At 45.0% G+C, this 144,179-nt stretch overlaps 3 protein-coding genes across 5 annotated transcripts in view; 2 read left to right on the forward strand and 1 right to left on the reverse strand.

Annotated features, from left to right (window-relative positions):
• The first annotated feature begins 1,688 nt into the window (after window positions 1-1,688).
• Window positions 1,689-58,226, forward strand: FLT3 (fms related receptor tyrosine kinase 3). 3 transcript variants are annotated; one of them, XM_081197903.1, is made up of 24 exons: window positions 1,689-1,758; window positions 20,802-20,923; window positions 22,536-22,732; window positions 23,715-23,830; window positions 25,683-25,803; window positions 26,353-26,507; window positions 28,491-28,627; window positions 29,112-29,265; window positions 31,402-31,567; window positions 36,304-36,410; window positions 37,359-37,467; window positions 37,865-38,037; window positions 39,033-39,136; window positions 39,227-39,359; window positions 39,450-39,554; window positions 43,807-43,917; window positions 44,918-45,071; window positions 47,603-47,724; window positions 47,873-47,997; window positions 51,120-51,242; window positions 52,802-52,913; window positions 54,795-54,894; window positions 55,977-56,086; window positions 58,043-58,226. In XM_081197903.1, the coding sequence occupies exons 1-24, from the start codon at window positions 1,704-1,706 to the stop codon at window positions 58,072-58,074; spliced, it is 2,943 nt and encodes a 980-aa protein (XP_081054029.1). In that variant the 5' UTR covers window positions 1,689-1,703; the 3' UTR covers window positions 58,075-58,226. The 3 variants fall into 3 exon arrangements, with proteins under 3 accessions (XP_081054029.1, XP_081054028.1, XP_081054030.1); XM_081197902.1 differs by having other exon boundaries at window positions 55,977-56,082; XM_081197904.1 differs by lacking the exon at window positions 1,689-1,758 and adding an exon at window positions 6,688-6,845 and having other exon boundaries at window positions 55,977-56,082.
• Window positions 58,227-95,701: 37,475 nt separating this feature from the next.
• CDX2 (caudal type homeobox 2) lies at window positions 95,702-119,781 on the forward strand (the record flags this gene model as incomplete). Its single annotated transcript, XM_081198019.1, has 3 exons — window positions 95,702-96,447; window positions 110,349-110,494; window positions 119,581-119,781. Exons 1-3 carry the CDS (start codon window positions 95,943-95,945, stop codon window positions 119,779-119,781), a joined length of 852 nt encoding a protein of 283 aa, XP_081054145.1. The 5' UTR covers window positions 95,702-95,942.
• A 20,347-nt stretch (window positions 119,782-140,128) lies between these two features.
• The window catches only part of PDX1 (pancreatic and duodenal homeobox 1), a 17,426-nt gene continuing 13,375 nt past the window's right edge, over window positions 140,129-144,179 (reverse strand). Inside the window, exon 2 of the mRNA XM_081198022.1 lies at window positions 140,129-140,702. Coding sequence (XP_081054148.1) covers window positions 140,305-140,702 — 398 coding nt within the window. The 3' untranslated portion in view covers window positions 140,129-140,304. The remainder of the gene's footprint in view (window positions 140,703-144,179) is intronic.

Here is a 144,179-nt window from a genome sequence, read left to right on the forward strand (position 1 = left end):
TGACCTGGAATGCTGTGTGACTCTGGGGACGGAGGACAAATCAGGTGGGTGGGCGAATGGTATGGAGTATCCCTAGAGGAAGACATGACTGACTGACTGAACAGCAAATAGGAGCACTCCACGCCTCAACATGTTGTTGTAGGACATGCTCGTTTACTTTGTAAAAGCCATTCAGAGAATTGCTTACAATGTGGCAAATTACTTTGCCTAATTTGGCCTTCAATTCCTAGCAAGGAGAAATTCTGTCAAAAGAGAAGTTCATGTGCTAGACGGGCTACAAATTTTCGCAGCAAAAATATTTCTGCAAACCAAAACCTATCCACGCATACCACAGAGTGGCGTGCTACTTCCACTCAAGCATCATGTTCAGTGGAAATATGGTTCGCGTCAAAAAGAAGAAGATGAGAAACCTACTTTGGTTTGATGTTAAATGCCTTTCCCTATCGACTTCTGCTCAGCAGATAAGCGCAGTCAAAGGTTGTGGTCCTCAAACTATTTCCCCTCCAGAATAGGGCTGTAGAAATTAATGACATCTCAAGTGGATTCACACTTTCATTTCCCTTATCAGAATACTTTGTGAGTTATCCACAATAACTCATACAACCACAAGTGTCAATGAGCAATTTCTGGAAGCATACGTAGATATACCACATCAATGAGAAGCAGCTGTAAGCAACCCTTTTATATATGTGTGTGTGTGTCTGTCTGTAGTGTGTTCCTGTGTTAACAGATCTGTGGTATGGAGATAGCAAAACTGCTGATTTGGGGTGTGTAAAATAAATCCATCCTAAGCACTTGACGACTGACACCTTACGGGAAGAAGGACCTGTTACTCTCTATATGTTGTGGTTAAATTTATTACTTGCGCTTCACCAGCAGGTACTAAGGAGGGTTACAACAATTTAAAATTCAAAGCAGTTAAAACTGATTGCTATAACAGGTATATGGTGGACCCCGAAAAAACATGTCTCAGGAATCAAAGTCCAAGGTAAAGAGGTGTGTCTTCTGCATTTCCTGGCAGCTGTATAGTGAAGAAGCCAAATGCATCAACTTAGGTGCTGTTACAGAGAATGCCCTCTCCAGGCCCATGATTCCTCAAACTTCTGAGGAAGGTGGAACTACCAAGAGGGCCCCCTCTTTCGTTGGACGCCATCAGCTTCAGCCAACATGGTGAATAGTCAGATAATGTTTTAGTCCAGCAATTTGTGGAAGTTCTCCACTCGTCTCTTACAGCCTTGTCCAGCATCCAATTAAACTAGGATATCTGGATTTAAATGTGCTTGGTCAATGAGAGAAAGTTAGTTTCAGTTCAAGGGTCCTGATTTAAATGGGGTTTTGGACTTGAGCCCAAATTTATCTGCGGACAGAATCCTTCAGTACATGGTGATGATTACAAACGCTGATGTTGCCATGAGCTATCTAAAGCCTCACTTTTATTAAAAGTTTGCCTCATTCTGATAATTCAGTGACGTGTGAATATAAAAGCTCTGCTTAGATACCTGACAATTATGGGAGTATCATACCTATCATATTTAGTTATTATAATAGCTATGAGGAGGCCTCTTCAGGGTTCTTCCTGGAAAAAAAAAGAAGCTATTTCAGGTTCATGCTTCCCCACCCCCGCCGCTTTTTTTGAAGAAGTGGTTTACGCTACACAGGCTGCAGTTTCAGACCCTGAGCTCTAACAGAAGCACACCACAGCTATGAGCATGCATCAGGCAGGCACCTGGGCCAGCAGAAGCCAACTTCAGCTGCTTGGTAAGCATAACCACTGACTTCAGTGGAACCAGGATGAATGCTCTGGCCTCCTGTTTGCTTTGGATTCTAGCTGAAATCATGCCATTTTCTCCTTTCTTCTTCTCATCCAGATGTTCCCTCTCTCTTTTCCCACCTGTTGCATTCATTCCTTCCCTCTCTGAACTCTTCTTTCCCCCATTCCCTCTTTTTCTACTTCCTTTCCCTCCTGTCTCCTTGTCCTCCTCACCTTTCCTCTTTCCCTTCCATTCTCCTTGCTGCCCCTATACCTTTCTCTTCTCTCAGTTTTCCCTAACTAGAGAGAAAGGTTTTGCCAACATAATGGATGCTTAAAAGCTACTGATTGCTTATGAAAGAGGTAATGCAATGACTTCCACTAGAAAAACTTCTCTTGGCACAGTTGCAGTGGAAACTGTCAAAAGGCAATGGGACCAATGTTTTCGTAAGGAAAAATGGAAGTGGTGATTCATTATTAGCAGTGGTTAACTTGGGACTTTCAAATTTCAGCAGCAATGCCGAAATCCAGCGCTTCTTCTAGTCCATTCTGAGTACTTGTTGTGGTGCCCTCTGCAGCACTCAGTGCAGGCAAGCTGGTCATACACCTCTGCTCTCAGATTAGATTTGGGCTGCGTTGTCAAGTGATGCAAACAGTGCATGTTCATGAAGCTGCAAGCCTTAGATCAAGGATGAGGGAACTATGGCCCTCCCGATGTTGTTGGACTCCAGCTTCCATCAACCCTAGCCAGCATGACCAATAATTGTGGAGGATGGGCGTTGTAGTCCATCAACATCAAGAGGGACACAGGTTCCCAAACCAAGCCTTGGAGCATTATCAAAACATGATTTTTCAGTCTACGGCAGTGCTTCCCAAACTGTGGTCCCTCAGCTTCATTCAGGTGGTCCATGGCATGTCCACATTAAATATTCATAGTGATTCTCAAATGTATTTTTTACTCCTTTATTTCTTTTATTGACTTTAATTGTATTACAATTTGAATTCATTGGAAGTGGGAGGTAATCAGACTTCTTACGGCATGGAGTTCCACATGCAATCTGCCACCATAAAGGTCAGATCCACACCATACATTTAAAACACATGACTTACCCCAAAGGAGAAGGGGCGCAGGTGGCGCTGTGGTCTAAACCACTGAGCCTAGGGCTTGCCGATCAGAAGGTCAGCGGTTCGAATCCCCGAGACGGGGTGAACTCCCATTGTTCAGTCCCTGCTCCTGCCCACCTAGCAGTTCAAAAGCACGTCAAAGTGCAAGTAGATAAATAGGTACCGCTCCAGCGGGAAGGTAAATGGCGTTTCTGTGTACACCAGAAGCGGCTTAGTCATGCTGGCCACATGACCCAGAAGCTGTCTGTGGACAAACGCCGGCTCCCTCGGCCTATAGAGTGAGATGAGCGCTGCAACTGCAGAGTCATCCGCAACTGGACCTAACGGTCAGGTGTACCTTTACTTTTACCCTTTACCCCAAAGAAACCTAAGAACTATAGTTTGTTAAGGGTGCCGGGAATTGTGAGGGGTAAACTACAATTTCCATGATTCCTTGAAGGGGCAGGAAATGTGTTTTAAATGTGTGGTGTGTACACAGTTGTTGAAGGATGATGTAAGACTTAATGTGTATTGCTATTAACCTTATTACTGTTTGGGGAAAAACTCGTGTGAAATTCCAGTGGACTCCAGTGGAACTCTAGTGCAGAGTTAAAATATCACATGTCTTTTGTTACAAGGGAGAAAGCAGTCAATCTCCGGTCTCCTAGTTTAGCCATCCCATTCTCTCCAACATTTCTCCAATGCACTTGCCTGCAGGGCTGACACATATATGATTTCTTACGGGCTTAGCAGCTGGAACATCTGCTGTTATGCTCTTATCTTCTGATTTACCATAGCCTGTCTTAGGACTGGGCTTGGGACTCTCAGTTTGCTTGGTTCATTCATGACAGGACATTTGCACAAGGTCCCATATGCTGAACTCTGGTAAAAGTGTTGAGGTTTGATTGATGCTTCCTTGCACAATGCAGCCCAAAGTATTTTTACTGAGAAAGTTTCATGGAGTACAGTGTACAATATTCCTATCCATGTATGCTTGGAACTGTGGTCGACATCTCTTTTGCACGTAGTACAAACCAAAATCTCATCCAAACTTAAGAACCCAACAAAATTAGTGCAGCTAGAACATAATTTCACTGAGGTCTTTGCTCCTCTTATTGTATGTTCTAAATCAAAATTCAACACAGATCTGTGTATACTTCCCTGGAAGTAAATCTCATAGAATACAATGGTGCTTCCTTCCCATTAAATGTGCATATCGCTGCAGCCTTAACCTTCAGGAGAAAATACACAAAGTGCTTTCCAGAGAGTTTGCTATCAGTTCAAATCTCCCTAACGCTCTCCAAGATCAAACTACTTTTGCAAGTTTAAAGCAGACATTGGTTGTGCATGGTGCTGCTGGCTGGCTGGCCTCGCATGATAATATCAGGAAAGCCTGTCAACTCCCTGGAGCAGTTTTGCACTAACATTCCCCTTTTTAAAAATTAAGAAGAGATAAATGAATGGATAGGGGCAGAAACACTCTTGTGTTGTTTTTAGAGGGGCAGTCTTCAACTCACTTTTACTCAGACTATACCCATTGGAATTAATGGACCTAGCTTAGTCATGTTCATTAGTTTTGATGGCTTTACTTTGAGTAAAATGAGTAGACAATCACCCATGATATCTATAAAAATAGGGCTGGATGGGGGACCTGTGACCCTACAGATACTGTGGGACTTCAACTTCCACCAACCCTAACCCTTGACCATCGTGGCTGGGGACTGATGGGACTTGGAGTCCAACAATATCTGGAGGACCACCGGCTCTCCATCACTCTCTTAAAAGGCAGACCACCTGCCTGATGTGCAACTGAGCCAGCAATCAATTTCCTGGCATGTACTTGGTTCATGTGCAAAGTTTGGGGTGATCTTGCAAGCTGAGCTCTGAGCTCTCTTTATGCAATGCAGAACTTCAGTCTTCCTCTGGTAGGCTGCTCTCTCTATGCCTGGAGCAACGGCCCCTTCATTTTTCCTCAATGCAGTTTCTCTCCTCTCTTTGGGTCTTTGTTTCCAAATTCGCAGAGAAAGAGCTCATTGCTATGTTCTGCACATAGCCTATGGCACCTCCTTCATTTGTCTGCTTTGCTAGAAAGTTGCCATCCACCAACTGGAGCCAGGTGCCAAACAGTGACTCAGGTGGGTGGACATAAGCTAAGAATTAAGGAATAGGGTGCTTCTGAGCAAATGCTCAGACCATTTATTATCAGTATGCACAAAAGCCCTTTCACACATAAATCAACATCTGCCTTCCCCAGCCCCCAAACCACTTTTATTTGATAAAGCAAATTCTGTACACACTGTACATTTAAAGCACATGGCTTCTCTCCCCCTTGCAAAATTCTGGGAACTGTAGCTTACCCAGCACCCTTAACCAACCATGGTTCCCAGGAGTCTTTAAAGGATGTCGTGTGGTTTGACTGTATGGTGTGTATGCCGCCTTAATTTGGGGAAGGGGAAACTTTTTGGTCATTGCAATTGTTACAGTGCCCGAATTATAAACATTTGCCGATTTCCTGCAAATCACTCATTATCTCGCTTCTGCGCACCCTTGCTGTACATCATCTAGCACACTGGTGCTACTGAAATATAGGTGCTCAAGAGTAACAAAACAGGCCCAGCAGCTGTTCGGCTTACCAATCTTAAGAGTCTTCATAAAAAAGTATCACCTTCTTGGCATGTTGTCAGAGTTGCAGGTTTCAAAGCCAGACAGCAATAAAACCAAGCAGGTTTTGCAGTTATTGCGGTATAATGAGCTGTTGTCTTGTGTGCACATGTGCTCTAAGCATCAAATGCAAACGTTGGTTACTACCGTGTTGTACTCTCACATGTACATGGGTGTGTGAGTGGGTGTGCTGTGAATGTGGATGCATACTCACTTGGCCAACACAGTGAGATCTTTCCCTAACTGGTGGCAACATTCAGTGTGATGGACAGGGAAAATGGGAGCCGCCCATGTAGGTCAACAAGACAAGATTCATTTAAGATATAACTTGTTATTGTCACTGAAATGTCTGAGACTGAGTTGATAATTATTTTTCCTTTTAACTCAACATCTGGCTTCATGAATTTGCCTGTCCCATTCAGCAGAATGATTGCACTCTCAAAAGCATACCTGAGCATGTTTAGGCATTGAAGAGCTGCCAACTGTGCTAAATTAGAAAACATCCAGAGGCAGAGACAAGTTGGATCCTGACTATTAACACCACCAACACACACACTTTTGCAAAACAAACAACATGGTTCTATGAAGATAATTCCCACTGAGATTAACCTGGTACAGTACAGAGATAATTCCTTGATACAGTACGGGGATTTCCGTTCCCAGTGCGATATAACATGGATCCGTTGATAAATGCACACCCACCATGTTGTATGGTATTTATATTAAGGATGTAGGTCTTGTGTAATTCTAAAAGGGTAGTAGTATACCGTATTTTTTGCTCTATAATATGCACCAGACCACAAGACGCACCTAGTTTTTGGAGGAGGAAAACAAGAAAAAAAATATTCTGAATCTCAGAAGCCAGAACAGCAAGAGGGATCGCTACGCAGTGAAAGCAGCAATCCCTCTTGCTGTTCTGGCTTCTGGGATAGCTGCACAGCCTGCATTCGCTCCATAAGACGCACACACATTTCCCCTTACTTTTTAGGGGGGGGAAAGTGAGTCTTATAGAGCAAAAAATACGGTATGTTGTGTAGGTATATTGCAATAATGGAACGTTTGATGTAATATCCGTAATACAGTGGTACCTCTGGTTGCGAACGGGATCCGTTCCGGAGCACCGTTCGCAACATGAGCAGAACACAACCCGTGTCTGCGCGTCAGTGCATGCATGGGTCGCGATTTGCCGCTTCTGCGCATGCACGTGATGTCATTTTGAGCATCTGCGCATGCGCGAGCAGTGAAACCCGGAAGTAACCCTTTCCGGTACTTCCGGGTTGCTGCGGGACGCAACCTGAAAACGCTCAATCTGAAGCAAACGCTACACGAGGTATGACTGTATATCTCTTTAAAAGATAGGATTAGCATGTCTGTCTCTACTGGGTGTTATTATAAGTAGTTTAATATAAAGGTGGCAATGTTGTTGGAAGGAAAGCAAAGTAGCCTTGTTTAGGGTGATAGGTCTTTTGGAGCTGTAATGGATGGAATGTATTTTGAGTGTTAAATTTCTTTTTAAACCGTTGCTACTCAAATACTTGACTAGGTTAGGAATTTCATGGTCAATATTTAGAAACTGGTTATGACTATAACACATCTTTTTTATTCTATTATTTGTTCATTCATTCAATTTATACACCGCCCTATACCTGGAGGTTTCAGGGCGGTTCACAAACAAGACCACAATGTATAAAATCAAACCAAAACCAATAACCCAATAACCCCACCCCAAAAAAGAACCACATTCTAAAAGGGTGTTGGATGTTAATAAGATCAACCAAAGGCCTGGTTAAAAAGGAACGTTTCTGCCTGGCGCCTAAAGCTGTATAATGAAGGTGCCAGGCGAACTTCCATGGGGAGAGCATTCCACAGACAGGGAGCCACTGCAGAGAAGGCCCGTTCTCATGTTGCCACTCTCTGGACCTCTCAAGGAGGTGGCACATGAAGGAGGGCCTCGGAAGATGATCTCAGGGTCTGGGTAGGTTCATATGGGAAGAGGCGGTCCTTGAGGTATTGTGGTCCTGAGCCATTTAAGGCTTTATAGGTCAAAACCAGCACTTTGAATTGGGCCTGGAAACTAATTGGTAGCCAGTGCAGTTGGACCAGGATCGCTGTAATATGCTCAAACCGCCTTGCTCCGGTGAGCAACCTGGCTGCTGAATTCTGCACTATTCATTTATTTACAATATTTATTTACAACAGAGCAGCATAGAGTCAACAAATGAAGTGGGTCCTACAAACCAAGACTATATTTGCAGTATTAGCAAATGCTTTTTTTAAAAAAATATTAAATACATGCATAACTCCTGTTACACATGAGCAAAGCTTCTTTGGCGCTGTAAGAAGAGTGTGCTGGATCAGGCCCATCTACTCCAGCATCCTATTTTCACAGTGGCCAACCAGTTGCCTTGGGAAGCCTGAAAGCAGGAGCTGCTTGTGGTCCCCAGCTATTGGCATTTAGTCAGAAGAATACTGCCTCCAGCACTGGAGTAGAATATACCCATCGTAGCTAACAGCCTTTGCAGAAGAAAGGGGCAGATCCACTGATTTCGCAGTGTTGTGCATGCAGCCTGATGTGGAACCTTGTGCACACAGAAAATAACGTGTCTCAGCAGAGATGGTGAGGATGGACCCATGACTCTGCCTCTGAGTGCCCAAGCAATAATTAATTACTTCCTCATATGTGAATACCCACTTTTTATCTTTGTGATCTTTGGCCTGTCATTTCTGCACCTGGAGATGCTTATATATAGCAAGCAGTCTGTGGCGCATGTGCATCTCTGGAGAGGGTACAACCACAGGGAATCCCCATGCTGCACAAAATTATGATAGTGAATGTATAAATATTCATTTGTTCAAGCCAAGATTCCCAGCGTGTTTTGAATTTGAATTGCCCTTCAGCAGGAAGGTTTTAAGAAACAGATGCATAAAATTACAAGTGTGCTTCCATGGGCAAGACTGCCAATCAGCTGGTCCGTGCAGTGGTGACGTCAAGCCCCACTGAGCTCCTCTTAAGGCAGGGTTCAAAACCAACATTTTTTATTTGACAGTTCAGGCTAGGCTGCAAAGGAAAAAATACTCATCTGGCGGCATGGTGGTGTCAGGTGATGTAGCTGGCCACGCTCACTTGTCTAAGTGGTCCATGGGGGAGCTCACTCTGGGATACAGCCCTCCTCATCAGTTGCAAATGGCTTTTGCAAAGTTGGGAGCCGGAGGTTGTGGTAGGTCTCTACTCTCCTAATGCCCCACCCACCCTTCTGTTCTGTGAGAATGCTGTCAGAAAGTTGGGAGGTGGCGGTGGCTCATTGCTCTTATTTAGCCTTCACTCCCATACTAAAGCTTCAACCTGAATCCCATTTGCATGGAAGTAAGCCTTGCCGAATTCATTCTGATTTGGTTAGCATTGCACTGCAAGGAGACTTGCCAGTTGAAAACTGTGTTGTTTTTCAAAAGTCGGTACTGGAGATTAAAAATTAATATGCAAAAGTTTAAAAGGCGCAAGGAGATAGGATAATAATATATTAAGGATGGAATAACAAATAAAGTGAATAGTGCAGCAATAACAAAAATAATAGCAGATAAAGAAGATTGCACATGGGTGGGGGAGGGAGGTGAAGGGATTAATTGAAATTGTTAAAGATTGGGATAGGATTTAAGAGATTTATATTTTCATAAAAATTCTATAAAGAAAGCAGAAAGCAGCAAGAAATATCAAGTAAAGGTATCGGAGAGGAGATCAGTGTAAATGAAAACATGAGACTTATGGTTTTGTTTCATATGATTTTATTTTGGAGTTGTCTGTTTATTTCGGAGTTGTTTGTTGTAAAGAATGTATATTATGTGAATAAAATAATAAAGGATTTGGAAAAAAAGAAAAGAAAAAAGAAAACTGTGTTGTTTTTCAAAAGCTGCAATCCAGTTTATGGAGGCGTAAACTCTGTTGAAGGGACATGGGTGGCGCTGTGGGTAAAACCTCAGCGCCTAGGACTTGCCGATTGCATGGTCGGCGGTTCGAATCCCCGCGGCGGGGTGCGCTCCCGTCGTTCGGTCCCAGCGCCTGCCAACCTAGCAGTTTGAAAGCGCCTCCGGGTGCAAGTAGATAAATAGGGACCGCTTACCAGCGGGAAGGTAAACGGCGTTCCGTGTGCTGCGCTGGCTCGCCAGATGCAGCTTTGTCACACTGGCCACGTGACCTGGAAGTGTCTGCGAACAGCGCTGGCTCCCGGCCTATAGAGTGAGTTGAGCGCACAACCCTGGAGTCTGGCAAGACTGGCCCGAATGGGCAGGGGTACCTTTACCTTTACCTTTACCTTTAAACTCTGTTGAATTCAATAGGATTTACTTCCAAGTATACATGATTAGGATTACACTGTAAGACAGAACGTTGGAAGATATGGACTCCTCGTCCAACAATCAGGTGCTTCTGTCCCATCCCATTCTTACGTTGTCATCTTGAATGTTCTAGCTTGACGTATGGGAAGGACAAGTCAGTCGTAGGTCAGAAATGATTCTTTCCTTTCAAAGGGGAAGTCCGTAGGTGACTAAAATGACACAAACAGTATCATTTCTTCAGTTGTTGTTGGAACCTTATTAGAGTTGCATTTTCATTTCTCCATTGTGTGTGTGTCCTGCCGCCGCCTACACACTTTCCTGGCTGGTAGTGTATTGTAGGCTATGGCACAACATCATTGGCTAGGATAGTGACCTAATATCCTTGAAGCACTGTGCAGGGGTACCAAGACACCATTGCTTATACCCATGTTGGTTAATATTTCAATATTTTATGGGACAAACAATTCCTTTTCCACTTTAGTGCAGTGGTGGGGAACCTTCAGCCTGTGGGCCTATTTAGGTCCATCAGATCTCCCTCTTTGACCCATGAGGCCACTTCAGCCAAGCCACGTCAACCTGCCATCCACCTGATGTCATATAGGATGGCAAATGTAGGGCAGGTAATGTGCCGAAAGAGGGTTTGCAAACACTGTGTATCATCTCATTGTTGGTACTCACAATCTGCCTGGGGAAATGGATTACCTGACACCATTTTGATATCAGGTGATTGACAGATGAGCAGCTCTGCGCACCTGCCAAGCTTGGCCCATGGGGGTGGGAGAGATTAGGATCCAGCCTGCTACCTGGATTCAGTTTCCCATTCCTGCTTTAGTGCATCTGCACTTACTGAGATTAAGTATTTTACTGGTGAAATTGTTGTTGGCATTTGGTTAGCAGGACCAAAGTGACCTCCCCAGGGTGCAAGCCTAGGCACTTCTAGACAAACCTGCTACTATATCATAAGGCACTTGTAATGTGCCCCCATCTCTGGGGAGAATTGATCAATAGATAGAGAAGGACACCCTCTTCAAACAATAAAGGCAGGAGGTGTAGTTCCATTCTGTAGAGGCAGCTTCTAGGGCTGTGCATCAGATTTGGCAAGAGCCCGAGCTGCATTGGGCTGATTTGGGGGGATCTAAGGCTTTACCTCAAACCTAGACAGCATCCTAAAAAGCAGAGACATCGCCTTGCCGACAAAGGTCTGTATAGTTAAAGCTATGGTTTTCCCAGTAGTGATGTATGGAAGTGAGAGCTGGACCATAAAGAAGGCTGATCGCCGAAGAATTGATGCTTTTGAATTATGGTGCTGGAGGAGACTCTTGAGAGTCCCATGGACTGCGAGAAGATCAAACGCATCCATTCTTAAGGAAATCAGCCCTGAGTGTTCACTGGAAGGACAGATCATGAAGCTGAGGCTCCAATACTCTGGCCACCTCATGAGAAGAGAAGACTCCCTAGAAAAGACCCTGATGTTGGGAAAGATAGAGGGCACAAGGAGAAGGGGACAACAGAGGATGAGATGGTTTGACAGTGTTCTCGAAGCTACCAGCATGAGTTTGACCAAACTGTGGGAGGCAGTAGAAGACAGGAGTGCCTGGCGTTCTCTGGTCCATGGGGTCACGAAGAGTCGGACACGATTAAACGACTAAACAACAACAACAAAGGCTTTACCTAAGATGGGTGGAGTAAGGCCATGGGTAAGGCCATCCGGAGCTATCTGGAGTTGTTGATGGGGTGGGGTGGAGGGCTTGGACAGGAAAGAGAGGCAGGCATCAGTCAGTATGGGTGGGAGCCATACAGCCCTAGTTGATTCTTTCTTCTGGTGATGTATTGGAGAAGTGGTGACTAAGCCAGGGATGCTTGTTGGTGACTAAGACCAAATCATATGCCTTATAACGTAGAGGATATTAATTTAAAATTAGATCTTATACTTAACAATCAACATTTGCAAAGATTTCAGAATTAAAATCTGACCTTTTTATTAAACACACACACACATAGTTGAACATTTTCAGATTTTGCTTTACTTCAATTTAATTTTGCAGGCTACTTTAAGAAAAACTACACCAAATATCCTATCCTCTTTTAAATGTGTGGGAGGGGAGGGTGTTATTGGTTTTGTTTTTCTCTTGTTTTTTATTATGTATTTTATGCTTTTATCTTGCATTTTTATGCTATGAGATCTACAGATGAAAGGCAGTATACAAATTTAATAAAAAGTAATAATAATTGTTAGTGTTTATTTTTATAAGTCTTGTTAAGGCATTTGAAAAAATAGGATAGAAATACTTCAAAAATGTAACTATGGCATTTTTGCTGAAGTGAAGCAGACCCAGCTGGCAATATGAAGTATACAACCCAGAGCTTCTTGAAAGACAAGAGATGGAATATAAATAAAATAAATGTGTCGATCTACCAGATTTAATGCTGTTATCTCTTCTCTTACACACAGATGAGGTGTCTATATCCAGCAGTGCTTGTAACTGGAATGCTAAGAATAAAATTATAGGGGAAGAATATAAATTAGAAGTATTGTGACAAGGAAATCTAAAATTTGAGCAGGTTATTGAGAATTATTTCAGTTAGTATATTTCAGTTAGCACCCCTGTATTAAATACCAGTCTATATTGAAAATACAGTGGTGCCCCGCAAGACGAACGCCTCGCAAGACGGAAAACCCGCTAGACGAAAGGGTTTTCCGTTTTGGAGGCGCTTCGCAAAACGAATTTCCCTATGGGCTTGCTTCGCAAGACGAAAGCCCATAGGGAAATCTCTGGGACAGCGGGGAAGCGCAGCGCATTTAGAAGCGCTCGGGGAAAGCAGCGCACTTCGCTGCTTTCCCCGGAGTGCTTTTAAATGCGGGCGGCTGGGAGGGAATCCCTTGGCCCCCCGCGGGACTTCCCGAAGCTCTTTTTAAGTCCGGCGGGGGGCCAAGGGATTCCTTCCCAGCCGCCCGCTTTTAAAAGCACTCTGGGCAAAGCAGCGCACTTCGCTGCTTTGCCCAGAGTGCTTTTAAATGCGGGCGGCTGGGAGGGAATCCCTTGGCCCCCCGCGGGACTTCCCGAAGCTCTTTTTAAGTCCGGCGGGGGGCCAAGGGATTCCTTCCCAGCCGCCCGCTTTTAAAAGCACTCTGGGCAAAGCAGCGCACTTCGCTGCTTTGCCCAGAGTGCTTTTAAATGCGGGCGGCTGGGAGGGAATCCCTTGGCCCCCCGCGGGACTTCCCGAAGCTCTTTTTAAGTCCGGCGGGGGGCCAAGGGATTCCTTCCCAGCCGCCCGCTTTTAAAAGCACTCTGGGCAAAGCAGCGCACTTCGCTGCTTTGCCCAGAGTGCTTTTAAATGCGGGCGGCTGGGAGGGAATCCCTTGGCCCCCCGCGGGACTTCCCGAAGCTCTTTTTAAGTCCGGCGGGGGGCCAAGGGATTCCTTCCCAGCCGCCCGCTTTTAAAAGCACTCTGGGCAAAGCAGTGCACTTCGCTGCTTTGCCCAGAGTGCTTTTAAATGCGGGCGGCTGGGAGGGAATCCCTTGGCCCCCCGCGGGACTTCCCGAAGCACTTTTGAAGTCCGGCGGGGGTCCAAGGGATTCCCTCACCGCCGCCCGCCTTTAGAAGCGCTCGGGGGAACACCTGCCCCAGCCGCCCCACTTCGGAACGCTGTTCCGAAGTGGGGCGGGGGGGCGGGGACACCTGCCGCCGCCGCCCCACTTCGGAACAGCTTTCAGAAGTGGGGCGTGGGGGCGGGGACACCTGCCGCCGCCGCCCCACTTCGGAACAGCTTTCCGAAGTGGGGCGGGGGACGGGGACACCTGCCGCCGCCGCCCCACTTCGGAAAGCTGTTCCGAAGTGGGGCGGGGGGGCGGGGACACCTGCCGCCGCCGCCCCACTTCGGAACAGCTTTCCGAAGTGGGGCGGGGGGGTGGGGACACCTGTCCCATCCGCCCCACTTCGGAAAGCTGTTCCGAAGTGGGGCGGGGGGGGGCGGGGACACCTGCCGCCGCCGCCCCACTTCGGAAAGCTGTTCCGAAGTGGGGCGGGGGGGCGGGGACACCTGCCGCCGCCGCCCCACTTCGGAACAGCTTTCCGAAGTGGGGCGGGGGGGCGGGGACACCTGTCCCATCCGCCCCACTTCGGAAAGCTGTTCCGAAGTGGGGCGGGGGGGCGGGGACACCTTCTGAAGGCGGGCAGGGGGCGAAAGTCTTTGTCCCCCCTGCCTGCCTTCCCAGGGGCTTTTAAATCGCCCCGGACAGCGGAGAAGTCCTCCGCTGTCCGGGGCGATTTTAAAATGCCGCCCGCCAGCATTTTAAGATAGCCCCGCACAGCGGAGAAGTCCTCCGCTGTCCCAGGGTTTTTTAAAATGCTGGGGGTGGGAAGAAAAGCCCTTGTCCCCCCCCCCAGCCTTCAGAAGAGGTCCGGGGACAGACTGTCCCCGGACCTGGTCTGAAGGCGGTTTCCCTAGGAACGCATTAATTGATTTTCAATGCATTCCTATGGGAAACCGTGCATCGCAAGACGAAAAAACCGCAAGACGAAGAGACTTGCGGAACGAATTAATTTCGTCTTGCGAGGCACCACTGTAGACTGTTTTGGACCTTATCTACAAATTGCCACCTATTGTTTCTCAGAGAATTGTGCTGGTATTTGTCTTTTGTAAGCAAGCATTACGAGGTGCTCATATGCACAATGAACTGTTTTTTAAAATATATTTTAAAAAGAGGAGGGAATGGTAATTTTCTTATCTCAATCTGGAGCTTGGTGTCCAGATCGAGTCTGCAACCAGTTTTTGTTTGTGTCTTGAAAGTTCAGGGCTAGTTGACACTGTATTTCAATGCATTTTTGTAACAAACAAATGAAAGGTGCAGTACTAGTGGAAAGTTCTGCTGCACAAGTCCCATTGAAGTGAATGAATACTCAAGAGCAGTACTGTGCTCCCATTTATGTGCGTGCGAACTTCACAGTGGATTGAGCCTACGAAGCTTGCATAACGCCACTGAAGGTTAAAAATAAGAAGTCTTTATGCTGTACATGAAGTCCTTCTGGAAGCATGAGATAGCTTTTGTTGAAATTCTACCCTTTCATTAGAAAACTGGATCTGGATTCCAATGTTTCATTTGCATTTGAGGAAGTAACAGAACAGTGTAGCTGATGCCGACCTGGAGAGCTACATTAAGTTCAGCGGAGATGATCAAAGGCTTCAGACTGTCATGTCTCCAGCAAATTCCATGATGAAACCATGCAAAGCGAGTTTGATTATGGGTTGAACAGCATATTTTGCATATTTTGTGAAAGCGTCTTGATTCAAAGAGGTCAGAATTAGCATGGGGATTGCATCAGCTCGCCAGTCTGAAGCACTCCATGATTACAATGCCATGCTTGCTTAGTCTAGACTTCAGATTGAATTTAGCACATAATATATACAAAAGTATTGGGCTTGCTGTGCATAGAGGGCTTAAACTGGTTTTTCCATTTCCCATATTCATAACTCAAGCTTGCAACTTGTGCTGCTTAGATTGTGTGTTTGATTTTAAACTATTTATGTCCTGCTTCTTTTTCTGCGTTAGCATGTTACATTTGAGGTCTATTGCACCATTATTCTGTTTGTTGTGGTTATTTTAACCATCATAGTTATATCAACCACTAATATAATATAATATAATATAATATAATATAATATAATAGCATAATATACATTGATACGATATTGAAGAACAGTGTATACCAGAATATCTATCTCTCTCTCTCTCTCTCTCTCTCTCTCTCTCTCTCTCTCTCTCTCTCTCATAAATACAATCTATGAAAGGTTAAAAAAGAACAAAACAATAGATATATATTAAAATACAAATGGTTAAGAGGGCTAATACATTTAAAAGCATCCAGGTTTTTGTGTTAAATCATTGCAATTTACCACATTAGCCTCAACATTAGTTTCTCCTCAGTTTTTGGGTTGCCACTGCAAATCTCTTAACTCTGTCGGGAATTTGTCAGAATCAAACAACCAATATGTAATTTTTCCTTGAACATCACCATCAGGTACCTTACTTAACAATTTCAGAATAACCTTTGACCTAGATTTATTTATTTAGGGATTGAACACTGCTATGTTCAGCACTATTCCACATTCAGAGTAGACAGTTAAGATAAGATAGGAAATATGATTAGATCAGGAGCTATGGCCAATTGACAATCTCTCAGTCTGTTGTCGAGGCAACAATAAACACCTGTTTGCCCTTGCAAGATTCTATTCCTCAGTGTATCCTGCTGCCCATTTTGCACAGAATGCTAAGCCAAGCCATGACTAAGAATAAACGAGCAAGAATTTGGTTGCTCAGAGCAAAAGGCATGGGGGTTTCACTCGTCCCCTTGCTCCCACTTCTCTACCCATAAGTAAGCCATGATTTGGCTTAGTGTTGTGTCTGAACCCAGGCTCGTGGTTTGTCTCCCCCAAACAAATCAAAAGCAGTCAGCCAAGAGCAAACCTTGCCTACTGCTCATTGTTAGTAGTTTGGAGATCAAGTTTGGACTTAATCCTAAGGCAAACCATGACTTAGTTGCAGGTCACATGACAACAGCAAGTCCATGACCTGCAACTGGAAGAATTAAAAACTGGCATGCATCAAAGTCTTGAAACTTTGCAGCCACTTCATAACCTTAGGCAGGGCCTCCTTTTTATTAAAAAAATTATTGCCTCTGGCTGCTAGAATAACTTCATAGCAACTTTATCACTGCCTCCTTGACTCCACCCCAACATGCAATCACGGTTTGAAAGATCATTGTGTGCCGTACCAAAAATGAAAAATGCACTTGTTGCTGTATATATCTTTCTGCCAAATGAGCCCTTATTTCTGTCCAGGGCAGCACAACACCTGCAGCCTGCATACTGGAAACAAAGACTCAGTGCCGGGAATGCGGCATAGTTTCGTGCATTCGTAGATCACAGAACCAATTTTCCGGTAGCCTTTTCTGTGACATCTTTCAATACCATTGATCATTCTGTTCTTGGGTGTTAACTGACAACATGCTTTCTTAGTTTCTTGTCTTCCTTACTGTCTACTTTCTTTATCTGTCAGTGGTAATCCTTCTCCCTACGGTCCGCCACTTTCCATCTGAAGCTCCTCAAATATCTCCTCAAGTCATCTTCTCTCTATCTCATTTCTCTTAGTGCTATTATTTGTTTTGTCTGCAGTCATTTCCATACTATCCACTTGCAGCTGCACACTTCTTCTCCTGATTCGTGTTCATCTTCTCTTTTTAAAGATTTCTGCTTTTGTTTTGTTTTGTTATTTCTAACCAGATGCCTTCCAATGAACTTAAGCCAGGGTTTGGGGAACTGGTAGACCTCCAGAGGCATTGCTGAACTGCAACTCCCCTCAGTCCTGACCATTGATTGTGCTTGTGGGGGCTGCTGGGAGTTGAAGTCCAACACCTGGAGGACTACAGGTTTCCCATCCCTGCCTTATATACTGTCTTCCCAGTAGTTTTGTTTTGGGTCTAGGGATGGAAGGATCTGTCAGTTTCGGTTCTCTCCATTTCTCATTTTTTTTTCCAATTTCCAATTTGGTTCTCCACATTTCTCAGCAACTTGTGTGTACGAAAAATCCTCATGAACATTAGCACTTAGTGCGACTTTTACCTAATAAACACATTTATCTATGCGGTTTTGACTAATGTACACATTTACGTTCCTCTTTATGCATACTTTCCTCTAATATATGCATTTTTGGAAACATAGTTTGGCTGGAGAATAGCATTGCAAAATTCACGTAAGTGCAAATTTTGAAGGATTGCTGTGTTTCACTTCTCATGTCTGCAGCAAATTCCATGATGAAACCATGCAAAGCGAGTTTGATTATAGGTTGAACTGCATATTTTGCATATTTTGTGAAAGCAGCTTGATTCAAAGAGGTCAGAATTAGCATCAGCTTCGCAGTCTGAAGCATTCAGAAAGTGTAGATTGGATAAATCCAGTTTTATATGCTAACTGAATCAAATTTCTCTCCCAACCCTACTTGGGACTCCCTCTCCACCCCAAGAAAATCCTCTTTTTTTAAAAAAAAATAATAATCTAATTTTCATTCTTTTGTTTCATTTCAGTGGTGGCTTGTTATCATTTTATAGATAATTAAATCATAATTAAAAAATACAGATAGGAAAAGGAAGCTGAAGAGCTAAAACAGAGCTGTTTCTGTGTTTTCCTTCCTCTGTGTTTGTGCTGCCTCCCTCCCTCTGGATTATGTGTTCTTATTATTCCTAATCCCCAGCCGTTCTTCTTTTAATCAGTCCACTCTCTCCTACTAAGGTCCAACACTAGCTGCTTCAGCCTCACACAAATCATACACCCACACTTGCACTCCTCCAGTGTACAACTCTTCCCAGCCCTCTGGCTTTCTGCCAGCTAAAGGGGCATTTCCAAAGAGACAGAGTCTGTGCTTTGCCCAATAGCTCTGGTGCACAATGGAAATGGCGTTTGCAACACCGACCATGAGGTCAATGGGCATCATTGTGTTTTCTGGCATAATTTGCCTCAGGGTGGGTGGGCCATCGGGGGAAGTGGAGGCGACTATAAACAGCAGGCGCCTAAAAGCATGGAGAAGATGTCGGAGGCAGGCAGGGGTTGTGTGGAAAGCTGCTCCAAACAGATGCAAAGGAAGAATATCGTCATGAATAAATGAGAACAGAAGGAGCTGAGTTTCACAGCGAGGCAGAACCAAACTTTTGAGTTTCACAAAAGGGGGCGAGGATATGGGCAAGATGTGGCTGTGTGCAGAATGCATTCATTTAAAAAATGAATTTCCACCCACCACTCAGAAAGGTTGAGGGGGTCAGAGCAAAGGTACTTCCCAGCTTGAGAGTCAGGGGCTCAGCAAAGCTTGAAGGTGCCCAACTAGGAAAGCATTAATACTGTGGAAAAGGAAGGCATTGCCTCTTGAACCTCCAGCCCAGGACTACAAGCTACTGGACTTACGATAGCTTAGCATCCACTGCCTGAGGTAGACGGCTCACTCAGCCTAATGATAGGGCTGGTCCGGCAATTGAGCTGACTCTTAAAGCATTCCATTATATTAGATTACTATTTTGTTGTTGTGTTGTTGCTTTGGTTGTGGTCCTTATGCCTTGCCCAGCTATCTCAAGAAGGGCCGACAAGAATGCAGAGTATTTAAAACGGTCCAGGTTGTTTGAATGAGCTTTTATTGGGGTTGTAGTCACCTAAATCCTACTCAGAGTGACATTAATGGACCAAAATCAATGTTTTCTGTGCCAACTTTTAATCAGCTGCTGAAAACTTTTTTAAAAAAATTCTGCCAGGCCTGTGCAGACAATTAAGAGTGCATCTTCCACAGTGGTTTGTTCAGTGGCGTAGCGTGGGTTGTCAGCACCCAGGGCAAGGCAAGTAATTTGTGCCCCCTAACCCGTGGATTTGCGCCCCCTAACCATAACCCCCAGATGTTGCGCCCGGTGCAGCCGGCCCCCCCTGCACCCCCCACGCTACGCCACTGGGTTTGTTGATTCTTAAAACGGCGATGACAACAGCAAACTTGCTTTTTATTTTTATAATGCTTTTATTGTATAGTTTTTATCCTTTTAAAGTTGTAAATTGCTTTGATATGCTTTAATGGTATAGGAATATTAGTCATGTATATTAATTTCAGTCTACTCTGAGCAGGACTGAGAAGAAAAATGCTTTAGGTTCAAATAAGCACAACAACTGTAAGCCCGTTTGAGTAGGTCAAAACCAAATGCAGAGCACTTTATCTGTGGTTAGTTCCTTGTTTTTACTTCACTTTTCCATGTTCCTTATGTGTCATTTTTATCCTTTGGATTAGGATGTGGCTTTAAACCACAGGTAAGTGTAGTGCGGGTAAATAAATATACCGTACCTCAAACTGAGTACAAAGTAGTCACGACTTTATTTTCATTTTCTGGGAAACATTAACTATTTATTTATTACATCTATACCTCCTTTCAGTCTCAGGAGTTCAATGTGGTGTACATGCTCCCCCCCCCTTTAACTCAAACCAACCCTGTGAGGTAGGTTAGACAGAGAGGTAGTGACTGGCATAAGGTCACCCAATGAGTTTCATGACTGAGGGGAGGGTTGAATCCTGGTATTCCTGGTCCTCGTCCAACCAGTACACCACCTTCAAGCCGATCCTTCTCCTCCTCCTCCTCCTCCTTTATTAAATTTGTATACCACCCTTCACCCAAATATCACAGGGTGGTTCGCAACACTAATCAGGTCATATTGCATTGATCTTGTACCAGTGACTCAATGCCATTGCAGGTTACATTGGAACAGGCAGCAAACCTTTACAGAATACCGTCACTTGAATTGTTTTACGCTTTCCCCACCTTTTACTCTTTTAAGCTTTTTAAACAAGATCGTTTATGTTGATTTAAGGGTGTGTGTGTGTGTGTGATTCTCATTGTAAAATGGCAGGATATAAATGCACCTAAATTAATAGAACCGTAGAATTGCTGGAAGGGACCCCAAGGATAATCTGGTTCAACCTCCTTCAAGGCAGGAATTGCGGCTGAAGAATCCCTGGCAGATGTCCATCCAACCTCTGTTTTAAAACCTCCAGTGAAGGAGAACCCACCACCTTCCAAGGGAGTCGGTAGAATAAGGCAGCGACTGTTCCAATTCACCTTAGAAGAGGGGACAGTTTAGATACCTGGAAGATCAGGGTTCCAAATCATACTGAGAACTCGACAAGTGGAGAGGCTCCCTGTTCCAGACATTCATCAGCCCTCTAATTTATGGAGGCCAACAGGATCAGCAGAACTAATAGCTGTACCTTTGCTATTTTAAGGTTGCTTTTTCTGTTAATTTTATGCTGGATTGTGTTTATGCTTTTGGCGAATGCTTTGTGCTGGTTCTGCATTTTTTATTGATCGTATTGTACTTGTACTATTATCCTCAAGTTCCTGCTCGTAACAATGGCCTCCATTTCCCTTTTTTTACTTTCAGCTCTGATTCTTACACTGGTATCCACGGCTGTGATGGGCCTGGGTGCACCAGAGATTACATGCCTTTTAATCAAGCGAAACAATATAATGTCAGGATCATTGGAATCTTCACCTTCTCATGAGGTAAAAAGGATATGAACCTGTGTGGTCAGTGAAGACCAGCATCAATGACCTTGCTCTCCATCCCACCAACTTCAGAAGGGAGATAGATTGCAGTTTGTGGGATTCTTTCACCAGAGAGGCTCAGGTGGTACCCGCTTCACTAGTTTTTTGGTGCCAGCTGAACTTTAAATATGTTTTAAATGTATGCTGTGTTAACAACATACAAGATTATTCTAATTTAGGATTGAGGAATCTGGCCCTTCAGATTTCATTATTTTATTTCATTTAATAAAACTTCATCATGGTTTACAAAAATAAAAGAAAACTATTGTAATTACCAAAGGCACATCAAAGCAGGTATTTTAAATATTCAAAGCTACGTAAGACCAGCAGTAACCTAAAAACAGAATAAAACACATGGTAATGTCTACATATCTGGATATATGTTGCTAAATTCCCAACTCCCATCAGCCCCAGTCAACATGGCCCAATGGTCCAGGATATTGGGAGCTGCCGTCCAGCAATATCTGGAGGGCCACAGGTTCCCCATCCCAGTTTTAACTGAAAATGCCAGGACAGAACCTGCGACCTGCATGCAAAGTGTGTACTCTGTCGTTGGCTCTTACCCACTTAGGTGGGTAGCTCTTAATATCTAATGATATTAGAAAACAATGTTCACCTGTGTTTGTTCTTTACACTTAGGCAGGTGAAACTCAGGGAGGCATTCTGTGCAGGAGCTAGGAATGAAATGTCAAATCAATCAATCAATCAATCAATCAATCAGCCAGCCAGCCAGCCAGCCAGCCAGCCAGCCAGCCAGCCAAGAGATCCTTAGCATCTATGAGCCCATCAGTATCTGAAGAATCAGCTCTGTGGAATCAGCTTCTTAATGAACTTTATCTAAGGCCTAGCAATTGGCTCTTTTCCTAATGTATGTTTGTAATAGGGCTTTCCCTGAAGAGTGACTCTTCTATATTTGAAATATTATATAGTGGTACCTCGGGTTACATACACTTCAGGTTACATACACTTCAGGTTACACACTCCGCTAACCCAGAAATAGTGCTTCAGGTTAAGAATGTTGCTTCAGGATAAGAACAGAAATGGGGTTCCGGCAGTGCAGCGGCAGCAGGAGGCCCCATTAGCTAAAGTGGTGCTTCAAGTTAAGAACAATTTCAGGTTAACTACGGACCTCCGGAATGAATTAAGTACTTAACCCGAGGTACCACTGTAGTTAAATGCTTTTAAGATCAGTTTCTAGACTGCTATGTATCAGTGGCGTAGCGTGGGTTGTCAGCACCCGGGGCAAGGCAAGTAATTCGCGCCCCTCTGCCCTAGGGGCAGAGAACTGCGAGTGCGAGCGCCCCCCCCAGATGTTGCGCCCGGTGTGGCCGGCCCCCCCTGCACCCCCACGCTACGCCACTGCTATGTATACATTATGTTAAATGCTTTTAAGATCAGTTTCTAGACTGCTATGTATACATTATATACAGTGTGCGCGTGTGATGGTGTACATTGCTTCAGAAACATTTGTTTGAAAGTGGTGGATAAATCCTTAAATAAAATAAATAAAGCAGAGATCTTAAAAAAGACCAGTGTGGTAAAATATGTCTTTCCATCTCATGCAATACAGACCCAAGAAGACCACAAGTGTTCCCTGTATTATCAAAGCAGCAAGAATATCTATGAAGCAGCAACAGATTTCGAAGTTGGTGTGCTTGAAAATGTTGAAATTAAAGCAATAGTAAATATTTCAGAGAACATCACCTGTCTTTGGTTTTTTAAAGAGAACCAGACTAACTGTAATTCCTCTCTGGATTTGGAGAACAGGTAAGCAAAGAGATACATTGGGTGATGATTGTGATAGAATTTCCTATTATTTGCTCTGGTTCAGAAAAGTGCTGAGCATCTGGGGGAAGATTATACAAGCAGCTGGAGCTTTACTTGTAGTTTTTGCCTTAGCTGTTCGCACTACTGGAGAGGCAATTCGCAGTGACTTGCCTCTTCAGCAGAAGGAATAGCTGGGTCAAAAGCCACAACTACACAGAGTGCACAGTTTTCTCATATACTTATATGTCCCTACTTGACACACAAATTTAATCTTTAAACCTACCAATTAAATTCACCTCAATTAAATACAAAGAGCTAAGCTTTACTCGGGGCATACCCATTGAACTGAAGGGATGTAGCTTAGCCGCTATCAAAATTTTCAATTCTGAGTAAAATTTATTTGAATGCCACCCACTCACTTTAGATTCCACTGAAAGAGGTTCACTTATGTCATTCTGGACAGAGGTTCTTTCTTAGAAAAGGGTGGTTTAGCACTCTTCACTTATTTGCTAGAAGTCAGAAACAACAGGTGGGGTGGGCACCTGCAACCACACATTCAGAGTGAAGCTGCCACATCAGCCTGTCCAGTTTACAATATTCAGCAATAGTTACTGAATCTAGACATATGGTCTCTCTTGTGATGAGACAACTGCCATCACATATTTGAGTTCCAGGGGAATTTAAAAGGATCCCGGTGCAATAAGTACTTTGATAAACCTCCGAAGAAGCCTTAAACTGAGACCTTCTGCATGCAAAGCAGACTTTCTACCATTGAGCCATGGCCCTTTTCCAATTTGGCTAAGGCCTTTCTCCACAGAATGATTAGTATGATGGTTTAGTCTGGTCCCAACCACAGGTTTTGCTGGTTTGCCTGCTTTCTTGGTGTTGGTTTTGTTGTCAATTTGTTCTGCTTCCTTATACTTTCACATGAAGTTGGGTTTTTTTGTTGTTTTTTAATGGATGCTTTCCCCCTATTGTATAGGCATGTTGTTTCAAAGAAGTTTCCAAAAATAAGAGAAACCCAGGCTGGAAACCACACGCTGTCCATTAAAACCAAAACCGATAATTACAGGGTGACATTTACAATTCATATAAAAAGTAAGTATGACATGGAGACAAAGGAATGGCTTGATCACAACTTGATGAAGGATGATAGGGCAGGAACGGGTCCATGTATGATGTATGCCTAACTTTGAAACAGCAAAACATGTTGGATTCTTCCCCCTGCAGGGATTTTCCCACTCCTTATTTGAATATTTTCTCCTCCCTCTTTCAGTTCTGGTATTGTGTGCTATTTTTCCCACGTCACTCATTTCATTTCAAGCAAGGGTACGTCATCCCTCTCAGGAAAAAGCTCTGAGCTGCTCAGGGTCAATTACATTCTTCAATGGTGGCTGGGTTTTTATTTATTCCCCCTTAAGTATCAACCTGATGTGTCCTTGTTGTGACTCTTCTAAGCTTCCTGCTTTGAGCAGATGGGAAATTTAAGAGTATTCATCAACATTTGCTCTTCATATTTAAAAAAAAAAATGCAGGGAAGACAATTCCCTGTTTTGCTGAGGCTGGGGTTGAAGTGGGATTGAAACTAGGTGTAAGGAATAGTCAAGGCAATAAAACAACTATTTTACTATTAAAAGACACCTGAAGGTGGCCCTGTTTAGGGAAGTTTTTAATGTCTGACGCTGTATTGTTTTTGATATTTGGTTGGAAGCCGCCCAGAGTGGCTGGGGAGACCCAGTCAGATGGGCGGGGTATAAATAATAAATGATGGTTATTATTATTATTATTATTATTATTATTATTATTAATAATAATAATAATAATATTCTCTCTCTCTCTTACGTGAAATTTTTCTTCAGAATTTCCAACAGCTTTTAAAGGGAAAATGGTTCAAAAATATAGGGGACTGTGAAGCTACTACAGTCCTCTCTATAATTCCTTTTATAAAGAGATGTTTGTCTCTTTGCTGGGGAAGGGGAGTAGAAAATGCGAGAGAGGGGTCACATATACAACATGAATTTAAAACACTCTTATACCACTTTAATAGCCATGGCTTCCCCCCAAGAATTCTGGGAATGGTAGTTTGTTAAGGGTTGCTGGGAATCATAGGAGCCAACTCTTGGGGGCCATGTGTGCTTGGGAACCCACAACAATAAAATTGTGTGGGCTGGGCACCCACAAAGTCAATGAGAAAAGCCAGCAGGCGACAGCAGAACTGCCTCTGAGAGAAAAGCAGTTGAGCTCTACCTTCTGCAGCCAGCGAGTGAGGCACCCTTTTCGGTGTGGGGCTCAGATGCAGAGGCACAACCTCTCTGCCTCTGAGTCCAAGCCCCTACCTGCGGAAAAGAGTGTCTTGCTGTGGAGAGGAGGAGGAAGAGGAGGATCTGACTAGAGAGAGACAAAATAGAACCCTTTACATGAACAAAATGTCTAGCCCTTTTGTGAAAACAGCTAAATAACTTCAGCATCTCAGTATACAGCCGGTGCAGAAACATTACTCATGTGAATTTGGTTGATAGAGCTTTGTAAATATCGACGAACAATGCTCTCTCTCTCTCTCTCTCTCTCTCTCTCTCTCTCTCTCTCTCTCCCTTGTGAAATGTGTTTGTTTCTTCTGCATTTGGATGAATCTTAAGGCATCAAGACCAAATTTTCCATCACGGTTCTTGAGATCACGGTCTAAGTTTGTATATAACTAGGTGCCATTTTGAAACAAGATGGTGGGCTGAACCATTCCAAACTGCATTGATTTCAACCATTGATATAAAAACTGCACTGGGTTTTTTTGGGAGGGGGACTTCTTAGGGTTCCTGACCAACACTGAGTACAAGGCTGCTAGTGCTCTGATAAATGAACAATTGATTGATTGATTGATTGATTGTAAATAATAAAAGTAAAATACTTCCATGAATAAATAAATGATAAGGAATTCTTCCATTGTTTTCAATAGAAAGCCCAAGAAAGCCACATTTTATACTAAACAAGCAGCGAGAAGTTACTGTAAGCTGCCTATCAGAAGGATATCCTAAACCAAATTTTGAATGGTTTTCTTGCAAGACCCCTGATGAAAGGTAGGTCACCTGTTTTGCTACCAACCTGTCATGGTTTCTTTTCTTTTCCTTTCAACTCTACATTCAGAATGGACATCTTCCTACTGAGATAAGACTGCATACGCACCACAAACATGCACGACTGATAGACTGTATAAAAGGGAAAATACAGTAATCTGATTCTCCTTTTGTTCTGTAGAATTTCATGTCCAGCCACTGAAATTGCAAGCTTCTTGCCCCCTTTCCTCCCCCCCCGCAAAACCCCATTCTGAAATCAAATATGTATATGTAGTGAGAGGAACCAATGTTTTAGCAAGTGCCTCACTACTTCTAAAATGTGAGCAGCATACAGATCGAAGAAAAATTCAGAATCCTGTTTTGAACCACCCTTCTCTTAGAATCTCATTCTGCACCAAAATGCCAAAGACCTGCTCCAGATTTCGCAGGAGGCTTTTGCAGTTTAGGCCATCAGGAGCCCGTATGTGGAGTCCCCTTGAGTCATTCTTGAGTTGTAACGACAGCAGTGTTATTGGCTTTGCACACGTGGCCTTTTGTCATTCTGTTTTATAGCTGCAGAAGTTCTAAGGCTGCCCAAAGTGAAGACATGGATGGAAGACAACAGGCCCAGCTGAAATTACGAGACAACGAATTGCTCTTTCGACAACATGTGTGGTGTTGTGCAGTTAACGAGTTTGGAAAAGTCTGCTCCGAACTCTATACAATAGGTAAAGATACAAATGTATTTATGGGTTTGGACTCTTTAGCCCCTTTATTCATGCTAACAGTACCACTTCTTTAATAAGACCCAGTATGGTCTTCCATACACTTGCATAGCAGAGGGAATGTTTCATTAGACAGGTTGTGGAGGGTTTGCCATTAATATTTCCTTATGAACAGAAGGGATGGGAAACCTGCTGTTGAACTCTGACTCCCCTCAACCCCATTCAATGTGGTCAGGGATCAAGAATGGTGGGATGCTGGAGACCAGCAACATCTAGAAGGCCACAGGTTTGCCATTCCTGCTGCACAGGGTTTCTCTTTTTGCTATCTGTCAGTGGAAGAAAAATGCCTGCAGAAATATAATCAAGTACAAGTTTGGGCAGCCTAAGGATCATTGTGGTTCAACTGCGATCCTTTCTTGTTAAATCGATTCAATCTCTCACCTCCTGTAAGATCCTCAGTTCTTGGTTTTGTGAAGCATAGCCAACGCACCACCCAAAGCAGCTTTTATACTTCCATTCCAGTCCCAGATTTTGAAGGGCATAAAATGTGACGCTGCCAATTGATAGGGTGAAATTGCAGCCTTACTGGTGCAAAGCGTTGCCTGGCATTGTTTCTCTTCAATTGGGGAAGGGCAAGAATAGAAGATTCTTTGCATGGGGAAGGTCCCTGGTTCAGTCCCTGGCATCCAGTCCATATTTCTATGTGAACTGTGAAAATAATGTCATGTTTTTTGTTGAATGGTTTGTGTTTATGTTCTGTGCCAATAAAACATGTGCAAGATCTCTTTTATTTAAAGTGTTCAAGCAAAAGAATTTACAGTGGTACCTCGGGTTACAGATGCTTCAGGTTACAGACGCTTCAGGTTACAGACTCCGCTAACCCAGAAATAGTATCTCGGGTTAAGAACTTTGCTTCAGGATGAGAACAGAAATCGTGTGGCGGTGGTGCGGCAGCAGCGGGAGGCCCCATTAGCTAAAGTGGTACCTCAGGTTAAGAACAGTTTCAGGTTAAGAATGGACCTCCAGAACGAATTAAGTTCTTAACCCGAGGTACCACTGTATTTATTTAAATGTTTTGGCACACTTCTTCATGACACTATGAGTTGGAGGGGAACAATCTAAAATGGTTCCTCCTCCTCCAAGTCACTTATAGTCTAAGTATTGACACTCTAGAATTGGTTAGCTTCCTTCCTTCCTTCCTTCCTTCCTTCCTTCCTTCCTTCCTTCCTTCCTTCCTTCCTGGAATCTTATAATGTATTATTTACATTGATGACTGATTAAAAAAACAGACATCATCAACCAGCCCTCCTTACTCTCATGAAGACCTTCTTCTGCCCCTCCCTGGGGACTGCAGATTTTATTTCCATAGAATCATAGAACTGTAGAGTTGGAAGGGTCCCTGAGGGTCATGAAGTCCAACCCGCTGCCATGCTGGGCTGCAATGCCCAATGTGGGGCTCTAACCCACAACCCTGAGATTAAGAGCCTCATGCTCTACCGACTAGGCATGTACACCAGACCAAGGCAAAGCACTAGAACCTGTTCAACTTTCCACTGCCTTTATCTTCAGCAAAAGCAGCCTGAGACTTTGCCTTCAGCTTGGATCCAAGTGTGTGTGTAAGTGTGCACTTAGGATGACTTTGGGATTTGGAAACTAGTTGATGGAGGTGTGTGTCTAACACTTGCTGTGTTTAGTTCTGAGGTTGCATTTGCGTTCATTCAAAATTCTATTAGTGTTTTACTAGGGCCAGAAGGTGCGTTTTCCATTGATTTTGGCATTCTAAGCTGACTCTGTTTTAATTATCTGCTCTGTTGCTGCTTCACATTAGCATTTAATTGTTGATCATTTTATTGCATTTTGAATGATGTTAGCTACCCTAAGCACTACTTTGGTAAGTGGAAAGGGATAGTACTAGTAGTAGTAGTAACTATTATTATTATTATTTGCTGGTATTGTTATTTTATTGGTATTATTTTTATATTTCAGATCTAAGTGTACCAGGAAGCTCTATGCAGGAATTCTTTCTTAAAACAGGAGAGCTATTGCTTTTAAGATGTCGTGGTATATCTGGTGATTATAACTTTGGAATGAAGTGGTATTCTGAAAGCAAGCAATTGATTCAGGTACCAAGAGGAACCCATTTTCCTGTCAGCACTTACTGTAGCCTTATATTAAAAATACTAACTTTAAAATTCCCTGTGTATCTCTTGTACCTGTGTAGCTGTTCAGAAATCTTACTGCTTTCCAAGTGTCTCAAAGGTTCATGAGAGAGTCAGGGAGAGTCAGGGAGAGAGTCAGGGAGAGTTCCCACACTTCTAACACTTCCCAGTGCCTCTTACCAAAATACCCGCTTGCTAATGGCATTTTGAAGACTCTTGCCTAACTCTGGTTCTGAAAGAAGCCCCATATTAATGTCGTAATATATTTTTTAAAATACTGAGTTGGAGCCAGACTTTTGATTCAACTGAAAAGCTTATGAGACCTACATTAGTTGTGACTCGCTAAATTCCTATTGATTTCAGTAGTTCTGAAGCTTTGCACAGCTCCACACCACAAATGAATGTCACCATCTCTTAAATACTAACTTTTATTTTTTTAAAAAAATAGGGCATGTCACTCGAAGGAAGGAAGAATTTGAACTCCAAGAGGGTTAAGACGCAATATGCATTTGTTTTCCCAATGAAAACACAGAGTCACAGACATTTTAACTGCTCGTCCAAAGAACTTGCTGCAAATAAGAGTGCTTTGGTTACAGTTTTAGGTAAGTCGTCTGACATATAAAATGTTTGCATAGGAACATAGAAAACTGCTACCTGTTGAACTATGTCTACATCCCATTGAATTTAATGGGGCTTACTCCTGGGTGAGGTTACTGTTGCAGCCTTAGGTGGTTTATAAAATAAATGCACAGATACACACATAGCAGCTTCCACACCCTTTGTGCCTGTTTCACGTGTGCCTGTTTCACTGCATTTCCTATGATGGAATGAGAATGATGTATAGTCCAGGATATTTTGTTTTTATTTTATGTGTTAATGGCATTTATATGTCACCCAATAAGAGTGTTTTCTGGCTAGCGTGCAAATAATACAATATTAAAATTTAAAAAAAAAACTCATATAAAAATCCCAGCATTAAAAATCAGCACAAGAATTTCAGCCGCAGAGAGTTAAATAGCATCATTGAATAAATATTTGCTGGTCCAGATTGGCTGAGAATCTTTTAGTGCCTTAGCAATACTTGTCTGATTTCAAGTCCTCTAAGAAGGAACTAGTGGGACGCGGGTGGCGCTGTGGGTAAAACCACAGAGCCTAGGACTTGCCGATCGTATGGTCGGCGGTTCGAATCCCCACGGCGGGGTGAGCTCCCGTCTTTCGGTCCCAGCTCCTGCCCACCTAGCAGTTCGAAAGCACCTTTAAAGTGCAAGTAGATAAATAGGTACCGCTTTACAGCAGGAAGGTAAACGGCGTTCCATGTGCTGCGCTGGTGCAGGCTCGCCAGAGCAGCGATGTCACACTGGCCACGTGACCCGGAAGTGTCTGCGGATGGTGCCAGCTCCCGGCCTCTAGAGTGAGATGAGCGCACAACCCTAGAGTCTGTCAAGACTGGCCCATACAGGCAGGGGTACCTTTACCTTTACCTTTAAGAAGGAACTGTGTTGCTCTGACAGAGCAAGTTGCTTGGCACTGAATTAATATTCCGTTGAGGAATTAAGCACCTATCTTGTGACCTATCAAGTGTTTGTTGCTTCTCAGGGTGAAAATTATTGTGCATCAAGGCTAAGGATGCGGGGGGAGGGGCAGAATTGGATACAGTTCACATTTAAAGGTGAATCTACCCGATTCTTACTTTCTGAAACAAAATGAGAACCAAAACCCAGTCACCCTTCAAAAATCACACTTCTCCAAATCTTGCGATCCAGTTCTCTAGCCAAGTAATATGTACAAAAATGCATACACTGGGGCAAAGTGTGCCTAGAAAAGCATGTTTCTGGATGATGACCGACCAAATCTGGACAATGACGGACAAAAATGCATTAACCTGGGGGGGATATGCTTTGCAAAAATGCATGCAAATGTGCATGTTAGGAGAAATTCATTAAATAAATTACAAACTGATAAGGAAATGTGGAGAACTGAAACTGTCATGAAGGAAAATTGACAGATTCCTCCCCTCCCCTCCCTTCTCCTCTCCCCCCCCCAAAAGGTGAATTTTGACATTTAAAGCAATGTCAAGGGTCAGGCTGCATGAAGGACCATCTCTTCTTATGGGAATCTGCCCATCTGATGAGATTGCCTTTTGCTCCCCTCTTATTTGTGCCATTTCAATTTGAAGCAAGATTGGTGGCAAAACGTGAGAGGGCTTTTGCTGACCACATCCATGCCACGCACTTAACGCACATGGCTTGCCCCAAAGAACCCTGGGAAGTGTATGTTACCCCAACAGTGCTACAATTCCCAGCACCCACAACAAACTATTGTTCCCAGGGTTCTTTGGTGGTGGTAAGGTGCTTTAAATATGCTTTATGGTGTAGATGTGACTTCTCTGGTGGGAACCTGCATATGCCCCAATAATTCAGGTTATCTTCCTCTTCCTTTCTTTTCCGTTGGTAATTGAAAACCATCCTTTTAAAACAAGCTTTTGATTCTGTTCCTGCCGCATGTATTGATAAGCTACTGTCAGACTTTGGGTTTTGGCTTTTTTCTGGAGTTTTTTGCTTTGTTGATTTGTATTTTGAGGATCGGATTATTGTTGCTTTTAGCTTCCTTTTTTTATTTGTAAGCTGCTTTGAGCAACTCCTTTGCGGAAGGGAAATGCAGGGTAATAAATTATTTCCGAAAACGTTTTCATTTTAAATAAAAATATCACAACATCATTTTGATATATCTTTCAACAGATAAGGGTTTTATCAATTTCACCAACGCAAAGGAAGATTTTGAAGCTGGTGTGGCGGAAAAGTTGTGCCTTGAAGTCACACTAATAGCATATCCATCAATTAGATGTATATGGATGTCTTCCCAAATGTCATTTCCTTGTATACAGACTTACACAGATGTTTACAGGTAATTAACTTTCTTTGAATGTGCTTCTGTTGTGTGTAAAGACTTGCAGCCACTATTTTCTGCACCCTTCTGAGTCAACAGGTTTAGAATCGTTCTGTGTATTTGTTTCCCATGTTTTGTATTGCCACAATCTCTGGTTAGATAAAAAGGTGATTGAAAAAGACCCTTAATGGTTCTTGTTTTAGACAAAAATGCACTGCAATCCTCCCCATGCTCTGCTCACCATCTCATGTTGCACATTGTATTTCTTCGTTTCTTCAGAGTCAATGCAGCAGAAAACTCAGGACATATATAAACCACCATCAATGGTGTCTGCAGGAGGCCTTCAGTCTTGCAGTGATCAATTGGCCATATAAGGGATGAGAGGATCTTTTCATTATTCTAGTCTCAAGCTGTATATATCTTGCTTTAGTACCCCCATCCCACCCACCCAAGAATCAATTGACCCGTTTTGTGTACTTGCAAGAGCACACATCCATTGATTGCTACTCTGAGGCAACCATGAGGAGGCGCTATTATTATTATTATTATTATTATTATTATTATTATTATTATTATTATTATTATTATTTATACCACCCTTCTTCCAAAGATCACAGGCCAGTTCACAACATAAAAATACAAAATGAGAACACAAAATACATAATAAAACAAAAACAAATCAATACCCCCCCACAAACACATTTAAAAGAATGTTAACCAGCCGAAGGTCTCGTTATACATAAACGCTTTTGCCTGGCACCTAAAGATTTATAACAAAGGCTGTGCTTGCTCTGTGCTGGATCCAAACCTGTGACTAATGTGTGTAAATCCATGGCAGAGCATCTTCTTTGGATGCAGAAAGGTCCTGGTCCAATCTCCAGCATCTCCAGGTAGGGCTACCTGTTGAGCCCTGTCTGAAACCCTGGAGAGCTGCTGAAAGTCAGTGCAGACAGTGCTGAGCTCGGTGGACCAATGGTCTGATTCAGTATAGGGTAGCTTCCTAAATACTATTCAAAGAACAATACAGATATTCACTGTGATGGTTGCTCTGTCTCCCATCTTCAACCATAAATCCATAGGCACAGCACAGACCACCTGAGTGAAGCTCACAAACTACTGCTGGTTCACGGACCACAGTTTGAGAGCCCATGGTCTACAATGACTGGCCAAATCCCTATGGGGTTTCAGGAAGGGGGGCTTCTCCTAGCCCTCCCTGGAGATGCCAAGGATTGAATCTATGCAAAGCAAATTTCCTGAGCCCTCCGAGCACAGATCTTCTGGGATGGGGGAGAAAAGCCATTTCCCTACTCAGTTGCCCACTGCGGTTCTTCCCAATGGCTAAAAGAGGACCTATATCTTTTCCCTCCTAGGGAGAAAAGTGGCTAGGAAGGGAGGGGAGATGCCAAGCAGATCAATAGTTGCTCTCCCTCTCCAGTTCTCTGCTCTGCCTGAAGCCAAATGGAAAGTAAATTTCCACACAGCACTCTCTTTTTGGGCTTTTGATTTCAAGCCACACCACAATGACTCCCATCCACCTACAACTTCCTCTAAGCTTTTCCAGAAAATGTTCTTAGTGCCCTTTGGTTTTTCTGTTCCCTCTTTGTAAAATAGAAGGTATCTCTCCGCTCATTTTCACTTCCCCAGAATTAAACCAAAAACGTATCAATGACTATTGCAAGCCTTCCTTTATTTTCAAGCAGGCTGGCTGAAACTCCTGCACTGAATCGGTCTCATGAAACTGAAATTCACGTATAAATGCTACTTGATTCCCTACATTTTATTACCCTTTTATGTATACAGTGGTACCTCAGGTTAAGTACGTAATTCGTTCCGGAGGACCGTTCTTAACCTGAAACTGTTCTTAACCTGAAGCACCACTTTAGCTAATGGGGCCTCCTGCTGCCGCCACATTGCTGGAGCCCAATTTCTGTTCTTATCCTGAAGCAAAGTTCTTAACCTGAAGCACTATTTCTGGGTTAGCGGAGTCTGTAACCTGAAGCGTATGTAACCTGAGGTACCACTGTACTAGCCATTTGTTACATCAGAGCCCAATTATATGTCACATCAGCCTTCTGCAACCTCCAAATGTTGGACGGCAACTGCCATCATCCTATACTGGCTGGGGATGAGGAGTTTTGTAGTCTGAAACATCTGCAGGGCACAGGGGAGGGTAAAGTTGCCTTCCGTCAGTCACACTTTTCTATTTTTAAAAAGGAGCTTGCTTCGATCGGCCACTTTTATTTTGAACTGCAAGGGAAGAGGGTGGGTGGGAGAGTTTTGAGACTAGTGGGTGGGTGAGAGGGGAGAGGAATTTGGAGGTTGCCATATTGGCATCTTATGTAAGATGAAAATCATGAGTCACTGAGATCCGTTTCCCAAAGACTCCCTGCTTGAAACCCTGCAGAGCTGCTGCCAGTTTGTGTAGACAGTACTGAGCTAATTGGAGCAGTGATCTGACTTGGTATAAGACAGCTTCCTATGTTCCTAAATCACTGGCAACATTTGTTAAGCACAATTTTTGAAATATTTATACAATTAACTAACATGTTAAGGTATATGTATTTGGGTTCTGTCTGTTCTGCATTGAAACTGAGTAGTATTATATGTCTTCTTTCTCTTCCTCTGTAAAGTACAAAACGGCTATTTATAAAATATGACGCAGGGTGAGATTCTGTAGCAGTGCCCAAAGTTGCCGGACAAGAAAACATAAACACTGCCACATTGGTCCTTGAGCATCACTCACCACCAGCAACAGAGGGACTTTTCTCCCTGTTTGTTGTTGTTTTCCAGGATGTCTGTAACATACTTAGATTTATTTCTGGTCCATTACAGAAATGAATGATGCTGTTGCAGGATACACTGAGTAGCTGAGGGAGGGGTTTCCCTGTCACTGAGCGCATAGATGTCATTTGTCAGAATGTTTTTAAAATGTTGCCTTTCTAAAGGATGCTTTGCAGTCTTATTTTTGCCCATCTGTCCAAGGCAGCCCTTCCACAGCCAGATTTCTTTTCCAAAGTTGAGAGGAGCAGATTCCTCTGGTACTGTTGTGTGCTTAAACACTATTTTTGAAGTAGCAGGTATACAATTATGTATACAGCCATTCTTCCCTGGGAATCGTGGCTGTGATAGGGAGGTGATCTCTGGCAGGTGCCTTCCAAAGCCAGCTTTCCCTTGCTTCAATGCAGGAAGGTTGCGGAACCAGTTTTTCAGAGCTCGCTCCATGGCAGAGAAAGGCATCTGGTAAGGGCACTTTCCAAGGGCTTTCATTATGTGACATTGCCACTGCAGTTGATGAGGAACACAGAGCTCCCTATATGTTGTTGGAACCCTGACCATTGAACCACCCTCTAAGAACAAGAGGCTGGACCAGGTGGGCCCTGGGCCTGATCCTACAGGGCTCTTTGCAGTGGCGGACCTACATTTATGGGGTCCTGAAGCTTGGACGGTCATGGAGCTCCCATCACAACCAGCAACAAGGTCAGGGTAACCACTGTTATCTTCCTCCATGGCAGATCACCACATCCTAACATCTGTGCTACTGACTCTCAAACTTCGGGGTTGTTAAAATATAGACAACAAAAAATTAATCAATTTGAGTCGGGCAACGCAAATTGGGTCTACTAGACCCAACATTTTTAAGCAATGTAGACCAAAGTCACCTCTGGGGCCTCTCTGGGGCTTCATTAGTTTCCTCTTTGACCTGTCCCTGCTTCTTTGTATGTTCTTATGCTGGCCGGGGCTGGTGAGAGCTAGACTCCACCAAGATATTGAGGATCACAGGGTCCCCTGCCCTATCTTTGCCGCAGAAGTACTGTGTGGTTGTTCTTACTGGACTAGAAAACCCCTAACCTTAGTAGAATGGGCACTGATTCCAAAGGAATTTCTTCTGTTAGCTGAGGCAGTAGCTGGTGGCCTGGTGGAGTGGAGTCACCTACTGTACCTGACCTTCTGGCAGATGAGTTGTTGCTGCTTACAGGGAGGAGAAAGGGACGTGGGTGGCGCTGTGGGTTAAACCACAGAGCCTAGTACTTGCCGATCAGAAGGTTGGTGGTTCGAATCCCCGTGATTGGGTGAGCTCCCGTTGCTCGGTCCCAGCTCCTGCCAACCTAGCAGTTCGAAAGCACGTCAAGTGCAAGTAGATAAATAGGTACCGCTCTGGCGGGAAGGTAAACGGCGTTTCCGTGCGCTGCTCTGGTTCGCCAGAAGCTGCTTGGTCATGCTGGCCACATGACCCGGAAGCTGTGCGCTGGCTCCCTCGGCCAATAAAGCGAGATGAGCGCCGCAACCCCAGAGTTGGCCACAACTGGACCTAATGGTCAGGGGTCCCTTTACCTTTACCTTACAGGGAGGAGAGAGGGAAAGGACAATGTTGTGGGGAGCGCAGCACAGTGCAAATGTACCACAGAGCCAATCTAGTGCTCCTACTCGTGCATATTCACTGTGCCCCCTCCTTCTCCTTCCAATAAGCAGCAGTGACTCACCTGCTTGGAGGTTAGGTAAATGTCCCTGCCCTACCATGCTGTCTGATACTGAGTTGATGAACCTCTTTCCAGAACTAATGTTTTCAAGGTGAGCTCACCATTCCTATTCATGGAAGAGGGCACCGATGTAGCTTGGCCACGATGCTATACTGGGTTCTCATCCTTTGATAGCTGCCTGGTTTGGTTTAAAAACAACAACCACCTTTTAAATCGCAAATGCATATGGACACATGCTTGGGTGACTCTTCCTTCCTTCCTTCCTTTGTGAAACAGCCTCTCTTCAAAATTCTGTGACCATAAGGACAAACCAGGGGAATATGTGTTCTACGCAGAAAATGACGATTTGTCTGTGAGCAGGACATTAAAACTCTACGTGAAAAGTGAGTTTAAAAGAGAGAGGGAGGGAGAGAACAGATATGAAATGCTTGCCTCCATGCTGCTGTTGCTTGTTTGTTCTTCTTCTTGTGAGGGTTGGGAGACAAGTGCAATTCAGTTTGCATTTAAAGCTAAACCCACCTTATTCTCACTTCCTGAAAGCAAAAACACAGCCATCCTCTGAAATTTGCACTTTCTCTGAATTTTGCAATGCCATTCTCCAACCACGTAGTGTACACAAAAAAGCATTATGCAGGTTAAAGTGTGAAAAATAACAACAACAAAAAGGGCATTGCGTTATGGGAAATTGCTCTGCAAAAATGTGAATACTTAACCAACTACCATTCCCAAGATTTTCAGAAGCCTTGTGCTTTAAATGTACATTGTGTATGCAGCCCAAGAGAGGCCTGGCTCAAGGAGAGAGATACCCTCACCCGCAGCCTTACATCACATACCCTCCAACACTTTGAAGCCAAAATCTGGGACACAAAATCTTCCCATTTTTTTTATCATGAGAGCATGGTGGCCATTTTGGAGTTCATCTCCACTTTCAGGCTGAGAGCTAGCGTTTGTCTGCAGACAGCTTTTGTGGGTCATGTGGTCAGCATGACTAAACCGCTTCTGGTGCACAGAACATGGTGACGAGTGCCAGAGCACATGGAAACACTGTTTACCTTCCTGCTGCAGCGGTACCTATTTATCTACTTGTGCTGGTATGCTTTTGAACTGCTAGGTTGGCAGAAGCTAGGACAGAGCAATGGGAGCTCACCCCGTTGTGCGGATTCAAACTGCCAACCTTACGATCAGCAAGCCCAAGAAGCTTGCTGGTTTAGACCACAGCGCCACCCGTGTCCTGTAGGTCATGTATTTATGGGGAGGCTCAAAGTATAGGGAGTCTTGTTCAGGAATTCTTGTTCTAAAGTTCTTGTGCTGTTTTGCTGTATCTTTTGCAGGGAAACCTGTTTTAAAAATGTACAAGACATCAACTCGGATTTCTTGCGCCGCTGAGAGCAGGCCTGCAGCATCTTGGGTCTGGAGACAGTGTCGGGACGAGAAAACAAAGTAAATAAAGATGTTGATGGCCTTTTCCATGGATGTTAGTGGCTGCATTTTTAAAAGCAGCTGAGATGCTGTGGTGTGGTTTAAGATTCTGCAAGAAGTTCTGTTTGCGGCACCAGCAAAGATCCCTCTCATCCAAGCTCCCCATTTACCTGTGCTATACCTGACATCATATATGGTTTCCCACCCTTGTTCCAGCCCATAGTATGTTTATCTAAACACATCTGTTAAATACAAATTATCTGTGAGCTAAAAAAGCTAAGTGATCAGCTTCTCCATTCCTACACAGCTACTGAAAGAACATTAAGATATATGCAGCACACACTTCTGATGATGCCCTTGACTTTTTAGATGTTTGGGTAAAAAATGAAAAACCTAAATGGCTCTCTTCTCCCCACAGTTGCACAGAAATCGCAGGTGGAATATCAAACAACACGTATGACGGAAATACTTTTGGTTTCCAGATTGTAAACAGCACTTTAGATCTATCGGAAGTAGAAGACAGATTTTACGTAGAGTGCTGTGCCAACAATTCAGTGGGCTTTGACTGTGAAACAAGCTTAATTGAAAAAGGTATTGTATGGAGGTGCCTGTAAAAATGGATTTGGCAGTCTGTGTAAGGAGGAATAGCCAACGTGGTACCCTCCAGATGTTTCCGAATTGCAGCTCCCATTAGCTTCAGCCAGAATAGTGAATGGATGATGGGAACTGCAGCCCAATAACATCTGTGACATGTTGTGGAAAAGGGGAGAGGTTTGCACTTTCTCAGGCAATTGGCAAGAATTGCTTATATGCAACAGCTGGATTTTAGAGTCCCAAAGAGATCTGCCCCCATGGAACTTTGAACAAACTATGCATTTTTACTAACCTGACTTTGAACTTCAGTTGAGTTTTCAAGACCCAAGTCCTTTGCCTCTGATCCCATGATGTGCTGGAACCATGGGAACGCCACCTTTGGGTTGCTGAGTTGTATCTTGTCTCCCCACCATCTTCTTATTGTGCTATGCCTTCATGGTAAACCCTAAGACAAGTCACAGTTTGCATTTTACAAGTGGGAAACTGAGACTAGAAGATAGTGGTTAGACCAAGGCGTCTCAGTAATGCCACAGAACTGGTGAGTGGGACTCACTTAAACCTGGATCTCTTAAATTTAAATATAAATGATTGTTCATCTGGGAACACACTGCCCTCTAAAGAATAATACTGTGCTCACCAAAAAAAGGAAGCACGACAGGTTTTAATCTGTCTCAGTTATGGGTATTGTGTGGTGGTTTGTTTTAATGTTGCTATTGGCTTGTTTCTATGAATGACTCCAACATCCTTCTATTTGCTCTGTGGGAGCCACGTTATAATGCAAAGCATGGGTTCCATGCTAAATTCCATGGTATGTAAAAATATATTAAATGTTTGTAACTTCAGAGATGAGTCCTGTGGCACCCTGAAGACCAACATCTCTATTGCGGCATGAGCTTTTGTAGATAAGACCATGTTTCATCACATGTGCAAAGTCATTTTATCTTTAATGATACAATGAAGTGCTTAACAATCCACCTCTCTTCGAATTGCAGGAGAACATCCCCTGTCCGATAATGTTGCATTATATGCAACTGCTGGAGTCTGCTTTTCGGTCATCGCTGTGTTGTGTGTCTTAATTTGCCAAAACTACAAAAAGGTAACAGCTGAACCCAATGTCTGTCTTTTTCACTTTGCTCTGTTACCTTGAATGTCCTTTTCACTATTCCTCTTTTCCCATTCCCTGTAGCAATCGAGGTACAAAAGCCAGCTGCAGATGATACAGATGGTTGGATCTTCCTCTAACGAATACATCTACGTGGATTTCAGCGAGGTCGAGTATGAGCTCAAGTGGGAGTTTCCCAGAGAAAATCTGGAATTTGGTGAGTTTGGTGGCACTCATCGTAAGATTAGCAAACACATCACCAAAGTGCAAGATGAGGAGGACATGTTCATTTCCCTTTTTCTTGTAGGGCAAGAACTTGGTTCCGGTGCTTTTGGGAAAGTGGTGAATGCCACGGCATATGGAATTAGTGAAACGGGAGTGTCTGTCCAGGTCGCAGTCAAGATGCTAAAAGGTAGCCTATCCATGTATATTGTAATGCAGGGATGAGGAATCTGTGGCCCTCCAAAGATCCTTGGACTCCTTTATAACTGACTATTGTGTTTGCTGGAGAGGATGGGAGCTGGAGTCACAGAATCATAGAATTTTAGTGATGGAAGGGACCCTAAGGGTCATTTGCCAACCCCCTGCAATGCAGGAATCTCAACTAAAGCACCCAGGACAGATGGCCATCCAACCTCTGCTTAAAAACCTCCAAGGAAGGAGAGTCCACCACCTCCCGAGGGAATTTGTTCCACTGTCTCACTGTCAGAAAGTTTTTCCATATGTTTAGTTGGAATCTCCTTTCTTGTAACTTGAAGCCATTGGTTCAAGTCCTACCCTCCAGAGCAGGAGAAAACAAGCATGCTCCCTCCTCCATGTGACAGCCCTTGAGATATTTGAAGATGGTTATCATATCTCCTCTCAGTCTCCTCTTTTCTAGCCTAAACATACCCATCAACTGTATCAACATTTTATCTATATCTATATCTATATCTATATCTATATCTATATCTATATCATCTATATCTATATCTATCTAGCTCCCTCTCTCTATTTTATCCTGACGACAACCCAGTAAGGTAGGCTAGGAGTTTGTTATGGGCCCAAGATCACCCAGTGAGTTTTCTGGCTGAGTGGGGATTTGAACTCTGCTCTCCCAGGTCCTAGCCTAGCACTCTAACCACTACACCACACTGGCTCTCATCTGGAGGCCCACAAGTTTCACACTCCTGCTATAAAGACTGTAACCTGTTCTTGATTTGGAGGGGGGAAGCCTATATTCAATTCGGTGTATGGGGTGCTTGTCTGGAAGCACGATCAAGGCAGAGCGGGCAGACCCAACCGCCATTCAAAGTGAAGAGGTGAGGCAAGGTGACAAGGGTCATTAGGTTGCTTGGTCTGACATCAGCTTCATCTACTTTGTAGAGACAAATTGCTCAGGCTGAAGAAACAGAATCTAGGGATTTAGAAAGGTCAAGTGAAACTCCTGTTGGTGCCCTGCCTTGCATCACCTGGCAACTGCTGAGTCAGCAAGCCGCAGGATCTACTTCTGACCCAGCTGCATTGGCGACACCCAAGCGGAGCAGATCCCTGGCAAACAGCTCCCTCTTCTGACAACTTGCTGTGGTGGCACAGAGAGAAAAGCACTTGAGTCGGACTCTGAAAGATGCCCAATCCTGTTTCCTTGTAGTGAGCCCTTGCATGAGTGCTTAACTGTGCTTAATGTGCTGGTCCCAGGGGTAACCCAAGAAACGCGGTCCAGGTCCAGTCCAGAATCCAAAGGGTCCACTAGGAGTCATTCCGACAGGGCCAAGGCAGGACATGAGGCAGAAAACCAGGCAAGGACAGGTACAGGATCTCAGGCAGGATCTGGCAATCAGCAATGTTGCTCCCGCAACCTGGGGCGGGGTCCAACAGCCTTTTATCTTTGTTGGGGTAACGGCTGGTCCTGATACCCTGGCGACTCACCTCCCTGTTTCGCCCAGAGGTGAGCACTCCTTCTGCGAGTACTCAGGTATCTCCTTCTCTCAGACCTTAGTCTCTGCAGCTCAGGAGACGTTGGTGGGTTACTAGACCCAGGGGCCGCCTCAGCCTCTCCTGACCAAACTGGTAGTGGAGCAGCTGTAAGTGATGGCCCAGCTGGAGGCAATCCCCGCATCTGGAGCCAGGGCAGACTCAGGCCCCTGACTTGGCCCAGCTGGTGTTTGTTGCAGGGGAACCTGTGCAGACTGGGACTCTTCAGGATCAGGCCCCAGACTTTGTTCAGATGATGCCTGAGGCAAAGGGTCTGGTGCAGACTGAGACTCCTCTGGTTCTGAGTCTGAGTCCCAGGCCATCACACTTAAGAACATAGGAAGAGCCAGACTGGATCCAGCCAAAGGCCCATCTAGTCCATCATCTTGTTCTCATAGTGGTCAACCAGATGTATCTGAGAAGACCAAAAGCAAGACCCAGGCACAACAACGCTCTCCCCTTTTATGATTCCCCGCAACTGGCATTCTAGAGGCACGATGCCTCTGACAGTGGAGGTAGATACATAGCTAGCCATTAGCATTTCAAAACATCTGCAGACTCTGATTTTTCTCCTACGAGTTTGTGCACACTCGTGTTGTTTGAGGGGTGCCACAGGGCCCAGTCTTATTCAACATCTTTATCAACGACTTGGATGATGGACTCAAGGGCATCCTGATCAAATTTGCAGATGACACCAAACTGGGAGGGGTGGCTAACACCCCAGAGGACAGGATCACACTTCAAAACGACCTTGACAGATTAGAGAACTGGGCAAAAACAAACAAGATGAATTTTAACAGGGAGAAATGTAAAGTATTGCACTTGGGCAAAAAAAATGAGAGGCACAAATACAAGATGGGGGACACCTGGCTTGAGAGCAGTACGTGTGAAAAGGATCTAGGAGTCTTGGTTGACCATAAACTTGACATGAGCCAACAGTGTGACGCGGCAGCTAAAAAAGCCAATGCAATTCTGGGCCTCATCAATAGGAGTATAGCATCTAGATCAAGGGAAGTAATAGTGCCACTGTATTCTGCTCTGGTCAGACCTCACCTGGAGTACTGCGTCCAGTTCTGGGCACCACAGTTCAAGAAGGACACTGACAAACTGGAACGTGTCCAGAGGAGGGCAACCTAAATGGTCAAAGGCCTGGAAACAATGCCTTATGAGGAACGGTTAAGGGAGCTGGGCATGTTTAGCCTGGAGAAGAGGAGGTTAAGGGGTGATATGATAGCCATGTTCAAATATATAAAAGGATGTCACATAGAGGAGGGAGAAAGGTTGTTTTCTGCTGCTCCAGAGAAGCGGACACGGAGCAATGGATCCAAACTACAAGAAAGAAGATTCCACGTAAACATTAGGAAGAACTTCCTGACAGTAAGAGCTGTTTGACAGTGGAATTTGCTGCCAAGGAGTGTGGTGGAGTCTCCTTCTTTGGAGGTCTTTAAGCAGAGGCTTGACAACCATATGTCAGGAGTGCTCTGATGGTGTTTCCTGCTTGGCAGGGGGTTGGACTCAATGGCCCTTGTGGTCTCTTCCAACTCTATGATTCTATGATTCTATTGCAATCCAAAGTTTCTGGTGGCATGTCTTCCCTCTCTTTGCTGTAGGACTATTATGTGTGATGCAGCTGTGTCACAGTTGTGAGTAGGTGGTCATGTATCGGAGAACAATCCTTTATTTGAAAGAGTCCTTTGTCTGAAGAGCTGCCTAATCCAAAGCTTAAATTGCTTGTAGTTTTCAGAACATGGTGGTGATTCTGAGGATGACGTCAGCACCGAAGCAAAGAAACCATTAAAATGTGAATTATGTTTGGGCTTTGATTTGCGGAACATCAAGCAAAAGTCCCTGGATATCTGACTTCATCTCCCACAGAAGCCAGGGATGTTTTTTTCAGACCTATGCTGGCCATTATGGCTGCATACACAACATGCATTTCAATCACAGTTAAAGTACACACAGCTAAAGTACGTTTCCTGGGAAATGTTCCTTATAGTTATTCCTATGAACAGCAAGTAAGTCCCATTCCATGGAGGTTGATCCATTAAGGTGAATGGGGCATTGCCTCACCAAGGACAATCTGCCCTTAGCCAGCCCCCCCCCTCCTTACTTCCAACCAATCCAGGGGATGTTACTAGCTGGCTGTCAACTCCTCATTAGCCTCAGTGTTGCCTTTGTAGAACTCATCAGGGAGAAGGTTCAGGTTGCCTCTGCCTATCATTGGCTCTGACTTCACCATCATTTCCTGTTGGCTGCTCTGGTCTTCTGCTCCACCAACCCCAGTGGGCACCAGCCTCCCCTGGCCCCATTGACTTCACTTTCAAGTAACCACTCATACGGCTGAGCTCTTGGAGGAAGTGTAATCCCATTCTGCTTTCCATGCATTGGATTGATCTCCATCTATTACCATACCAAATTACTGCCTCTGCTGCTACAGCTAAAGTCGACCTATACAGTGGTCTTAAGTTTAGGATTTAGCATTGTACACTGAGAATCTAAAGCCGTTTCCCTCATCCTAGTGCTTTCCAGGCATTGCTGGACTACAGCTCCCATCAAATCAGCATGGTCAGTGGTGATGGGTGATGAGAGTTGTAGTCCAAATCTCTGAAGGTTGGAGGAGGCTGATCCGAAATCCTTAAATTGCATGGACTTAATCGCCCTTCCCAGTATAGGCAAATATAACTACACTTCTGTTGCTGTTGCATTTACAGACAAATACAGCTCTTCCGAGAAAGATGCTCTAATGACTGAACTCAAGATGATGACTCGCATTGGCAGTCATGAAAACATTGTGAATCTGCTTGGAGCTTGTACCATATCAGGTAAGGAGCTGAACAGCCAGTGGGTAAAGCCATCTACTTATGCTGGACCTTCCAATGTGACCTCTTTTTGCCTGGGTTGAGTACCCAAATGTAGAATTAGCATTGGCCTGTTGTGCCTATAGCTCCTGTCCAATGGAATGAAAATTCACATTTAGGGGATCTGCTGAGTCTTTGATGGAACTCGGGAGACCATAGATCAGTGGCAGAGCACCTGCTTTGCTTGCAGAAGGTTTCAGGTTCTGTTTCTGGCATCTCCAGTTAAGAGGATCAGGCAACAGGTGTTGGGATAAACTTCCCTCTGTCTGAGACCCTGGAGAGCCACTGCCAGTCAGAGTAGACACTACTGGGCTAGATAGCTATACAGACCTTTAGTCTGATCTAGTAGACAGCAGTTTCCTATGTCCCAAATGGCCTTTCTGCTGTAACTACCAAGAGTCTGGGCAGCCACTCTGGGCAGCTTCCAACAAAATGCAGAAAAAACAGCAGCAGCAGCAGCAGCAGCAGCAGCAGCAACAACAACAACAACAACAACAACAACAACAACAACAACAAACATCAAACATTAATAGCTTCCCTAAGAGGGTGGCCTTCAGAAGTCTATGAAAAATTATATAGTTGTTTAGCTCTTTGACATCTAATGGGAGCAAAATCCACAGGGTTGACGCCACTACCGAGAAGGCCCTTTGTCTGGTTCCCAGTAACTTCACTTCTTGCAATGAGAGAACTGCTAGAAGGCCCTTGGAGCTGGACCTCAGTGTTCGGGCTGAACAATGGGGGTGGAGACGCTCCTTCGGGTATACTAGGCCAAGGTTGTTTAGGGCTTGAAAGCTCAACACCAACACTTTGAATTGTGCTCGGAAATGTACTGGGAGCCAATGTAGATTTTTTTTTTAGGACTGGTGTTATGTGGCCCCAGTGGCTGCTCCCAGTTGCTTCCTTTTTCACTGTTTGCTATCTGGTATCTGAGTAACAGATTTTTATTTTTTAAAAAACTTTCCAGGACCAGTTTACTTGATTTTTGAATACTGTTGCTATGGAGACCTTTTGAACTACTTGCGGAGCAAACGAGACAGATTCCACAAGACCTTGACTGATGTCTTCCGACAGCACAATTTCAGCTTTTACCACAATTTCCCACAGTACACAAACTCAAGGTAAGGAGCACTGAGCCAGTTGTGGCTTGGGCAAAGTGATGCGTTAGAGGCCCTTGTGTGCCAAGCAAAGGGGGAGGGAATAGTGCCGCCCGCTCTCCTTGGCGGGGCTGTGGCACGCGAGGAAGCTGCCAAGGCAGCTCTCTCATGCCCGACCACTACAGCTCCATTCCTGGGTCAAGCCCAAACTGGGGATGCAGTGGGCTTTCTCCACACCACGCTTCCCTTGGGGGCGTTCCCCACATGCCCATCCCGGGTGGTTGTAGCATACACCTCTGTGGTGGTGATGGGGTCTTCCCCATAGCATTAGCCACCTGAGACAGCTGCCTCACTCTGCCTAATGGTAGCACAGGCCCAGCAGGCAGATTCATGCAGATAGTAGTCCAGTGGAAGAATCTGATCATTTCCCTCAACGACAGGTTACCTAGACTGAGGGAAAGTATCAATTCTGGAGGCTTTATATTAACCACCAGCAGCTGATTGGTTCTCTAGTGTCACCTGACTCATTGGGCCAGTGGTTCTGCCTTCTGATCAGCAGTCCTGGCAGTGCAAGGAGGCTGTAGCTGATCTGCATTGTTCCTCGTTCGCATCTCCTGACAACAACTCACAGGGCCAAGTTGCTAGGGTGACATAATAATAATAATAATAATAATAATAATAATAATAATAATAATAATAATAATAATGTTTTATTTATACCCCGGCCAGAGCCGGGCTCAGGGTGGCTAACACCAGTAAAATTATAATAAAAACATAATGGGGAGGGAGAAAAAAAACAATTTAAAATAAGGGTTAAAATACAATTTAAAATGCAGCCTCATTTTAATAGTAGCCCATAGATCAAAACCATAAGGGGAGGGAAACAGAAGGGTCAGACTGAGTCCAAACCAAAGGCCAGGTGGAACAGCTCTGTCTTGCAGGCCCTGCGGAAAGATGTCAAGTCCCACAGGGCCCTAGTCTCTTGTGACAGAGCGTTCCACCAAGTTGGAGCCAGTACTAAAAAGGCCCTGGCCCTAGCTGAGACCAATCTAATCACCTTGCGACTTAGGACCAAGTGTTGTCATTTTTGGACCTTAAGGTCCTCCATGGGGCATACCAGGAGAGGCAGTCCTGTAGGTACGTGGGCCCTAGGCCGCATAGGGCTTTAAAGGTCAAAACCAGCACCTTAAACCTGACCCTGTACTCCACTGGGAGCCAGTGCAGTTGGTAAAGCACTGGATGAATGTGATCCCGCGGCAAGGACCCCGTAAGGAGCCTCGCTGCGACATTCTGCACCCGCTGGAGTTTCTGGGTCAGCTTCAAGGGCAGCCCCACTTAGAGCGAGTTACAATAATCAAGCCTGGAGATGACTGTCATATGGATCACTGTGGCCACATCTGGGCAAGAAAGGTAAGAGACCAACTGTTTAATACGGTGGAGATGGAAAAATGCCACCTTTGCTGTGGCTGCAACCTTCGCCTCCATGGAAAGGGAGGTGTCAAAGGTTACACCCAAGCTCTTGACAGAAGGTGCTGGCACTAATTGAGCCCCCGCAAGAGATGGAAGTTGGTCCCCCAACCCCATGTCATCCTGACCCAGCCAGAGGACCTCTGTCTTCAAAGGATTTAACTTCAACTGGCTCCCATGCAGCCATCCAGCCACAGCTTCCAAGCATCTGGTCAATGTGTCTGGGGCTGAGTCAGGGTGGCCGTCCATCAACAGATAAAGCTGGGTGTCATCAGCATATTGATGACAACCCAACCCAAAACTCCCGACAATCTGGGCAAGGGGGCGCATAAAGATATTAAAAAGCATCGGGGAAAGAATCGCACCCTGCGGGACTCCACACACCAAGCAGTGCCATGGTGACAACTCCCTCCCTAGCGCCACCCTCTATCCCCGACCTGAGATAAAGGAGCGCAGCCATTGTCGGACTATGCCCTGAATCCCCACGTCAGCAAGGCGGTGGTCCAAAAGTTTGTGATCAACCATGTCGAAGGCTGCTGACAGATCTAAAAGAATCAGCAGTCCCGACCCGCCTCAATCCATCTGCCTACGGAAATCATCTGTTAGGGCGACCAAACTTGTCTCGGTCCCGTAACCAGGGCGAAAACCGGACTGAAATGAATCCAGAGCCGATGTTTCATCCAGAAACCCACCAAGCTGTTTGACAACCGCTCTCTCAATTACCTTACCCAGGTAAGGTCCCTATATGATATAGTTTGAGAACCACATCTGCATGGAAAATCCACAAGAGATTGGCTGCTTTCATTTCTGCTGTGTATTGAACCTGATCAAGTCAAAACTGTCACAAATCCTCTTTCAAAGACTCTGCTGTTTAAATTGAATGCATGCTATCATGATGAATTCTGCAAGTGAAAAATTCTAAGCACAACACAATCCAAATGTTTATTTTAAAAAAATAATAATAATGTATTTACGCAGATTTTAATTTCTATTTATTTGGGTTCGTTCTATTTATTTGTGTTCATTCTTATGGATGTCATTTTTACTATAGCAACCCCTTTTTCTTAAAAAAAAAAAATCTTTTTCAGAAATGAATATATACTAAGAAATGGATCATATATTCCAAAGGATGACTTTGGAAACACATCTGTAAAAAAAGACTTAGATTTGGCCTCTAAATTGTGCAGAATTGCCCTGCTTGCTGAGGAAGGTAAGAAATCAAAGTCTCCTTTTGGGTTGTAATTGTGGTTTTTTTAAAAAAATGGTCTGAAGTAATGTAGTCATTTGGCAAACAATACTAGTGACAGAAACTCAAGCCTTAGCAAAATAAAGCTCTTGCCATTGTTTTTCACTTGTAGAAGGAATGAAATATGTGAACAGGGGAATAGATGATGAAGAGGACCTCAATGTGCTGACTTTTGAAGACCTTCTCTCCTTCGCATATCAAGTTGCCAAAGGAATGGAGTTTCTGGAATCAAAATCAGTAAGCATGATGTGTGAAAATTTGTTCAGATGATAAAGAGAACAAAAATGCATACAGTGGTCCAAAGCCTATTACCTCCTCTCCTCTCCAGCTGGATGTTCCAGCTCAGAACTACAAAAAAATAAAATACTTAATTAGAAATGGACTTTTATGAGAGAAATACGTTTTTCTGGTGTGTGTGTAAATACTAGGACCAGCCCCAACATTAGGCAGAATGAGATGATTGCCTCAGGTGGCAGATGCTGTGAAGCAGGGAATGCTGGCGAGATGTTGGAGGACAGTTTCATGTTGCTGATAAAACCTGCCTTATGTCCTCTAAGGAAGACTGCTGCCCTCAGGAGGTTACTGTCCCATCGCCAGTCTAATCAGCTTTTTCACATGGAATAAGGGTGCTTTCTTGCCCTTTGCTTCAGGCATCAGAATGTTTTAGGTCAGTCCTGGTTGTTGCCATAGTTGCTTATGATGCATCTCTCTGGAACGCAAATGGCTAGAGGGGAATTGAGAGGAACCTCTTCTCTCTGCTGCCGTGACTCTTCTCTGCCAAAGGAACACTGCTGCCAGTTCAGCAGAGCTGGCTCAGAAACTAGCATATTTTACCAAATACACAAGAACACAGTGTGACTAACATTTGGTCTAGGTAGCAGAATGCTCTATTAAGCTCCCCAAGAGGGACTGAGAAGGCCAAAGCCAGTGCTCTTCCAAAGAAAGAAGGTTTTCTAAATGAGGTAAAACAAAAGGCAAAATGTAAACTGAATTTCTGAAGGAGGCAGGAGGACAGGAGGTCTAGATGGGGAGATGAGATGCCAGGGAACCAAGAACAGCTGTGTGATGATGCTCCAGTGTTTGTGGGGAAAGGGGGAGGGAGTGTTGGAAGTTGGAACGTTGATGGAATGAGAGAGAAGGAAGATGGAGGTGTTTACCTGTCCTTCGGCTGTTGTCTGCCTAAAACATGTCAAAGAATGGGGGGAGCAAAAATCCTCAAGGGCAAAGTAATTCCAAAAAGAAGGGAAGAAGAGGAAGCATTTCCTGGCCATCACAGAGGTTTTGCTGGACAAGGACTGTGGGATTATGGGGTGCAAAAACGGGTGCCTTTAGGTGGGATTTCCAAGAGTTAATCAGACTTTAAATAGCTTGGAATGTGTCTAACTCAGTGTTGTCTACACCAACTGGCAGTAGCTCTCCAAAGTTTCAGACAAGAGTAGCTGGAGATGTTGCTTAACGGGCCCCGCCTGCTAGCCTGCTCCCTAAAATATCACTGGTTTTAGATACCTGTTAGGGCCATAAATTACCATATAGCATATACAGTGGTGCCCCGCAAGACGAATGCCTCGCAAGACGAAAAACTCGCTAGACGAAAGGGTTTTGCGTTTTTTGAGCTGCTTCGCAAGACGAATTTCCCTATGGGCTTGCTTTGCAAGACAAAAACGTCTTGCAAGTTTGTTTCCTTTTTCTTAACACCGTTAATACAGTTGCGACTTGACTTCGAGGAGCAACTCATAGAACGCGGTGTGGTAGCCTTATTTGAGGTTTTTGAAGACTTTGGTGATTTTTGAAGCTTTTCCAAAACTTTCCCGACACCATGCTTCGCAAGACGAAAAATTCGCTAGACAAAAAAACTCGCGGAACGAATTAATTTCGTCTTGCGAGGCACCACTGTATTCAACACAAAAACAATGACAATTTGTTGTTGACAAAGGGCAGCTGGACATATAAAGGGCCCCATTACCTTCAGTAGCTTAAAGGTAAAGGGACCCCTGACCATTAGGTCCAGTTGTGGCCGACTCTGGGGTTGCGGCGCTCATCTCGCTTTATTGGCTGAGGGAGCCGGTGTACAGCTTCTGGGTCATGTGGCCAGCATGACTAAGCCGCTTCTGGCGAACCAGAGCAGTGCACAGAAATGCCGTTTACCTTCCCGCTGGAGTAGTACCTCTTTATCTACTTGCACTTTGACCTGCTTTCGAACTGCTAGGTTGGCAGGAGCAGGGACCAAGCAATGGGCGCTCATCCCGTCACGGGGATTCAAACCACCAACCTTCTGATCGGCAAGTCCTAGGCTCTGTGGTTTAACCCACAGTGCCACCCGCGTAGCTTAGGGCCTCATCAAATCTAAATCCAGCCCTGGCTATGGGTTGGGACCTTTTGTATGCAGAGTATGTGCTCTGCTATTGAGCTGTGTGGCCCTTCCTGTAGCTCACTAGCTGTAGCCCCCAACAGGGGAGCTACAAATAATTATTCTGCTGGAGTATATCTATTTTGCAGTCATTAAAGACTATCTTTGATTCTGCAGTAACGATGCAATATGGGAACCATTTGAACTCTGTTCTGAATTTTGGTGCCCAGTGTTTATATATCATTGGGATGGGAAATGAATTTCTGCCTTTAACATGGGGTCAGGTCAAAATACTCTTCCTTTTGCGTATGTAAGTCTTATGCCAAACAAGGGGGATAGTGCCCTTCAGGAGGAGCAGCAGGTGTGCTTGCCCAGACAGCGCCACTCTCGAAAGAGCATGTCAGAGATAAATGGTGCATCGCTCATCTTTTGGAAGGGGCAGCCAGCAATCTTCACTTCCATCAAGTGAAATGTGACTATCGGTATTACAGTATTTCATACAATTTCCCTCCAGCACATAAAACTTTCAGTGAACTGATCGGCGTTATCTTTCGGTTCCTTCTTTCTAAGATTTATTGCTCGTAGGCTCACCCACTTTTGGTTGTTGTTGTTTTAAAAAAGAGGATGTGTGCCCTTCAAGTGTTGGAGAGGGGAAGCACCGCATAGACCATGAACAGGGAAACAGGGGCCTCCAGATGAGAACATTGGAGCAGAGAAAGCTCCTTTACACCAAGCCAGACTGTTGGTCTATCTAATTCAGTGTGGTCTACACCGGGGACAGGGCCCTCCAGGGTTCAGATTCTACCTCCCATCATCCTAGGCCATAGGCAGGGCTAGACAAACCATTAAGCAAAATAAGCACATGTTTACAAACCCTCCAAGTGTCCCTATTTTGGCATATGATTTCAGCTGCGAAAGGTGTTGGCTTGGAAACAATCCGGGACTTAACTGTTGTTCTTTGGCCGTTGTGAAACAGGGCGTGAAGCAAACTCACACCATTCTCCCTTGACAGTGTGTTCACAGGGATCTCGCTGCCAGGAATATTCTAGTCACTCACGGGAAAGTGGCAAAAATCTGCGACTTTGGACTTGCGAGGGACATAGAGAATGATTCAAACTACGTTGTCCGAGGGAATGTAAGTAGATGCTTTTGGCAGGCTCTTTTCATAGCTTTATGCTAATCATAATAACAACACAGTAGTACTAACCGTAAGAATATAAAAATAGCCCTTCCAGATCAGGCCAAAAGCCCATCTAGTCCAGCATCTTGTTCTTACAATAGCCAACCAGATACCCAGTAGGAATCTCCCAACTTGTGCAACTGGTATTCAGAAACACACCAGTTCTTATACTGGAGAGTAGTGCACAGCCATCATGGCTAGTAACCTTCACTAGCCTTATTCTCCATGAATTTGTCTTTATCCTCCTTCAAAGCCATTTAACTTGGCGACTCTAATGACCTCCCGTGGCAATGAATTTAACATAGCTTAACTGTGTGCTGTGTGTACATGCAGGAATTGGCAAGTGGATAAGCTGATGGTTAAGAATTATAAGTTAGAAATAATCCCTCCAAAAATATTGCAATATAAGGTTAAATGTAAGGAATGGAATGTGAATTAGAAAACAACGCAGCGACAAGAGGAAACTATGGACACATGGAAAGCAGAGTGTGGGAAGCCAATTTTTTTGAAAAATTGTATTACATTTGCTCTAGTTTGTGGTTGATTTGTTTAAATTTGGAAAATCAATAAAAACAATTTTGCCAAAAAAAAAAAAAAAACACCCCCAACCACCCTATATGCTATGTGAAGAAATACAGTACTTCCATTTCTTTTTCTGGATACCTTCCAACATTCAACTTCCTTAGATGACCCCAGATTCTGGTATTATGAGAGGGAGGGAAAACGCCTCTTTATTCACACCCCCGCAACTTCAGGGGGTTGGATGAACTCCTTTGCACATACAGTTTGTGATCTAGAATGGCAATCTGTGCGCCAAAGCCTCTTTGTAGGTACAGATTCCCTTGCTGGGTTTGCTAGAACACCCATATCTGCTTTCTTCCTAACTTCCTTATGAAAGGGACCCCTGCCGGATTAGACTAACTGCCTATAAATCCCATTTCCTGCAGATGCCTCCAGTAAGCCTGTAACCAGGACATGAAGGCAATAGCCTTCTTCTCCCGTCCTTGTCCAACAGCAGCTTATATTCAGTAGCGTGATGTCTATGAACCTGGAGGCTGCATAAAGCCATCTGTCTGAGGGCACCTTCACACAGAAAGTGCTTCCTTGCAGTAAATACTAAATCCTCAGCGTAGCTTGTCACGCACACCCACACCCAAAGATATTTCACTGTGTGTTCACACACAGTGGGAAGACATGCTTGAGAAACTTTTCATATAGGGAATCGATCGAGTCTGAAGCATCCCTGGTTACCTGTTTTTTAGGTGTTTCAAACAAGAGCAGCTTCAGCAACATCATGTGAAAATCCTAGTTCCTGCTCTAGTTCCACTATGCTTTGCATGTGCTCCCTCAAAGGCCACAACCACCCTGTTCCAAAGCAGATATTCCTCTAAAAATGAAGTCCGTGCATACTAATTGCTAGACTTTGCGCAGTATTTCTTCTTCTTTTTTCCTCTGATGTGTGGAAGTTTCAGTGCAGAAATGATTGCTCCCCCCCCCCTTTCCTCTTCCTACAGGCTTGTTTACCTGTTAAGTGGATGTCTCCTGAAAGCTTGTTTCAAGGGATTTATACTATTAAGAGTGATGTCTGGTCTTACGGAATCTTACTGTGGGAAATATTCTCTCTTGGTATGTTCTGGATTAAGTTGCCTACTTCAGCATTAAGGAGGGCCCAGAAACAAGGGATGGCAGAAAAAATTGGTTCAGTTTGCATTCAATGTGGACTTGCCTCATTGGCACTTTCCAAAGCAATTCTCTGAAATTTTCTAGCCAGGTAATGTTTTCAGAAATGCAGGGGTTCACAGACAGTGGTAATAATAATAATAATAATAATAATAATAATAATAATAATAATAATAATAATAATAATAATAATAAAAAAAAATTTATACCCTGCCCATCTGGCTGGGTTTCCCCAGCCACTCTGGGCGGCTTCCAACAAAATATTAAAATACAATGGTCTGTTAAACATTAAAAGCTTCCCTAAACAGGGCTGGCTTCAGATGTCTTCTAAAAGTCTGGTAGTTGTTTTTCTCTTTGACATCTGGTGGGAGGGCATTCCACAGGGCGGGTGCCACTACCGAGAAGGCCCTCTGCCTGGTTCCCTGTAACTTGGCTGCTCACAGTGAGGGAACTGCCAGAAGCATAGGCGCCGACTCCATGGGGCCTGAGGGGGCCCGAGCCCCCTCAAAAATTCGTTTGGGGGGGCTCCGCCCCCCCAATAATCTCGGGCGCCCCTCCAGCAGAGCGCCACCGCCGCCCCTCCCCCAGCCCAAAATACACAGGGGCGGGCTGCACGCCTCCTGCCCTCCCTCCCGAGCAAAAGCTCCACCCAATTTCCTTCGGAGCTGATTAATAGGCGCAGCACGCTCTCGCCTATTCGCTCACGAGGAGGCGGCGCCACTTTATCTGCATATTCATGAGCTTATTTATTATTCATGAGCTTTCACGGGCTCCCCCAATATTTTTTATAAGTTGGCGCCCCTGGCCAGAAGGCCCTCAGCGCGGGACTGCAGTGTCCGGGCGGAACGATGGGGGTGGAGATGCTCCTTCAGGTCCACAATCTTCTTTCAAGCCATCCACAGCACATTTGTGAATTTGTGGTTGAAGACTGGAAATAGAACATCCACTGTATTAATGGTGCATGTGGATTTATACCCTGCCCATCTGGCTGGGTTTCCCCAGCCACTCTGGGCGGCTTCCAACAAAATATTAAAATACAATGGTCTGTTAAACATTAAAAGCTTCCCTAAACAGGGCTGGCTTCAGATGTCTTCTAAAAGTATTTTTATTGCTTCTCTTATTTCTTACATTATTTCTTATTGTATTACAATCTGAATTGGAATTCAATAAAATACAACATATGAAATAAAAGCAATAAACCTCCAATTAAAAATTGTATAGCATCCAGCACCATGCATTACAATTGTTATAATAGGCAGAAAAATCATTAAGTCCCCCCCCCCCCCTGCAAAGTCTCAGCAGTGTTCAAGTGGTCTTCGGGGAGTGGGGAGGTTTGGGAAGCACTCTACTAGGGTAAAGTGTGCAGGAAAATAACTTACAGAATACATTATATTAGGTGAAGTATGCTTTCCAAAAATGTGTGTGTTAGGGGAAATTGGATACAAAAATGTGTACATTAAGAGAAATTGGCACTAATATGCCGATTAATCTTCACGAGTTGTTGTTTTTAAATAACAAAACTGATGTGGTAATATGGAGAAATGAACTCAGTGATGTGGGTGAATTAGGCTGCATACTGCACACCATAATTTTAAGCACATGACTTTCCTCCAAAGAATACTGGGAACTATAGTTTGTTGAGGCATTAGGAATTACAGTATATCTCTAGGAGGGGTAAACCACAGATCCCAAGATTTGTGGGGGGAGAGCTGTTTGCTTTAATGTACAGTGTATATGCAGTCGTGAATTGTGTGAAGAAGGGTGTGGCAAGCCTGTTTTTCAGCATCCACTTTTTCACTCTTCACTTCTCCCATCTTTCTGTTTTAGGTGTCAATCCTTACCCTGGAATACAAGTGGATGCAAACTTCTACAAGCTAATTCAAAGTGGCTTTAAAATGGACTGTCCGTTTTATGCTACAGAAGAAATGTAAGCATAGGGTATGAATACCGAGGGCTGGGGAGGGGCAGGATTCTGCCCAGGCACAATTTAGGGATGCATAAATGCTGGTTATGTAAGTTAAGGGAACAGAGGAGTCAAAAAAACTGACCTGTGTTGCACATTCTGGGACACACACACACACACACACACACACACACACACACACACATTCTCAGTCTGCTTTCCCTGTTTGTACCATTGGTATACATGCGCTGATAATGCGGTGTGGACATAATTTCACCTTATTGGATTGCCCCTTGTGAATTGCCCCTTTTTCCTGGCCCCAGCCGTGGTGCAGAGCTGCTTAGAACTTAAACCAACATGTCTAGTTTCAGAGTGTTTTGGATAATGGATGTGGGACTGAAGCCACATACCATATTTTTCGCCCTATAGGATGCACCGGCCCATAGGACGCACCTAGTTTTTTGGGAGGGAAATAAAGAAGAAAAAAATTCCTCCCCCCAGCCGCAGCTTCAGCGCGCCCCACACTCCGGGCAGCAGGCTGCTATCCGCAGCCTAGGGAGCCCTGCGGGAACTCCCGCGGGCTCCCCGGGCTTGCTGATAGCTTCCTGAAGCCTGGAGAGCGAGAGGGGTCGGTGCGCACCGACCCCTCTCGCTCTCCAAGCTTCAGTGAAAGCCTGCATTCACCCCATAGGACGCACACAGATTTCCCCTTCATTTTTGGAGGGGAAAAGGTGCGTCCTATAGGGCGAAAAATACGGTAAATGTATTACGGTAAATGCTCTACTTGAGAGCATTGCTTCAGACGGGTGCCACGAGATTCTCAAATACTGTATATGAGACGGCCAAACAAGCTTATTGATAACATGGTGGAGATGTTAAAGCAGGCACATTAACTTAAAAGTTTTCATGTTTTGGGGTGTTGTCTTAACGAAGCGCCTTGAGTCTGGGCTGCAGATGAAGTTCTTTTGATCCTAGGATCTTTTAAAAGCCCAGGCGTGCTTGTATTTTGGGACACATTCATATCCCAGTTGCCTGACTTTCCCATAGAAAATGCTTTGGGAAATCATTTCGTATCCCCCCCTCTGGTTTTGTTGTTGTCTTTGCAGATATTTAATGCTATGTTCCTGCTGGGCTCTGGACTCCAGAAAAAGACCATCCTTTTCACAGCTGCTTTGCCTCCTGGCCTGCCAGCTGGCTGAGGCAGAAGGAGCAGTAAGTAAGATTTGCAAACAAGAACATTTTTCTTCTCTTTTCCCCCCCTTTTGCTTTTTTTTTAGGGGGTGGTGGTTTAAAACCTATTAATAGCACCCATGGCAAGGGACTGTGAATGATGTCCCCAGCTGCTCGCTCTAATCTTCAGAAAGAACCGTCTGTTGTTTTCCCCCAGGGAGATCTCCAGAATGTCATCATGATTCTGGCGTTCTTCTCAGCTGTTGAGAGAGTGTGTGTGTGCAGCATTTTTGGCAAATATATTATTGGGTGTTTTCAGGAGAGCACTGCAGAAATGTGAGACTCCTGCACAGGTGTGCGAAACCTCACCTCTTCGTCTAGCTTCCAGGCCTGTCTTTGGCCATGTCTCCACCTCACTCACTCAACTTCTCAATGTCCTACTTTTGAGTGCTTCTGCCTATGATTGTGCCTCTCACTTGTCTGCTTAGAGAGTCTGTGGTGTCTGGTGTCAGAGGTAGTTCTAAGGTGGCGCGACCAGTTCAGCTGCACTGGGTGCCGTGCTGCAGGGAGCACCACAACAATGCTGTAGAACGGCGCGTGAGAGGAGGGGAGGACAAATTTTAGTGTCTCACAGGGCATCGCTGAAATGTGAGAGCCCAGAGTCCTCCACTGCTGCTATCCGCTGGCACTGGAGGTACAGAAGCAGAGAGACCAGCAGCAGGTGGAGTCTGAGCCAGTGACAGCCCCATTCACCCACCAACTGCTTGCAAGTGAGGAAGGCCAGTGGGGCTTGGCTGAGGGCCGGCTGAGGTTGTTGCATAGGCCCTCATGGATCTGCTTCCACTGTGGAGGGTCTAGAACAGCCTTTCTCAACCTGTGGGTCCCCAGATGTTGTTGAACTACAACTCCCATCACCCCTAGTTAGCAAGGTCAGAGCTCAGGTATGATGGGAGTTGTACTCCAACAACATCTGTGGACCCACAGGTTGAGAACCGCTGGTCTAGAAACTGCTGGCTTTTCTGTGATGGGAATGTAGCCTATAGAACAGGCTGTTGGGATGCGTCCAAGGAAATGGGGGCAATTGGCAGGCCCCCAGCTGGCTCCAGCCCACAGGCCCGCAGCTGGGCGATCTCCGGTCCTTGGATCAGCATATAACTGTGACTCAAGCCTCAGAAACCTTCAGAAGCTGAGCATGCAAGCCAGCAGAGTAAACTCTTCGCAACAGAAGGGCAGATAGAGGCTGTGTAAAGCGTATTTACAGGCATTTTATTCAGCATCAGGACAAAGAGAAGAACATGTCTTCTCCCCTTCGTGTCCAAGCAAACAGCATAAGCAAAAGCTATACACACAACGGAAGTTCCCAGCAAGCTGTGCTGGAATGTAAACAGACATTTGACATACAACAACTCCACATATCTGTTAAGGTGGAACGGAATATCGTAACACAGGCACCCCCAAATTTGGCCCTCCAGCTGTTTTGGGACTACAACTCCCATCATCCCTAGCTAACAGGACCAGTGGTCAGGGATGATGGGAATTGTAGTCCCAAAACAGCTGGAGGGCCAGGTTTGGGGATGCCTGTTATAGAACAATGGTAAGAGTCACATTTGTTGCTCCACCCACTTTTTTACCTCTGGCTCCAACCACCACTGGTATGTGGCCCCCAGAAGGTGGTCTGTGAGGGAATGTGGCTCTCAGGCTGAAAAGGGTTTGCCATCCTTGCACCAGCCCTCTTCAGCCAAATACAATTGGAATCCCACACAGGAAGTTCATGGGCAGACCAGCATTCTCTTCAGGCATGAGATTAACTCCTCTTTGTTGCTTGTACTATTTTACCTACATCTCAGTGAACTAAATGGGATTTGTAAACCACCGTGCATACCAGAAAGTATTGTGGAGTTGTAATTACTGCTACTATTTCTGTTACTACTGCTAATAATAATAATAATAATAATGGCAATTCATTATTTGCTACCTCTTATGTTCCCGTCCTAAATTATAGGCATGTCCAACGGGGAAGAGTGGGATTTCTGAACACATGTCGAGTCCAAAGCCACATATCCCAGTTCACATGGGATAAGAGAAGCTGAACCACTTTGATTCACCATTCCTACTCTGGATGCAGATGCTGCAAGGGAGAAATAAGACTGATGCATTATTTTATATAAAAAGGCATATAAGCTGAATGTATCGAAAGAGAGGGTTTTTTTGCCTTTGCTAAAGAGGCCAGATTTGCTGCTCCCGCCCCTGAATTTCTCGTGCTCATTTCCATGATCCAACTTTTGCTTTTGAAATGAAATTTGCCTCCCCTTTCAGGAATCTGGGTCAAGGCGAGAGCACACTTTTCACAACCAGGGGGTCTCTGGTGTGTCTGCAGCCTCCAGGGGCTGTGGTTAGGAAACGAAACTCTTTCCTTTCACAAATGTAACTGAAGTCAAACATTCCCGTTGTTGTTTGGTTGTGCTTAGAGCAGATGCAGAGAGTTGAAGTTCTTTGTCATCAGAGCCTCCAGACCTGAATGTATAGCGGCATTATCTTAACACTTAGCTGTGCTAATAATTCAAAAAAGCTTGGATCGGGACATTCAGACCCCTGCACCACATCATAAGCAGCATTGCTGTAGGCAGACTCTCTGATATATGTCAGGGGTGGCCAACCTGGCTGGCACATTTTGATTTTTGGGTGAGTGCCATGGGCTCTCCACCCCCCCTTTTTGTGAGCAGGGGCTTCCTCTGTAAGGTCTTCATCTTATTCCCATCCTTGGGCATTTGAATTTCATGTGATCCAGATGAAATGAAGGCTTTCTTCATAGACTTTGTGTGGCTTGGCAGGATGAAGAAAAGAGAAAATGAAATTTCATTCTCATCGGTGTTGCTTACACCTAGGTTACAAGGTCAGAACAATTATACCATCTTAGGAAATGGGAAATCCTTGACAGAGGAGCTGCCATATCTAAGCCCTGCCAAGATTGTGCAAACCACGGCGGAAGCTGGGGCGGTGGGTTGACAGTTTCCCCCTGGGTAATTCTGGTTCTCATCAGAGGGAAATTCTCCAAGCCAGCACTGGCATGGTTTTGTTGCCATTCTGAGGCCATGCCAGGGGAACGAGGGGCCTCTGGATCTGGTGGGTCCCAAGCTGCCCAAGCTCTGCCCCCAGTGTGGTGTGGTGGTTAAGAGTGGTAGTCTCATAATCTGGTGAACTGGATTCGCTTCCCCGCTCCTCCACATGCAGCTGCTGGGTGACCTTGGGCCAGTCACACTTCTCTGAAATCTCTCAGCCCCACTCGCCTCGCAGAGTGTTTGTTGTGGGGGAGGAAGGGAAAGGAGAATGTTAGCCGCTTTGAGACTCCTTCGGGTAGTGATAAAGCGGGATATCAAATCCAAACTCTTGTTCCTCAACTGTGTCATCAAAGCACCAACAGAGGAAGGTGGGCTTCCTCCCTGGTCCTTTTTACCCATGGAGAGGGAGATTAGCTGTATCCTGTTGCCAGGGCTGGCCTACCCATGTGGCAAGCTGAGGTCACCGCCACAGCGGCAGAATCCACAGGGACAGCAGGTCCTGCTGTTGGACTCCCCCCCCCCCTTGTTCCTGACGTACAGCTTCCCTTTCCCCTTCTTCCCTGGTGGGGAGGAGGCACCATTTTGGGATCCACCTCACATGCCAAAATGTATTGGGACAGCCCTGCCTGTTGCGTCTTTGGGATATCCTCTCAGAGACTTAAAACCATGGGTAGGCAAACTAAGGCCCGGGGGGCCAGATCTGGTCCAATCGCCTTCTAAATCCGGCTCACGGACTGTCCGGGATTCAGTGGGTTTTAAATGAGTAGAATGTGTCCTTTTATTTAAAATGCATCTCAGGGGTATTTGTGGGGCCTGCTTGATGTTTTTACATGAGTAGAATGTGTGCTTTTATTTAAAATGCATCTCAGGGTTATTTGTGGGGGATAGGAATTCATTCTTCTTTTTTTCAAAATATAGTCTGGCCCCTGACAAGGTCTGAGGGACAGTGGACTGGCCTCCTGCTGAAAAAGTTTGCTGACCCCTGCATAAAACCTTAAAGCACAGCTAGGATGATGGGAGTTGTAGTCCAGCAACATCTGGAGGGCTGCTCGTTCCCCATCTCTGACTTTTAAAGCTTTTCAAGATTTTTCAATCCTTATTTTGACTTAGTAATTTTATTTGATGTGTTGTTTTTGTTTTTGACATGCTGTAGCTTTGTAGTTAAAACTTCAGTTTTCAGATATGTTCCTGCTGCTTCATGATAGCACTGCCCTGACTATTAATTATTATTTCATTTTTCTGTTTTGTGAATTGTCTTTTTTTATTGCACACCTTGCCTGGAAAGGCAGTATCCAGTTTTTAATAGATAAATGTCCTTTAAAATGTGCTGTTTAATCATCAGGTAGCCATGCTTGCCACTACTGAATGAAATGTCTGCTGAAATATTGATACAGATACTTGATATATATTTGAAATAAAGATGTAGGTGTTTTTTTGTTTTAGTCTTCTTGGTTCCTGAGCTTTCTGGTCAGTTTTGCCATTTCAGTAACTTCAACAAAGAATGGGAATTTTTTTTATAATTTATCTTGGAGACCTGTAAGCAGATGAAAATATTAGGACTGCAATAACACTTGTAATGTAGCAAGTACTATGGAGACAATGGAGTAATATAAAATATAGATTATGGGGAAAGATCTAATAATAGGAGCCATGGAGGGGAGATGGGAAGCCCAGAGATTCGGAGGAATCTGTAAATGTGGATGTGTATGGTTGTATTATTATTTTATACTTGGAAAATCAAATAAAAATTATTCCCCCCCCCAAAAAAAAAAGATGTAGGTTTTTTCCAGTGTGCTGTGCATTTATTCCAGCACCCTGTTCTCACAGTCAGTGGCCTGTGGGAAACCAGTGTGCTGTTCCTGGGGGTAACCCAAGTAACGCGGTCCAGGTCCGGTCCCGAATCCAAGGGTTCTGTGAGGAGTCAGTCCGACAGGGCCAAGGCAGGAAACCAGGCAAGGTCGGGCACAGGGTCTCAGGCAGGACCTGGCATACAGCAATGTTGCTCCTGCAACCTGGGGGGGGGGGGGTGTCCAGAAGCCTTTTATCTCTGACGGGGTAACGGCTGGTCCTGATACCCCAGTGACTCGCCACCTTGTCTCGCCCGAAGGCGAGCACTCCTCCTGCGAGTACTCAGGTCTCTCCTTCTCTCAGACCTCAGTCTCTGCAGCTCAGGAGACGTTGGTGGGTTACTAGACCCAGGGGCCGCCTCAGCCTCTCCTGACCCAACTGGTAGTGGAGCAGCTGTAAGTGATGGCCCAGCTGGAGGCAATGAGGTCATCCCCGCATCTGGAGCCAGGGCAGGCTCAGGCCCCTGACTCGGCCCAGCTGGGGTTTGTTGCAGGGGAACCTGTGCAGACGGGGGCTCATCAGAATAAAGCCCCAGACTAGGTTCAGACGCCGCCTGAGGCAAAGGATCCGGTGCGGACTGAGACTCCTCTGGTTCCGAGTCCGAGCCCAAGTCCCAGGCCATCACAACCAGCAAGATCAGAGCACAAGAGCTCTCTTCACTCATGTGGCTTCCAATAACTGATATTCAGAATCATTACTGCAGCCATCACGGCTAGTAACTATTGATAGCCCTCTCACTGAATGTGTCTAATCCTCCTGTAAAGCCATCCAGCTCTGTGGCCACCCATTTCTCCTGTGGGAGTGAGTTCCATAGTTTAACTCTGCAGTGCATGCAGAAGTACTTTCCCCCCATCGCCAATGGGGAATGGCCAGTGATTAGGGATGGTGGTTATTTTAGCCACTACAGGCTCCCCAGCCCTCCTTTAACCCATCTTCTTCTCCAAGTTGGAGCAGCAGCAGAGGCTCAATCACAACTCACCTCTAAAGCATCAGGGCTGGGCTGAATCACACCTCTGGTGATAAGGTGTCATCCAATTAGCAAACCACTTCTACGAGGGTACTTTGCGTTTGGTTTTCCAGTTGCAAACACTAGGTGGAGCTGTAAGCTCATTTTTTTGTAGATGGGTATTTGCAGAACGCTCGAAAATAAACGTGTCTTGTTTGCTTTCCAGTGAGAACAGAACCAATTTGGGTAGAAGTGAGAGATTCTGAAGTAGAATCTCCTAACTAGAATTTGCTTTCAGAAATGCGTATTTTTGTATTTTCTTGATTCAATTGTTTTTAATCTTTTCAACTCCGGATGCTACTACCGGAGAGATACAGCAGGAAACTTTGCCAAACTGACTTTTGGTGTGTGAAATTTTCTTTCAGTCCTCATACCGAGTGGTATGTAAAATGTCAGCCCAGGACATCCCACAGATGTCTGTGCAGGTCCTAATCCTGCACTCTAACTGCCACATCACACTGCCTCTAAGTAGTATCTGTGTATCTGAAGAAGTGTGCATGCACACGAAAGCTCATACCAAGAACTAACTTAGTTGGTCTTTAAGGTGCTACTGGAAGGAATTTTTTTATTTTGTCTAAGTAGTATGTACCATATATTCACACACCCACAAACTCCAAACATATTGTTGTACCTTTATAAGCTACTTAGAGGATATTGTAATTAAGCTAAATATAAATTGTTTAACTAAATAAAAAAAATTTAAATTCTGAAATTAATAAATGTATTCTGCTCTCAATTTTTTTAAAAATAAAACATAAATCATGTGCTATGCTAATTTCTTTATAAAAAATAATCCTAGCTTTGGCTGCGGCAAAGTCACGAATGTTATAATTCCTCCAAGGAACTCAAGAGGCCTCATGTATGCTATCCTCACAACAACCTTGTAGGAAAGGTAAGGTTCACCCAGTGAACTTTGTGGCTGAGCTGGGAAACTGCTGGTCTAAAAGATACAAGACCCTAAGACTATAACTTTATTACCCTACTTGTGGCGCCCTGTCTACAAAAGCCAAGGAAATGCAATTTACTTTAAAAATTAGCTATTATGCAGCTGTACTAAAAGAAAAGTTTGTGTGTGTGTGTGTGTGAGAGAGAGAGATCTTTGGCTTCACATATCATGCACATATTTTGGGGAAGTTACGCTTACTTGCAGATCCCTCAGATTCCTTAAGGGATAAAACGCCTTATTTATATAAAAGTAGGTGGAACCTGAAAAGCAGGGTGGGGAGACTGGTTATGTTCTTGCTAAAGACCACAATCAGGATGCCAAGGAACACATGAGTGGATGCAAAACTTGTTTTTCTTAAACCTCATCCTTTTAAGTTTTGTTTTTAAAAGGTGCTCCTAAACTCCTCCAATTTCAAAAAGCTTGCTGGAGATTTGGAGAAAGGGATTTACACAGAGGGTGGAATTGTGCATAGACTCTGCCACCTCTCCTGCTCTAAACAGCTCTAATGAAAAATCCACAAATATCTTCGGTTTAGAGACCAGTTTCAAGGTTCTAGAGGACATAGCTGTCAGCGTTTCCTTTTTTTTAAAGGGAAGTTCCCTTATTCCGAATAGGATTCCTCACAAGAAAAGGGAAAAGTTGACAGCTATGTCTAGAGGAGCACCTCATGATAAGTGTCACATTGACACCACACGTCTAAAGCACACTTAAGGCACATTTAAAGCACAGGCAGACATGTCTTGTCCGATCTCGCCCAATGAGTTGTGTCTGTGTTTTTGGCCATAGATTTCAATGTTCAGGTTTAGCTACTCCACCTATATTTACCATTCTGCTTATTGCCCATTGCTTAGTAGTAAAACACTGGCTTATGTTTTCTGAAACAACGCCGCCGCCCCCCCTGGGAGAAAAAAAACACCCATGAAGAAAAGAGACAAAGGGATATTTCAACTCTTAGAGGACCATCTGGAGTTAATGTGAAATGGTGAAATGAATTGGTGAAACTACAAAGCTGTAGTTAATGCCAAGCAGTAAATGGAGGTTATGTGCTGTGCTGGGCAGCATGGCAGATTTTGACCTGGGTTCAAATCCCAGCACAGCATTGGATTCACCTGGGCAAGGTACTGTTTCCTTTAGCACAATTGCATGTGTGTCTTCTAAGAATCACAGAACTGTAGAGTTGGAAGGGACCCTACGGGCCATGTGGCCACCCCTTGCAATGCAGCAAAGTACATCCTATAGCATACAGTGGGAATCAAGGACCACTGATTATGCTGGCTGAGGTTTATAGAGACTGGAGATGAGCCGCAGTTCCCCCATCCCTGATGTATACAGTCGGTACGTCTAGAAGAGTGTGGGAATTGTGGCTGCAAGTACCACCCCCATACACATGTGGATGCCTCTGCAACCAGTATGAACATCTCTATGTCTTGGTCAGGGACTGTGACTTTTCCAAGACTTTAGCTGTTCAAAAGGACCTATCTGCTGCTAGGTTCACTAAGTCATAGGAGACTTGGAACAGCACACCATTTTCCAGATTATAGCCATGCGTGAACCACAATTATTAGTCACCCGTTGCACCACAATGCAGAAATCTTGTTCCCCAGTGCCATACAACCCCCTCCTCCTGACATTATTGCCTGGTCCATGCATTGAGACTACCAAGCCGCACCTGTCTAGCTGTCTCTGAGTACTGAACTGGTAGCATTTCAGGGGGGAAGCTACCTTAACTGGAGGTCCTGGCTTTCACCATTCTACCTATCTAGCAACCTAAACTTGGTTTCCAGGCCCTCAAGACTATGTTGTTCCATGTCATTGGTGCCAGCACACACCATGACCACTGACAGCTGCTCAGTACCATCTACCAGGCTATCTAGATGATGGGCAACATCCTTAACCTGCGTACCAGGCAGACAATTCACCCTGTGGTCTGTATGCCTGCCACACACCCAACTATCTATGTCTTTATTGATTAACTACCAGGATCCTTCCACACCTTGAAGCATCCTCAGCACAAAATGATACAGCTTTTTGTCCCCCAAAGGAGTAGGTCCCTTCCAAAGTAACTGTGCTGCCCATCCTCAGAGCGATGCTCTCCTTTTCCAGACCTTCATCCTCCCTGAGAGCAGGGGAGCTATCTTTATGGGAGTGAGAAACAGCTATACTGCCCCTGAAGGTCTCATTCATGCCCCTCCAAGGCTGTCTCCTTTTTTTTTTAAGTGCTCTGTTGTTGCTGTTCTTGGTTTGTGGGGTGTTGCCTGTTGAGGGGAGAGTTGTCTAGTGGTGGTGGTTTTTCTGGCCCGTGTTTTTTTTATTTTTTGGGGGGTAGGAGGTGTTATTTGCCTGTTGCTTGCAGGAGAGTTGGTTCTGAGCATCAGCAGGTTTTCTTCTGTGAAATGGGTATTTTATTAGATTTCCAGATGTGCCTCTGGGCCCAAGAAAAGTTTGGGGACCCCTGTAATACCACCTCACTCTGCTTCATCCTGGAAACCAGGCCTCAGTTGCTGCCTGAGGAGTTTATCAGGCTCAGCTGTCAAGCTGTGAGCTCTCCTTTTGTGTGGAACATCCTTCAAAGGAAGTTCAATTGAAATCCAGGGGGGCTTCACTTCCTGGGAAATGAGCTTAGGCCGAGGGTGTCATAAACTGCAGAAAACAACCTGGAACTTCTTTCTGGGAGGGAGAGATCTACCCTGGGGGAAGGGGCTTGCTTGTTCTTTCTCTCTCTCTCTTTTCTTTTTTGGTTAAAGCTCTTTGGCAGAAGTCTGAGGATGGGGTGGAGTTGAACTGTTACACTGATGATCACCCAACAAGTTTCTCCTTCAAGTTGGTTAGCTATCCAACTTGTTTATCATCGGCTCCCTTGCTAAATTCAGCTTGGGGAGAGCTGTGGTTTCTGGGAGAAGGCAATTTGCACTGAGGGCATGGAAACCCTGTATGGAGAAACCTCTGACTTTTGCAAGGATAGCCTGTTGTTTAAAAAAAAAAGAAGATAAGAGTTATGTACATTGCTCCACCCACTTTGGCCCCTAGCCCCGCCCATAATAAGTATGTTTTTCCTGGAAAGTTGTCCAGAAGGGAATGTGGACCTTGGTTTGAAAAAGGTTCCTCTTCTCCAAGTCATACTGACATAATACTCCCTGTAGGGTGGGTCATTATGAGCTTTATAGTAGATTACCGTATTTTTCGCTCTATAACACGTACCCGACCATAACATGCACATAGTTTTTAGAGGAGGAAAACAAGAAAAAAAAATATTCTAAACGAAACAGTGGATGTATGATTTTTGTGGCCACAGACATGTGATCTGACAGTGAGTTTGGAGTAGCCCAATGCAAAAATCCTGAGGATCCATGTGGATCCATGTTTGTAACCACGTTTTTGCACCACTGCGGCCCCAGGCAACAGTGGGTGCGTGATTTTTTTGGTGCAAGATGTAGCCATGCACATGCTATGTGATCTGATGGTGAATTTGGGGTAACCCAGTGCAAAAATCCTGAGGATCCATGTGGATCCGTGCTTTGTAACCACGTTTTAAGTGGGGAGGGAAGGAAAAGCACTCAAGGGACAAGGAGCACGCGTGGGGTGGGTGGAGAAGGATGCTGCTAATAATGAAGAAGAGGGGTATAAGGGGAGGAACCAACCAGACAGGACCAGTGGCGTAGCGTGGGTTGTCAGCACCCGGGGCAAGGCAAGTAATTTGCGCCCCCTAACCCGTGGATTTGCGCCCCCTAAGTCTAACCCCCAGATGTTGCACCCGGGGCGGCCGGCCCCCCTGCACCCCCCACGCTACGCCACTGGACAGGACTCGTGTAAGCGGCTCCTCTCCTCTCCCGCTTTGCTCCTTTAAAGAAGCAGGCTCTCTGTCCCTCTCTCCTCCCCACTCAGTGGCTCTTCTCCCGCTTTGCTGTTTCAAAGCGAGCCATGGAGGAGGGAAGGAAGGGGAACCATGGATCCTCTGCTCACGACTGCAGCAGATCCCCCCCCCCGCCACCCGTAGGCATTCCCTCCATAACACGCACAGACATTTCCCCTTACTTTCTAGGAGGAAAAAAGTGAGTGTTATGGTGCAAAAATTACGGTATTTTTCTGTGGTTAAAGAAACAGATATGTACATCGAAGGTGAGTTTGGCATAGTGGTCAGAGTGTTGGACTAGGACCCGGGAGACCAGGGTTCCAATCCCCACTCCGCCATGAAGCTCACTGGGCGACCTTGGGCCAGTCCCTGCCTCTCAGCCTAACCTACCTCACAGGGTTGTTGTGCAGATTTAATGAGGAGGGAGATAACCGTGCACGCTGTCTTGAGCTCCTTGGGTTAAGAACGTGGGATATAGGCAATAAATAAATTCAGCTTCAGAAGCCAAAAACGTGCGGGAAGGTGAGGTACTAAGAGACACCTTCACTGTCTCCTGAATTATATGCCTTCTTCTGGGCCAAATGAATTAAATATGCTCTCTCTCTCTCTCTTTTATTGTAGGTTTGTTGAGCTCGCTAATTTATTATTATTATTATTATTATTATTATTATTATTATTATGCCCAACTGTGCCAGCTCCATAACCAATTTGCTTCTCCTCCCGGATGAGCAGGCCCTGCGATCCCAGAGGCGTGTATTTCAACAAGCCTAATATCGTCCCCCAGGATAAAAGTATTGGCTTATTCTGCAACGTAATCTACATCAAAGCCCTGGGGGCAGTCGTCTTGAAAAGGCCCAAGATGCTTTTTAACTTCTTATCTGGCCTGTGCTTAGGGGGAGCCATAAATTCCACAGGCTGCTCTTCACACAAGCTCTCTCCTTTTCTTCTCCTCTTCCTAGGCCACCAAAGGCATTGAGGGAGTGGTTCAAACATAGAACTTGCAAACAAACCCCCCCAAGGGAAGTGGGGGAGGAAGGGAGAGAGGGAGGGGAAGACAGCCCCAGAGAGCTCCCCTGAGCTTGCTGCCATTGCTGGGCATCAGCAGGTGAAAAAATGAAACGAAATAGCCAGGGTAACTTGGAGCCTAAGATGCAAATACCCTCCTTCCCTAAATAAATGTCCCCATCCCTATACCTAAGCAGCGCATCCTTCACAATATTCTGTGCAAACAGGGAGGTCCAATTGACTGGTGTTGACTGGTGGGCAGGATGAGACACAGTTGCTCTCTGTATCTCCTTGAAGTAAACTTTTCTTAGGATCTAAGCCAACGTCTGGAATGTGCAGAACATGGAAGATGGGAGTAAGGCAGCTTCCCTCCTCTGTGTGCCAAGCCATGCTCTGTTGTCATTCATCTGTCTTGCTACTTATTTACTTATAAAAATATTTATTTACCGCTTTGGCACAAAAATATATCAAAGCGGCTTATAACAGCAAAAAAATACGTTAAAACCATAGAAAGAAAACAAAGTGAAAAACAAAAAAGTTAAAGACAGAGATCAGTAGCCCATTGGGGGATGCGATCTTAATTGCCTGCAGTGGCCTGGCAGAATGGAAAAGTTTTTAGCAGGAGTTGGCACAGAAGGTGCCCAATAAATTACTTTTAAAAAAATGCATGCCAGAAACACAAAAACCTTTGCATTAAAAAGCAGGAGGGATAGTCTAACTGCCTTGCATGGATAACCTTAGTTATTCTGAGATATTAAAAAGACCAAAAACGTTCTTAAAATACACCAGTGGTCTGATTTCCTTGTTGTGATTTCGTCTTCATATCCAACTGTAGGACTTTAAGCCTTGCCAAGAATCTTGTATTTCCTGCAAGAAGGCAAAGGCTAACTGATGCCTGCCTTCACCCCAGTTTGGCTCCCCTTTATCACATACACAGCCCAACAAGACAGCAACAAGAATCCACCGATAGCATACAAATCAATCTGGTTTACCTGACCCAACAAGTCCCCCCCACGAAATGCAAACAAACCCCACGGCAGACAACCACAGACAACCAACCACACCCTGCCCCCAATAGCTCTCACTACCAAGGAAATGGAATAAATGAATAGAAAGAGAACCTACCCAGTTGACGTGGACACAAAACCCCACGCGTACACTACATAAAAGAATACTAGCCTCACCACCCCACCTTTCCTCTCCCCCGTCTTCTTCCTCAACCTTATACTGCACTCAACAGTAATGTCTCACAACAAATGTAACTGATTTGTAAGAAAGACCTGAAAAAAGAGACAAGGCATGTACTTTTGTAAACCAAGAAAACCTTTCATTAAAAAAAAATATTTTTTTAAAAAAAGAAGGCAAAGGCTAACTTCATGTGTTTTTATTCAACAACTTGAGGGCTACAAGCTTACATTCTTGACACAAGGTTGTTACGTTTTTACAACATAACTTGGTTTGCAAGTCCATTAAACTGAAAACACATTTTGTGAGTACAGTACTAGAAATTGAAAAGGGATTCTAATTTGATCAAGAAGGTGTAATTCATAAATTGTATGCATGTCAGGAGGCCAAGGTGCAGAGGGGAAATTATTTCAGATGCAAACTCCCCACCCACCCACCAGTTGAGGAGTTTAGAAACTCAATTTGTTTGTATCGTGTCTGTAGGTGTCTGTAGGTTTGGGTTTGAGAAGGAAACTCTGAGGGCACCAATAGTAGCATCTATTTTTAATTCAAAGCATTTTTATTTTATTTTGCTCATGAAGTTGAAAACTATATGGGGTGAAATCTAACATTAGTCATGCTCAGAGTAGACCCACTGAAAACAATGGACTTACATTGTAAGTATGCCATCTGAAATATTTCTACTCAAAAATGAGTTCCATTGAATTCAATGGGACTTACTCCAAGATAACAAGGATCAGGACTATAGCCTTTGATGGATATTACTCACCAGGCTTTAAAAAATAGCAATCAAACCTCCTCTTGGTTTGATTAGAACTTGTATGATTGAGAATTTCTATTGTCAACAGGAAGGATCTGGCCGCATCTCTAATAAGACATACGTATATAGGTCACTCTTATTATCTCTTCTCCTGGTTAAGCTACACAGATTTCACAATCGCTTGTGTGTGCGTGTTCATCTGTGCGCTTCTGAGTGAGACTTCCTGAAGGCAAAAATATTTGCCTCGATAAAGGAGAAGCCATCTTCAGTTTGCCTGGAGAGGTGTTTTTTGTGCAATTCTTAACCTAGAAAGTGCATCCTCTCACACAAAGCTGTGTATAAATAGTAGCTAAATAACAGGGACAAGTCTAATTGCAGATATTGGGCCTTGGGTTTATCTCCAGTGCAAAATTTAAGGTGGGTTGTTGTTTTTCCTCCCAGAATCTTCTGCAGGACTCCATATTTCCTCCCTCAATGGGTGGGAAAGCCGGCATGTGAGGAAGGAGTCGATTTTGACAGCCAAGAATCCTGGTAGGGAAAGATTTAAACCCACCCCACCCCTCCCTCACGGTGCTGCTGGGATGAAATGTCCTTCCTTATACTCCAGCCACTCTCGGATGAAGCGTTTCTGCTTGGGGGCTTCCCAGAGGCCTTTAGTTGGTCACTGTGTGAGAACAGAAGGTTGGGCTGAATAGGCCTTTGAACTGATCTCTCAGGGCTCTTCTTGCAACCTTTCGGTTTTCTAGGTCTGTTCCAGACAGGCTTCAGGCTTTGTTTCCAGGCAGAAACTGCTTTGGCTGGCCTTTGGGGATGGGCTTTGCTGAGAGAGGAACCAGGTGAGTTACAGTCCTGTTGATTCTCACAGACCTCCAAGTGGACCTTGGTATCTTTCTGGATAGGCTGGCTGCTTGGGCTGGATTTGGAGGTACTACATCTCAGCAGTGCTGCAGCTGCTTGGGCCCAGTATACCTGAAGGCCCAGTATATCTGAAGGAGCATCTCCACCCCCATTGTTCAGCCTGGACACTGGGGTCCAGCACCGAGGGCCTTCTGGTGGTTCCCTCACTGTGAGAAGTGAGGTTACAGGGAACCAGACAGAAGTCCTTTTCGGTAGTGGCACCCGCCCCGTGAAACACCTTCCCATCAGATGTCAAGGAAAGAAACAACAATCTGACTTTTAGAAGACATCTGAAGGAAGTCTTCTTTAGGGAAGTTTTTAATGTTTTTTCGTGTTTCTAATATTCTGTTGGGAGACACCCAGAGTGGCTGGGGAAACCCAGCCAGATGGTCGGGGAATGAATGAATGAATGAATGAATGAATGAATATTGTTATTATTATTAGTTCTAGAAGGTGATGTTGGGGGATTCCAGCTCTTTCCATTGGCTGTTATACAATGGGGCACCAGAGGGCTCTGTGTTATTCACATGTTCTTTACAGTTCGCAGGAGAGGTCATCTGGCATGTTCAGAGTGAGGTGTCACCAATATGCAAAGCTCTATCTGTCTTTTCCCTCTAATTCAGGTGAGGCAATGGTTTTTCTGAATAAGTATACGAACTAGACCATGGATAAGCAAACTAAAGCCCGGGAGCCGAATGCGGCCCAATCGCCTTCTCAATCCAGCCCACGGATGGTCCAGGAATCAGCATGTTTTTACATGAGTAGAATGTGCCCTTTTATTTAAAATGCATCTCTGGGTTATTTGTGGGGCATAGGAATTCATTCATTTTTATTTTTATTTTTATTTTTATTTTTATTTTCAAATTACAGTCCGGCTCCCTACAAGGCCTGAGGGACAGTGGACCAGCCCCCTGCTAAAAAAGTTTGCTGACCCCTGAACTGGACTACTGACCAGGCAAAGGAATTATGAGTGAGCAGTTTGTCTGCTCTGCTCAGTGATATTCAACCTGTTTTGGAGGGGGGTTGCCCTTTCTGTGAAGGAGTGGGACTCAAATGTACCCTTCCTCGGCCCTTGGGACATTCTGCAGGCTAGTACGTCCTCACCAACCCTTAGCAGCCTCCTTGGGATTTTGTTGGTTGGCTGGTTAGTTTTTGCATCCCTGGCAAACATCCTTGATCTCTCATTATGCTTCTTCTTCGACAAGATGGAGCCAGGAGAGGCTAACTTACTGCACAAAAGTTAAAAATGGCATTTGCTGTTCCACACACTTTGCCTCAGGCCCCACCCACTACTGACGGTTTTCCCCCACCCCCTGAAGGTGACCCAGAAGGGAAAGTGGCCGAAGAAATTTTCCCTTCCCTTCCCTGAAGGATCACATTTATAATTGGGGGGGGGGGATCTTGGATCCAGTAGTGTGCTGGAGGCACAGGTGGCCTCGGTAGCTCAGAGCACCTTCTATCAGCTTAGGCTGATATGCCAATCACAACCCTATCTCAACACAGATAGCCTTGCAACCACGCTTTGTGGGATTCCTGAAAAATGCCATACATTTGAAGATGATCTGGAAACTGCAGCTAGCCCTCAGCCAACTGGAAAGGCGGTAGAGCTGGTGCAGGAGAGCGTGTCCCCTATGGCCGGGAACTGCAGAAGTCAAACTGGAGCAGGGCAGCCTTATGTTCTTTTAAGCTGACGCTGCTTGAGTTGAGATACCTCCATTGCAGGGGGTTGGCCTCAATGCCCCATAGAGGTCCTTTCCAAATCTGTGATCATCCCACAATCGTATTCTTCTCAAACTCTGCTTCCAACTCCACCCCCCAGGTTTCTCTCCTCCACAGGACTTCTCAAGACAGCAAAACAGCTGATGTATAGATGTAATTAGAGATTATAAAGCATGTCATTAATATTTTTTTTAAGTATCCCTGGATTCATTGAAAAATATCTGGTAACCATATACTAGAGCGAAGGCGTATTCAGTGCTGGCACTCAGATTATGCAACCCCCACCCTAGCTCTCCTGGCACCTGCAAAATGGTGATTTCAATGCTGGGAATGCTTTACTTAAAGTTCCTCCAGGCTTCTCAGTCTTGGTTTTTTGTTTTTTTTTTAAGTACTCTTTAGATCTGCTACACAGATACTGTTATCTGCTGCTGGCTTTATTCTGCTTTTAGATTTTATTTTTCTGCTCTGTCTTTTCTTCCTGTCAAGATTTTATTTACTGAATTTTTAAAGGGTGGACATGTTTTATAAATAATTTATATCAGAGGCAATATGGATTGATAAATATGTAATCTATGAATATTGAAAATAAAATAAAATAAAATAAAAAATAAAAATAAAAATATAATATAATATAATATAATATAATATAATATAATATAATATAATATAATATAATATAATTAATATAATATAATATAATATAATATAATATAATATAATATAAATGTTTCTTCTTTCTGCACTCCTCCCAATGGTCATTCCTCCTCTGGTCGCTGCTGTGGATGCACAACCTGTCTGCCTGTCTCCAGGCACAGTCGTCTGTAAAAGATTTCCACATAGCAGGGTTGAAGTTTCCAGCTGTTTGCAGGCATCTTTGTAGAGCAGAGCTGGTCTGCCCATGGACCTGGTACCTGAAGCCAGCTCCCCATAGAGCACATCCTTGGGGATCCTACCATCTCTTCCATTCTGTGGACATGACCAAGCCAGCATAGACGTCGCTGAGACAGGAATACGAACATGCTTGGGATTCTTAGCTTTGTAGTGCACAAAGAGGCACTTCCTTTTCTCTGTTCCGAATCTGCCTAACATTCAGTTTCGCTGGATGACCCCGATTGCATTTTATGCTCAGGCCAGGACTCTGGCAAACCTCCCCTGGGACATTGCTCAACCCTACCAGAGCCCAAGCAAGAGAGTAAATGATTCCCCCCCAGGGATGTGTGGCTCTGCTGGTGATTTAACCAGCATGGAGCAATTCCTCCCTTTCTCTCCCATTTAGCTTTTGTGAAGAGAAAGGTGGTTACAGAAAGTGCGTTCAGGTGTAATTAATATTGCAGCTCCCATCATCTCCAGCTCTCCTGGGTTTCTGCTCTGCACTGGCCTAGGTTCATTTGCAGAGCTTGAGCTGGCCCCATGTTAGATTAACTGGCGAGGCCCATGTTGTCCCGACAACCATAACCCAGGAGGCTCCGGAAGCCGAAAGGCCATAAACATTCCTGCTGTTGTTCGCAAGTGCCTGGTCCTCAATGGAGATACACAATTAGAGTGGGGAGAGAGGAAGATCCACAGCTCTGTTCAGTTCATGCATTTCCCCCCCAAAGAGCTTCCGCTGCCTGCTAAGCATTCCCTTACTTTGAATTCCAGAGATACAGCCGTGTTGATGAGGGGGGGCCAAATAAAATTTAGCAATAGCCCCAGGTTAGACTAAAGACTTTGACATTCACTAGGTCAGAGGAGTGAAGTGGCTTCTTCAGCTTGTTTTCATTTATGGTCTTTATAGCCCATCTTTCCTCCAAGGTGCTCCAGCTGGCCCACGTGGTTCCTCTCCCTCTCCATTCTAGTCTCACAACAACCCTGTGAGGTAGGCAAGGCTGACAGCCAGTGACTGGCCCAAGGTCACCCAGTGAGCTTCATGGCGGAGTGGGGATTTGAACCCTGGTCTCCTGAAGTTGCCTAGGGTTGGGTGAGAGGACAACAGGTCTATAAGCAGAAGGTGGAGTGGCAGGGTGGCATAGGAGGGTGTGTGAAGAGGCTCCTATTTGGAAGAGGGGGAATTTAGTGGGTCACAAAGTCCATTTCAAGGGCTCAGAGCATGCTGCATAATAATAATAATAATAATAATAATAATAATAATAATAATAATAATAATAATAATAATTTTATTTATACCCAGCCCTCCCCAGCCAGAGCCCCGGGCTCAGGGTGGCCAACACCAGTAAAATCACAGTAAAAACATAATGGTTGGAAAGTGAGGGAGAAAAACCAATTTAAAATACAGGTTAAAATGCAATTTAAAACGCAGCCTCATTTTAAAGTAGCTGATAAATCAAGACCATAAGGGGAGGGAAACATAAGGGTCAGACGGAGTCCAAACCAAGAGGCATGCCTCGCCTCTTGCAACAGCCCTGCAAGTTCGACCAGCATTATTCCTCCTGTCCCACAAATTCGTAGCAGGCTGGAGCTGCGTGTCAGAGTGCCTTGCATCTACTAAATCCCCCGAGGGAGGTGAGAGTTGAAACGGGAGCTTCCTTCTTGCAGCTCACGCCCTTAGCCACCAGCTGAAGCCCTAGTCGCAGTGATTTATACAGCAGGAACCAGCTAGATCAAGCCAACGGCCCATCTAGTCCAATATCCCGTTCTCACAGTGGTCCAGCCGATGCCCGTGGGAAACCCGCGAGCAGGACCCCGGAACAGGAGCCCTCTCCCCTCCTGCGGTTTCCAGAAACTGGTGTTCAGAAGCATTGCAGACTCCGACCTGCCATTGTGGGTCGTAGCAAAACTTGCGCGCAAGCCTCGTTATAATCTGTGGAAGCAGGAGTGCCGGCTTGCCCCCGCGACTGACCGTGGGTGCCCGGGCCGTGGGTGCCATGCAGCGTGCATGGCACCTGGCGCCGAAATTTGTGGATGCCTGGCCCCTTCATGGGGAATGTGTTTGTGGGTGCTCGGATACCCAGGGCCCCAGAAAGTTGGCACCTATGTGTGGAAGACTGCAGACGCGGGTAGGATCTGGCTCCACAGCCGCCAGGTCGAGCACACTTAGGTACTTTAGAGTAAACCCTCGCTGAAGCCAATTGGGTCTACAAGTTCCATAGTATCCAGATGCACGTGGGATTTAGTTACTGGTTTCGTACAGTTCCCAAAACGCATTTCATCAGGTGTAAATCTCTCTGAGCTCATTGGCATTTGCAAGTTTTGGGGTTTGTTTGTTTTTAAAAATATTTATTTGACAAGATTTATATACTGCTCAATGCGGGGAAACTAGGAAGTTTCTATGAGACAATATAAAATATTTAGCAAACGTACGGATAAATGTTAAAAACAAATGGACTTTAAATGCATTAAAATATAAACAACAGATAAACGTAATAAAATTGCATGTAATACGCTTGCCTAACCAAAAACGTTTTTAGCTGTTGCCAAAAACAATGAGGCAAAGGCACCTGCCTAATATTAATAGCCATGAAGTTCCAGTAAATAGCTCTAGAAATTCAGATTTCCCAGTTTAATTGAGCTTCTATTTGCAGGACGCTTAAAACAGCTCTCAGGTAGCACTTTCTCGCGTGCTGCTGGGAGTAGCAAGCCTTGGAGTTACACAGAGCTGTTCTTGCGGCAAAGCCTGAAGAAGAGTTCTGTGACACCCTTGCTTTGCCCAGACCTTTGGTATCCAGGGAGCTGCCTGCTTTGGAATGAAGAAGGCGCCTCTCTACTCCACACCTCCCGCCCCACTGACTGCGCCTTCTCCAGCCTCGTGTCCCCAAACGTCCTCATTGCAGTGACTGCAACCAGCCTGTATGGCACAGTGGTTAGAGTGGAGGACTAGGACCTGGGAGGTGAGAGTTCAAATCCCCACTGGGTCATGAAGCTCACGGGGTGACTTTGGACCAGTGAGTCACTGCCTCTCAGCCTAACCTACCTCACAGAGCTGTTTGTGGGGATTAAATGAGGAGGGGGAACCATGTGTGCCTGCTTGAATTCATTGGCGAAAGAGGCAGGAATATAAATGCAAGCAAGCACACAGCCTCTACCGAGGATGATTTAAGTTTGAGGAAGGCTATTTGGGGATTTCGAAATTCAAGGGAATTTCGAGAACAGAATTTCAGCCAGCAAAAGCTCCCGGTAAAGCCATGCTGGTTTATTGAATATAATTTGTCTTCAGTAGCGCTTACTCCCGAGGAAACTTGCTTGGATCGGGCTGCGTAAAAAGCTGTACGGAGAGATTTGTCTCGGGAGGCTGGATCCTGCGCACGTGCCGTTTGAAAGCTCAGCCTTTCGCGACGGAGGAAAGACCTCCAGCAGTCGCAGAATAATCTTAGGGGGTCGTACTCTGCCCCTCACTCGTCACAAATCCCACCAGAAACCAAGTGAAACAGGCGCATACCCCAACCTTATCGAATATAACTCCGATGCAGAACACAGACACTTCGCAGTAGAATGGCTTCGCTATCCTTTGCGGAATTAATCATACTTATTCAACCCACCACACCAAGCCCAGCGCTTCTCTGGCAAGAAAAACCCAAACAGCCTCACCTCACCTTTCCTTGCCAGATGCGATGCCCCAGTTTATTTGGAGGGTGGGGGCGGAGAGAAACGTACGAAAGTGAAATGGGGGGGATTCATGTTAAACGCTTTGTTTTATTTTACTTATTTTTTAAAAAGTGCAGGTTTGATTCCGGGAGAGATTTATCATTGTACTCAGCTGTTGCGCTATGCTGCTGTTTGATAAATAAGCAATATTTCCTCTCCCAAGGCTAAATGGTATTGAAATGCGGGGTGTACATTTCAACAATACAATACCTCTGTATTACCCCTGTGCTCAGCAGAAAGGGAGGGGAGATCCTGTGCCATAAACGCAACATACTTCCAAGTAGTGTGTAGAAACGTCGGTAGCCTATGTGGGGTGCGCTCCAGACGTTTTGGGTTACAATTGTCATCACCTTTACCATTGGCGTCACTGGCTGGGATATTGCAGTGCACAACATCTGGAAGGAGTCGGCTATTAGCTACCCTCCTGGTATAAGTTTCTTGCCTGCATGCTAGCTTCGCCGTGACCAAGTGGAGCAGATAAAAGCGCAAAATCCAGGCAAAGAAACAGACGACTCCGATCCATATTGTACCTTTACACAGGCCCAACTAAGTTGGCGAGGGGGGCGCGTTTAAAGGAGGATTTCTATTTTATTTTATTGGCCTGTTTTAACTTTGCATATCGAAGTTTGTTTCTATTTCCCTTTGCATAGGGTCACAATATTTCCGAACCGTGGCAGGTTTAAATAAGTAAGGAAATGTGTACGCGTAAAGCCTGAACGGTTTCCGTGGCACAGAATCATCCAATTGTAGAGTTGGAAGGGTCATCTAGAGCAACCCCCTGCAATGCAAGAATCTCAGCTAAAGGATCCACGACAGATGGCAAGTTAAGCCTTCGGCCGGATCGAGAATCCTGCGGAGATCAACAGGATTCGAGGAGGCGATTTTGGCACGTTGGCAGCCAGCGCTGGATGAGGGAGAGGCAGCTAAAAATTCAAAAACATTGGACTTGAGGCTTGTGGATCGCGTCTGCCTGAAAGGTCTTCTCAGTGAATAGATTTCCCTCATTCAACAGCTTCACAGCAGACAGGAAAGTCAGCTAGCCGAGTAACTGCGAGAGCTACTGGCCTCCGGGGTCAAGGCATTTGCAAACTTTACGGTACGGATCGGAAGCGTGTTTTGACCTCTACCGTGTTAATCTTATTCCCGGAACAGAAAATCTCGCTTTCCACAATCGGTTTAAAGCGACGCTTGACAACTTCTCCGGGCGATTTTGGTACCTTTGGAGACAAATGTGTAATGTTTAGTCTTAAACCCTAGTGCTGTACTACAATTTCGCCGGAAAGCGAAGCCAACCCCCAGATAAAACGAGGATAATTGAATCGTAGTGCCACAATTGTTTGGAGACTGAAACAGTTCAGTTGAATGCGACTTGACTAGGTATTCCTCTAATATTCTGAATATTCCACAGAATATTCCACAGAATATTCAGTGGAGGTTGTTCTACGTTGTATTTGATTTGACTACTACGAACCGAGAACAGAAGAAGAGAGTCAAAGGACGTCAAAGCCACGGTCTAGCCAATAGAACCGCCCTGAGACCTCCGGGTATAGGGCTGTATAGAAATTCAATTAATAATAATAACGCCGCTCCTTTGATTTTGACGGGAGAGACAACTCTGTGATCTTAACTCCACTTACCCAGGAGTAAACCCCATTGAATTCTATAGGATTTACTTCTGAGTAGACATTGACAGGCCCGAGGTGTCTGCAAGGAAGTCTATAGGATTTACTTCTCAGAATACATGGTCAAGACTGAGCTATTAGCCTGCAATCCGCTATCTGCTTACTTGGGAATAAGCCCAATTGAAAGCAGTGTGGCTTACTTCTGAGTAGGCAAGCCCCTACCTAGCTCTTCCCGTGTGATCGAAGAGATTTAAAAGTGCTTCCCTTTGTACCATTGGATAGGCACCAGATCATGACTCCTCTTCTTCCAGCTCACTTGCAGAAATATATCAAAGGTGGAGGGATATATTATGGGGATAGGAGCCAACCCCTAGGGGACAGGGGTCTTTGCCCACCCCCCTCATAAAATATTTGAGGAGGCAGGCAGCTCTGTGGGTTCCCAGGATATTTTGAGGGAAGCCGTGTGCTTTAAATATATGGTGTGACCGTGTGTGTGTGTGTGTGTGTGTGTGTGTGTGTGTGTGGAAACCATGCCTGCTGTCCCTGGAAAACAAGGCTGGATAAAAGCATTTCATAAATATGTAGTAAACAAACAATCCCTTCCTCTTTTCCTGTGGTACAGCAACTCTAATTTCCTTTTTTGTGTGTGGGGTGGGGGCGTGGGGGGGGGAACAATTGCACCTGGCTTGGGAGTCCTAATATGTAGCGTGCACAGACACAGACACACACTCCTTGTGGATCATCGTTCTTTTGGATCAATATTCTCTCTGCGGCACTGGTTCTCTGTCATTCTACCTGGAGGAATATATCCCTTTAATTCCAAGCAGCACCCAGGCAACGGCAGGCGTTGAGCAGCTCCAAAGGTCCTCTCGCCATCTGTAAAGGCAGGGAGGGCCCAGATATACGTGTAGCGCTGTGAACAAAGCGCTCCCTGGATTAAAAACGAAACGAAACCCAACAACAACCCTGGGAACAACGAAAAGTATATAACAGAGCAGCGGGGCCAACTTGAATAAAATATTGGGAAGGGGGGGCAAGTTGGTAGAGCATGAGACTCTTAATCTCAGGGTTGTGGGTTTGAGTCCAGTGCAGGGGGTTGGACTAGATGGCCCTCGAGGTCCCTTCCAACTTTACAATCTAACGATCGATCACATGACGTGGTGCGCGGACACTATTTGAATGGCAATGCCAATCAACGGGGGCGGGCGGACCCCTCAAATATTTTATTGGGGGACTGAAGACCCCTAGGCCCCTAGGAGTTGGCACCATAGCTGTCAACTTTTCCCTTTCCTTGCGAGGAATCCTGTTCGGATAAGGGAATTTCCCTTAAAAAAAGGAAAACGTTGACAGCTATGGTTGGCACCTATGTACCAAACCACCTGAGACTTGTTTATAGCTGTTAGGGTGCTAGACACAATATCAAAATAGTGCAATCTTAGTAACACACACCTAAACACACACATGCTTTTGAATTATGGTGCTGGAGGAGACCCTTGAGAGTCCCATGGACTGCAAGAAAATCAAACCTCTCCATTCTTAAGGAAATCAGCCCTGAGTGCTGAACGTGAAGCTGAGGCTCCAATACTTTGGCCACCTCATGAGAAGAGAAGACTCCCTGAAAAAGACCCTGATGTTGGGAAAGATTGAGGGCACAAGGAGAAGGGGACGACAGAGGATGAGATGGTTGGATAGTGTTCTCGAAGCTACGAACATGAGTTTGACCAAACTGCGGAGGCAGTGGAAGACAGGAGTGCCTGGCGTGCTCTGGTCTATGGGGTCACGAAGAGCCGGACACGACTAAACGACTAAACAGCAACAAACACACACCTAATCCTGACCCTAAACGTACTTGCGTGTGTGTCCACTCGCTCCTCAGGTATAACCCACTCAGCCCCAGTGTACAAATATTGACATGTTTATTGAAATGCTGATGTTTATTTGCCTTGATCTGCGTTGTGCCTTTCATCTGTGCTGTTGTCCTTTGATTTCTACGCGCCGGGCGCAATTTTTGTGAAGAAGCAGGGTTAACAAAATGTCGTGGCGAGGACAGCAGCGATCTACACAAATACAATCCATTCATGGACTGCCAGGCAGTCCATGAATGTCAACAGAAGCGCAGAACCGAAACCCTCATAGGTTTGGGGCCCAATCCTAAACATGAGCGCAGCTCGATCCTCTGCTTTTTTATTCGGGAGCTGGACAGCTCCTCTGAGAGATTTACGGAGCAATCCTATGCCCATCTTACTCAGTCTCGCCGAGTTCAGTGGAACTTATTTTCAGCAGATAAATGTGTATACTTTTGGCAGCGTATATCCGAAGTCAGCAAGCGCGCACCTAGCATTACTTAACCCTCAAATGGGCTTTGCTCCGGAGTAAGCACGCACAGCACCAGACTGTTTTCTACCAAAGCTCTTCCTCTCTTTCTTGATTCAGAGAAAGGCAGTAAAGAAGCCAGATATAAATTTATAAAGCACACCAGCCTTCGCCACCCCCCTGGATGTTTTTGGATAACATTCCCTGCATGTAACATAAACCGTCTAGAGAGCACCAGGTTGGCGAAGAATGAATTACATCCATTTCTTTGCCATTTGCCCGTCTGGATTTTAACGCTTCCGCGACCAAGCTTGAGCTCGAGCAAGTATCCAGTGGTAGGGAGTTCCAGAATCCTGCGCAGGAAGTGCGCGCCTGTTGATGATGGAATTAATAGACGCTGCTAAACATGTATTGGGGCGAGGGAACTACTTTGATTTGAGTGAGATTGGCTTGGTAGGACATATGCTTAGCCTTGTAGTCTTAGAGTGCGTTTCTTTACACGCCTCCTTAGAAGTAAAGCCCCGTTGAGGTAAGTGTGAGTAGGCAGGTTTCCAGCCCTAAGGTGAAGTCGCCAACTCCTGCAGAAACCAATGAGAAAACACTCCAAAGGTTCAGCGAAGCAAACCCTCCTCCTTTCACTCATTTCCCGAAGTTACATACTGTACCTGAAGGTAAAGGTGCTTTTCATTTCGCTTTCTGATCATCCTACTAATTCCATTTAAACGGCTCGGATGCGGACGACCGTCGGGTCACATTCAGGCTGAGATGATAAACCAGAGCTCAGTGAACGGCGGAATCTGTATGCAAACCCAGAATTCCAGAAAGAACAAAGTATCACTGAGCATGAACAGAGCGCGTTTCCTGGTTTCCGCTTTTATACTAGGACAAAGGTTTTGACTGTGTGTGTTTCAGTGTTTGAGCCTCGTGCAGACCAGGCCTGTGCAAACATAGTCGGAAAACAACCCCCCTGTTTTAGACGCTCGCAAGAGACTGAACACCAGATTGTCCAAAGCGAATCTTCTCTCCCCTCCATCAGTCGCAGGATTCTCTCTCTTTCTCTCCCCCAAGTTATCTTTGATTCACAAGGAGGATGGTGACGTCAGCAGCAGCAGCATTATTAAATACAAGTGAATGGAGACCCCCACGTGGAGCTGCTCTAAAGCGTGCATGCAGTTGTCCCCTTTCAATACGCTGCGTCCCGATCTCTGTCAGTTTAATGGCCTTGTTTTCCAGTTTATTGCTGCTTCATCCAATACACACATACCAATAGATCTGCTTTGTTCGCGCTTATCGGCAGAGCCGATTACATGACACGGCTTTCGTGGGTCTGCTGTAATCCTTTAGTCCTGGCAGAGGTGGAGAGGGGGGTAAGTGTTGATTGGGGGGGACTTTAAAAAGAAAGCTCTAAAGCCCCCCTCCCACTTTCAGCAAGGAAAAACAACTCGGCGCTTTTGTTGAGAAACGGGGGCCTTCCTGTAATTTTTTTTCTGTCTAGGCTGGCTAATTCCAGAGGATCAAGTCCTGTTATCGCAGTTTTTTTAAAAAAAAATGAGATGATTTCTTCCACGGACTTTAGCTACAGCCAGATCCTAGGCATGCTAACTTCTTCCTTCTCCCAAGGGCCAAGGATTTACGCTATAAACTCCCTGAGCTGAAAGCAACGGGAATTCCTCGCGAGTAAAGTTGGGGGTTGACTGATTTATGGTGGCGCCATGTCTTTTCCAGGCACGACTTGGGCTAGGGCAGATAAGAACTCCGTGGATCTAATATTAAGAACCAGCGATGCCGTTAATCTTACATCACACTTATTGCATTTATATTTAGATCTTCATTTAATCGGCCCAACAACCCTGAGACTAGGTTAGGCTGAGGGGAAGTGACTGGCCCAAGGTTGCCCATTGAGCTTCATGGTCGAGTGGAGAGTTGAACCCTGGTCTCCCAGCTGCTAGTCTAACAACTGGACCACACTTGCTCCCAATCCTGCTGCATTTGGGGGCCTTTATTAATATTCTTGTGGGGGACTGGGCTTCCTCTTACAGGTGATAATGCAAATGTCTTCAACTTGTAGCCAGCCAATCCTTGTTTTCTTTCTTTCTTTAATTTATATACAGTGGTACCTTGGTTTGCAACTGCTTTGGATTACAACCACGTCAAACCCGGAAGTGTGTGTCCCTTTTTTTTGGGATTACAACCAATTTGGGGGAGGGAGGCCCCATTGGCGAAAGCGCGCCTTGGCTTACAACCGGACCTCCGGAACGGATTATGGTTGTAAACCAAGGTACCACTGTACCACCTTTATCTTCCAAAGATCTCTTACGTGGCTTACATAGTTCTCCTCTTCCCCATTTACTCCTCACAACAACCCTGTGAGGTAGGTTAGGCTAAGAGATGGTGACTGGCCCAAGGTCACCCAGTGTGGGGATTCGAACCCTGCTCTCCTAGGTCCTAGTCCAACATGCTAACCATTGCACCACACTGGCTCTCAATCCTACTGTGTTTGGGGACCCCTCTTAATATTCTTGTGGGGGGCTGCTCATCCTCTTGAGTGGGGCCCTTTACTCCTGCCCCCAAGTCCTGCCCTGAGGGCACCACTCCTAAGCACAGGAAGTATGGCTGCTTTGCTGGTTTGAGATCTAAGGTTGGGTAGCGCAGCATTCTGTTTGTCACAGTGACCAGTTGGGGAGCTGGCAACCTTTTTTTTCATCCCCTCCTGGGTAACCTTCCAGGAGCCACATGCCAGGGGTGGGTGGAGCCGAAGGAGAAAGTGGGCAGAGCGGTGGTTGTAAATTTTTTCACCTTTGTACAGCAGGCTAGTTTCCACACACACCTCTCTGTCCTCCCATCCAGGCAAACAAGAAGCATAGCCAGAGTTCAAGGATACCTCCTAGCCATGCAAAAACAGTGAAGGAGGGTGCCTTTCAGGATTGAACCTTGCCACATGGAAGGTTTGCATGGAAACCATAATTCATCAGATCCCACAATCCGGGAGATGAAGACACTGAAACACTAGCAGTTAAAACAATACCACGTAATAAAAAGCAGTTTGTAAATGAAGCCAATGTTTCCAGGAGGGAATCCCACCAGCGTGGGGCCACTATAGAAAAGGCCCTGACTTTCTGATTCCTGCCAATCTAATATATTTATTTTCTTATTTATTTATTACATGTATAGCTCATCTTTTCTTGAATGTGGCCTTCATACTTCTCCCCCACTCCATGTTGTCCTTACAACAACCCTGTGAGGTTGATTAGACTGAGTGAGAGCGACTGGCCCAAGGTCACCCAGTGAACTTCATGGCTGAGTGGGGATTTGAACTCTGGTCTCCCAGGCCCTAGATCAGCACTCTAACCACTGCACTACACTGGTTCTCAATAATAGATCAGGATGGCAGCCCACATGCAAGGCCCCTGAGATGTATCTCAAGGCTGAGGCAGGTTCCTGCTGAGGCAGGCGGTCTTTCAAATAATAGACCAAGTCCTGTGATGAAAGGTTGAAGAAGCTGGGCTATGTTTGGCTTGGAGAAGAAGAGGGGATTAAAAGACGATACGATAGCCAACTTCAAATATTTGAAGGGCTGCGCAGAGAAGAAGGAGCACATTTGTTTTTCTGTTGCGCCAGAGGGTAGGACCCAAACCTATGGGTTCAAATTACAAAGGAAGGAATTTAGACTAAACTTCAGGAAGAAAGTCCAGACCACTAAAGCTGTTCCATGGTAGAAAATGTTAGCTCCGAAGATGGTGGACTCTCCTCCTGAAGGCTCCTAAGTAGAGGCTGGATGCTTGTAGTAATGAATTTCCTACATCGGTGGGAGGGGTTGAGCTGGATGACCTTTGGAGGTCCCTTGCAACTCTTTGATTCTAAAGCTACCACCTGCTTATTGCTACAGATCAAACTAATACTGTATTAAGAAGATTTAGATGCTGGCAGTTCCCTCTCTTCTCCCCTCCCCCACTTTCCACATGCATTAATTTTGCATCTCCACCCTGGCTAGAATCAGGGTCTTTTCTGCCCAACTTGTGTTTCCTGTAATGAACTTTGTCTTTTTGTTTTCCATACTCAGAGTCTCAGTGTGTCTCCATCCAAGCAGTGGTTTCAGTGCACCATGCAAGTTCCTGCGGTTAAGAACATGTCGCTGAGGACTCCAAGAACTCATCTTTCCATTGCCAGCTTATATGCATTTTATATATGTATGCTGGGATAGCTCAGCTGGACGAACGTAAGTCTCTTAATCTCTGGGTCATGGGTTCGAGCCCCACATTGGGCAAAAGATCCCTGCATTGCAGGGGGGGGGGTTGGACTAGATTGTCTTTGTGGCCCCTTCCAACTGAGATGCTATCATTCCGTATCACAGGGCTAGAGAACCTGTGGCCCTCCAAAGGTTGTTGGACTCCAACTCCCATCAGCCTTAGTCAGTGTGGCTAATAGTCAGGGTTCATAGGGAATGCAGTACAACAACCTTGGGAGAGCCACAAATTCCCCATCCCCCCCAAAAAAAAACCCGACTAAAGAACAATGGCAAGAGAAACAGATGGACTATGCAGAACTGGCAAAATTGACACATAAATTGCGGGACAAGGATAACTGTGACATTAAAGATGAATGGGAACCTTTTACAAAGTACTTAAAGAAGCAACAAAGTGAACTGGACTCCCTGGCAGGCTTTGAATAAACACAAACTCTTTATTGATAATAACTAGTCAGATAAATTAAGGATTCATACAATTTTGTAACATGCAGAGAATAGCATCTGCAAAGAAACCAGAGACTGGAAGTGAGGGAAGTCGGGGGTGGGGTGGGTTGTTTTAGGGGGGAGGGGGGAAATGGGGGGGATTAAGGATGATATGTTGTAAGCTAATATGTTTTGTTTAAATGCCTAATAAAAAATATTTAAAAACACAAAAACAAATTCCCCATCCCTGTTGTTAGACCTGTTTTAGCTGTTGTGGTCGCTTCTCTCCTCCATGAACTCTGGGAACTGTAGGTTTCTGAGCTGTGCTGAACATGCTCTGTCAACATACCCCTGGCCACACAGGACAAGAATCCCCCCAGAAAGAGGCAAGTGCTTATTAAACCCGTTGCAAATAGTAACTTTTTCTTATAGAGAAGCCATGCAAAATAAACCAGCTTCACTTGGTAGACGTGCATCGTGTCGATGTGCCTGTCAAGGTGTGCTCAGCCCCATGATTTCCATTATTAAGCCGAATTCCTGCCTCTCATCTCTGCTTAACACTCGACTCCTCTTATGGATGGAGCCAGTGCAGAGCAGTGGTTAGAATTCAAATCCCCACTGGGCCAGGACACACAGCGAGTGACCTTGGCTCAGTCACCATCTCTCAGCCCAACCTACCTCACAGGGTTGTTGTGAGAATAAAATGGGGAGAACGCTGCATACCGCCTTGAGCTCCCTGGAGAGAAAGGTGGGATATAGACATCAGGAAGAACTTTCTGACTGTAAGAGCTGCTCGACAGTGGAGCGGTCTCCCTCCGAGGTTGTGGTCTCTCCTTCCTTGGAGGTTGGATGGCCATCTGTCATGGATGCTTTAGCTGAGATTTCTGCATTGCAGGGCGTTGGACTGGATGACCCTCGGGGTCCCTTCCAACGCTACAATTCTATGATTCTGTGAAATGCAAGAAATAAATGTAGATTGGACTTTCCTTCCTTGAAATCTTGTTAGCTCATCCCAGCTGCTGCAATCACTTCGATGAACAAGAGAATTTGCCTTATACCCTAAGTCAGACCATGGGTCCATCCAGAATTGCCCACATCAACTGGCAGCAGCTCTCCAAGGTTTCAGCATGAAATCCTTTGCAGCCATACCTGGAGACGTCGGAGAAGGAACCTGGGACCTTCTGCCAAGCTGGATGGACTTTTCTCTGTACCTCAGGCAGATAAACAGGAGCCGAGATCTAAGAGCGTCAAGTAACAAATCGCTTTACAAATGGAAATTCAAATCCAGAGTTCCTCGGAGGTTCTAGCTGCCATCTTGAGAATATCGGGCCATTTATTCACACCTCTTGATCCCCCCAATGAATTAAATGTCTTGTTTGCGCTCTTCATTCAGGAAATCTATTTGCAACTCTCCATTCATTTATTCCGCAGCAGCTCTGCAAAAAAAATCAATGGAGGTGGTCTAGAATAAGGAGAGGAGACTGTGGCCTTCTATTATCTTCATTCAATATTCGTTTGTTTGTTTGTTTGTTTGTTTGTTTGTTTGTTTTGAAATTGAACTGAGCATTTGTTTCAGCTGGCTAGCTGCATTTGATGAATCGGAGGAAAGAGAGACAGTTGAGAGATTAGTAAAGTTGATCGCGTGATAGCGCAGCGCGTGTATATAGGGCAGCTATAATGATCAGTAGCTGTATACAGTATGAGCATACACAGTTTTTTAAAAATATAGCTTTAAAAATCTTAATGGTTTGGCTGGGGGTCTTAAGCGTACAAACACGGCCCTGCACATTGCTAGCTTTCAAGGAAGCCCCGTTCAAATCAACTCATGGAACTTTGAAGTGTCAGGCATAGCCCTATTGGCTTTAGCCCAAACGTAGCAGAGTTTTCCTGCACAGCGAGGAAGCTAGTTGCGGCAGTAATGACTAGTCAGCTAGACTCAGAAGAACTATTTACAGGATTTATTAAAAGGAAAAATAAAACCAGCAGAGTTTCTGCATACAAATAAAAGCAACATAAACCCTCTTTTTCTCTCTCTCAAAACCATACACAGCACTTCTAACTCCTAACACACCTCACACCAAACTGTGCTAGCAATCCCTAGATAACAGAGTTGAGTGCTGCTCGTTAACCAATCAGAGTGAGTAGTTTCTAGGTCAAGCAGACCTGGGCTTTCTGCCAAGAGTAAATTGACACCAGCTTGAGTTAATTGGTGAAGCTAGAATCTGCAAGTTTCCCACGAGAACCAATTAACAGAAACTGAAACCGAAACTGAACACCCCCTCACAGATTCTGCTGAACAATTAACACCAAATACACCTATGTAGGAGATCATTTTTCCAGCAAACCTAAACCCTTGCACATTCGCTTGTTCTTTATCTTTGCCAATGGTTTAGTTAACACATCTGCTACATTTTCTTCACTTGACACATAAGTACAGGTGATTACATTGTCTTGTACACAGCAACGTACATTTTGGTATTTTACAGAGATATGTTTTGAACGCGATTTGAAACCCTCTGTTTTACTTAAGGTTATACAGGCTTGATTATCAATGTAAACTTGTACTGGTTCTCCACAATTTACATTTAAATCTGCCATCAAATGCTTGAAATAAATCACCTCGTTGCACAATTCACTCAATGCGGCGTACTCTGATTCCGTTGATGACACACTTACAACGTCTTGCTTGCGTGATCGCCAGCTGATTAAAGCTCCACCGACCATTATAACTAGTCCTGTGACAGATTTTCTATCTGGCAAATTTCCCCAGTCACTATCACAGTAGCAACTCAACATTTCATCCTCTGAAGAATTTAATTGTAACATATAGCCAATTGTCTGTTTGAGATACCTCAGAACTTGTTTTACCCCTTTCCAGGCATTTAGTGTGGGTTTTGAGACCAATCTACTTAATATGCCTACTGCATAGCTAATATCAGGTCTGGACCACTGTGCTATATACAATAAACTTCCAATTACAGAGTGATATACATCAGGATGTTCAAATTCAGGACTCTCATCTCTGTGAAGTGTTTTTATGAAACCTGGATCCATAGGCACTGCTGCCCCTTTGCAATCCTGCATCCTGTATGTAGTCAGTAGTTGTTTAACTTTGTTCTGCTGACTAATTAGGCAGCTGCCATCTTGGGCCCAGCACACTTCCACCCCTAGATATGTCCTAACCGGGCCTAAGTCCTTCACTTTGAACTTACTGGACAATTGCTTGGCAAACCTTTTAGTTTGTTTATCTGTTTTGCAGGCATACAATACATCATCTACATAAATCAGACAAAACTCTTGATCACTGCCTGTACCACGTACATAAACACAATTGTCAGCTGTACTCTGCTTGAAACCAAATGACACTAAGGCCTCATGGAAACATTTGTTCCAAGATCTTGCAGCCTGTTTGAGACCGTATAGAGCTCTGTTTAATTTTAACACTCTATTGGAACCTGTCTCATAACCAGGCGGTTCGGCTAGATACAGGTCTTCTGATATTGATGCATGTAAATATGCAGTCTGAATGTCAAAATGGTTTAACAGGAGTTTTCTCTTTGCTCCAAGCGTTAGAATCAGCCTTACACTGTCCCCCTTAGCAGTAGGGGAAAAAGTCTCGTCATAATCTTTTCCAGGCCTCTGATAATATCCTTGAGCCACTAAACGAGCTTTGTATTTGTACTCTCCTGTCACCAGAGGTTTAAGTTTGTACACCCACCTGCAGCCTACAATCTTTGCCCCCTCAGGCGCTGCTACTGGTGTAAAAACCTTGTGCTCATTCAGAGAGGACATCTCTTCCTCCATTGCCTGTTTCCAGCGCTCTGCCTCCTCTTTTGGTAACTTTAACACCTCCTGAAAACTCTTGGGTTCTGCACTTACACTAAACACATTTGCAGTATCAGGAGAAAAACGCACCGGAGGCACTCCTTTGTTTTGTCTTTTAGATCTTCTGGGAGAAAATTTTTCTTCTGACCCACTTTCCTCCTCAGAACTGCGACCTCTCTTTTGTTGCTTAGCAACTGGTCTTTGGCTAACTCCACTTTCTTGAGAGCTCTTATCTGAACTTTCCTCCCCCTCAGACTCTGACTCCCTGTGTCTACCTTCAGAGTCATGAAGCTCCTGGGAAGGTTCAAACCAAACCTCAGTATTGGCATGTAGTCTCTCCCAGCCACTATGTTCACAAAAACTGGCATTCCTGGAGATCACAATGCCATTTGTCCCTTCAGCAAAACGGAAACCTTTTCCCAGCTCCTGGTAACCCACAAACACTAACTGTTTGGTCTTAGGATCTCCCTTCTTTCTCATTTGTTTCGGAATTAATACCCAGGCTTTTGATCCAAACACATGCAAGTGGTCAATTTTAGGTTTTTTCTGAAACAATTTAAAGTATGGGGTTGTACCTATTGTTTGATGGAAGAGCCTATTTTGGAGATAACACGCGGTGAGCATGCTCTCCCCCCAATAAGACATGGGTAAATCAGCATCATCAAGCATGGCAAACATCATATCTTGTAAAGATCTGTTTTTTCGCTCTGCAACGCCATTCTCCTCTGGGGAAAAAACGTTCGTTTTTCTATGCCCAATGCCACGCTTTTGTAACCACTCTTTAAAGGCATTTGACATAAATTCGCCACCTCTGTCCGTCTGAATCCTTTTGAGTTTAATGGACAGAAATCTTTCCACAGATGCCACCCAGCCTTTAAACTTAGTGAACACGTCACCCTTATTCTTCATGGGAAAAACCCAAGAATAACGCGTGGCGTCATCCACAATTGTTAGTGAAAAACGCGATCCACCCCTGCTTACAGCAAATGGACCAATTACGTCCATGTGAACCAGCTGTAGCGGTGACTCACTAACTCTGTCACTTCTGGGGTAAGAGACTCTGTGGGTTTTAACCTTTTTACACACATTACAATCAAGGTACTTGTTACAACTCTTTAAATTACCCCCATCAGCCAATTCAGACATTTTTAGTACACTTTTCCAGCAAGCATGCCCCATTTTCCTATGCAATAAGTGCACACAGTTGTCATGTATAGCTTTGTTATTCACTGCAGGCTGAGATTTACTGACTACTGCTGCAACTTGAGATCCTGCTTTAAGCCAAAACAAGCCTCCCTCTGACTTAGCAGTGCCTAAAATCTCACCAGCCTTCTTAATAATGCAACTGTCTCCTTCAAAATACACTTTAAACCCAGCTTTTAGCAAACAATCTACAGACATCAGATTGCTCCTTAATGACGGCACACAAAGTACATTTTGCAGGCATTCACGAAGACAAGGAACAAAAACTGCACCCCCCGAAATCACTTCGGAAGTACTTCCGTCTGCTAGAGCCACCTGGCTGCGCTGTGCTGAGTTCTTGGAAACAAACAATTCATCTGAATTCACGATGTGGCGAGACGCTCCCGAATCGACCACCCAGACCGCTTGTTTCTCATCAGCAATCTTGACCTCGCCGGTCACCAGCTGAGCCGACTGTTTTCGTTTGAAGAATTTCTTTTTCCGCTGCTGCTGCTGCTGATCTCGTCTCTGCTCCTGCACCGGCAACTGAGACTTGACCAACTCCGGACATTGTCTTTTTAGATGCGCTGAAGACCCACATCGGAAACAACGCCTAACAGCAAACGCTGACTCCTCACCAGTACGCTGCTTTTGCTTCACCTCTGGCACGGCATGGGAACTCCTTCCAAACCGCCCACCAGTAGAAGCCTCTGCAGCCAACGACCTTTCTTGCCTCTTCTGCCATTCTTCAGTCAAACGCCCAGTAACGTAACTGACTGATAAATCACGCTCCTGTATGCCTTCTAGAGACAAAACTAAATTATCCCAGCTTTCAGGGAGAGAACTCAAAATAATAGCCACCTTCTCCTGCTGGTCTAACACACAGTCTCTTTCCTGTAGCGCAACAAACTTTAACTGTAAACTGTGTAGGTGTTCTTGCATTGTAACCCCAGGCTGTAACATTGCCTTGTACAATGCCTTGCGAATGAACAGCTTGGAAACCGCTGTCTCACGCACATGGAGTTCTTTAAGTGCTTGCCACACACCTCTAGCTGTCTTGATTCCCCTCACATACGGCAACTGGGAATCTTCCAGCCCCAAGACAATTGTGGCCCTTGCTCTTTGGTCTTTATCGAGGTCTTCATCATCAGGCTTCGTAGGAAACTTACTCACCACTTGCCAGAGACGATCCCTCTGCAGCACTGCCTGCATGCGTTCCGACCACAGCAAGTAATTGGAGTCATTCAGACGCTCAAAAGCCATCTGACCTGGTTGTGAGGTCATCTTGAGAGCGATGTCCCTGGAACCCGGAACCAGCTACTCACGACCACCGAGAGAGAAAACAGGAACCACAGCACCCAGCACTCACACGCTGCAGCTGTTGTCCTTCTGTCCGCTGCGTCACCAGCTCACCACGGTCAGGAACCAGCCAGAGAACAACAACTTCTGGAACTACTGGAACCAACGCCGTTGATGCTGACACCACCGCAACTCAGGCTGGCAGCACAATGCCCATAACCTCATGGAACTTTGAAGTGTCAGGCATAGCCCTATTGGCTTTAGCCCAAACGTAGCAGAGTTTTCCTGCACAGCGAGGAAGCTAGTTGCGGCAGTAATGACTAGTCAGCTAGACTCAGAAGAACTATTTACAGGATTTATTAAAAGGAAAAATAAAACCAGCAGAGTTTCTGCATACAAATAAAAGCAACATAAACCCTCTTTTTCTCTCTCTCAAAACCATACACAGCACTTCTAACTCCTAACACACCTCACACCAAACTGTGCTAGCAATCCCTAGATAACAGAGTTGAGTGCTGCTCGTTAACCAATCAGAGTGAGTAGTTTCTAGGTCAAGCAGACCTGGGCTTTCTGCCAAGAGTAAATTGACACCAGCTTGAGTTAATTGGTGAAGCTAGAATCTGCAAGTTTCCCACGAGAACCAATTAACAGAAACTGAAACCGAAACTGAACATCAACGGGGCTCTTTTATTTCATTTCTGAAACTTACAATTCTGTCCTTAGTCACAAAGCCCCAAGGCGGGTTACAACACTTCGTGCGCGCGTATATCCTGCACCTACTTGAAGTGCAGGGAGAAGCGAAAGGCGTGTATGTGGCCCTGCATCTCCAAATTATTCATCCAATATTATTTATTTATGATTTAAAAGTTTCAGCAGCTGCCTTTCTGCCGGAGCACGGAGCTCAGAGCAGTTCACTACGCCATGAAAAAAACACACAATAAAGCAGCTATTATAAGAACTACAAACGATCAATAAGAAATGTTGCGATTCTGAAGCACGTGGCTCGCCACTCAGAAATATTCTACTTATTTCCCAGGAGGCATATATGGGCTCATCTCTGCCCATTGAGGTGCGACTTAAACGTGAATGAAGCTGGGTCGATGGTGCTGCGTTACTGCTGCTAATAAATAATGTCGATTCGAAACATACACCGAGGCTCAAGTCTTTAATTTGGATTAACTTTGTCTGGCTGTGACACCAGTGTTAGTCCCGTTTTCCCACTAAACTTAATGGTGTGGGGGGTGTTATTGGTTTGTTATGTTCTTGTTTTTATTATGTATTTTGTGCTTTTATCTTGTATTCCCCCCGCGAACTGCCCTGAGATCTACAAATGAAGGGTGGTATGCAAATTTAATAAATAGTAGTAGTAATTGTGTGTGTTTGTGTCTGTAATATGTGAGTGCATCTGTATCTATACAAAACCTTACCAGACAGACCGCGCGATCCTACGTCTACTTATTACTGCGGATACTTGATTATTTGCCGCAATCCTTTACCTCGCTACCTGGGAATTAGCTTGGTGCGCAAACTTATTTCCGAGCAAACACGCGTGAGGTTGCGCTGCAAGGCTGCTATCCTATGCACCCGGGCGTCAATTATCACCGAGGGAATTCCCAATAAACACACGCATCATATAGGATCGAGTTGCATTACGTTTATGTTGTGACATACGCTTTGGAGGCTGAGAGCCTACGAAAGCTGGCGGCGCAGGAACAGCGCGATCCTGTAGTTACAGTGAGGCTCACTTCTAAGCGAGCATGCATACCACACCTTCTTTTTCCCCCTCCTTTGGTTTGGCCGGATTCTGCCCTTTGCACAGCTTTCGCCGCCTCATTGCCCCTAAGGCGACTTCACCTCCGCGATCTCAGCTGCGGCTGGTTCCCCGCAGACGATTGTTCTAGCCGGGGTCGAGAAGGAGACGAAGGGGCTGGCGCTCGTGTCCGCCGGCCCGCGATGGGAACGGAGGAAAGTTTCCACCACCGCCGGCAGTTTGAGCAAAAGATTTGGCTGCTGTGTGTATTAAAGGGATGCAAATGTACCCTGCGCCTCCCCGCATTGTCCCCGGCTCAAGGTGAAAAGTTAAAGCATAAAAACAATGAGTGAATCTGCTGGGATTTAGAGGGGGAGCCGGGGGAAGCGGGGGCCGCCTGCCGCATCTTCAAAGGGCGACTTGTGTCTGCGCCGCGACGCGCGGCAGAATGCTCATATCAAAGTGGCCTGGTCCTATCTACACCGCAGAGGCTCTGCGATCTGGATCGGGCTTAGAAGCTGCCCGAAACCGGATCAGTTCATGGGGTTAACAAAATAAATCAGGCCAGAGTCTCAATAACCAACATTTTTCTCTCTCTTATTGGGAAGATTGAAAGTACCACCCTCCGTTCTTCATCCCTCCCGCTTCGTGTGTGCAAATTGATGGACTTAAAGTTCATCTTTTTCCTTCTCCGGTGTCTTGAGAAGGTCAGTTTCTGCTCGGGTTTCATTGTATATTGACAGACTGTCCTTTGTTAGAATTATATTCTTCGGGACTTCTGCTGTAAAACAGCAGCAGCAGCAGCAACAGATCCATCTCTCCATAGAATAGTAATGAAATATTCAGTCAGATCAGCCTAGTTTAAAAGTAAAAAACTTTAGGTTTTAAATGGTATGAAATTGATTAGCAATTGACTCTCCTACCTTTTCGCCCCAAGAACATCGACTCTCTGCCTCTTTCTTTTCTTTTTGTCCATTTGATCTAGCTGGCTCGAGAGTCAACTGATCTTTAAAAATTTGCCTTGGATTCGGGTGCTTTAAAATATATATAAATAAAAGCCACTCTTTTCATGGGCAGGTTCAGAGAGGCGGGAAGCCTATGGAACGGACTGGTCAAATATAATCTCAATAGCTTTGTACCAGGAAAAATATATAGGACCAGCCCTTGGTAACTTTTAAGGAACAAATAAAATGAAATAAATAAAAAACGTAGAGTCTGTAAGGAGCCTCAGTGTGTGCGTTTTTCTTCCGTGAGTGCAACCCGGGACTTTCCTAAATGTGTTCAGGTCCGCACCTTGATAAGGGAATCGGGGGCTTTCTTGCCACACGACAAAACCCTAAAGAAATTAAGATAATCCCTCGACATTCTGAATTCTCTTTTGGGATCGTGCGACGCGTTGGCGTTTTGTGCCTGCCGCCTCCTTATCCGGGATTAGCCTGGCAATTGGTTATTAATGAGTAAACGGGCTTTAAAATGTTAAGGGAACACTTAAAGGGGGGGGGGGAGTAGTTTCGAACCTATGGAGAGAGTCTGGCCAATCCGTTTTCTAGCCTAACGTCCCCACTTCCTAGGCTTTTAACTTTCTCCCTTTAGATGAGGCTGAAACGTGCGTAACTGGGCCTGGAAACCTCTCTCTGTTTTGGCCAGCACAGATCCTCTATTTTCTTCCTCTGGAAGGCACTTCTCAGCGTTGCCAACTTCTTAGGCCTTTCCCAAGACCTCACATCAAAGAGAGGCGCATCATTTATTTTTATTCTTGGGAAGCGCTCTTTTTCCAGACCCTCGGTGCGCTTCCACCTTCGCCCACTGCCCACCCGCCCCTTCGCTCCGCTCTCCCTTTTGCAAGTTCTTCGGATTCCCATTCTTTGAACCTGTGATTGGAGGTTAAAGTGCACCAGGTTGCAATGGGAGAAGGAAGCTCTTAAACAATAAAGGCCCGAATATGTCTCTGTGATCAGGTCGCTGCCCTCTGCCTTATCTTTTTAAATGCAAATCTTCTTTGGGGGCTTGGAGCAGCTATATTACCCGGGTGCCTCCCTCCCTCCTTCCCTCCCTCTCTCCCCTCCCTCCCGCTCCCTCTCCACGTCACCTGCCTTGGGTGCTGGGCCTGGCCTGGCCATTGCTCAGAGCGCCTTGTCAACATACAGCGCGGAGCCTCGTCCCGAGCGCGGCGAGCTGGCCGGCCGATGGAGCCGGTGGCTCCCTGACCATCGCGCGTCGGCTGCGCTCTCGGCTTCTCTGCGCCCACAGGGAGGGTGCCTCGACCACGGGGTGGGCGCCGAGCCTCGCAACGCACCAGGTTCCCCCCCAGGGAAGGGAGGCCAGGAGCCCATCGCCGGCGCCCTCGCAGCAGTATGTGGAGGAGAGCCCCTCGCCTCCGGTCACCATGTACGTGAGTTACCTGTTGGAGAAAGACGGCGCCTCCATGTACCCGGGCTCGGTGCGCCACGCCGGGGGGCTCAACTTGGCGGCAGCGCAGAACTTCGTGGGCGCCCCGCAGTACTCGGACTACGGCGCCTACCATGTGCCCGCCGGGATCGGGCTGGACAACGCGCAGTCCCCGGGATCGCCCTGGGCCGGCGCCTACGGGGCGCCTTTGCGCGATGACTGGAACGGCTACGGGCAGGGGGGCGTCCCTGGGGCGGCCGCCAACGCCGTGCACGGACCCTCCGGCGCGGCAGGGTTGGCCTACAGCCCCGTCGGGGACTACCACCCGCACCCGCACCACCACCACCCTGCGCAGGGGCCGCCGGCGCCCCCCTGCGGAGTCCCCGCTTCCGGGGGGCTGATGCAGCCTCTCAACTCGCCGCCCGGCGCCGAGCACCTTTCTCCGGGCGGCCAGAGGCGGAACCCCTGCGACTGGATCAGGAAACCCACGGCAGGGGGACCCGGTAAGGAAGGAGAAAGGGCAGGGAGGGGCGGCTCGTTGGGTGTCCGGAGGAAGGGGCTGTGGGGCGCAGGCCTGGAGGAAGCCCGGTCACCTCATCACCTACAGGCGCACCGGGAGGAAGTTGTTCAGTGGGGCTCAGGCGACGCAGCGCCACTCTGCACCAGCGCCGGGGCACGGTTGCCGTGGGAGGGGAAAGATGGAAGAATTAAGAAAGCAAGGACGCTGGAAGGGACCGCGGCTGGTCTTGCTGGTTTCAAGGGTTAAGGCGCACACGTCGATCAAACTGAGCCCGGTGTGGGGGTATTTGGTCAGGGACCGACGACCTGGTGTGAGGGTCTCTCTCGAATTGAAGCGAGACAGCCATCCTACGGAGCCTCCTTTTGGAAATAAACATATATTCGGACTGGATCCAGAGTTGGCGTGCCTTGCAGGGATGGTGGAGCCGATCGCCAGCGCTGAGAGGCCGGAGGGTTGGGCCGTCCTGCGCGCGCCTGCTTGCTTTTAGTATCCAGTTCCCTCGTAAAGCCGAACCATTAAAACGAATGTCATAATCAATAGGCTTCCTGTGCTAGCCTAAGGCCGTGACAGTTTAAAAACGAATATTATTTCCTGCTAAGTTTGAAAGCCACGCGCTACTCCAGATTCCATATAAACTTTCTCGGAAGTAAGTCCGCTGGCGTCAGTGGCGCTTTACGTGCTGGGAATACCTCGCCCTGTCAATTCATTATACCTCTGCGTCCCCTTAAAAGGCATTTGCTCGGAGGTAAAGGCTGTACGCCTTGCTTACACTGAGTAAATCCCAGTGAAAGCAGCGGGACTTGCATCCTGAGTTGACAAGGCCAGGATTGAGCCAGATTCGTGCATTAAATATTGAGGGAGGTAGTTCATTAATGGTGGGCAAAGGAACAAAGAGCGAGCCAGCACATTCTCTGGTTCGGATCTGAGTGTAAAAGGCGGCGGCAAATGAACCTAACAGGCTGCAAATCCACAAACTGCAATCCACAAAACTGAACTTCGTGACTCTCTACAGTTCTTAAAACCAACGGGTGTTTTGCCCTTCAAGGGAGCATGAATCTCAGATCCACCCCGTCTGAATTGATATGCCCTACATTTGTGCCAGGATCCCAGCTCAGGATTTACATGGAAGTAAATCCCATGGGAAGCAGGGGCATTTCCTTCCAAATGAAATTGCGCGTTCATGATCTCCTCTGCAACTGCGCTTCTCCAATATCGTTTAAACTATTTCACAGATTTAGCCTGGAAGAGCCGGGCTGTCACCAGAAAGGTTCTCAGACTCTCTCCATGCTGGCCCATTTCCTCCGGGATTCATTCTTGTTGGGCTGGTGAGTTTCCAGACTGTACAAAACTACAGATCTGATTGGAGACAGGCATCTTTATCGCCCGAGCCAGTTAAACTGAAGCATGTGGGCACTAAAACTGCCATTCTAAGCACACGAGACACACGCACACATTTCCTGGGAAATCCGTCCCGTTGCAAATTAATGGGACTTTCCCTTTCATTGAGCTTCTCAACCTGGCGAGGTCAAGCCCCATATATAAATCCAAGCACGGCCGCCGAGCTGAAATTTGTGGCTGGCAGGAACTGTCCCCCTAAGGCCTTTCCAATCTGCAGGGAGGTTTCCCACCGACGTTTTCTTTCGGGGAAAGGGCCATAGCTCCGTGGGAGATCACCTGCTTTGCATGCAGAATGTCCCGGGTTCGATCCCCGGCATGTCCCGTGCCTGAAATCCTGAACAGCCTCTGCCAGCCAGTGTAGACAGCACTGAGCTAGATGCGACCAATGGTTTGACTCTGAATAAGGCAGATCCTATGCACCTTTGTCGCTAATATAAATAATTTGGCTTCTGTAAGGGTTCTTTCGAGCGCTCCACGCGCTCCACCTATTGTACTAATGACATTCCTTACCGTAACTTTGATCATAGGGTAGGTGAGGCCAGGATTACTTGATGCGGGAAGATCTGTGGTTTTAGCTGTCGGTGGTCCCCGGACCGGTGTCTCCATCCAGCTTCGCAGAATAGGTAGCTATCTCCCCTCTCTCGTCGCTGGGTTTTTGTAAGGAAGGGATACTGTGGCGAGGCGCAGCGCCCCGGAGACTTGAATGTGTTCCAGATCTGTAGGCGGGCATGGATGAACGCGGGAGGCATGGCCCAGGCAGAAATTAAAAGCTCGGGAACCCCCGAAAAGCTGCAATCCGAATAAACACACTTAATAGCGCAGATCACAGGCATGTTCACTCGGAAGTAAGTCCCCGCTGTGGGCAACGTCTATGATGGATTGCAGCCTGGATAGGAAGCAAGTCCCATTGAATTCAGTGGGAGTTAAACCAGAGTGAATATGCTTCGGATTATACCATAATGGCGGCGTGGGGATTTCCGTGGGGGATTGTTGCTGGAGAATCTAGCTCATGTGTGTGTGTAACAACAACAGAGAGCTGTAACAACAACTGATAGCTGAGGCCGATGCGCGGACCTCTGTTCTTTACGCGTCAAGTTGCTGGAGTTAATTAGACAACTGAGAACACCCTTCCGGGAGCAAGGATCAAAGACCAGGAGCAGGAGAGGGTCTCGGCTGACGTTGCTTCTCTAGTGATATTTGAAGCCGGATGACCTGCTGACTGTGTGTGGTTCAGGGATCTGAGCGACGCATCGGCTGCTGCCCTGCACAGGGGACGCGCGACCGTAGAAGGCAGGGAGTTTTCTGGGACTTCCCGCTTGGCGGCTCTGCAGAGAGTGGGGGAGACTTGCTTTGGAAACTTTGGTGTATTTGCGAATTGGGGGGGGCAGTGATGGTGGTGGTATTGAAGAGGAAATATGCAACTCCTTTTTTAAAAAAACAACCTTTGTTCCTTATTGTCAATATTTAAAAGAAAACCACTAAATTCGCATATACATTGTTACCGACAAGGGAAAGCAGTAACCCGCAGTGAAAGCACTCAAGAAGAGCGGTTGAAAATCAAGTAATGTAATCTATTTGCAGTTGAATTTAAGTTTAGAATTGAAGCGTAAGGCGCATTATTTAGAGCCGTCTTGACGCACACGTTTTGGAATTCAACCGGACTGGAATCGGTTTTAAAACCCTAATCCTTCTACTAATCCGAAACAGAAGGCAGCTTCATGAAAACCCCCGGGGTTTACTCTTGAGTAATGCCTGTAGGATCCGGTTTTTATCCTAGGGCTGAGCTAGTAAATTATACAATTTCCATGAGCAGTGTTTTGAAGTCCATGATACAGTCATCCATTCAGAATCCCGTGGATAAAATATTGAGAGTTTAGAGAGGGGTAGAATTATTCACACGAAAAGATAAAATGTATGTAGGGTCGGATTGTCAGAACAATACCGAACCTCTTATTTTAAGCTAATGCATTCTTGTTTTGCCTTGACCCTGAAAGATTTGCCTTAATAGAAACTGGTTGTATAATCCCAGAGGCCCTGGAACTATCCACGTTCTTGCAGTGCGCTTCGCTTGCGAATGTAGGTCCATTTGCTTCTAATGTTCTTCTGATGAGCTCGCTAATTCTAGCGAAGGTTCAGTCTCAGGACAAAACATACTGGGAAGTGCAGACACGCGCAAGGAACCAGCCTCAACGACTGGAAAGTTCTCTTGAGCAAGACGCGTTAAAATGAATCCGAGTTTGCAAGGCTTTGCGCTGCTGCTCGCATTGAATTTTCAACTACGCTTGCGCAGGAGAACTTCCGGTGGTTTATTTATTCCTTTTTTTAAATCAGGGTATTTGCAGCTTCAAAGACACAGGCGCACATTGAATGACCCGGATCCACATTGGACTGCTATAGAAGCAGTCTATAGTTGTCACTGAGATGCAAGGGCTATTGCCTGGGCTGTACCCACTTCAGATTTTGGATGAGGGAATAATCGCCCATATGAAGAACAGATTCCTTGAGTAGCATGCTGGGAAGTTTTCGCCCAGCCTTCTTCCTGAACTGCTAGATTTGTTTTCTACAGATGAACATGCCACGATGGGGGACCCGCCCCCCCCCCCCCAGTCTGAAACGGTACAGCCCAGACCCAAGTTTCCTGAGAACTGGTTTAGGACGCAGCGTGGAGATGGGGAACTTGTGACTATTGCACTACAAATCTAATAATCTCAGACCATTGGGCATGCTGGCTGGGGCTGATGGGAGCTGGAGTCCAACAGCATCGGTAGGGTCCTGCGGTATAAAATGTGCATGAGCTTGTAGTGAAGAGATCGATTCCCCTGCTCCTTGCCAGAGTAAAGTGCGATCCAGTTTGTGCGAGGCTGCTTGGCTTCCTAACCTCTTAACTGAAGGGCAGAGGCATCGTTCTTGTACGCAAGAGGCTGATCTGAAGATCCCGTGGGATCTAGCACTTTTTCTGGATTGAGAATAGTAAGAGGCAACGGGGGTCCCCTGCGCTCCTCCGCGCACGTTGGCCTTCCTGCAGGTCGCTTTCCCGTCGAGCTGATACCGGGCTTCCTTAAATCATTGGCCGGTGCGCGCGGTTGGTTGTGCATTGATTTCTGATTCACTGGGCAGTGCATACCTTTATATGCCCATGCCGCCGGGCTGCTAATAATCCGTGCAGAGAGGAGTTGATCAGCGGCTGGGCAGTTCTTCTCTGCAGCCCCGTAGGGCAGCGACCAGGACTTGGCCACCCAGCCAGAGATGAGCAATTCCTCTCCTTCCTTTCCTCAAGAAAGATCTCCTCCTCCTTTCCAAAGCCTGTTCTGCATCGCTGGGGGGGGGTGTCTTGGTGGGCTTCCCATTGCCTCTGACTTCCAGAGTAAGCACATTTGAAGACATTGGGAAGTAGCATCTCCTTGGTATGCACCCACCCCCCCAGGTTCAGTGTCCCAAGGTTCAGAGAAAAAATCCTCTATGAAACCCTGGAAAGTTGTATTGCTTGGTATTTACTCCAGAGTAAACGTATCTAGGATCTGACTGTTTGCACCTCCTAATTTAGAGATGTGGAAGCTGTGGCCCGCCAGATGTTGGCTATGTTTGCTGGAGCTGATGGGAGTTGTGGTCCAACAACATCGGAAAGGTCCCCCCCTTCTCCTTTGGGACCTAGGGAAGTGCTTGCCAGTACCATTAATTTAAAGTCCCATAGGTTACCTCTCTTAGTTTGTTGCAAACTTCTGGTTGCAGCCTTACATGTGAGCAAGTCCCACTGAAACCAAACAGGATCCTATATGTGTTTGACTCTCCCATTGAGAGCCAAGAAATTGCTCCCCTTTGAATGGACCATGCCCTTGATATGCGCGGAGACTGCAACCCTACATCAAACTCAGTGGGGCTTTCTTCTGAGTAGATATGCACAGGATCCTGCTGTAAACAGATATCTCACCCCAAAGTGTGTTTGAGTGCAACTAGCTAGACCAGAATATAACAATCTGAATTCCAATACATTAGTGAGACCTGGTCAACGTACACCTCATCTCTGCAATGAACTCACTTTTTGCAACGTGGGAATGACTAATAACACTCACATATAAGTACTGGCTGACTTTATATGCCTGCATTATTATCCCCATGAGAGAGGGAGACAGAAGTGATGGGGTGAATGGGAAACAGATTTGAGGTACTAGTGTTAATTCACAAGGCCCTAAACAACTCAGACCCAAAGGACCTTAGGGATCATCTGATTCCTTATGTTCCACCTCACTCATCTGAGATGCTCAGATGGGACACTTCTGGTGGCTCCCTGCACCTCTGAGGTTGGGTTGGCCTTCTCTACAGACTGAGCCAGGGCCTGTGGAACTCCCCACCAGTAGAGGTTTGCCAGAAACCATTCCTCCCTTCTTTCAGAGCTGCTCTGAAAACTACATTGTTTTGGAAGGGCCTTTGCAGTATGAATGTTCTCTTCTTAACCAGTTGGTATTTATTAAAGTTTCGTGGGTGCTTTTGCCGGTTTCATTACTACACGTTGCATACCACCGTGATATTCTTTTAATGAAAGTGTAGATTGGAAATAATAAATAGAAATCATGGCTGTAGCAGGAGGTCCTGCATCTACAGTAGCCTTTGCAAGAGCAGACTGGTAATATGGTGCCTTGCGTGAGGACAAAACTCGTCACACATACCCTAAATATTTCTTGTTTTCACAATAATTCCTTTTGGTACAGCTGCTTTTTAAATGGATCTTCTCCATAGGTACCCATCTAAATATAGGTTATTTTTATTATTTTTATTTTGCGCTCCCTCGGCTAGAGGAACCACCCTAAATCCAGCGCTGGCCTTTGCCATTCTGAGGCCCTACAAGCAGATGCTGGGCTGGGGGTTGAGTGGAGTTAGAATCATAGAAAACTAGAGCTGGAAGGGACCCCAAGGGTCATCTAGTCCAACCCCCTGCAATCTCAGCTAAAGCATCCATCTCAGCTAAGGTTAGATAGGCCGAAACAGCTGGAGGGCACCAGCTTGGGGAAGGCTGATCCTACAGCACACCCTTCGCCATCCTTATTTAGAAGAAAGTCTCACTGAGATCAGCGCAACCTGCTCTTGAGTGAGTGTCCTTAGGATAGCAACCTTAGAAGCAACCTCGGATGCTAATGCCCTAGGAAAAGGTCGCAGAGGGCAAGAGGGTCCTGCAGGCGCCCCCTTCACCTTACTTGTGATGCTAATATTGTTCCTCCCTTCTCTTTGGCAGACCCTCATCTGTCATGAGGAGGGGGCTTTAAACCTATCTTGCTTTGATATACACCTTCCTTGCTATTGTTCCCTGTTTTCCCCTTCCCTGACCGCCCCTCACCGGAAAAGAAGAGAAAGGAGAGGGAGGTGGAACAGAAACTTTCGCAGTCAATATTGAAATCTGCCATTCCTCTCTCATTCTCTCTCTTTTTCCTGGGTGGGGGAAGGGGGAAGCGTTGGTGGCTGCAGCAGCTGAGAGTGGGAACAGGACCTTGGGTGGATTGCAAAATTCTCCGCAGTAGATCAACAGGGAAAATCTCTCTCCCGCCCACCCTGTATCTTCACCCCAAGCAAACCAGTGGTTGATTTTCTGCAGTCCTCTCTAGGAGGCATTATTATTTATGTGGGTCCCACGTGGTGATCACAGAATCTCTATCATTTCTTTATTTCCTAAAACGTATATGCATTTTGATTGTAAAAACCAGAACACAAAACAACCCCACTACAAAGTGGTTTACAAAAATAAAAATTGTAAGTCGAGGAAACAGTTAAAACCAGCTATTTAAAAAATTCAAAAAAATATGATGTTTTAGCAATAAAGTAAAAACCAGATTAAAACACATGTCAAAATTCAACAAACCTGGATGCCTAAACAAAAATGTTTTGAGCAGGCGCTGAAAAAAGGTACAGTGAAGCGGCCTGTCTGATGTCAATAGGCAGGGACTTCCCAAAGACGAGTGCTGTCACACTAATAACATTAATGTTAGTACAATACTAAACACTTTAAATGCACCTTTACATAAGGCAATGCAAAATTGTCAGGCTGCAGTCTTTATCGGGTTTACCTGGGAGTAAGCCCCACCAAATGCAATAGGACTTAATTTGAGTAGACATGGATTGTACTGTTAGGGTGAAATTGGTGGACTAAAGTTACTTAAGTCTTTTGGTTTCAATGGGTCTACTCTGAGTATAACTAATATTGGCAATCACCCTTAAGAATCCCAGAGAGAGAGAGATCACTTAAATATATAGATAGCAATCCAGTCAGAAAGAAGCTTCTATTATTTTTCTCCTGTCTTGAGAGTCTGACAAAATATTTGCAGACTTACTGACATATCTTCATTCCGACACAATCCAGGGAAACTTTCCAGTGGATCAGGGCCATTATTTTCTCTTCTCTAAGCTCTACCTCCCCTGCTCATGCCCTGCTCCCAAGCAGATGAAGTTTCCCCCCAGTTGCGGGAAATGGCTGGTCTCTTAAATGGGGTGTCACTCACCAGGTGTTAAAAAAGCATAAGGACTTGGGGTTAAAAACAACAGCAACCCAAACAAATAAACAAAAAGTGGCAATTCTGCCAGTTCATTCTGTCTTAAATCATTTGTCTTCTGAATCTCTCTCGCAGTTAGTGAGATCCTGGGATTCGCTGGGGAAAGTCACTGCAAGCAGTGAAGTTTGTGTGAATATACTGTGTATCAGACTTCATAAAACTGTTGCCTCACAGATCTTCTGGACTCCCAGGTTGATGGAAGTTGTGATCCAGAAAATCTGGAGGGCACCAAGTTGGTGAAGGCTGATATATGACGATATGATATGATATATGATATGAGTGACTTCGTGGAATAGTGTGGCTGGGTTTGTGCTCCAGTTTTGAACTGAGGTGCCGGGGTTCAGTCCCTTAAAAGCCTTAATTGGTCCTTGATTGATTTTACTCAACGTAGTTACATAGTTGCATTATTTTAACCTGGACAACAATTCTGTAAAGTTGTGGTTTGGATCTGGGTCTTCCCTCTTATTAAAAAACCCATGAAACTTGAGATACCACAAATAGCTCAGGCTCTTGTTATCAATAATGTGGAAAATGTGCATTGCACGTGCTCAGACCCTTTAAAAATGATTATTGCTTATAAATACAAAACAAAACCCCAAACTATATTTATAGGGTGCCTTTCAGGGTTGCCTTGAAATGCTTCTGCCATTTTAGAAGAACAGATTTCCAGACGCAAGTCCAAGTCTGAATGGGCTTGTGGTTTTAAAAAGTTTTAAAGAAGACTGTCATTTTATCAAGATTGTATTTGGTTTGAAAAATAGTCTGGAGGCAAAATTAAAGGGAATCAGACCTTGAAGTACAGCAGGTGGGAGGCCACATAAATTGTATAATTGGCTGTGTAATTGATTGGTATTTGGATTGCTATTTGGTATTGATATAATATGGCGTATATTGGACTTTTGTAATTGAAAATTAAATAATTTCACAAAAGAAGATCATTTTTGTGGCTTGGGAAAAGTGGTTGCCTTCCTTTCCAACTTTGCTCAGATTCGGGGGAAGTGTAGGTGGCCCAACCTGTGTGGCTGCTGTGAAAACAGGCTGATGGATCCATTGGCCTGATCCACCCGGCTCGGCATCTCCCTCATATTATAAACTCCCAGAGGCAGAGCTTGGACCTGCAGAACGCTCTAGCTTCTCTCCCCAGCATCTGGGAAAGAGCCTGAAACTGCTGCCAGCCAGTGTCCTCACCACTGAGCTAGATGCAACAATGGTTTTTTTGGCCCAGTGGAAGACCGCCTCCTTTGGTCTGTTCTGGACGCCCCTTCCCCCATCTACTGTGTTTTTTGTTTTATTTTTAAAGGGAGGGGGCAATTTGGCTGAAACTGGGAAGACTAGGTCTTCTGCGTTTTGTTAGGAGCCCCCTCCCTGCTTCCCACCCCCAGATGCATTTGAATTCAAGGTGCCCAACCTCTTCCGAACCCCTTTCTTCCTTTCGCGCAGTGGGGAGGGGAAGGGACCTGCCTGTCTCCATTCAAATGCGCCGCGCAGAGCGCGAGGGGAGAATGAAAGCGCCTGCCGCCCATTTGTTCCAGGCAACCCGCCTGTGCTTGCGATTCGGGGGCGTTCCGGAGGCTCCTCGCTTTGATAAGATCGCCTTGTAGCGCATTGTCGGCGCTCGTGTTCTACATTGAGCGGCTCCAGGGAGCTCCCTCTGATCAGCCTTGTCTTCGTGGCGGGGAAGCTTTTGTCTGGGGGCTGCAGGGGCCGCGCCTTTCTGCCCCTTTTGTTTTTGTTTAGCTTCACCAAAGCCAGCCTGCCGGCCATTAAACACCTACAGGCAGGCAGAAGAAGCTCAGATCTCTCTATTTATTTGTGGTGCGGGTGGGGGTCTGTTTAAGAAGAGAACCAGTTAAACGAGAAGCGGGAGAAAAGACCAAAGGCCAGGCGCAAACAGACGCGCTGGAGGGCTGCCTGGGAATCGCAGTGAATTTGGGAAGCGCAGTAAATTTGAAATTGTCATGGCGCAATTTATTCTCCTGGTTTGGCCAGCTGTCCTGGGAATAAATTCCCCAGGGAATGGGGCAGTCAGGGGTTTTTTTAGGAGGAGAAAAAATGTAGAAAAGTACTGGAATTGGCAAGTTCTTGCATTTACGTTTTATAACGAGATAGATCTATAGATAAACCTTCAAACGAGGGGAAATGGAAATTTAGGTAGAAGTCACTCCTTCTTACTCTGGCCCAAATGTGTTTGTGTATAGCTCTGTTTGAAAAAGCCCTGGTTTAAATGACTGTAGAGCTCCTACATTCGTCATAAAATTGACTTTGTGGATTGCCCCGTTCCTTATTGCCATCTCAGCACATGACTTGCAATAACAAATACTGTACTGGTGTAAATTAAGCTTCCTTCCCAAGCAGGCTTTTGAATGCCTTCTGAGTAAAACCCAACTTATCGAATCATAGAATATTGTTTCTTGTGGTTTATCTCATTTACAACTGGCAGTGTTTAAATCAAAGCTTTCCAATCCCTTGAAACTGCAGGAGAAAAGAGCTGATCTCCCAGCCAGATAGTGCCTGCCTGGATATTTAAATCAATTCAATCCTTTTGCTGTGAATGGCACTGATGCCTCCATGTTTTTTGGAAAGAAGTCAGTTGTTTTACATGAACTTTTATTGATAAGCAAGAGTGCTTGTTGTGGAGCCACATAAATCACTTCATAATTACAGTACTAATAAACTCAGATCTCACCTTTCAATTATTTTTTTAAAAGGTACAGTTTAAACAACATGAAATTAAAATAGCATAATACAAATAACTACAGCTATAAAATAATAATAAAAATAGAACAGGAAAGAGTGTGATTTATAATCAATGCAAACTTAGCGCTTTTTTTTTAAACACACACACACACACACACACACACACACAGAACCAAATATAGGTGCCTTGGAAGGAAGGAAGGAAATTGTTGTGACTTAATTCCAAGTTTTAAAAAGGCTCTCCTTGGAGAGAGATTTCAAAGGTGGAGTACCACCACGAAGAAGATTGTATTTCCTGGTTCCATCCACTTCACCTCCTTTGATGAAGGCACCTGCAGAACACCCTTCCGTGATCATGACCTTCGTCTATTGGCAGGTTGGTGTGGTGGCAGGAGATCCTTCAAGGTGCCAAGTCAGGAAGAGCTTGAAGCATCAATGCCAGCATTGTAAATTCTGCCCTGCAAATGAACTAGGGTCCAGTGCAACTGTTCAAGAGCTGGTATGGTATATTCCTAATCGACACTTAACAATTCTTATACCACCCTTCATGTTACTAAGAAACTGATGGGTAGTGTACAATCAATGAAATATAAAATACAACAGAGGAAACTCTTTAAAGCATACATAAGATTCAAATGTCTGGGTAAGCATTTATGTCTTAGGCTGCAATCCTAGCCTCTCTTACCCAGGAGTAAGCCTCACTGAATTCAATGGGACTTAACCTCTGCGTGGACCTGGTTTGGATTGCTCTGTTAGCCTAACACCAAAAAGGTTACAAAGTGGGTGCCTGGCAAGCCTTCACGGGGAAAGCATTCCATAAAGATTCCAGGTAGTTATCGTGCATCTCCATTGTTTCTGGACAACCTTCAAAGGCAGCCTCACCTACATTGAACTGCCACAGTCTAATCTAAAGGTTACCAGGGCACAGATAACCATGGCAAGGCAGCCTCTGCCAAAAAAGAGTCATATTTAATGGGGATTTGTATTTGACTGCTCATAGATAACAAAGTACGTGTATCCGAAGTTTTAATTTGTGGATTCCGTTTCAGAGCTCTTGCCTTCAAGGACCAGCCAGCTACTTTCTTTTCCAGGAAGAAGCTGCCTCACAGTTTAAATACAAACAAACAAACAGCCTTTGCTTACCCACTCCGAGAGCAGGGCAACACCATTTCCAGAAGGGGGATCATGCTAGTCTTTTCCAGGAAAAACAACAACAGTCTTGTGGCTCCTTAAAATGTGAATAGATTTATTGTACTGTAGTGTGTTTGTGGAAATGACCATTTTGTGAACGTACTTATCTTTATAGGCACTTGATCTTTGCACTGAAATGTTGCAGACTATTATGCCTCTTGCATGTCATGACCTTTGGCCCCATCGTTTACATCTTTCACCTCTGTACCCATGTATACACCTGCAAACTAAGGACAACACATCATACATCAGATGTGTGAGAAATGTGTGAGTTTCCTCCTTGGAGCGTCTGCAGATTTTATGTGTGTAAAATTTCCCTTACTAGAGGGGTACACTCCTCCTCCACCACCCCACATCCAATTCAACTGTGACCCCCCCCCCAATACCACAAAACTTTATCCTCCTATCTTAGTAGACAGCCCATGACTAAAGAGGGAATAGTTTATGGGGAAATGTGATATGTGTGATATGCAGTTTAATGAGAAAATAAACAGTATAGCACATTACTTCTTGACCAAGTAATGAATTATATATATTTTATAAATTGCACACTGACACACAATTTGTTGGTGGTGGTTTGTGTAAAAAGGCAATGAAGTAGCTCAGTTGGTGAGAGTGTGGTGCTGATAACACCAAGATTGCAGGTTCAATCCCCATATGGGGCAGCTGCATATTCCTGCATTGCAGAGGATCCAACTCTACAATTCTATGAAATATAATTCATTGGAAATAGGGAAAACATGTATTTAACTCTCCCACCCACGCCTTTGAAATAAATGGGAATTAAAAGGGCCAAACTTCAGTTTGGTTGTGACTTAAGACAGCACTGCTTAACAGAGAGTTGAGCATCAGGCCTGGGAAAGGGGAGGCCTGAGTTTATACATATTCGTATAAGTGATGAAACGGTTGGGACTTGATTCCCAAGTTCTAGAAATGTTTATTATTGTGATATAAATTAAGCACAATTTGAATGACCGATACTTTGATCTCCAATATTAAGTGATCTGTTTTGGGACAAAGGTAAAACTGTTAACAAGCCTTTACCAAAAAAAACACACGGTACCTAGGCTTGTTTTGATACTTCGTAAATGATCTAGTGAGACTGCACACATGAAATGAACTATGTTTGCCTGCAGCTTCAGTTCATTTCAAGGGGGTTTATGAGTGCAGGAGAATCTCCCACTGGATTGAACCACAGAGACAAGACCTAGCCAAACTCAAGCATGTTGAAAGTAAAATGAAAAATGAAGTATGTGCATTAAATACCTCCCACTAAAGTTTAAAGTGCCTGTTTATCTGGGTTGTGCATATCAGAGAGCTATTCTCCCAAACACATTTACTTGGAGAAGTGGCACTCCACTAGGTTTTACTCAAAAGTAGTAGAATGAACATGACTAAGTTTGTTCTATTAATTTTAATGGGTCTACCCTGAGTAACACTTAGTGCAATACCACCCATTAATTCTATTGAAGTTTTGGGACTCCATTCCAAGTAAGTAGAAGTTTGTAGAAGTCATAACAGGCCAAATTACAGAGTGCCAAATAATAATACAGATGCACAAATCAAGGTGCACCCCCCCAATGCATTGCTTTACGGTTGTGTTTTTGTGTGTGTTTGGCTTGGGGGCCATAAACCCAGCAGCTGCCTCCTTTTTACAAGCGTGCATTGTTTGAAAATCACTTCCTCTTGAAGCCAGACGTTTGAGGGCTTATAATTTAAACTAGCAGGAAGAAGAGGGATCCCTTCTAACCTGCTGTGTTTGGGGGATGGGGTGGAAATAAGCAACAGCTAAGTTTTGGAAAACGTAAAGGCCCAGGGTTATTGGAAGCCCTCCTGCATAAACATGCCAAGCAGGGATATTTTGAAATGCTTTGTTTTGTTTTGTTTTGCTTTGGTCAACTGTCTACAGAAGCCTCAGTTGCTAGAGACTAATGGGGATTTTTCACAGGGGCTAGCTTCTTGCTAAAGCCAAACGTTCTCCAAATATACCGTCCAAAGAATGCGCCAAAGAAATGGTGCTGTAATCGCACTTCCTTTAACGGACATGCATCTCTCTCCTCAGTGAAAACCAGGACGAAAGACAAGTACCGCGTGGTCTACACAGATCACCAGCGGCTGGAGCTGGAGAAGGAGTTTCACTACAGCCGCTACATCACGATTCGGAGGAAAGCTGAACTGGCAGCCAATCTGGGATTGTCAGAGAGACAGGTGCGACTTTGGCTATTTCTTTGCTCTGTAAGATGCCCAAGGCCCCTGCAGCCTCCCAGAAAATCCTCTTTGGCATGGTGCTTTAGCTTCAGTCCATAAAAAAACCTATCAGTACAATCCAATAAGCAGTCAGGCCAAGGTCCTCCCATGAATCATAGAACTGTAAAGTTGGAAGGGACCCCAGGGGTCATCTAGTCCAACCCCCTGCAATGCAGGAATCCATCCCTGGGTGGGCTTGAACCACCAACCTTCTGTTTAACAGCCAGATGCACTGACTCATTGTGCCACCTGCTCTCTTAAAAGCCTCATGTTTTTTTAAAGTATGTCAGCTAATGTCCTTCCAGGAACAAAGCATGGGACTTCCTGCACATGGTGTCTTTAGAAAACTGCCGTCTGTTGAATCAGACACTGGTCCACCTAAGTCATTAAGGGTGATACGGACTGGCAACAGCTTTCCAGGATTTTGAACAGGGGTGTTTTCCAGTCAGGGATTGAACCTGTGACCTCCTGCATGCAAAGGATGTGCTCTCCCATTAAGCTCTGGCCTTTCTGTCTAGAGAGGCATTATTCTATAGGTATATTTGCCAGCAAGCCAGGAGCTGGCTATGGCTGCTTATTGTGTATACGCTAAGTGGCAAAGCTGGATTCTGTAAGGAACGATAGAAATTGCTTGGCTCCAGGGAATTGTAAACCACAGCTTTCACTTTCGTATTGGAAGATATAAATCTAACTTTAAAATGTATCTTTAAAATATTTTGTGCTATAGTTCTTTTTTGCTAAAATACTACTACTACTACCTTTATCCAAAGATCTCAGGGCAGTTTACAAGATAAAAATACAAGATAAAAGCACAACTAAATAGTTAGAACAAAAACAAAACAAAACAAAAACCCCCGCTCCCACAAACACATTCAAAAGCCCATAGAATATTAATCAGCTAAAGGTCGGAATGAAGAAGAACAAAACTTCCAACAAACTGCAGCTGTTTATACCCCTTCCTCCTGTAATGCTAACCCTAACACTATTCAGTGCAGGAGCAGGGAACTTTTAGTCCTCTATAATTTTTTGTACTACAACTCCCATCAGGGCTAGCTCAATGTTTTTTCCTGCTCCAGAAAAGATGAAGCCATACAATACCCCAGGCCAGCTAAGTTATTTTAGCATCTGAAGCAAAGAAATCCCTTAAGTGCCTCTTGGAGAGCAAAATCATAGTAAATAAATTTAAGAATTTGCTTCCTTTTCCTGACACTTAAAATCTGCTGCCTGAGGCAGCTACCTCACTCTGTCTAATGGCAGGGGTGGTCCTAGTTCTCATCATCCCTTACCGCTAACCATGCTGACTGGGACTGATAGGGTTGCAGTCCCTCAGCATCTGGAGGACCACAGGTTCCCCACCTCTGATTTAAAGCATGCAATTGATTTCAAAATGGCCTTCTCATCTGCATGAACTTAGAAATGCATGCATTTAGAAATGCGGGTTAAAAGGCATGTTTATGTGTCCTCTTTGAAAACATCCTTTCAAGTCCTTGTGCTGAAAGTGTTAGGTAGGTATGAGGCTAAGTTCTATGGCAGTGGAAGTGAGGGACATTTATTTACATGGCTATATCATCTCACTTCCAAGGAGCTCACAGCATTTGTACTAAGCTCTCCCACCTCCCATTTTTATCCTCATAATGACCCTATGAGGTTCTAACTGGTGGAGATTATTGGGTTTCAAGGCTGAATGGGGGTTTGAACAACTCACTACACTTCCAGTATTTTGTACAAAGATTCACTCCAGAGTCAACCAGCTCAAGTCAAAGGAAATGATTTTGAGCAAATCAGCACTTCTGTTCTTTCAATCAGTTGTAATCATAGGATTTCCCTGAATGTATCTGTTTCCAAGAGAATGCCACAATCTAGGGCAAGCGTCCTGGTGTCACATTTTGGTCAGCAGACAACCCTGCAGAGACCACATCACAATGTTTCGTGAACAGTGTCAACTCCCCATGAATTTGATGGCAAGCCGTTCAATCCACTCCAATTAGATGTCATCCGCACCCCCACCCCTTCACTACCCTTTTAGTTCTGGCAGGTTATTTTTTCTTTAAACATTCAGCATGATAAGAAAAAAAAGTTGTTATGTACGCATGGACTTGCTTTGCTGTGCAACGTAGCACTATCACCCCAAAAGCCAACTGCCAAAACAGGTACGGTATGTGGCTGAGCACTCATTCCATGCGAGCACTCATTGTGTGGCTTCACAATTTTATGCGGAATGTGTTGGGAGTGTTGTGGGCTGAACTGAAGACTTTTGTATGAAAAGGTTCCAAGGTCTAATATCTGATAGACCTGATCAGGCCCAGGTGATTAAACACACACACACACACACACAGAGAGAGAGAGAGAGAGAGAGAGAGAGAGAGAGAGAGAGAGAGAGAGAGAGAGAGAATGCCTTTAATCAAAACTGCAAGCAAGGTTCCTGACTGGCCCATAACCTATTTATAAAATCAGATGTTGGCTATGGAATTTAAGAAGTCGTCCAAGATAAAAGTGCCTTTCAGCATATGATATGCAGCATTACTCTCACTCACTACACAAAACCCAGAGGTATCATCACTTCCTCCTTAGAGGATATGATTTCTGGGCAAAACATAAAAATGAGGTAGGGGTGTGTGTGTGTGCAGAGATTATAGTTTGTAATTTTAAGCAGTATTAACCATTTTTCTCTTGCTTTTGAGTATTCTATTTTCACTGGTTGAACTTTCTCCAGAGTGTATTGATACTTTATTGCAATGAGGCTTTATAAATATAGTAGGTAAATGCACAAAGAGGGCAAGTCCCTTTGTCATCGTCCCCCCACCCCCTTTCTGGGGTCCATGGCTTGAGAATTGCACTTGCTTTTCATTCAAATAGTGATACACAGATTATTCACAATTTACATGCATTTAACTTGGGCACATTCAGCTTTATGCACTTGGCAAAAAACTCCAAAAAACATTAAAATTGGGGTGGGTGTCTGGGGAAAAAACTGTTTGGTAATCCCACCTGCATTTGAACCTAATGTGTTTTAACTACACACAATTTTGGCTTTAGGCACTATCTCTTGAACATAATCCTTGGTGTTGTCTGTTGGTCAGGCATCAATATCTGGAGGGCCAAAGGTTCCCCTTCCCTAGTTTTAAGAGATCTTCAGCACTACTTTGAAACAAGTGGCTACTGGCTCACCAAAGGGAGCCACTGGGCTTGGCTCCAGAAACATATAAAATATTGGATTAAAGTTTCAACACAATGTGGCCAATCTAAAAGCGATGAGGGCCATTTCACTGCCTTTACTATTTCATTTCCCATTTCATGCAAGATGGGAGATGGGGAAAGCACCTCTGATGTGGAATGTTTTTCCTGTGATCCTGCAGAAGTGTGGAGAATCTATTGTGGTTATTTAGTGCTGAGAAGGTATGCTCTGTCTACGCTCATGAGGCATTCTGACCCTTAAGTCCAGAGTTTGAAATGACCTAGCTGCAGCACTGAGAACTTGCTTAAATCCCTTTGGTGTCCATGGAATCTTGGCACACCTGGACAGTGTTTTAGGTTTAAGGCGGAAATGACAACTCCATGTGTGCTCATATATCCAGTTCACATATTGGGTTATGAGGCTGCTTTGTATATATCAACATGCTCAGGAGGGAGAGTTTGTTTATTCCATTCCGATCACCTTAAGAGACTTTCCAGGCAGCCTCCCTAACTGCAGTCTTTGCAGATATTACAAAAGTCACAAACCTTCATTCTCAAAGTCCAGGAGAGTTGTGTTTCTAACTTTTCTGAGTGCCACCCCTGTTCCGAGTGTCCTTGCGTTTCCTGGAAATGCATTCATTCTGAGTCAGGCTCCCATGTGCAGAATGGCTTTTCTTTTCTTCTGTCACTTATATAGGGGCTGGTGTTTTGATGATGGCTGCATTGATTTCTAGAGTCCCTGCTTGGCCATGAAAGCCGTAAGAAATCAGCTAAGCTCTAATGTACCATATCCATTTGCTACTGCGGTTGTATTTTGGATATAAACCTGGGATTTCTTTCCCATTCCCACTCTTCCTGTTTTGAGCTTGCCATTAGTTTCCCACTCCAAATATATATTCCCTTAAAATGGGGTGAGGGAAACCCAGCTTAACCACTTTGAAAAAATAGTCCCCATGAGCAAACCATTCTAAATTGAAACTAATGTTCAGCATGCCCAAACAATTTCCAATCCTAAATATAGATATGCCTCATCCTGTCACCTTAGTAAGCTTCCTAAGATAATGAGTAATGAGAAATGGAAATGGAAGGCTTATTATAATCCCCCATAATTGAATAAAGGATGTTTCTTATGCAGGTAGTGTTGACATGTCTCCTAATTTAGAGAGGACAGTCCCTTGTCTGAAAGGCTGCCTTGTTCTAGTCTGATTTGAAAATAGAGAACTACAAGAATGAAATTACCCATAAACATTATTATTTCTTAAATTTCTATATTGCCCTTCATCTGAAGATCACAGGGCTATTTACAACATCAAAACACAAGAATACATAGCATTTTTCTTTCAACAGGCTATTATATCCAAAATGCTTTGGTTGACAAGAAGATCAATACAGTCATTGGTAGCCCTAAGAAAGTGTCAGCAAATCCTTACAGGACAGAAACCTCTGTAAAAATTAAATAAAAAATATTATATGTGTAATGCCAGCAGAAAAAAATATATATGTAAAATGTAACCATATAACACAATACAGATCTTATACTTGGAACTGGGGTCACTAATGTGGGAATGTTCAGGGAGGCAGGAGAGGATATGTTGTTTATTACAGTAATATCCTTCCTAACTTGCACTAGCAAGTTCTATAATTCAGCAGAGTTTTACATTCCCCTTTTAAAAGCACAGCAGATCATTGGTTGCAGGCTTATTTAAGCCTCTCAGTATTAGATTCCTGGTAAGTTCCCTTATATCCCTCTTAAAAGAATAAACATACCATAATCTTGAGTAAAGTGTGTTAAAGTAGTTTACTCACTCATTCAGTTCACAGTTGGATCTCTGAAGGCAGACTTAGTTTCAAAGGATATACATGTGGAGCTATCCCATATGAAGATAGTTCCAGTGTCTCTAGCTAAAAAGCTGCTGCTCCAACAAATGGAGGAAGTCAAAGAGAGAGAGTGGCAGCATGCCTTGTCCTTTTGGTTACCTGGACAGGTAAGGTCATGCCTACCTCTAGTCACATGCAAAAGGAAGTATGTCCCAACCAGGAGGAAACAGGAAGTTTTCGACTGGCTGGACCAAACATACCCTCGCATGTCCACTCTAGGAAAACAAGGAATGTTGTACTTGACTGCTACTTATGTATCACATCCCACAACTAACATACTTTGGGGCACCTTAGGTCTTCCTCACTATGGGGAAAGGTGAACATATAGACAATACTGAACCAGACAGACCAAAATTCTGACTCAGAATAAGGCAACTCCATGTGTTCACATGACAAGGCTCTTTTCTACAGGGCTGACCCTTGAAGTGGGAAGGAGGTGTGTCACGGGCCTCCCTTACATTGAATGAAGTCATCTAGAGACATAGGCAATTTCCTGTGCTGAACATACACTCTCTGCTTTTGATACCCGCCAAATATAGGCATTGACTTGCAACAGATTTTGGAATTCTGCTTCTGATATTATATTTTAACACCTGGTAACAATGTCATCATATTTTATTAGCTTTTCAACAGCTGTTGTTGAAGAACATGTCATAGTCAAAGAAATAATATTGCCCTGGTTTGCTTGAAATTTTAACTCTGGAGGCTCACACATTAGTTTATAAACACGGAGCACAATTCAGTCCAAGTGAATTAGACTTGACTTTGTTTGATTTCCATGGAAAATTAAGAACATGCTTAAGTTTATGTACATATATATCTAAAAACAAGGGTGTGTACACTTTTCAGTCCAGTGAATTGAGCCTCCCAATCATTCCCCCCCCCAATTAATGTTTACCCACTGACTACTTTAAAAAAATTTAAATTATTGAGGGTGTTGGTGGACCACTTAATGTTTTTTCTAACTGTGGTAGCAATTGTAATGCCCTGTGCTAGATGCTATATGATTTTTAATTGTATTTTTTATTGCTTCTTTTATTTCTTATCTATGCCTTTAGTATTAGTGTTGTTACTGTTATCTCCATTTTGATTAATTTACCACTGGCCTTCTAAACCATTATCTCAAGGTGATTTACATATAATTAATAACAATTAAAGGCACAACAATAACAAATACATTTAAAACAAGACTTAAAACCCTAATAAGTGGACACTCATAGTAAAGACTCATTTATCCAGCTGGGAAGTACCTCAGAACAAAAATGTCTTTAATTACCGTATTTCCAGAATGTGCACCTAGTGAGCATCTGTCGTATTTCAACAGGAATGCTATTCCACAGAATTGAAAAAGTGATACAACATTAGAAATAAAAGAAGCAGTTAAAATTCAGTTTAAAAGCAGTTTAAGCATTTAATGCAAATAGTATGCTATCTCTTATCTTCATTTTTTAAAAAAATGATATTTATTAAAAATTTAAAGATTACAGAAAAAATAAAGAAAAACAGGCAATAAAAAAGAAAAAGAAAACATAAAAAAGCAATTCAACAATACAACAAAAAGAAACAACAAAAATGAAAAAGGAGAAAAAAACGCACATCCAATATTCCATATCTTTACCTTTCCTTTACTTGTTTCATCGACCTCCTCACACCTCTCTTTTTTTGTATTCTAGTTCAATTCACTATTTCAGCAAATTCTTTCCATCTCTCTCAATTTTTGTTCTATAATTTATCTTAACAGTCTAACCTTAATTTTTTTCATTTTGGCCCGTTATCAATCAGCTTTTACTTAATTCTTTGTTACATTTCTACTAAAACCATATAGCTTCATTCCAGCATCCTTCTAACACTCATTGATTTTACAATGTTTCTGTAAATATACTTTAAATTTTTTCCAATCTTCTTCCACCGACTCTTCTCCCTGATCTCGAATTCCGCCAGTCATTTCCGCCAGTTCCATGTAGCCCATCAACTTCATCTGCCATTCTTCCCTGGTGGGTAGATCTTGTGTCTTCCAGTGCTTTGTGATAAGTATTCTTGCTGCTGTTGTAGCATACATAAAGAAAGTTCTATCCTTCTTTGGCACCAATTGGCCGACCATGCCCAGGAGAAAGGCCTCTGGTTTCTTCAGGAAGGTATATTTAAATACCTTTTCATTTCATTATAGATCATCTCCCAGAAAGCCTTAATCTTTGGGCATGTCCACCAAAGGTGAAAGAATGTACTTTCAGTTTCATTACATTTCCAACATTTATTATCGGGCAAATGGTAAATTTTTGCAAGCTTGACTGGTGTTATGTACCACCTATAAATCATTTTCATTAAATTCTCTTTTAGGGCATTACATGCCGTAAACTTCATACCAGTGGTCCATAACTGTTCCTAGTCAGCCATCATAATATTATGTCCAACATCTTGTGCCCATTTAATCATAACAGATTTCACCGTTTCATCTTGAGTATTCCATTTCAACAGCAAGTTATACATTCTTGACAAATTCTTAACTTTAGGGTCTAACAGTTCTGTTTCCAATTTTGATTTTTCCACCTGGAAGCCTAATTTTTTGTCCAAGTTATATGCCTCCATTATTTGATAATAATGGAGCCAATCTCGTACTCTGTTTTTTAATTTTTCAAAGCTCTGTAGTTTTAATCTATCACCTTCTTGTTCCAAAATTTCCCAATACTTCGGCCATTTGGCCTCCATATTGAGTTTTTTCTGAGCCTTTGCTTCCATTGGTGACAACCATCTTGGGGTTTTATTTTCTAACAAATCCTTATATCTTATCCAAACATTAAACAGTGTGCTATCTCTTATCTTCAACCACAAATCCACAGACATGCTGCAGACCACCTGAATGAAGCTTGCAGATTACTGATGGTCCCCTGATCACAGACTGGGAGCACTTGGCCTAAAACCTCTAACAGTGGGTTAGTCGTCATGTCTACCCCTCTGTTGTGCTTCAGATTGATCATGTGCTGTCATTTCATATTTTTAAAAGTGCCCCTCATTTATGTGAGTAGAAGTTCACATATTTATTGACTGTAAACCTCAATCTTTTTTTTTAAAGTTGCAAAACTGCCCTGGGAGGTGGGGGGGGGGGTAGGACCACACCCATCAGCCAATGTGCTCTGTGAGTAACTGGCTCCTTCTTCCACACTACAGAACCAGTTTCTCCTGAGTCCAGTCTTCCTTTAGCCTGCTTGGACTTAATGCCTGAGAAATGTGGGTGTGGCTAGCCCAAAAATGACCTGGCCTGGGGAACCTAATTAGGCCTGTGGTTGGCCTCAAACTGGGATGAGTGTGATTCTAGAGTGCAGACACTAAAGTGTTTTAGGTATGTCCGAATGCACTCTTTAACACCCTTCCACTGAATTAAAGGGGCTCAGAAGTGTATCACCCGACTATAATTTTACATTTTGGTGTGAAGAAAAAGAAATACTCCTAATTTAATAATTCAGGATCCTATCAGTTCTGCTAAGAAGATGCAAACTTAACAATATGGAAATTATGTTCCATCCCCATGACAATACAAGTTTGTTTGCTCCCTCCTTCCCCCTGAAAAACATGTTATCTTTCTGCTTTGAAAAGGAGAGCTTAGATTCTCAGGAATTTATGAGGAGCCCACCCTCTTTCTACACATTCTCCACTCCCTGTCCTTTTCTGCAGGATAGGAAGATTTTTTGCTCAATCAGCCCAATCCTCTGAATCTTTTCTTGAAGTAAGTCCCACTGTATTTGTGGACCTCCTTCACAGGTAAGCATGTACAGGAATGTAGTCTTAGCTGTAGTCCATCCATAAAGTACCTTCTTAGTACACATTGAGGAAACACGTAATGCAGAAGGACCATAGCTCTGGGGTAGAGGATCTTCCTTGCGAGCGGAAGTTCCCAGGTTCAGTTCTCCAGCATCTTCAAGTGGTATAATGGGAGAGCCATTCTTATGGGTCTATAGCACTAAGTTGCTGGAACTTATTTTGTCTTCCTCTTCCCCCAGGTGAAAATCTGGTTTCAGAACAGGCGGGCAAAGGAGAGGAAGATCAACAAGAAAAAGTTGCAACAGTCTCAGCCAGGGGGTGTGCACAGTGGATCAGAACCCATGAGCCCAGTGTCCTCCATGCAGCCGGGGACAACTGGCTCCGGCCCCAATGGAGGAGTGTTGAGTGCTCCCGGTTTAGTGCCAGCAACTGCACAGTGACAGCCGCTGGGGAGAAAAGACTGAGCAGCTGGATACGTCCTGCTCTCCTTTGTTGAAGGAGAGGCACACATGCACACCAGCCCCTGGTGGGGAAAGGCCACTGGTCCATTGGTGAAATTGATACGGGGACATTGTGGCTCTGCGTTCCACCTGGACTTCTATACACAGCACCACACTCCAGCTTTTGGTTTCCTGCGCATTTGTACAAAATGTACTGTGATCAACCCACATTGTGCGGCAACAGGGGAGGGGAGGAGATTTGATTCCCCCCACCCCCATAATTTACTTCACTTTGTTTCCACGCTTGTGGTAGGTGCCACGCAACTGACACTCCTCTTTGCAAATGAAAAACACTGCTATCTCAGGGAACTGGGCCTGGAATGCCTTTTGTTGTTTGTTTGTTTTTGTTCTTGTCATTCCTGTTTTTTTATTACCAATGTTGTTGAGCAAATGATAAATATTAGTGGGCGAAAGAAAATGGGGGGGGGGTTAAAGCATATTTCACTTTGTTTTCCTGGTACTCTAGATATATCAAAAGGAGCACTGTTTTACATGACAGCTAGCGGAGGAAGATTGAGATAAGCAGCAGCTGAAATGCTCCAAAGAAATGGCTTGATACAAATGGCTTGCACAAGAGATCTCAAAGTTGGCACTGAAGGCCATCTCTTCAGATTTATGCATCTCTGTGGCATTGCAAACTGGAAAGAAGCAAATCCATTTTGATCAGGAGGTGGTACTCAAGCAGCAAATGCTTTGAAAAGACAGGGTTTACATCTGCAGAAAACTTATATGAGGCACTCAGGACCACAGTTAGCGGTACAGCATCTGTACTGCATGGAGAACATCCCAAGTTCACTTCCCGGCTCCTACATTGAATAGTACAACAACTATATTGTACCCTGCAATGGATTTAAATTGTAAATTATTTGGGGACCTACCTGGAGTAAGAGGCATGCTTAAATTATACAGTTGTACCTCCTGCCAACCTAGCAGTTCGAAAGCACGTCAAAGTGCAAGTAGATCAATAGGTACCACTCTGGCGGGAAGGTAAACAGTGTTTCTGTGTGCTGCTCTGGTTCGCCAGAAGTGGCTTAGTCATGCTGGCCACATGACCCGGAAGCTGTACGCCGGCTCCCTCAGCCAATAAAGCGAGATGAGCGCTGCAATCCCAGAGTCGTTCGCGACTGGACTTAACTGTCAGGGGTCCCTCTACCTTTACCTCGGGTTAAGAACTTAATTTGTTCCGTAGGTCCGTTCTTAACCTGAAACTGTTCTTAACCCGAAGCACCACTTTAGCTAATGGGGCCTCCCGCTGCCGCTGCGCTGCGCAGCTGCTGCACGATTTCTGTTCTCATCCTGAAGCAAAGTTCTTAACCTGAGGTACTATTTCTGGGTTAGCGGCGTCTGTAACCTGGAGCATCTGTAACCTGAAGCGTCTGTAACCCAAGGTACCACTGTACTGGGACTGCAATATGTCTTGAATTTCCTGGACATAGCCAGGATTTGGCAGTCAAAAATGTCCAGGAAAACCTTGACGTATGGCAATCCATGTCGGAAGTGACAAATTTCCTTAAAAATAGCTCCGAAACGTCTTCTTGAGATTTTGCAAAAGAAGCTCAACAATTTTTGTGTCCGGATTTTCACTTTTTGAAATATGGCAACCCTAAATTATACAACACTGGGTGACAGGAAAATAATTATCTGGGATATTGTATCTATGATTGATTCATTCACATGTGCAAGTCATAACTCGATGCTACAGTTATCATGTGAGAAGCATCCACGGGGAATCCAAGCCTAAGTTTGTACTGACTTCACTGGATCTATTTGGAACAAGGTTGTTTTTAAAAAATGGAGATTATGAGATTACCAAATTGGTCCCCAAAATTCCAGGTAATACCCAAGGGGTTTTTTTTGCTTGTTTTTAAAATAAAAATAAAAGAATACTGTGTATAGTTCTGGTCACTCACCACACATCAAAAAGGTTATTGTAGAGCTAGGAAAAGTGCAGAAAAGAGAAAGCAGAATTACTGGGGGCTGGAAAAACTCTTCGAAGGGGCAAAGATATTGAGGCTTTTTAGTTTTGAAAAAATGTGAGGTGGGGGATGGTCATGACAGGTTTATAATATCATGCATGCTGTGGAGAACATGGAGAGAGATATTTCTCTCCCTTAACACTAGAACTCGGGGAAATTCAATGAAGCTGAACATTGGAAGATTCAGGAGAAAAGAAAGTACACTGTGCATAGTTAACAGGATGTTGCCACAGCCACCAACTTGAACGACTTTAAACAGGGATTAGACAAATTAATGGAGGATAAAGCTATCAGTGGTCACTAGTTGTGATGGTTATATTACCCCCAGTCTAAGAGGCAGGATGACTCTTAACACCAGTTGCTGGCGAACATGAGCTTAGTTCTGCTTGCCAGCTTCCTATAGTCATCTGGTTGGCCAGTGTAAGGGGGAAATGTTGGACTAGATGGACTACTGATTCAGTAGCGTGCTTATGTTCAAGTTCAGTTTGTATTTTTCCACATTTGTACCCCCTACATCCTCAAAGGAGCACTTGATTTCACCACTTGCAGTTACGTGCCATTCCACTGTCAGAACGATCCTGCGAAGCCGTCTTTGACTGATCACAACTGGTCAGAGCCCAGCAAGGTTTTGAACCCAGGCTCTTCATCACACGGCTAGTTCTTCCAAATTAAGAAACTGGCATGCTCCTTAATTAACTTTGTTAACCAAGTGGTATACGAATAGCATAAATAAAATAAATACCTCTGGTTAAATTGATCTGATTAAAAAAACCACTTTATATATTTTCATAGTATCGCAGAGGATGTGCTTTGTGACTTAAACCCAGTTATCTGTCGTTGCCTAGTAAGCAGGATCTGCCTAGTAAGTCATCTATACCAGTTCAGCACTGGAGTAAAAAGGAGCAAGAAAATACTGCCTCTAGGCAGGTGCAGAGTGCCACGTTTCCCCTACTGAGTTTCATCCGAGACCTGGCAGCAAACGACTGCAATAGGATTAACATCTTCCCCACTTCCACCGCCTGACATGCTGAAATCCAACAGGTGCAACTTCCCCCAGAGGCCAAACCTCTACCTGTTGAATTTCTGTCCCTTTGGAAGGAGACCTGTGGCAGAGAAGCAGGGGAGGAAGGGCCATAATATAAGATGGAAAAACAAACCCCATTTGTTTCTCCCAGGCAAGCTGGAGCCCCGGCACCTCTTTAAAAAGGGATTAATAACCGCCTAATAGCGGTGCAGGGCGCCAAGGGCAGGCGCAGCTGAAGCTGGCCTGCTCGGCAGCTCTGGAAGCCGCCGCAGCCACACCCGGAGCCTGGCCAGGCAAGGCAGGCAGGCAGGCGACGGAGGAAGTCTCGTGTGCCCCGTTGCTATGGAACGCAGGTCAATAAAGCGTGTTTGGATTGTGGAGCGAAGCGCAAGGTCTGTTTGCTTAGTGGTTAGAGGTGCAAAAGTCGGCATTGTCCCACTGGCAGCGGGGCTCGCGGGGGGAGGGCGAGACAGGAGGCTCCGCAGCCCGAGCTCGAGGGCGCCCCGGCCGCGGCCACCCGCGCTTCCCGCCCCGCAGCTGGAGAGTAAGCGCAAGAGCTTCTGGAACAGCGCAGCCAGCGCGCTCTGTAGCCCGGAGGAAGCAGGCCGCGAAGAGCGCAAAATCTGCCCAGGGCGCGAAAAGGCTTCTGGGTCATAGCTTGCCCTGGAATTTTCCTGTTTGATTTCATACCAATCCGTAGCAGCGTTGCTCGCTGAGCAGCTTATCGTTATGGTTATTATCAGTGCTCCCCCCCAAAAAAAATATGTTTGGGGGTACTCTCATTTTGACTCAAGAAAATCACATTCAAATCCGGAAAAATAAATACAATAAATAGACAAAAGTACAAAGATTCACAAAATGTTTAGGGGTATGCGTACCCGTGCATACCCCCGGAAAAAAACACTGGTTATTGTTATTCTTAGAGGGAAAGTGAAGCACCCTTTCAGAGTTTCCAAGGTGGGGGAGAGTTCACACCAAGGCCCTTTATCTCCCCAGATGCCTCCTGCTTTTCAGGATGAGGGCCTAAGAATCTCAGAACTATAGAGTTGGAAGGGACCCTGAGGTTCATCAGTAATGTGATTTAAGGCAAACTGGCTTACGAAGCAAAGCTGCAACCCGAGGTACACTTAAAGCCAGGGAACAAGATCTGCCGGACTCCTTTGGACTTCCTTCTTAAGTAAACACGCATAGGATTGGTCTGGAAACGATCGATCGAAAGCAAGTGGTTTCATTAAAGCTCCAGGTGCGGCATGATCTAAGCCTGTTTACTCAGAAATATATGCCCCACTGTGAGTCCCATGGGCCTTACTCCAGAGTAAGGACAGGTGCATAGGATTATGGCGTTATCGTCCTGCTTAGGCGTTTTGAGCATGTGGGACTTCAGTTTTGAACCGGCAGCCATTAGGGTGGCTACTTAAGCATGGCCAGAAAAGGAGGCGATTCATCATAAAAAGATGCCTGTTTGTATATAATTTCCCCATGCTAATTTGTAGAGGGAGATACAAATTCAGGAATAAGGACTAAAATGTAAATAGACATGAACAGGTGCTAACTCCAAGGCTTTTGATGTCCAGTTTTATGGATTTTTATATTTTAACTGGACATGGACAGGAAAGACCTTCAAACGAGAGGACTGGCCTCTGCAAAGGAGGGTGCATGGCCAGCCTAATAGGCATCCATTGAGAACCATACAAGAAGGGCAGATTGTGCATCTGTCCAGAAGTTGCTTATTGCACAAGGAATGTGCAGGTGTTGTGACAAATCAGAGCTTCTTTGTGCAAGCTCCCTTTTGAGTTGTTGCTAGGGTTCATATGATACTTCTCCATCCCCTCTAGATAGTGTCACTTTAGTGCTATTTTGAGTACTAACAGATTTGGGGTATACGTATGTGCTTTCTCTGTTTCCAAGATCCCTGTTTCCATTCCTGGCCTTTTTGTGTCTCCTGGGAACCAATGTGCTTTATTGTCCACTGTTTCATAGTTATAACCCCAGAGCTGTACACATTCATTCCAGACTAGGCAAATGGGGATGTAGTTTCTCCTACAAGAGGAGCAGGAGGAAATGCCTCACTCCTGAACTTTCATGGAATCGCCAACTTTTATTTTTTACCCAGTCCGTTCTCTTGTATCATTTGCAATGGCTGATCTGTAGACATTAGATGAAAATATTTGTCTCCATGCTGCAAAATTATCCAGCTGCTGATTAATTTTTTTAAATGTACATACCAGTTTTTATCAGTTCATGTTTTAATAACCAGTATTTTAACAAAAGAATCAGCATGTAAGCAATACATCAGCAGATTGAAATCCCTCTCCCACCAGCCCATTTCGTCTCCATCAATAAATACCTTTCCACCCTCCAACTTAACCCTTTTCCATGGCTCTCCCCATGCCAGGATACATAATTATATATTTAATTTATTTAAAGATGTTTTAAAACAGCTTACATAATTAAATGTCTCTAAGCAGTATACAAAAGCTCAATATAAAGAAATAAAGGAGCAGTATCAAAAAAGGAGACACAATCAGTGAAACAGTATAATAATGGAAAAGAAACCAAAATATAGAAGAGTGAGAGTTTCTGGCTGACATGAAAAGAGCAGCCTGATGTGCAAATATTAGCAAATATATTTGTCTTGAAGCTGTGAAAAGCTCAGTCTCCTGGCTTCTGCGCAGTAAATTGCTGTTAAAGGCACAGCAGGCCTGGTTCCTTTCTGGTCATTTAGTTCTTCCGGTAGAACACCCAGAAACCCAAATACAAAGTCTCACAAACAGAACCAAAGAAGTGGAACGAGCAGCTCCCGAGAAAACAAGTGGGTGGTTTTTCCTGTTCAAAGGCAACATGCGGGACTGATAACATTCCTTTGTGAATGCCAACAGTCCCCACATTGTAGATGTTCGGTGTAAGAGACAGGTGACAACACCAATGTTTATATGAAAATATGCAAGGATGGTGTGGAGAAAGCAGAGAAAAGTTTTTCTTCCTCTCTCATAATGCTACGATTCATGGATGTCCAGCGAAGCTGAATGATTCAGGACGAAAGAAAGTACTTTTTCATGCAGTTCACAGTTAAACTCTGGAACTGTCTGCCACAGGAGGCAGTGCTGTCCACCAACCTAGATGGCTTTAAAAGAGGATTAGACAAATTCACAGAGAGGGCTGTTGATGACTGTTAAGCATGATGGCAAAGCTCTACATTTGGAGGTAGCAATGGTTCTGAATACCAGTTGCCGGGAACTGCAGAAAGGGAGAATTCTCTTGTCCCTGAATCCTGCTTGCTGGTTTCCCATCTGGCTGGCCACTGTGAGAACAGGATGCTGGACTAGACGGGTCACGGGCCTCATCCATTATGTTCTTCATGTGAGAATAATAATGCCATGCATTTTATTTACTTTTGAAATATGGCATCACTTAATCTAATAAAGATCTCCAAGAAGTTTACATAGGGAATAATAAAAGTACAAACAATAACATTCAATGAGATTCCAAAGAACTAAGTAAAAACAGAACAAAATTATATACACAGATAAACCTGAGCAGTGTACAAAGCAAAAAATCAAAATTACAAATCACAGTGCAGAAAAGCCTGGGTAAACACGTTTTTAAGGAGCCCGTTACAAGGTACTAACAGCTAAATCCTGTATGTTTCTACTCAGGAGTAAGGTCTATTGAGTTCAGTGGGGCATATTCTCAGGTGCAAAATATTGGGCCCGGGTATTGTTTAGGGTTTTTTCTGTTGCTTTTTTTTTGGTATGTTATGTGGAAATTGTTTGGTTTGGTTGTGTACTTTGTAACGTTTATTGTTTATGAGTACTTTGGTAGGGTTTGTAGTTGTGCAATTTTTTTAATATGTTGTAAGCCGCCTTCAGCATGGTTTTAACTTTAAAAAGGTGTCATGCAAATAAAATGATTAATTGATTGATTATACATTTGCATCCTCATTATGTGGATTCATTGAAAAAGTTGATAGAACTCTTTATGAAATGCACTCCTTATGAGCTGAAAACGTTCCTAAGTAACACATTAGCACTTTGACAGCAACAAATGCATAGAGCACTGGTGTTCACACTTCCAAAGCCACACAGTTCTTGCGGAGACCCTGCCTCTGTGTGTGTCCAGAAGAAGGCCTCACCTCCCTGCCCTTTAATCTTGCTCTGGATGGTTATCCATTACAGATAATTCCTAATCCTATCTGCAATGGAAGTGACCCATCCATTCAATTCTTCTTAATTAACAGAAGTGACTTCCCCTTCTTCAGAAGTGCCCTTCTTCCTCCAGCTGGCCATTTACAATCTATTGACCCCTAGTACTGGAAACAATTAGTGTCACAGCATATATATATCATCGGGCACAATTAGCACACTCTCGGAGCTCCTTTACCCCAATGCAAAAAAGCAGGCTCAACAACAAGCAAGCACCCAATCACTTAACAGACCTGGCTGCAGGAGGAAGCAACATCGAAGGGGGGAAAGGTCAGGCAATCGGAGCGGGAACACACGGCAGCAGCAAACATGCTTAGCATACAAAACCCAAGGGCCTCGTTCCCTGGGAGCATCCTAGGCTCCTTTGTCATCCTCCAGGTGCTCTTTGATGTCAGAGGCCATTGTGAGCTCTTCTGGTCCTTGCCTTTGGGCTGGGCCTTCTTCCTTTCCCTTTGCCTCTCCTGACTTCAAAGGGGAAGCACTGGTCCAGGCTTCTCTGGACATTTGGTTTTGTTTGAAGGCTGGAATTTGGGAAAGAATGGGCTCAGGGTAGCTTTGCTTTAAAGAGCAGTGCTCCACTCTGCTTCCTGTTCCCTCGGAAGAGGGCTCAGATGCTCTCTCACACAGCTATGGGACACTCCCCTGCCACCCTCTCCGTCCATATTGTGGGTTTTCGGCCTATAAAAAACACTGGTTCATCTCCCATCTGCAGGGCTATGCTTACTGCACAGTCCAAGACATGGTCCAAAACTGTGCTTATTGCACTGTCCAAGACATGGGTGTCAGGCTGAGATTAGGTTGACCCAGTATCATACTTGCTTGCTGACAATGATGTTGAGAAGGGCCGTAGCCAATTTGCCTTGCATGCAGAAGGTTGCAAGCTGCAGTTCCCAGTATCTCTAGGTAAGGCTGGGACAAACCACTTCCAGAAACCCTGGGGAGCTGCTTCTAGTCAGACCATACTGAGCAAGATGAGCCAGTGGTCTGACTCAGTATAAGGCAGGTTTCCTAATTTCCAATTTGAAATTAACTCCTCTTTCCACAATAGTGCTGGGAGCTGCTGTAACACTGGAAGTTATGAGTTATGGGGAGGGATCATAGTGCAGTGGCAGAGTGCATGCTTTGAATACAGAAGGTTTTGGGGATCTCCAAATCGGAATTGGGAATGTTTCTGTCTGAAATCCTGGAGAGCCACTGCCAGGCATTGTAGACAATACTGATACAGAGGGGTCAGCACCTTTTTGGCCTGGTGGGCCAGATCTTTATCCCCCCCCCCGCCCTACTTTGACATGTGGAGGAACCACCTGTCTGTCCATCATCTGATGTCCTAATTATGTCAGGTGGCTAACAAGTAGGTGGTTGTGCCCACCTGTCAAAGGTGGCCCACGGGGGAGATAGTAAAGAAGCAAGGTTGGACTTCTGGCTGGGATCAACTGCACAAGAGCTGCACTTCTACCTGCCCCACCTCTGAAGTCCCATATGTTATCAGGTGGGGACAGGTTGTTGCGGTTTGCAGGAAATGGCCAAATGGGAACCACAGAGCCATTAAAATGAGCTTTGAAGCAGCTGAAATAAGTGGGGAACCAGAGATAGTGAAGGGAAAGCTGAAGAGTTCTGACTGGCTAAATGATTCAGCAAGTGGTTTCAATTGTTTTTATATTTGGTGTTAGCTGCCCTGAGCCCGGTCTTTGCTGGGGAGGGCGGGGTATAAATAAATAAAATTTATTATTATAGTGGAACAAGGTAACTAGAACCACCACCACCACCCCGTGAAGTCTGGATTTTTTTATACTCTTGTATATACTCTTCATAGCAAAATCCAACATTAATTGGAGCAGGGTGGTGTTCCTCATTTCCTGTGCTTAGTATGAGTCGTGTGAAAGTGTTTTCTTTTGTGGAGACAGGTGGTGGCATTCACTCTTCAGCTAGTTTGATTCGACCTAGTTTTGAACAATGAGCTCCTCTCCCGAGGGCCATACAATTGCAGTTTTTTTTGGGTTGCATTGATTGGATCACCAAAAGTCACTTCCTGTGCAGTGCATATGACTTGTGATATTGGTCACACTGAGGTGATCCGTTTAGCTCCTCCAGCTACATTTCCAGCAGGAGTCAGTCCTGCAGCCTTTTTTTTTTTTTACAAAGGGAACCAAACTGAAGCCATTTCAAAATTGCATAGCCAATATTGGGCTGGAGTGTAGCTGAGGTTCATAAGCTGGAAGCCAGCCTGCCCAACTTGCAACTCAGCTTGCGCTGGAGGCTGATGTGTCCGCAGGGGAACGAGCAGAGAGAGAGGAACCTCCAAGTTTCCTAGGTGGTCCTTTAACCTGGGCTGACCTTCCCTCAGGGGCTAGACTGATATTTTGAGGCAGTGCTTTTTTAAAAAGAAAAGGAAAAAGGTGCCAGTACTCACCATGAAGTTGTTACAGTGAGTGCCACACTTTAAACATTTGAAAAAGAAAAGTGTTGGTACTGCGTACCCCTGACGTCTAAACCACTGAGCCTAGGGCTTGCCAATCAGAAGGTCGGCGGTCCGAATCCCTGCGATGGGGTGAGCTCCCGTTGCTCGGTCCCTGCTCCTGCCAACCTAGCAGTTCGAAAGCACATCAAAGTGCAAGTAGATAAATAGGTACTACTCTGGCGGGAAGTTAAACGCCATTTCCGTGTGCTGCTCTGGTTCGCCAGAAGCGGCTTAGTCCTGCTGGCCACATGACCTAGAAAAACTGTCTGTGGACAAACGTAGGCTCAGCCAGTAAAGCAAGTTGAGCTCCATAACCCCAGAGTCGTCCACGACTGGATCTAACGGTCAGGGGTCCCTTTACCTTTACCTTTACCCTTGATTCCCCTCCAGAAAAAAGCACTGCTTTGAGGGTTGCTGACTTCATTTCCTTCTACCCTGTTCTTCATCCTTATCTTGGGAAAGGAGACATCTTGATGTGTTTCTCTGGTTCCTTGTATCGCCAACTTACTCAGACAGAACTAGGATCTTTCTTATCAAGTATGTGCTTCCTTTAATAAACTTAGCTTTCTTATTTTCTAAACTCAGAGTCTCGGTGTTATGATATCCAGGGTAAAGTGTGCTCCTCTAACAATGATTCAGCTAAGCTTCCGAGTTGTGTGTTAACTCCAAACAGCAGCTCACACATACACACCCACCCAAACCCCATATTCCAAAGCATGGAGGTGTACAGCATAACACTTATTTTATTAGGATCAGGTGACAGTCATAGCATAGTGAGCTTGCAAAGCATGCTAAGCTTTGGTTAAAGTCTTGGGCTGACATCCCAGATCAACCATGATGCTTACTGGGTGACCTTGTGCCAGGCACATAACCACCTCCCACCAGCCGTCTACCACTGATAATGGCTCCTGCTGCAAAACAAATACTGGAGCCCTGTGTTCTTGCATTGCTGCATCATGGTGTGAAGTTGGCCCTGCCTCGGAGGTACAGTGTTTTGCTGTGGGAAAGCCAGTTCTCCAAGAAAGTGTTCCTTTCAATGTATGGACACCGGTATGAGGATGATGAACATGGCAACTGTAGTCTAGTTGCTTGAATCAGGGCAGTGGCTTGTAAGAGTACATCTACTCGAAGGGAGGCACTCCAACTTACTGTTTCCTGCATGGGGCAGGAACATAGGAAGCCAGGGCATTAGTCCATCTATCTCAGTACTGGCTGGTCTGACAGACAGTGGCTGCCCAGAATTTGAGACATTCCCAGCCATACCTGGAGATACTAGGAGTTGAGCCTGAGACCTTCTGCATGCAAGGCTGATGCCCCACCCATGAGTTTCCCTGTCTTCTGCCACGTAGCAGATCTATGTTTGAGCAAATGCCTCTGTCTGACACTTGCAAAGGGAAGATGGAGGTTTTTGTGTGCCAGTACTGCTGCTTTGTTAAAGCTATGGTCAGTGGAAGACAGGAGTGCCTGGTGTGCTCTGGTCCATGGGGTCATGAAGAGTCGGACATGACTAAATGACTAAACAACAACAGCTGCTGCTGCTTTTGCTTCTGAAGAAGAGTTGCAGCCTGCTGAATGGTGGAGAAGGCTGCCAGATCATTTCAACTCCCACCTATGAATCTATTTGTGAATAAAATGCTGGACACAAACCTGCACAAATTGGTGGTGCCTTCTTCCCAGTTGTTGCCGTGTTTGTTCAAAAGCAAGTCCCATTGATTGCAATATTTACTCTGAAGTAATTACGCTTTGAATTGTAATTTGAGGCTTAGAACTAGCGCCGTCTAGTGTCATGAAAGTGTGAAATGCCAGGAACTGAGGATGAGTGGAACGTTGATCTCTGCCACTGATTTACTCTACAAAATTTAACAAAATAATTATGTTCTTTGTCTCAGTGTACCTGAAAAGCTGCAACACTTTGTTATTACAGTACCAGCGTTACTATTTGTTGATCATTCACATGGCACTCTTAAACCCTAAAATACTTTATCATCTCCACTCTTTATTATTCCTACATCAGCCCTGCAAGATGAGTAATTGATTTCCCTTCCCCATTTTAAAGACAGAAAATGAAGAGCGATTTTAATATATAAAGCAGGATCTGAAGAAACCCTCAGCCAGCCCTGCAATGTACACTGTCAGCTTTCCATTAACCTCTGAGTTCTTAAGAGGGTGGTTACTGAAAACTCCTGCAGGACCTAATCTAAATGGTTGGGGTGGGTTTTTTTTAAGTCAATGGAAACTTTCCAGTTTACTTACCTTGAAATTGGACATTGCTCCTTAACTCTCCTAAAGACTCTCATTGATTACACAGGGCTTTGCAGCTTGGAATGACGCATTAGAAAATACCAGGACACACATATTGTTAGAGCAATTTTATTTCTTTCTTCTGGTGTGCAAACCTAACTAAACATGGACTCAGACTTTTTTATGGATTCAGCAGAATTCTCATTACCAGAAATGTATTTCCAGAAGTGAAAATACTTGTGGCTGTGGAGGAGGGCAAGGAACTAGGGTCATTCTCCATAGGTTGTTCCAATAGTGTCATAGTAAATAATATGCTTGCAAAAGATGCTTCTAGGCTACTTCCCAAAATAGTTACAATACTTCTCCATCAGCTAGGAAGCTGGAATTTGGCACATATAATTCTGCTATATAGAAAAGCAGTCTGAAAATGGGGCATTTATTTGAATCCCTCTATCAAAATCGGGGACATGTCTTAATTTCTAGTGTTCTGGGCTTTACAGGCACACTTTTCAGAGCGGCATGTAATGTGTCCTCAGCAGCCGCATGCATTGTTTAAAAATAACAACAGCTGCTGACCCTTCATTGTTAGAGCCATCCATCTTTGCAGGTATTGATAGGCATTCTGTTTTTCTCTCAGGGGAAACAAGGACAAAGTGTCATCTCTATTATGTGGGGACCCAAGTTTACTCAAGTTCTGTCTCGCCTTTCAGGGGGAATCGAAAGACAAGCCAACCATCAATAGTTCTGGGGTTAACATGGGTGCAAGAGTTTGCCTAAAAGGTTGGCGGACCGTCAGTCTGCCTCAAATGGATTCCTTCAGTAGTTTTTAAAAATTATAATTCAGGGGGAACTTCCTTGGGGATTGATTCACAAAACACACTGCAGGAGAGGGCCATGTGCAGATACCATCTCATCAGGAGGTCTGCTGCCTCTGCTGTAGGAATGAGGCCTTTAATGTGGTGGCACCTACTCTCTGGAACTCCCTCCTGACCATATCAGACAGGCGTCATCTCTATCTTTTCAAAGTCTACTGAAGACTTTCTTTTCTCAACAAGCCTTTTAAAAGGAGGCTTTGTTTGTTTGTTTTAAACCACTGCTTGTGTCTGCATTAGAATTCAAAGCATTTCTATATATGTTTTTCTTGTTGATGGTTTTCTTTTTAAATTGCTCTGTGATTATTTTTTAAAAATGGGAAGTGGCTTCATAAATGAAAATAAGCAGATTAGTAGTAGGAGCAGCTGGGTTACTCAGAGCAGCCTGCCCTTGTCACTTCAGAATGCTATCATGCCTGTCGTGTGCAGGAGGCACACATAAATCAGAGGTTTCTACACATGAAAACACACACATACATCCGACTGTCCATCTTCCATCTAGGCAAAGAAGCAGCATGATCACAGCTAACACATTGTAGCTAAGCAAAAGCTCCTGAGGAGATGGCAAACTACACCTGTGAGGGATGTGGCCTGGTTAAGGTGCTTGACCTTGGGATAGCTCCAGGGATCAGAGAGGGAGACCCACTTTTGACTCCCAGGCCTGAGGATCCCCTGCCCTACTGCAAGCTGGCTTATGGGAGTCTTCAAAGGATGTTACCATCATGACATCTTTAGGGAGCGTGTGGTGCTGTGGTCTAAACCACTGAGCCTTTTGGGCTTGCTGATCGGAAGGTCAGTGGTTCGAATCTGTACAATGGGGTGAGCTTTCGTTGCTCTGTCCCAGCTCCTGCCAACCTAGCAGTTCGAAAGCACACCAGTGCAAGTAGATAAATAGTTACCACTGTGGCAGGAAGGTAAACAGCATTTCCTTGTGCTCTGGCCACATGACCCGGAAAACTGTGTGTGGACAGAGCACATGGAAATGAGCATCACACCCTATAGTCACCTTTGACTGGACTTAACCAGGGGTCCTTTACTTTTACCTTTACCATGGTGAATACTGACATGACCGAACCAGCAATGGCCTCTTCATGTTCTTAAGCAAGTCTTGGATCACTTTATTATGCCTGAACTCTTGCTTTGTACTCTACATATCAGTGAGATTCCAGGATGCAGGTGGGGACACAAAGAAGACGAGGCAAAAGGGAAGCCAACCAACAGTAAAATAGTGTTTGGATTCCATAACCCTTGTTTTCATGAGAGGTTGTTGGCAAGGGCAAGTGAGGATTCAAATTCTGGCTGTGGTGTGAAAAGGTCACTAGATGGCAGTGTTGGCTCTTACTTGGGAGCCAGACCAGAAAACTCCTTCCAGGTGAGTGGGAAAATTGATGCTTCTTGTTTTCCTGCCACCTCCCTTGCCTGTGAATTCCGAAGTTTCCACAACTCACAGCCTGCAGGCCTCAGCCCAAGTGCTAGTTTAGGTGGGTGGGGTGCAGTAACAAACATGTTTGAGACATAATCCCAGTACGTTTCCGAGCACAATTCAAAGTGTTGGTGTTGACCTTTAAAGCCCTAAATGGCCTCAGCCCAGTATACCTGAAGGAGCGTCTCTACCCCCATCGTTCTGCCCGGACGCTGAGGTCCAGCGCCGAGGGCCTTCTGGCGGTTCCCTCACTGTGAGAAGCAAAGTTACAGGGAACCAGGCAGAGGGCCTTCTCGGTAGTGGCACCCGTCCTGTGGAACACCCTCCCACCAGATGTCAAAGAGATAAACAACTACCTGACATTTAGAAGACATCTGAAGGCAGCCCTGTTCAGGGAAGTTTTTAATGTGTGACATTTTAATGTATTTTTAATCTTTGTTGGAAGCTGCCCAGAGTGGCTGGGGAGACCCAGCCACATGGGTGGGGTACAAATAATATATTATTATTATTATTAGGCACTTGCACAGCTAAACAGGATCAATGGAAAGATCAAGTTGTCTGTTTGGAACATATGAATGGGCGGCCAACATGAACGCAGCTTTCATGAGTGGATGTTGGTAGCAGACGTGAAACATGGTTTTGACAACATTTCATACCTGGCATGCTGTGTTGGTCACCTCTCCCACGGATCTGTTGGACCTGGGAGACCAGGGTTTGAAACCCCACTCAACCATGAAGCTCACAGGATGAGCTTGGGCCAGTTACCATCTCTTGGCCTAAACTACCTCACAGGGTTGTTGTGCGGATGACATGAGGAGAAGAGCCATGTACCCCACCTTTTGCTCCTTAGGTGGTATATAAATGTAATAAGCACAAACCTGTCACCTTTCCATGCATCTATGCAAAGTAAGCCCGATCAGGAACATATCAGCCAGCTATGCTGACATTCTGAGGAAAGGGTGAATTCTATTCAGGGCTTGGGATTTGACTGCTGCTGTTGTTGTCTGCCAGCAAAGAACATGCTTGCATGTCTGGACCGATCCTGACAGTGGCATAACCAAACATTCCGATTTTGAGGTGCATTTTCCCATTCCCACTGTATTTCTTTCCAATTTTAACCCAATTCCAATGCCAGAAAATGGAAATAAACTATCCAAGATATTAATAATCTGTAGCGTCTTCAGATGCAAGTTATATACTTTCCCCCAGCGAACTCCTGTCAGATTTAATTTTGCTCCTGAGGAGTTCTGAGCATGGAGGTATCGCAATCTGTGAATTTCTGTGAATGGCCGTTTCTCATGAATGCTTTAGCTGAGATTCCTGCATTGCAGGGGGTTGGGCTAGGTGCAGGGACGCGGACTTATAAAAAATATTGGGGGGGGCCCGGGAAAGCTCCTGAATAATAAATAAGCTCATGAATATGCAAATAAAGTGGCGCCGCCTCCTCGTGAGCGAATAGGGGAGAGCGTGCTGCGCCTATTAATCAGCTCCGGAGCGGAAATTGGGTGGAGCTTTTGCTCGGGAGGGAGGGCAGGAGGCATGGATGCAGCCCGACCCTGTGCATTTTGGGCTGGGGGAGGGCGGCAGTGGCGCTCTGCTGGAGGGGCGCCGGAGATTATTGGGGGGGCAGAGCCCCCCCAAACGAATTTTTGAGGGGGCTCAGGCCCCCTCAAGCCCCATGGAGTCAACGCCTATAGCTAGGTGACCCTTAGGGTCCCTTCTAACTCCACAATTCCATGATTCTGTGATTCTATGATTCAATCTATTGCTTACCAGCTTCAATTCCTCTTCTGAAACTTGACAATGTGACATGAAAATTAGTATTAGTATTAGTATGGACCTTCTGCATGCAAGACAGGTGCTCTCCCACTGCATTATTATTATTATTTATTATTAATAATTATTATTGTCTTCCCCTGTCAACAAATAGGGGCTGAAGTTTGGAGGCATCAGCTAGGACAGTGTTTCCCAACCTTTTTTGGGCAAAGGCACACTTGTTTGATGAAAAAAATCTCGAGGCACACCACCATTACAGCCCCGTGACGTCAGCGTGCAGCGTCACGCTGGGAGGGACGCACGAAAGTGTAAGTTTCAATTTTTTTCCCTCCCCCTTGCCGGGGAACCTCCAAGCTTTGGGGGTGGGGGGGGAGGAGGCAGCAAAGCGAGGCAGGAAGGAGAGCGCGGCTTGGCTGGGTGAGCTTTGGCAGGGGCAGGGAATGAGAGCCACGAGGCGGGCGCTGCGGACGGAGGCACTGCCCGCCAAGCTCGCAGGCAGGCAGGCAGGCAGACGGCGAGAGCCCCGCGCTGGGCGGCCTCTCCTCGCCACCGCCGCCCCGCCTCTCGCCGCCCGACTCTCCCGCCTCCCTCCAGGCAACATCTCGCGGCACACCAGGCAACATCTCGCGGCACACTAGTGTGCCGCGGAACAGTGGTTGGGAAACACTGAGCTAGGAAACCTGCACCATTCCTCTTACATTAGTAAGTCCATAAGACCAAATTAAATAAGAAGATAGGCTTGCAGTGCAATCCTCTGTTAGTTTTCAAGGAAATAAGACTGGCTGTGTTCAGTAGGGCTTATTCTCCTGTGAGGCTGCAACTTCAGGCACACTTATCTAAGAGAAAGCCCTACGGAATTCACTGTGGCTTACTTTTGGGTAGACGTGTATACAGTGGTACCTTGGGTTAAGAACTTAATTCGTTCTGGAGGTCTGTTCTTAACCTGAGGTACCACTTTAGCTAATGGGGCCTCCCGCTGCCACCTCACCATCAGAGCACGATTTCTGTTCTCATCCTGAAGCAAAGTTCTTAACTCGAGGTACTATTTCTGGGTTAGTGGAGTCTGTAACCCGAAGCGTCTGTAACCTGCGATACCACTGTATAGGATTGCACTGTTTGCGTGTTTAGGATTGCAGCAGCCTTATCTACTTTATGGACTATAATGGCAGGAAGGAGGTGGGATCCCCGAAAATGCACAACCTGGGTTGCTGCTTCTTTATGGCAACAAGGGCGATTTGTCACCAGTTTTGGTCAGCACTGCAAAAACCACATCCCATAATGAACTCTCTTTGTGTTGAGAACAAGGATTCCCGTGGGACTAACACCTAAGTGTTGGCTAGATAAGAGAAGAATGTGGAAGGATTACCCAATCATTCCATACTTTACAACTGCTCCTGCATTCCTGATAAACAAAAGAAAAAGAAACTAGAAAGTTTCCCAATCCTCTTTAAAAAGAAATACCCTGGGAATGTGTGGTTGTACATTTTAAACTCATTAAATCAGAGCACCTCCAGAACTCCAAAAATAAAATGGGCTTTCCTTCTGCTGCCCTGATCCATTTACTTGTAGAAAAGGAAAATATATATGTAAATTAAAAATAACAAAATGAGCATCTATAACCATGTGAAAGTGTTGGGATGTAACTCAACTTGTGTTAAGGCTGATGGGGTTTTGCATAGTAGAGAGAGAAGGGAACCTCCAAACTTCCTAGACCATCTTTCTGACCTAACCTGTGCTGACCTTTCTTCAGATGCGAGACTGATACTAGGGGTCTTTACCTCATTTCCTGCTCTTCATCATCCTACCTCAGATATGCATGGAGTTGATTCCCTAGTCCTCTTGAGTTCAAAGATCAGTGCAGCCCCATGCCTGTCTACTAAGAAGAAAGCCACACTGCCTTCAATGGGACTTAGTCCTAGGTAAGTGAGCAAAAGGATCGCAGCCTTAAGTATATGTTAATTCTCCCATTACTGTAATTAAATGAGGCAAGAAAAAATGCTTTAACTTTGGCTGAACTATGCTCCAAGTGTCTTGTCCTGTATAAATTCACATCTTGAAAACAAACCCAAAATTCTGATCTCTTCTTTTCTAATAAAATGAGACATCCAACCTACCTTATCCTCTGTAACCTATCTGACTGTGGCCATAATCTCTGAGCATATTCCCCGGGTGGTCATGGCATGGCCTGAGGGCCCCAGATGCTGATGCCTGTTTGTACAGTGGTACCTCGGGTTAAGTACTTAATTCATTCCAGAGGTCCTTTCTTAACCTGAAACTGTTCTTAAGAACTTAATTCGTTCTGGAGGTCTGTTCTTAACCTGAAGCACCACTTTAGCTAATGGGGCCTCTTGCTGCTGCTGCGCTGCCGGAGCATGAGTTCTGTTCTCATCCTGAAGCAAAGTTCTTAACCTGAGGTACTATTGCAGGGTTAACGGAGTCTGTAACCTGAAGTATATGTAACCTGAAGCGTATGTAACCTGAGGTACCACTGTACTGCAAAATGCCTTCATAAAGTTTAGTTCCCTGTTTGTGGGCTTGCCTGAGGTTTCTATTAGCTGCTGCGGGACACAGGGTTTGGGACAAGATAGACCTATGTATGCTTTTATGGCTACAAAGCACACTGGCTTTGGACTGAGCCCCATTGCATGCTGGGACCTCCTTTCTTTAGTAAATATGCATATGTTTGGAAACCTTTCAGCACTACTCAGAAGTGTCTCCTATTGTACTGAGTGGAGCTTACTCCCAGGTTAGAGGGCATGGGATTGTAGCCTGAACATACTCGCAGGAAAGTAAACCCAATGAGATTTCCTTTCAGGTAGGCATGTTTAGGAAGGAAGTGTGGGATGTGAAACACAAGAGTAGTTAAGTACAACATTCCTAGAGTGAACACATGGGGAGGAATGTTTGTCCAGCCAGCAGGTAAACTTCCTGTTTCCTTCTGAGCTGTGACAGACTTCCTCTGCATGTGACTAGAGGTGGGCATGACCTCACCTGTGCAGGTAACGACAAAAGCACAGGGCAGGGTCTCCATCTCTCTCTTTTTACTACATGCATCTAAGAAGCAACATTTGCTTAGCCAAAGATGCCCTCTTGGCTTCTAGCCAAGAGAGGACAGAGGGACAGTCTCCTTATGAAATAGTTTCCAGGTGTATGTTACTTTTCTAAGCTAAGTCTGCCTTCTGGGATCCGATTGTGAACAGAATGTGAGTAAACTCTTTTTATACTTTTATAGAAGACTGTGTCTTATCTTTTATGAGGGAATAAGGGGGAAATACCAGAACAGTTATTATAGAGGCTTTAGCGAGCCTGAGCAAACGCATCCGCTGCAAGTTTAAAAAGGAGAATATTACTCTGCTAAATTGTGAACTTGTTTACACAAGTTGGAAAGGCTATAATCAAGCAATATATCCTCTCCTGCCTCCCTGAACATTCCCACAGGAAGGGCCTCAACTAGGCATTCATGCATCTGTGTTGCATGCAGAAGATTTCAGGTTCAGTCCCTGGGCATCTCCAGGAAAGGCTTGCTTGAATAATATAGATGGGCCAATATTCTAAATCACTTGAAAGCACCTTTCTATGTACAGACACTGTTAGCGTTGCAATCCCGTAGCAGTCATTGCAGGCTGCTGGACTGAAAAAAATATCTTGCTACATTTCCAACCATCTTTCCTCCAGTGAGCCCCACACTCCAGTCACCAAACATGTGTCGTGTCTTCCTTGTTTACCAGGGAATGATATTCCCAATTCCATTCTAATGCAAGGAGTCTAAAGGATGTCCTTATACTTACACCTACATAATTTCCCCCCAATGTCTGAATATTTATTAATATAGAATAATCTCTTAAATATCCAATTTTCAAAAACATTTTAAACAAGCACGTTAAAAAAAAGGCTTCTTAATTGAGATTGCTTTTTTAAAAAATGAAAAGAAACAAGACACTAAAGATTTGAAGGGGGAAATACTCATGTTTTCCTCCCTCCCCTCTTTCCTTAGGTCATGGGGCAGGGAACCTTTGACTCCAGATCCCAAGAGCTCCGGCCAGTATGACCAAATGGTCAGGGATTTTGGGAGTTGTAGCAACACCTAGAGGATCCCCCGATCCCCACACCTGAGAGTTCCCTTCTTTTTGCGCCTGCCCCCGCCCAGGGATGCTGCAGTCTACAGCAGGTCCCCTGGAGATGTTGTGGACTACAACTCCCATCATCCCTTTGGTGGGAATGTTGGTGATACCGGCTAGCGCTGATGGGAGTTGCAGTCCACATCTAGAGGGCATCAAATTGAGTTAGGGCTCACAGTCCAGAACATCTCAGAGTTGATGGGAGTTGTAGTTCACAGTGACACCTTGAAGGCACCATGTTGTCCCTTCGGACGAGATGGGACCAGAGACCTCTGAGGGCTTATCTTGTGGGATGGCGGTGACAGACGTCCAAGACAGGTTGCCAGATCTGCTCCTCCTGCGTTTCCCGCAGGCTCCGGCGCCTGGGCTTCCTTCACCGTGCGTCCTGCTGCCGCCTGGGCGAGGCGTCGGGGCTGGAGGGGAGCAGTTCCACCGGGAGCAGGCCGGGCGCCGAGCGCTCGTCTTCGCCCTGCTCTTTCCCGGCCAGTTCCCCCGACGACACGGCGCAGTCTTGCTCGGGCTCCTGGCTGCTCCCTCCTCCGCCGGCGCCTCGCTTCTTGTCCTCCTCCTTCTTCCACTTCATCCGCCGGTTCTGGAACCAGATCTTGATGTGCCTCTCGGTCAAGTTCAGCAGGACGGCCAGCTCCACCCGGCGAGGCCGCGAGATGTACTTGTTGAAGAGGAACTCCTTCTCCAGCTCCAGCAGCTGCGCCCGCGTGTAGGCGGTCCTCGTGCGCTTATTCTCCTCCTGCTCCACCACGAAAGAGCCCCCTAGGAAGAGGAACAGATCAATGAGAATCGACCCAGAGGGAGGCACCGCAGGGAGGGCGTTGCCGTGGATGGCTCGTGAGGACTAGAACCTTGAGGCGGCGGCGACCTGGTTCTAACTTTTCTTCTAAGACAGGGTTTCCCAAACTTGGGACTCCAACTGTTTTGGGACTACAACTCCCATCATCCCTAGCTAGCAGGACCAGTGGTCAGGGATGGTGGGAATTATAGTCCTAAAACAACTGGAGACCCAAGTTTGGGAAACACTGTTAACCAAGCACAGAACAGAGTTAAAAAGGTGACAGATCTAAATTCCTCGTGGCCCTCTATCTTCGGGAAGGCGGTTTTCTTTGTTTTATAAATCCAAGGAAACCAAAATCAGCTGTTCCTAGGCTAGCAAGGAAATGTCTAGCAACCTGATCTGTGTTGATGTGGTTGGGATTCCTGCACCGCACGGGGTCAGACTAGATGACCCTCGGGTCCTTCCAACTCTATAATTCTGTGTGTAACTCAGGTAACCATTTGGATCATAATGCATCTCACACAACAGCCATCGTGGCTCTAAACAAAATTTCAGCCGAAACAAGTCTTAGAGCAGTCCTAAACTCGGCCATACAGTACAGAGTTGTCAGCAGGTGAAAGACGCTTCATTCGGTTATTTCTGCCTTTTAACCGATTATGCGTTCCAGTAATCACCACTGCCTCCACCATCATTATCACCACTTGCCTTTCCTCCAAGGAGCCCAAGTCACACGACAAAATATATGAAGCTGCCATTACTGTAAGTCTGACCCAGCAAAACCTGCGGGATAGCTTAGTTGGTAGACCATGAGACTTCTTAATCTCAGGGTCTGTGTTCGAGCCTCACGTTGGGCAAAGAGATTCCTGCATGATCGCAAGGGTTTGGACTAGGTGATCCACGTGGCTCCTTCCAACACAACAACTCTATGATTCAAAACTCAGGATTTCCAGGGTTCCAGACAGGAGCCTGATTCTAACTTCGGACCTTCTTCATGCAAAGCAAACACTCCTACCTCTGAGCTATGGTTTTTGCTCTAAATCAGGGTTTCCCTGTGTCGCTGGCTGTTTTTGGACTACATTTCCCATCACACTTGACCACTGGTCCTGTAAGCTAGGGATGATGGGAGTTGTAGTCCCAAAACAGCTGGAGACAAAAGTTTGGGAAACCCTGCTCTAAATAAAGCCTATCGTTAAAACTTCAGTCTAGATGCATGAAATAAACAAGGAAGCGTGAAATAAATCTAATGAACAGAAGGCTCCTTTTCTCATATGCGCCTGCCCAAACATTGATGCGGATGCTCTTCTGAAACTGCCTTCCTTACTGGGAACCCGAGGTCGTCCTTGATCCAGACCCCCAGGCTATGGACCTGCCTTCCCCTTCAAATGCAATCTGCCCGGACTCTTAAATAAGAGTTTTGCTGACAGGTAAGACCTTGATTCCACCGCCAACATCACCCAACCTTTGAGAGGAATGGTTTTTCGCGCATGCTGTACTTCGGTCCTTTTAAAGCGGTTTGTTGCGGATTTTAATTCTGTAACAATATTCTAACCTGTTTGGGAATGTTTTAATTGTCATGCCTTGCTGTGGCATGTTACCTAAAATGTCGAATAAATAAACCGATAGAAATGCCATTTAAAATATTGTTTGCTTCGTTTTCTGTTTCAGTAAAACCGTAGATAGGGTTCTCTCTCTGTGTGTTTTATGTTAAAGCACTCCTTCGGTCTTTAAAATTCGCCTCCGCCAAGCACAAACGTGACCGACAACGTTTGAAGCACGGCGAACCGAAACTGAATAAAACTAGGAAGGAGCCAGCAAGAATTCTGAATATGGAAGACCAGAAAGGGATTAGCAACTTGAACTATACCGGAAAGAAATGGGAATATAATGGTTGGTCTTTGGGGAAGGGCCGTAGCTAAGGCGTAAGGTCCGACGTTCAGTTCCTAGTATCTGCATGTTAGGGCTGAGAGAGAGACTCCTGTCCGTAACCCTGGAGAGTCGCTGCCAGTCAGTGTGGACAATACTAAGCTGGCTGGACCAATGAATTGGCTCAGTAGAAGGCAGATTTTTACTGAGGTGGCCATCTAGGGTGTTCAGAAAGCGTGGTGTCTCCAGGACTCACCAAACCACAAATGCTATTAAATTATCATACACGAAAATTTTGTCATATGTAACAGTATGTATATGTATATGTATATGTATATGTATATGTATATGTATATGTATAGTCAATCATTAATGAATTCGCCCTCTCTCTCTCCAGCCTTTGAGTAGAAAAACTTAACATTCTTCGAAAAAGCTGAAAGTTATTACAATGAAAAAATTAAAATCTCGCAATATTCTAATACTCTCCACGGCAGAGACGGTCCTATGACTTCTTAACGCTTCAGTGATTCATAAAGTTGTCCATTTTGCTTTGGGTTCCAAAAAGATCAGAAAGAAGACTGCAGAAAATATAGCAGTGAACTGTAAGGGAGACGCAGAGATCTAAATAGAGACCATTATTTGTGGCACGACTCTCCTTTTGCTTATATTTATTTTTGATTCAGATTTGTCTTGGCCAATGGCTAGTACCATAAAGTTCTTTGGATTGGATTGGAATATTCTAATGCAACTTTGTCATGTCAAGCCATATTACGCATAAAGATCCACCTGTCATTTATATACACTCCGAGGAGACAGAATTAAGTTTCTTCTTCGCATCATAATGTTTCATTTCCAATTAGAAGGCATGTAATTGGATACCGCTGTGAAATCCAAGCTAAATTGGAAGCCCGTCTCCCAAAAGAACCAAAACGTTTTGCACAAGGGCCCACAACAATGTATACACCGTACATTCAAAGCACATTTAAATCACACACACACACACACAAAAACCTTCGAACTATAGTTTGCTAAGGGCGCTGATAACTGTAGCTCCGTGAGGGGTGAACTACATTGCCCAGGATTCTTCGTGGAAAGGAAATGTCAGCAGGACAAGTGGGGCATCACCCCATCAACCCCAACCCAGCCCCCACCTGTCTGCCTTCTTACCTGCAACCAGTCTTTGGAGAGGTTCGGGTGTCCGCTTCCTTTTTCTTAGTCTCAGTATCCCTCTTGTAAAACTCAACCGGAATTAAAACGGAGATAAACCTAGAAAGTGTTGGCTCTGCCTTTCACTGGCTTGGGCTCTGCCTACAGTTTGGGCTGGCTGCTTTCTGCCCACAGCACAATACAACCCATCAGCTACACCAAGATTCAGGTTGTCTGAATCGTCTCTAACACGCGTAGAGCAAATTGGAAATGGGGTCGTTTGCGAGCAAAGAAAGCCCAGGAGGTGAAAAATACCTGTTGGGGCTGCAAAAATTGAATCAAGTACTCAAGGGCTGTAATACTGATGTCTGGTATAATCCCCACTGAACACAGTAGGTGTTACTCCTGGTGAAATGCGCATAGGATTGCGCAGTGAGACGCAAACTTGG

Source organism: Podarcis bocagei, assembly GCF_964188305.1.
Source record: "Podarcis bocagei genome assembly, chromosome: 6".
In the NCBI taxonomy this organism is placed as follows: domain Eukaryota; kingdom Metazoa; phylum Chordata; class Lepidosauria; order Squamata; family Lacertidae; genus Podarcis; species Podarcis bocagei.

Bases quoted from the DNA above. Each gene is read 5' to 3' on its own strand.
- FLT3 (XM_081197902.1), top strand. From the start codon at position 1,704: ATGAGCATGCATCAGGCAGGCACCTGGGCCAGCAGAAGCCAACTTCAG. The intron at 28,628-29,111 runs GTACCAAGAGGA...TTAAAAAAATAG, and splicing joins AAAGCAAGCAATTGATTCAG to GGCATGTCACTCGAAGGAAG. The intron at 31,568-36,303 runs GTAATTAACTTT...TTTGTGAAACAG, and splicing joins ACTTACACAGATGTTTACAG to CCTCTCTTCAAAATTCTGTG.